General features: G+C 44.2%; 2 protein-coding genes across 4 annotated transcripts; one reads left to right on the forward strand and one right to left on the reverse strand.

The window, feature by feature from the left end:
• Positions 1 to 22,962: 22,962 nt before the first annotated feature.
• LOC147882435 (DHBP synthase RibB-like alpha/beta domain-containing protein) lies at positions 22,963 to 91,594 on the forward strand. Of its 3 annotated transcripts, none has more exons than XM_087400692.1 (9): positions 22,963 to 23,285; positions 53,920 to 54,035; positions 70,678 to 70,731; positions 70,885 to 70,909; positions 71,005 to 71,127; positions 71,240 to 71,406; positions 71,501 to 71,582; positions 72,290 to 72,388; positions 90,990 to 91,594. In XM_087400692.1, exons 1-9 carry the CDS (start codon positions 23,037 to 23,039, stop codon positions 91,074 to 91,076), a joined length of 1,002 nt encoding a protein of 333 aa, XP_087256818.1. In that variant the 5' UTR covers positions 22,963 to 23,036; the 3' UTR covers positions 91,077 to 91,594. The 3 variants fall into 3 exon arrangements, with proteins under 3 accessions (XP_087256818.1, XP_087256820.1, XP_087256819.1); XM_087400694.1 differs by having other exon boundaries at positions 90,919 to 91,038; XM_087400693.1 differs by having other exon boundaries at positions 90,914 to 91,034.
• Positions 91,595 to 119,440: 27,846 nt separating this feature from the next.
• Positions 119,441 to 124,774, reverse strand: LOC147882436 (ubiquitin-conjugating enzyme E2 variant 1D-like). The gene is made up of 4 exons (XM_087400349.1): positions 124,618 to 124,774; positions 123,689 to 123,831; positions 123,402 to 123,527; positions 119,441 to 119,817 (listed from the first exon to the last, which is right to left on the reverse strand). The coding sequence occupies exons 1-4, from the start codon at positions 124,640 to 124,642 to the stop codon at positions 119,677 to 119,679; spliced, it is 435 nt and encodes a 144-aa protein (XP_087256475.1). The 5' UTR covers positions 124,643 to 124,774; the 3' UTR covers positions 119,441 to 119,676.
• Between the last annotated feature and the right edge of the window lie 19,405 nt (positions 124,775 to 144,179).

The raw sequence follows: 144,179 nt of genomic DNA on the forward strand, positions 1-144,179 counted from the left end.
CAGAAGATTTGTCATAACGTCGCCCACCCATGGCTAGAAGGGATTAACAAATAGTCACGACATTGGGCGGAATTAGACTAACAATCGATGCACATAGTTCGGGTCGGCACAGGCGACAGGGATCAAAACTTGAAGAATGCTCTGAGCTAGAGATGCGCCCCAGGGTATAGAAGTTTCAGTTCAAAGGATTATGCAAATGGTGGATTGTACTCAGAGAACAAGCTCTCACAAATTTGGGGAAGAAGAGGGGAAGAAATGGAGATGATGAAGAAACTTGAAAAAGTTCTAAGAATTCATACTAGGGAGCATCTAATGCTAGGCTAAGCTAGATCTAGAACCTAAAGCTCTGATACCAAATGTAGAAGTTAGTGGGATAGAATAGATGCATCTTGGAAGAGGAGTGAGAACACAAGATGCAAACCAAAAGTGTTGTTCTCATTGATTGTGAGAGAGGTGACTCTCTCTTATAGAAATGGGGAGAGGGTGGCCTAGATCAAAGGCACCTTCCCTACATCAGTGGCAATCAACCCCTACATCAATGGGACTGGCCTAAATCAAAGGAACCTCCCATGTGGGGGCCTTTGTGCTTACATCATCACTTAGGTCACACACTAGACACCTCATAGCAATAGGTGTGCTTCTACAACACACACACATACACATGTGACTCCCTTAGATGCACACATGCACCTTAGAGCAAGCCCTTGACCATACTTATCCCAATAGAAAGAGCAGCTTGGATTGAACACAGAGGTGGGGAGGGGGACGTCTGGCTTAACTGAAGTATTTGGAAGAGGGAAAGGAAGCTGTTTAGGCTGCGGATGGTGGTGGTGCTACTGTTTAAGCTGTGAAGGCAGTAGAGGGGATGATGATGAGAGCACCAAGAGAGCCACTACTGAGGGAAGAGGGGTTGAGGAAAGGAAATCGAGCAACATTTGGAGGGGGAGCATCAGGAGTGGGCTTAGGGTAGAAGAGCGGGAGTAGCCTAGATTGAAACACAAAGGTCGGGAGATGGATGTCTGGCTTAATCGAAGTATTTGGAAGAGGGAAAGGAAGCAGTTGTTTAAGTTGTGAAGGCAGTGGAGGGGATGATGATGAGAGAATCAAGAGAGTCACTGCTGAGGGAAGAGGGGTTGAGCAAAGGAAATCGAGTAGCATTTTGGAGGGGGAGCACCAGGAGTGGGCTGAGGGTAGAAGAGGGTGTTGCTGCTTGCCTTCTCATCGTTGGATTCACCACCTCCCTCCAAGCTGTAGCTACGAGGAGTTGAGCATAAGCTAGGCAAGCCAAGGAGGCAACATGGTAGCTCCCAAGGCCTCTGTGGATGTGAGAATGGATGGATCTACTAACCTTCTTGGAACAAGATTGAATTGGCGTCCATCATCACAAAGTATTCGGCATTGGAGTTTAGTGACCATGGTCTAGTCCAAGGCGAATGGAACAAAGCATGGTAAAACCTACATGCTACCTGAGATGATGGCTAGATTTCAAATAGGAGAGAAAAAAGGATAGTTTCTTGGGGCACTTGAGTGGGCTGGTAGTCGAAGGGGGAGTTTTTTCTCATGAAAAATAAGATTGGGGCAATTATGAGGTGGCAAAAGATAATCCATGACAACTATTAATTTTTGTTGAGGTCAAGATGATGCGGGTAACAACAAACCACGAGAAGCTAGAGGAGGCAATTGATCCAAAGCTATTGTAGCTTGCATTGAAGGCCTTAGAGATCAGTGCTTTATTTGGCTTCAGATTGGTTGTATGAGAATAGGGTGAGTTGTTCGTCCATGAAGATGTTGTCGAGAAGCTAGAGCATTGGAAGCTAGAGGGGAGAACTCCAACGTCTCAAAGAATAGCCACATGCATCTGTTGGTAAGCCTCTGAAGCAGTGGTGGATGATGGGCATGGCGTGAGGTGAATCTTGCATGTTGCCTGATCAATTTCCCATTGAAGCTTGAGCTACACGAAGCTTTTGAGGTGCCTTGCATATATGATAGTGCCAGTGGCACTCAAGACATACACTAAGCACTCCTAAGTGGGACTATGTTTAAGCACTAACTGTTCCTCTTAGACAATGCTTTTGAACGATTCTATTGTGTAACAACCTAACTAGATTTGCACTTTGATTTTGGTTGTGCTGAAAGGACGCTACCCCTACTGTGTAAAAGGACTTGACCCTTGATTTGACTTGCATTACAATAGTTTCATGTAATTATTGTTCAAAATCATGCCCTTACTTTCTCCATGCATGAGCATATGCAATGTCCCAAAGATTTTACGTCACTAATGGACATCATAGGGAACACAATAACAAATTTGGGATGGGCAACAAGGGAGAGATTTGAAGTATGATAGAATTTGCCAAGTACAGGATGGAGATGGGTTGAGAATCTTTATAGGCCTCATCTATTTTTCATAGGTCTTACATGTGTCATAACTCCTATTAAAGAAACTAAAATCTTTCTCAGTTTTCCATAGACTCTTATGGCTTTGCCCTAGCTGAGTATACTAGACCCTACGACAGTGTCCTGCTGATCAACTCATGACGTTAGCAATGTCATTAAGTGGCCATTAATCTTATGTGTTGATGTCTCCAACACGAATGGATGGAAGAGACACTACCTAGATGAATGGCTTCTCCAAGAGTGTATCAGCAAGGTTCGACCCTCAACCTCGACCCCTTTGCTATTATCTTCTACTAGATCCTTGACTTCAATGATTGCAAGTCGAATCTTCACTGTGAATGGTCCCCTTAACCAAGTGGTTCTAGCCTTGAGAGGTCTTAAAGTAATGTTGAAAAGCACCTTGAATTGCCAAAGAAGTATCCATCAGAGAATTGCCAACCAGCAGGATTAGAGACAATAAGTTTGTACTAGATGAAAGAGCATATGAAGTAGGGAAATGAGGATCATGCCCTACTTCAAGGAAAAATATAACATGATTTGCAAACACAAATTACAAGTAAAGTTCATTGTGCCCCAGTTCCATGAAACCAAGAAGGGACAATGAACTTTTCCAAGTACATCATGAAGAGCCAATGGAGATGGGATTAACAATGTTTATAGACCTCCTCTATCTTTTAACAAATCTTACATGTGTCATGACTCCTATTGAAGAAGCTATAATCTTTATTTCTTTGTCTTGCAAGTTTTCCATAGACTCTAATGGCTTTGCCCTTATAGCAATGTCATGTTGATCAATAAGCTATGGGTCTATACCCACTGGACCTCTCCAATGACATTATTTAAGTGGCCGTTAGTCTTATGTGATGATGTCTTTGACACAAATGGATGAAAAAGACACTACCTACATGAATGGCTTCTCCACAAGTGTATCAACAAGGTTTGGCCTTCAACCTTGACCTCTTTGTTATTATCTTCTACAAGATCCGTGACTTCATTGATTGCAAGTCTTAGATTTGTGGCCTTAATCTTAGCCATGAATGGTCCCCTTAACCGGGTGGTGTTAGAATTGAGAGGTCTCAAGGTGATGTTAAGCACCATGAATTGCCAAAGAAGTACCCAATTAGAGACCTATCAACCAAAATGATGGGAGACAATAAGTTTTGTACTAGATGGAAGAGCATCTGCAAGTAGGTGTTAAAGATAGTAACCTGCTTTGCAAGACCATTGCTACCTTGCTGGAGAAGAATACCCGTCAGAGTGTGCTCACCAAACCCAAGATTGATATAGAAGGTCTTTGACCAATCAGGATTGCATAGAATGGGTTCTGAAGCCAGAACACTCTTGATTTGTACAAACTCGTGATCACAATCCTCATCCCAAGAGAAATCAACTCCATTTTTTAATAGCATATTGATCAATGAAGCGGCGATAGTATCCTGCTAGATTGACAAATGAGTGTACCTGACGTTTGGTTGTTGGCGAGGAGAGCTTGAGGACAGCTTCTACCTTCTCAGGATCAAAGGCTTGATGCCCTCAGATGAGACAATATGTCCCAGTAACCTCCCTTGAGTGGCTCCAATGGTGCATTTATCAGGGTTGAGGTCGCCATTCGCATCATTGACCTTTGGAAGGCCAGCCTGACCTTCATGACGTGCTCCTTACGTGCCGAGAATATACATAAATCATCTAAAAACACCTCCAAGAAAACCCCCAAATAAGGAGCAAACACCATCTGCTTAAATCTTTGAAAGGTAGCAGGAGCATTGGTGAGGCCAAATGGCATAACTTTCAATACAAATGTCCCCCAAGGTGTGGCAAATGTGGTTTTAAGAACATCCTCCTCAGCAATTATGATTTGATAAAACCCAGAGTAACCATCATCTGATCCTTCCATTGATTCAGACATCGAGGATGAGAGAGTATCACTGTCTTGCTCCTCTTCTTCTTCTGGTTCTGTGGCACTTGGTTGCACCACGATCTTCTCCTTAGAAGCACCAAAAGACGTGTGTCCTATCTTCCAATAGCTGACTGCATCACTCTTTCTCAACCATGGTCTCCCAAGTATGGCTGGGTAACTCATGCCTGTATCTTCGATGTCCACTACATAGAAATTGACGGTGGTGGTCAACCCATTGACAGTGATGGGCAAATCCTCAATGACTCCCAGGGTGGCGAGTCATCGACCATCTGCTACCTTGATTCGAGTGGAGGAACACCTTGTGCATTTCAAATTCAATTTCTTCATGATTCGGGGCACCATGATATTACATGCAGCTCCCCCATCAATACACACACTTTTGACACAGCAATTATCTATGATGACATCTACTGTATGTGGGTGCCGATCAATTTCTTTAGAGATAGAAGAGACCTCTCGTACCTTTTCCTTTTTCTTGCTCCTCCTTGTTGAGAGCCCTTGCTGCAGCTCACGTCTCACCTTAGGGTTTAATGCTATTAGTTGAGGGAGCGTGATGCTCAAACACAGATGAGCAAGGTCCTGAATGACCGAATAGTCCTGTTGCCCCAAGTCGATGGGAAAATCCGAGGCAACCACTTACTCCTGCGAGATCTTTTAGTCTTCTTTGTTGGTGGGTCTGCCATCTCAGCATCTGAGGGCTCTGAGAAGGACATCTTCTTCCTGGGGCAGCCCGGTCCACGGTTTAGAGAGGGGTCCGAGGTGGTATGACTTCTTTTCCCAAGGACAAGGATCTCTAAGCCAGAATCCTCAGTGCCTGATTCACTCAGAAGATTCACCCTTGGAATATTGGGACATTCTGTGCGATAATGACCCTTCTGGTGGCACTCGTAGCACACAACATTGGCACGTTCTCTTGGAGGGTGATTGGCTTGATTTCTGATGCCCACCATCTCAAGCCGAAGATCATTCACAGCCTTGGCCAGGTCATTGACTCCGGGTTCCTTAGCAAGAGGGGCCAGGGGAGTAGGAAGGAGGGGAGCTCATGGGCGAGGCGGGGAAAATCTTCCAGGCAGAGGTTGAGGATATACTCCTTGTTCAAGGTAAGCATTTAAGGGAGGACCATACATTTGAGGTGGAGGCGGTGGATACATCCCTAATGAGGGGTGGGGGTATGCCCCTGAGTTAGACCCCCCAGGTTGTTGTTGCAAGAATTGAGGGGGTTGCGGTAGGACAATCGTCTTCTTTGAAGTGGGGAAGCAGGATCAGACTGAACTTTATCAAACTTTTGAGCAATCTCACGTGCTAGCACCATAGTTTCTGGATTCTCCCATTTAAGCTTGATGCGGAATTCGTCACTTGCTCCTGCTACAAGGTAGCCCAACACATGCTGAGTCATTCCAGCTCAAAATCCAGCATTGTCCTCCTACGTGATAATTAAACGGTCGAGGAGCACGGCCGCTCAATCCACATATCGATGCACCATCTCACCTTTTGACTACTTCAAGTTTGCCACCTGCAAGTACACATTCTCTGGCTCCTCTTCTTTGCCAAAATACTCAATCATTGCTGCTATTAACCTTGGCCAGCTTTGGCGAATGTCGTCGGCGTGCTACTTCTCATACCATATTTGACACACTTGAGCCAAACCCTCTAGAAATGTGGGAAGAACCAACAGCCATCTATCTTCAGTAAGAAAGTTGAGAGAAACACAACGGCGCTTGAAGGCCACAAGATACTCATTTGGATTTTCTTCAACCCGACCAAGAACACAGGAATGTCAGCCATGCTTGAAAAATGGAAAAGAGAGAGTCGATCTATTGGAAAACAATGGAAAGAGGTAGCTTGAACTGAAAATTACATGAAGATACATCCACAAAGCACACATAGGCAGGGTAGGGTGTGACTGGTGTATTGTGAAATACTACACGAGAAGAATCTTCAGCATAGAATAGCTCATAGACAATCTTAAAAGGACCAACCCTCATGATATCGCATCCATCTTTACAAGCGAGGGTTAGAGACATGGCGCTGCATGAGGTTGTTCATCAAGGCAAACAAGAATGCCATGACAAATGTCAATAGTTGGAGAGCTTGCACATCACCTTCAGCTTCTTCCAGTTCTTGTAATTGCCATGCTATTTCTTCAAGGGGTGTGCGGTCTAGCATCCTTCTTTTGAGCAATGTCCTTGAGGACCTTTCTAATGATCTTTTGAAGTCGGTAAACTCGTATCAAATATGCCCAACACTTAGTTTCATGACGACCACAACCTTTGCATTCCTTACAAATGATCACCCTCCTTTGTGGCTTGTGGCTTTGTTGGGGCAGTGCTTCCACTCGCTTCATGCGTGTTTGAAGTACAAGCTTTGTGTGCCAAGAAATCAACAACTATATTTTGAGCTCAAGGGATATGCTGAATTTTTACCTCTTCAAATTGTTGGCAAAGTTCCAATGCTTGTTGATGTCGTGGAACCAAGCCTTCGCTCCGCACCTTCCACCTTCCACTAAGTTGTTCACACACGAGTTGAGAATGTCCTTGCACCTCAAGTTACTTGATGCGATGTTCTTGCACCTTTTGTAGCCCAAAAATGAGTGCCGAGTACTCAGCTTGGTTGCAAGTACTTGCTGGTGCAGACTTGCTATAACAATACACCTCACCCTCTGGTGAAGTGAGCTTCACACCCACACTAGTAGCCTTGGTCGAAGGTTTGTATGCACCATCAAATTGGAGGAGCCAAGATGTCATCACACCAAGACTAAAATTCGGACATCCCAAGTTTCTCGATAGTCCAAGATAGGTAGAAGGAGAGGGTCGGGAGAATTCAATACTTGAGCAAGACGTTCGGCACCAAATAAACTTGCAATCCTTTGTTAACAGTTTATCTTTAGACCAAAAAGAATTACAACTTGAAGCTCAAAATGAGGCACAAAAGGTTGATTAGGTACAAAGGGATTCCTTGGTCGAAACATTACTAACCATAGCCAAGCCCTAGAAACCTTTGTAATGAGATCGAGAAGAAATCATTCAAGACGAGCTTATCCACAGGAATTAATAAGCAGATGCGCCAAATCTCCCCCCAAGCTTGGGGAGCATCCCACCCTTCGAAGAATGTCACCCTTTTAATTACCTCTGATGCAGCAAGTAGCTCGATCACTGCACAATGAGTAGAATTGAAATCAAAGTCCTCCCAGTGTGTCACTAATTCTTCACCTTGAATCATCCACGATGTATAATCCCACCTGTCGTCTCCTTGACCAATGCATTGTACAATCAGTTGTTGAAGATCAACATGAAGATCAAGAAAGAGATCTCACCAATTGGTAGTTGTAATGAGTGGAGGACCAAGCACCAAATCCTTGAACTCGTTGAGAAGTGACATAAATATCCACCCTCCTCATGTGACATGTGTCCAAGGAGTGAACTTGAAAAAGTTTAGAATCTACGATCTAGTATCAGATCTGAATAGAGCACATGAAATGAAATACTTTTGCTTTTTACAACAAGAGGAAACTCCCTACGGTTAGAGAGTTATAGTTCATGAGATTTCACCATATAAGCAATATCTTTACACTTTCATCACTTCCTATTTGCTGGCCCATTGGTAAGTCTTCCTTTTGTGAATGGGGAGGTCTTGGTTCAATTCCCACTCCTTAATAAAAAGAGAGTAGAGGAGAGGAGAGGAGAAGAGAAGGAGAAGAGGAAGAGGATAGGGGCATGAGATCTTTTGTAGGAGCCCAAAAAGTCTGTCTGCGACGCGCAAGTGCGCCAGAAGACACAGGTATCCAAGAAAACAGTCGTGATCTGTCCGCGACATGCAGATGCACTAGAAGACGTAGGAACTCAGAAAACAGTTGCGATTCGTGATATGTCCACGACGTGCAGATGCGCTATCTGCAACCAGGGACGTGCAGGTGTTGCAGATGTGCATGAGCGGTTTTGCAGGTGCGGTTGACTAGAAGATGCATGGCGCTACGCAGGAATCCAAAAGATGCGCAGGAATCGCAAGCTAAAGGTGCAGAAACTGAGAAGTTTTGCAGCCGCAGAGACGGAGAACTATGAGCAGAAGATACGCAGATTGGAGGTGCAGAAGCAAAGAATCGCACACAGAAGGTGCTACAAAACTACATCCAGCTGTAGGAGTAACGAATTTTACACCACTAGCTGTGATGATTTCGATCCCAGCAACCACACCAATTCTATTAACTAGAAAATAATTCAATGCATGAGGCTAGACACTAGGCATGGTGACGCTCAAGGGCCATGGAGAAAAAGGGAACGTGAGGGAAGAAGCATTAACATAGGTGGGGAAAAAAAGATTAAGAGGGGTGGGAATGAAGAGGGGGACTGTGGGGGGACTATGGCACAAGGGGGAAGGAAGAGGGGGAAGAGGAGCATGTACGTGATAGAAGGTGGAATGTAGAGATGGAGACATCAAGGGAAGAGAGTCATGCTTTATTGGAAGGATGGGGGGGGAAATCAAAGTACTAGCTAGGTGGCTTTACAAGAATGAGCGTGTCCCATCAAGGAATAGCCCCCTCCTTTTATAGCCAAGAGAGGGGGTCTCTCCCAATAAATGCATCCTCCCACATGCATGGTGTGTGTGGAAGAGTGTCCCATGTGGGCTAGGCGGTTACACACTCTCAAATGTGTGCGACAACCCTTTGCCTCATTTTTCCACATACATCAATCCCCATATCCCAAGTCTAAGATACTCCCTTGGTCTCTTTCCAATTTTATAATACGTTAAAACATCTAGGAGGACAAGTGGAGGGTTGGCACAAGGAATCTTGCCACCTCATCCTACTTTCCCATTATTTAACTTGCATTCTTGGACTTTCTACACCCCCCCCCCCCACATGGGCCTATCCTACATGGAGGGAATAATCCAATATAATATCCATCTCCACCTATTTTATATTACTTCTCCCATGGTCCTTTGGCCATATCTCGCTAAATGCAGGCGTGGGACTGCCTAGGTGGAGGGGTGGTGCATGGACCCATGCCAACTTATTATTTAATATTATTACTACCATGGATTATGTACAACACACCTTATGGGTCCTCTTACATGGAAGGGTGGCACATGGTCATGCCCTACCACCTCAACCTTGGGCCTTATGCACAGATACAAGCATACACACATATTTATGCCTTTTACTTTGGTCAAATTTATCCATAACACTACCCAAGTCAAGATAGCACAAGCGCCATTTGTGGTACTTGCCCATGACCAATAGCTTGGGGGCTTGGTCCTAGTACCAAAAGGTATAAGATGGTATAATGCCATGATTACCTTGCTCAGTCATAAATAGTGCCATTTATAAAATGTGGGAAATCGACCATGAAAGTGGAACCACAAGAAACCGAGACAAAAGAAGGAGAGTAGCACCATGTCTTGGAGCCAAATAGGCCCAAGCAAGTTGTAAAGAGAGATAATAGAGGGAGTGTCAACAAGTCAAACTTTGGTCTTCAGTTATAAACTTGCAAGTTTGAGGAATACAAGCTCTCTCTTTTTCAAGAGTGTTGCTTATGTTCTTCTTGTTCTAGCCTTTATGAATTCCTCTCACCCCCCTTCCCCTCTCTTGCTTCATGCTTCCCTCTCCCCTTCCCTTTCCTTCTCCCTCTCCCTCTCCCCTTCTTCTCTCCCCTTCTTTTCTTGATGATTCACATTGCTACAACTCCAAAAGCCATTTTGCGTGACACTCTTAGACCGTATGTGCTTGCATTGCTGCCACAAGGAGTAGAATGGAGTAGGAGGCTCCATCAGCATTACTTCAAGATCCCCATGACACATGAGTCATCATCAGGCTACACATTTGCCCCATCAACCAAAGACCCATCCAACCGTATCTCGTGATGATTTGAAAACCCATTTACATGACACTCTTGGACCGTATGTGCTTGCATTGCTCCCACAAGGAGTAGCATGGAGTAGGAGGCTCCATCGGCATTCCTTCAAGAGCCCCATGACATGCGAGTCACTATCGGACTACACATTTGCCCCAGCAACCAAAGACCCATCCAACCATCTATCATGATGATTTGAAAACCCAATTTGGTCCCACAGTGCTATTGCATAGGGAAGAATGCCAAAGAGGACCCACTCTAAAATAATAGAGTAGTGGAAGAAGTTATATGATATGAGGGATGAGAGAGAGCAGACGAGGGGTTGGATGCTAATAGCATTGGAAGAAAACCTAAAAGAAATTCTCCACCGACAAATTTCCCTACCACCTTAATCTCCGCTCGGTAATGGAGTTCATTGATGACTACAATCAGGTGACGAGCACAACCAGCTGGCTCCATGCAGGCGGAGAGTACCATTACTATCATTTTATTGTAGAAACAATCAGGTGAGCATTTGATCTCCCCACAATCTCCCAACCTTATGCCAAGATGTGAGTGATGGAGAAGAGCCATAAGAGCCCAACCCCCCTCGACAACCAATAACTACCTTGGGCTAGTAGCCTCTCCAACCCCTGTTCCTCTCTAATATATATTAGCATGCCATGGATTTCTACACCTCTAATGCCTACGCTTCCAATGAGGGGTACCAAAAAACTCTTGATGGAGGACAACCAAGTTGGAAGAAAGGAAATGGCCTTCATGGAATCAAATATGGGGTTAACAGTGCGGCCAAGAACATTCATCAATGGCAGCAACAAATCTTCATGCGGCACAACCTCATGCTATTGCAGACCACCAATAGGATCCAAAAAATGGAAACATCCCTACAAAAAGAAAAGGCCAAGCGCCTAGTGGTTGAGGCCAGCAAGCTCTAGGCAGTTGAAATCGACAAGAGGGCAAGAGAAACAAGGGTGTAGACCTCTTGAACCCCCCTATCTCCTCCAAATTGCAAGCAAGGGGAAGGGCAAATCAACTAAAGATCAGCTCAAGGCTGCAACATCTTGCACAACCTATAGAGCACAGTCTAAATTGCAACATTATGCATAGCCCTTCAAAGGCTTGCACAATGCACTAAAACATTTGCAAGAAATCATCAACCTCTTGCATGTTTTAATGTTCCCCCCACTTCACATGTAGTCTACATAAAATAATGCACTCAAGATAAAACAATGAACTTATGCTTGCATGCAAGCTCCAAGCATAACAACGAAACCCTAACTAATCATCTGTTAAAACCTCATGAACATGCCCATTTGAGTACAAAAATGCAATCTAGAATTGAAACAATCTAGGGTAGGGGGGAAGGGAATAGTTGAGTCTAAAGCAAAGTGCTCGCCTCCTTCCCTTATATAGTGTACTAAAGAGAATATTGAGTGCCCAGATATATATTGGACTACCATTGTGCCTTATTTGCATCTCATGTGGTTTATCTCCACACCCAGATGTGGGTTAAAAAATTTGTGTTATAGTGTGTCCAACAACTTGCCAGGGTAAGAAAAGGACCTCCCACCATTAGCTTTTGGTGCAATGTTGGTTTCAGTACCACAAGTGCAATCTAGAAGCAAAAAAATCTAGAAAAAGACCTCCCACCATCAGCTTTTGGTGCAATGTCGCTTTCAATACACAAATGTAGTCTAGAAATGAAACAATCTAGGGTAGGGGATGGGGGATGAATAAATTGAGGGAGCTAGAAGCTCAGCTATCTCCCTCAAATAGTGCATAAAGTTGATCGTGAGTGCCCAAAATACTTGACTACTCTTGCATATTTGAGTCTCTAGTGGTTCAACTCCACGTGGTGAACACAATGTGGATTAAAATATTTGTGTAGTAGTGTTTTTAACAACTTGCAAGAGACTATGAGAAAGGGATCACCTCCCACTATCAACTTTTGGTACTTAAGAAATCGGTAGAGTGACATGAACTACACCAGTGTGAGGCCCTTGCTCAAGAAAATAGAGAAGGGGCGAATATTGCAAATGGAGTTCCTCCCTAGAAAATCAAAAGGGAGGAGCTTTTACTACATGTGGATGGCAGGAAGGGTATCCTCCACATACATTAACGTGTGGGAAATAGGCCACTATAGCATGTCTAATGGGGTTGGCAAGCTAGCAGCAAGAGAATGGCCCCTCTACTCAACCCAAGGTGGGGAAACTCCTGTTCAATAAACTGGGGCTATGTAAACACTAAGAGGGGGGAAGGGAAGTCCTCTATACTATATATTAAGGAGGGTGAACTTCACACGAGGCTGACATGTGGCAACCAAACCATCATGGCTGTCCAATGGAGGTTTGGAGGGAGGTTCGGAGTAATGTGGAGGCTCGAAGTAGCTTCCGAGGTGGCACGAGGCTGATGCACCATCAAGCCTGGAAGATGTGGCGACGCGCGATCAAGATGTGCCATAAAGAGTGCATGATGCAAGAGCACATCTGATGTTGGCACTATAGACGGAGCAGCCACATGGTGGCATAAATGACACAGATAGACACAACAGCCTAAACTGGTGACACACATGGAACATCCACATCGCACACGGGGAGCAGCCAGGGTGTAGGTATTCCACTATCCAGTGCAGTGATTCTAGTGGGGTAGACATGGACAGAATTCGCAATGAGTGTAGTGGGGCAGACACTACAATGCAGTAACTTCAGTGAGTGGCAAACCTAGGGCCGTGCAGTGAGTGGTAGACTTGCCGTAGGATGCCGGACACCTCAAAAAACAACACTACACATGGCAGCATGCTATACAACCACACGGGTGACAATGCGGAGCACAGAGCATTGGATTGGCATGTGGTGCCACAGCATTTGTCATCGGTCACAGGGGCTAGGGGCAAGGGGGGGAGAGAGAGAGAGAGAGAGAGAGAGAGAGAGAGAGAGAGAGAGAGAGAGAGAGAGAGAGAGAGAGAGAGAGAGAGGGAGAGAGGATAATAAAATTAATAATAATATAATATGTTATTATATTATATAATAATATAATATATTATTATATTATTTCAGGGGGGAAGACATGGACAGAATTCGCAATGAGTGCAGTGGGGCAGACACTACAATGCAGTAACTTCAGTGAGTGGCAGACCTAGGGCCGTGCAGTGAGTGGCAGACTTGCCGTAGGATGCCGGACACCTCAAAAAATAGCACTACACATGGCAGCATGCTATACGACCACACGGGTGACAATGCGGAGCACAGAGCATTGGATTGGCATGTGGTGCCATAGCATTTGTCATCGGTCATAGGAGCTAGGGGCAAGGGGGGGGAGTGAGAGAGAGAGAGAGAGAGAGAGAGAGAGAGAGAGAGAGAGAGAGGGAGAGAGGATAATAAAATTAATAATAATATAATATGTTATTATATTATATAATAATATAATATATTATTATATTATTTCAGGGGGGAAGGGATAGGATGGAGAGAGAGAGAGAGAGAGAGAGAGAGAGGGAGAGGGAGGGAGGGAGAGAGGGAGAAGAGAGGGAGAGAGAGAGAGAGAGAGAGAGGGAGGGAGGAGAGAGAGAGAGAGAGAGAGGGAGGAGAGATAGAGGAGAGAGGGAGGAGAGAGAGAGAGAGAGAGAGAGAGAGAGAGAGAGAGAGAGAGGAATATAAAATACTATATTTATTTTTATAAAAAAATACTAAGAGAGAGAGAATAAAATATTATATTATATTATATTATACATATTATTATATATAAAATAATATAGTATATATTATGATAAGATATTTTATATATTTATATTTATATTTAAAAAATAACTGGAGAGAGAGAGATTATAGTATAATATTATATTATTTCAGGGGGCAAGGGCAGAGAGAGAGAGAGAATAAAATATAATTTAATATTATATTATACATATTATTATATATAATATAATATAGTATATATTATGATAAGATATTATATATATTTATATTTATATTTAAAAAATACTAGAGAAAGAGGAGAGAGATTATAATATAATATTATATTATTTCAAGGGGCAAGGGCCAATAGAGAGAGAGAGAGAGAGAGAGAGAGAGAGAGAGAGGGACAAAAGAAAGGAGGAGGGAGGGAGGGGGGGAGAGACACAGAGAGAGAGAGAGAGAGAGAGAGAGAGAGAGAGAGAGAGAGCGAGAGAGAGAGAGAGGATAATAAATTAATAATTATATAATATATTATTATATTATTTCAGGGGGCAACGGCCAAGAGAGAGAGAGAGAGAGAGAGGATAATATAAAATACTATATTTATATTTATAAAAAAATACTAGAGAGAGAGAGGATAATATAAAATACTATATTTATATTTATAAAAAAAATAAGAGAGAGAGAACAAGAGAGAGAGAAAGAGAGATAAGACAAGAGAAAAGACAGAGAGAGAGTGAGAGAGAGAGAGAGAGAATAAAATATTATATTATATTATATTATACATATCATTATATATAATTTAATATAGTATATATTATGATAAGATATTATATATATTTAAATTTAAATTTAAAAAATAACTGGAGAGAGATTATAGTATAATATTATATTATTTCAAGGGGCAAGGGCCAGTAGAGAGAGAGATATATATATATATTATATTAGATAATATTATACTTATTATTATATATAAATTAATATAGTATATATTATGATAAGATATTATATATATTTATATTTATATTTAAAGAAAATACTAGAGAGAGAGATATAATATAATAGAATATTATTTCAAGTGGCAAGGGCAGAGAGAGAGAGAGAGAGAGAGAGAGAGAGAGAGAGAGAGAGATAATATAATATAATATTATTTCAGGTGGCAAGGGTAGAGAGAGAGAGAGAGAGCACACACACACACACACACACACACATGTTAGAGTTTGATCTTCATGGGAGGAGTCTTCAACATTAGTGATGACTTGGCTGCATTTAGTTGGACCTACAACATTGTGTTGAGGTGGTCATGATGTGGTGGCTATGCATTATCATCATGTGTGAACTACTCCCTTAGTGATTGGTCCATGCAAGAGGATCAACGTGGAGTGGCTGGCTATTACATGCAAGCGACGTGCCCATTCCGAAGACTTCTCAGAGGCGGTGCGGTTTCAAAGCTAGAGGATGGATCTATATATGCTATGACTATCCTTGAGCCTCTTCTCTTTATCGGAGTCCTCACGACTTATTCCCTGTATCACACAGTTGTGTTAGTATCATTACTCGAGTCAGTATTTGTTTGTAGAAGGCAACAAACCCCGTCGAGATGCACCTGTAGTGAACCATACTATTGAGAAATGTTCAACTATCTCTTCTACATATTGTTGTTCTCAATAATCCAAAATATCTATGGCATTCTGAGTTCTCGTTGTAACAAATTATTGCAATCCAATCACGTCCTTGTCATACAAACTCAAGAATCCATCACTAGTATCAAAGCAGGCTGATAGAGAAGGCCTATGAGCTCTAGTTGTACATGCATGCAAGCTTGTTTTGAATGTTGAGAAGGTATTCCTCTTCTAGAATCAAAAGTAGAGGTTGACATAGAAGGAGGAATTCTATTGATGTTCTACCTGAAGCCCACTTTAGAGAAATAATTGAGTATTGAGGTCTTTGCATGTCAAAGAAATGGATCCTGTCAAGAAAGAGAAGGTCAAAAATTCTCTCCTCAAGTTTACAGGTTGGAATTTTTCATCAAGGCAGCTAGCAACACGGCTTTATTTGATGCAGATAGGCTTATGGAGTCTGGTCAATGAATCTAAGAAAAAGCCAAAGGCAGAGTGAGAACTAATGGCTTGGAATCAAAAGAGCAACAAAGCCATCAGGCTCATTGGTAGAGCGCGTGGACCAAACTATTTCCATCATATAGATGTAAAGAAGACAGCAACCAAGTACTGGAGAATTTTGGAGACACTATTCGGCATGCACATGAAACATTCAAAGGCTATACTAAAATAAGAATTATTTGATTTGAAGATGAACTATACTGAGAATCTAGGGTCATTCTTGAATTGTATGCAATCTCTTCTCAGACAGTTACATGACCTGGGATCTAGTGTGGAAGCTGAGGATAACAAGGCTATTCTACTGAAATCTTTACCATTGAAGTTCAGTGAAATAGAAATAATTCTACGACTTGATGATAGTGCGAATTGCCTCGATTGTGTAGCTCTACTCCTAAGCAAAGAAAAGAGAGTTGATCTACTACAGCCTTTCAGTGACACGGCATATATAGTGACAAATAAAGGAAAACAAACCAAGAAGAATGCCTATGGACATTGTGGCAAGACAGGACATGATGAGGAACACTATTGGCAAAAGCAAAAGGAGCAAAAAGCTTGTGACTCTAAAACAAAGGTGCTTTTAACTTCACCGCTGAGAACCATGCAGATTTTGTGTCATTTTTTAATCAAGATTGGGCATTTTGATACGTATTCAGTTTCACTTGTTTTGCACTAGTTATTGAGTTCAACTCTCTGGTGTTTATGGTGTTCTCGTATCTGATTTTTTTTAAAAAGCTTGTAAGGTTCCAGTTCTGAGTATTTACTATCCAATTGATAGATGTTTGAAGATCTGTGTCAGTTCGCTTCCCATATCAGCTCATGGGGGGGGTGTTGAGGTGGTCATGATGTGGTGGCCATGTATTATCATCATGTGTGAACTACTCCCTTAGTGATTGGTCCATGCAAGGGGATCAACATGGAGTGGCTGGCTATTGCATGCAAGGGACATGCCCATTCCGGAGAGTTTTCAGAGGCAGTGCGGTTTCAAAGCTTGAGGATGGATCTATATATGCTATGACGATCCTTGAGCCTCTTCTCTTTGTCGGAGTCCTCATGACTCATTCCTTGTATCACACAGTTGTGTTAGGGTCATTAGTCGAGTCAGTATTTGTTTGTATATTTGTTTGTAGAAGGCAACAAGCCCCATCCACATGCGCCTATAGTCGTAGGTCTTTTGTGAACAATACTATTGAGAAATGTTCAACTATCTCTTCTACATTTTGTTGTTCTCAATAATCTGAAATATCTATTGCATCCCAAGTTCTCGTTGTAACAAATTATTGCAATCCAATCATGTCCTTGTTGTACAAACTCAAGAATCCATCAACACACACACACACACACACACACACACACAGTTAAGAGAGAGAGAGAGAGAGAGAGAGGGAGAGGGAGAGAGGGAGAAGAGAGAGAGGGAGAGGGAGAGGAGAGAGAGAGAGAGAGAGAGAGAGAGAGAGAGAGAGAGAGAGAGAGAGAGAGAGAGAGAGAGAGAGAGAGAGAGAGAGAGAGAGAGAGAGAGAGACACTTGAGAGATAGAGAGAGAGAGAGAGAAGTGAAATTCTTGAATATTTGTGTGTGTGTGGGTGTATGTATATGCTTTTTCCAAAGTTTATTAAAATTCCTCAAAGTTTGAGACTTATAAATGAGACCCTGAATTTCATTAATGGCAATCTATGATTGCATCTTTGAGACCCAATAGAGGGGTTCTCTAGCCCATTGTGGACAGGTCAGGTTACTCATATTAATTAAGGAGGCAAAGAGGGATGTGGAGTTTGTGAGGAAGAGGAAGAGGAGCGAGCGAATGACATTCTATATGTTGAGGAAGGGTTGGAAGGCTGAAGGTAAGATATATATAATAAGTAGGGGGAGGGGTTGTGATGAGATGGGGACTGAAAGGAAAAGTGAAGAGAAGGAGGAAGGGGAGGTTGCACGGAGCTGGTCAGCCCTTGCAAACGATATGCTCTCCATGATAGTGAATAAGGTGAAAGGAGCTATGTTGTGAGCTTGGCCAATTGCTCTCTTGTATGCCGCAAATTATGGAACCCTCCTCCCCCACACCATCAATTCTATCAACTCCCACCTCGTCTCCCTCCATCGCCTCTCCCCATCTTCCCCCGATCACCTCAACATCCTCTCCTCCACTCCACTTCTCCATCGCCTCCATCTTGCTCCCCCACTCCTCCTCCTCCTCCTCCTCTCCTTCCCTCCTCCACCTCTCCCTTCTCCACCATCAAGGTTGCCACTAGTGTACATCAATGACAGAAGCCCCAAAATTTGCAAAATCCCTAGAATTTGCTCTGATGATCGGTAGCCACCTTACGGCATCCCTTAATGGCCAAGAAGACCCATCAATTTGCAAGGCAATCGTGGCAACCGCCTCCTAATGCCCTTCCCTAGCCCATCAACGCCTGCGATCGGTGGAGGATAGATCCTTACCGTCCGATCCGCAGCCTTTCATAATGGTAAAAGGTGTGCACAAAATGACCGGTTAGATTCCCAACAAGCAGCCAAAACTGACTTGCAACCCAACAAAGCCTTCAATGCTTAGGCACCGCCAAAATGATCACCCACAATGTGAAAATCACTACTGTTAGATCAAAATCTGATCTAACGGACCAAAAATCACAATCATATCAAACCATTCGATTTAAAGCTCGATCCTATGGCCAAAGAAAGGCGATGCTCGTGTCCCCTTTGATTGGAGTCTCCATCCTACAGATGCATCATTTGATTTTTTCCATGTGTGCGACCCACCTCCCCTAGTCGTTGACGGTCGGGAATGCGGCTCTAGTCATTGCTTCCTGATCGAAAAGGCAGGTGACCAACTCCTGTACGACCGATCGTCGACGCCCACCTTCCCTCCTGGGAATTGGCTCCCGATGCCAATTCCCTACACCTTAATTCCCCTCCCTCCTCTTCCTCCCCTCCCCTTTACTTGCATACCTTCCTCCCTTCCTCGGTCCCCCCCTCCATTCCTTCTGTCTCGTTCGCCAACCCATGCTTCCCACACTTCTCGCTCTTCGCCTCTCTCATTACCTCACCTTCCTCAAGATCAGTCTTTCCATCAGGCTTTCTTCCCTCTATCCAGATCCTAGGTGTGCCTTGCTGTTCCCCTTCTTGCGCGTTTGTATTTTGTGGTTCCTGGATTTAAGAGGCCTTGAGTGGAATACTTTCTTCCACAACTGCCTATCAATGACCCCCCTCAGTCTCGTGAGCTGCCTGGGTTCCAACACGTCGCCATTCTTTAGCTCCACGAAGCTCCAAGTCCTCATCATATGTGCACTTTCGATGACAAGAAATCTACAAATAATACCTCCTACTCTAAGATATTTGCATATCGATCTATTCATGGGGCAGATGAAAATAGAAGCCCCTAGCCTCAAACGTATGTATCCTCTACTGGTCATTCCGGACTCTCAGTCACACCAAAAGGAATAGGGGAATCTTTAAAAAATGTCTTTTTGCTCCCCTAGGCACACACCTAGGCTCAACTAGAACACCCATGCTCTAATTGGTGCGTGCAGAACACCCTAATCTTCTTTGTCATTCATTTATATATGTGTTTGAGTATTGTACATAATCGGGGTTAAGGCACAGTGGCCTTTAACCCCCACAAGACTAAGCCGTACTGATTACACCAACCTTTTTTTGGGCTCTTTCAAACTATAAGTGAGGTAAGCCATCTTATGTACATCCTCCTCGATAGCCAAGCAAATGCAAAGACATTGAAACTTTGCTAGTTGGAAAATTGGATCTTCTCCTTGGGTCTAGGGAACTCTAGGAAAATACAATGAGGTCCCTAATAGTGGATGCATCCTTGCCCTAGAAACATGAGCAAAACCCTATAAATTTGTGCGATAAATGAATGGAGAGAGGACCTCAAAAGTATATGGCTAAATTGCCAATGGATTTGGGCTCTTGATAACACCTCCAAACAAGACTGCACATGATCACATGAGCATTGCCGCCTAGTATAGTGGTAAAGCAAGCGCTTTTGGATGCAAAAACGAAAGCAAAGCACTTTTGAGCTATTAATAGGAAAATTTTGTAGCATGATCTCCATTAACACAACTTCGTTAATTTTTTAAAAAATATATGTGAAAATTTACAAAAGAGTTTCAATCCTCCACTATTGCACTCCCTTGACAGAGGAGGCATTGCTAATAAATATTTTGGGTCTAAAATTTGAGTTTTGGCCTTTCCACAAGATGTAGGATTTCTCTCAATAGACGCACCTTGCCCCCCACATCAACTATCAATCTACTCAGAGATTCAAAGGAAAACTTGAAAGATGGTTTGGGAAGACTTTATCCTTAGCGAGCAAAATCATGATTGCCAAGCATATGCTTGAATCAATGATGGTGTATGTGTTATTTGTCCTACCATTTTCCAAGACAAGTTTGAGAAAGGTGGATAGGAACATCTCTAATTTTTTGTGGGAGGATACGTGGCATGCAATGAATGAGCTGGGAGGTAATGGAAATGCCCAAAGAGGCTAAGGGGATAGGGCTTGTACCCATGAAAGTGAAGAATGAGGATCTATGCACTAAATGGCTTCTTCTGCAGCCAGCCATGGGTTGTAATTACCGGGTACTTATTTGGTTGAATGCTCCAAATGGGATCAACTACCCTGCCAAGATATGATTCTCTCAAAGTTTCTAGTCAAAGTATCACAATTGAAGATATTTTCAAGGTTGATTCAAATATGGAAGACATGGGAAGGGCTGAGGTCACTTCATGGGGATGCATCCTTAGGTAGATCACTATGGCTCTTGGATTGGGCATTGATTAGGAGACTTAGAAGTCTTCAAGGTCACCCATTGGCTGGTTGAGATTCAGGCTCATTGCACGCAAGGGAGAGCTAGTTCACTAGCCAGCTTTTTCAAGAAGATTTGGGATTTAGGGGGTTTGTTTGGAGACCAGGCAAACCTTTCTCAAAAGTCAACTTAAAAGAGTTTAAAGAGGAAACTTCTGTTGTTGTGCCTATGATAGCAAGTAAGTAGTGGAAGTTTCATACTCCCTTAGACAGCTTGACAATGTGGAACTTTAGACTTAAAAGAGTTTGGAAGGCCACTATTTCCTTTAATATGAATTTATTGTTATGGAGAGTGATTGTTGGAAAACTTCCAATGAGAGCTAGGATTGCCAAAGGGAATCCTAATGTTGGTTCAATATGCCCATTATGCAATACTGGTAGGGAGACTCATATGCATCTATTTTGGGACAATTTCTTCACTAGGGAAGTGTGTAGGGAGATCATTAGAAGTTTGAGCAAAGGCATGGATTCATGTTGGAAAATGGCCCTCTTAGGTGACAAGGCAGCACTTGTATGCATTTTGGCAAGTTGTTAGGGGTTTTGTGCTTTTGCATGTGTGGAAACATAGTAATGACTTGGTTTTCCATAGACCTCATCATGAGAGGATGTTGGTTCCTATTATCATTGAAGTATCCCTTGCATAGCTCAACTTTAACAAGAACATAGCCAGATACTTGTCCACCTCCAATAATACTTTCTACATGAAAACACTCAGTGTCAAGCCTTCTCCCCATCCGCTTGTCAGCCATGGATTCTCGATTTTATCAATCGCATTACCAACCATAGAAACAATCAACGACGAAACAAAATTGAGTGGAAATCGATCGAAAGCAAGAAAATGGTAGATTGAATACCTCTATCCATCCATGGAAACACAATTTTCCAGCTTAAAATGATTTTCCAATGCAAGAATGGTCATGCACAAGACAAAAAATCATCACTTCTTCTGCCATCCCATACCAAGCTATAGACACCCACCAGCTCGCCGATGATAGCCCGATGCTTCACAGTTACCTTGCCTTTAGGCTGTGCAACCTACTCATGGAACCTCATCTATTGAGCTTTGATTCCTTACCTCTGCCAATTCCATTCTTTAGCTTCATTCAAGCAACAATGATATGTAAAACTTTGCCAAATTCACAGAAGTTCAAGTGCCCCATCATTATCCCCCACGCTAGTTTTTCCTACAAAAAACTTGATCGTATTCGATCCCTTGTGAAGGTGTTGTGGTTGGGGAAGTTAAGTCTCAGTATTCTGCTCCCAAATCTTGCAAGTTAAGACTAGGATGATAAGATAACTTTCTTCCAATATGGATTGAGAAATAGATGCAGAAATATATGGCCCAGTGAGCTTTTCCATTGCTGTGTTCTTGTCGTCTATAGAACTCATCCTTGATTCCCGATCATACATGACCTACCGCTGGTAGTAGAGGCGAGTGTTGCAATGGAAATACCGTAGATGAAAAAGGACAGGGGGAAGAGAATCTAGGTAGGGCAAGGAAGTGATAGAGGTGGAAAGGAAGTGGAAGGAGGAGGAGAAGAGGGCAATGGAGGAGGAGAGAGGGAAAGGATGAAAGGGGGGCGGGAAGGAAACAATAGAGAGGGTTCTTTCAAAAGGAAGCTTGAAGCGAGGGAGACATTGGGCAACTTGTTGCGCAAGGCATGGGAAGAGAGGGTACTAGGAAGGGACATGTTGCTATGCCATACGAGCGCTAAATGTAACCTTAGAAATAAAGTAATATAGAAGAAGATAGATAGATAGATGGGGACATACATTGTTACTGGCACTGCCCCATTAGGGGTAGAGCTCTAGCTACTAGAAACTTGCTATTTAAGATGCCTTTGAAAGCTAGGGGCAGAGCTCTAGCTACTAGAAACTTGCTATTTAAGATGCCCTTTGAAAACGGAGCAACAACAGTTTTACTCAACCACACGTGAGGCATGTGTCCCTCTTGTTGGCCTGCCCTCTAGGAAGGGCTATAGTAAAGGCACCTGTCAGTGCAAAGGGGAAAATTCGTTTTTCCCTAAATTTCATCACTTTTCTGTGATTGGTTGGGACGATGTGGTGTTTTTCTCTTCTGTCTATTTCGGGCACGTGAGGTGAATGCCTTGATTAATTAATATTTTTATTTTAGTACAATTTATAAGTAAGGATCAAAGGAGGTCCGAGGAATCCACTTTTGATTGATTCCTCTTCCGATGGTTCTCATCCATGCAGGAGCCACTTGAATTGAGCACCATGTGAAATTGAGGTTTGTAGCCCTCCTCCATGATTTCTCCATCGCACTGTCTTCCCTTGCATTCTTCACTCCATGGATCCTCCCCATCCTTCTGCTCCTCCTTGGCATCCTTCCAATTCCGTTGTTCCTCCCCATTCCATCTCCACCAATGCCTCGCCTCTCAATCCGCCTTCGTTTCTTCCACCCATCCCGCCCGCAGGAGCTCCCGACTAACGGTCCACAGTGTGGTCAAGCGCAGTCCTAAGCGGTTGAAGTACCAATTTGCTAGTACAAGAAAGGTGAGTGGGATCTTCTTATGCGAGAAATCAATCTCAAATGCTTCGCTTTATCATCCTCCCCACGCTGGCATTGTGTTCCTCACAAACGAATTTTGAAATGATGATGCAGTGCGAGTTTCGGTCTTTTTCGACTACTTTTTTGCAATTTTCGGATTGCGTTTGATTAGGCAAGGCCATATCTATATTGGCCCGTTAAGCACGGGTCCAGAAAAGTTGCTTCTTATCGATGGAGGATCGTTCTATCTCGTTAATTCTTATCAATGGAGAATTTAATTTAGGAAGAATTATGGATGACGCTCTTTTGGCATCATCTAGACTGCTTCCGCTCTTCGGATTCAAAGATTGTTTAAAGCCATCAAATTTGCGTTTACGTAGCTAATTTGAGCGGAGCTTTCATATGCACTCGTATTCTCTTCTTATTTCGTGTCCAGATCATGACTCCTGGTTATCCTATCCTTAGAGTTGAGATGTTGAGATCACTTTCGGCTCTCTCTCCGCCAATCTGAATTTTCTGTAGCACGATGTTAGATCCTCCGTATCGTCCCCCTGCCATTTCATTTCAGCTGCGATATTTTTCTTTAACACGATGTTGATCATTGGCGTGAACTGCAACAAAGTTCACTTTCGTTTCAGATTTAATCGACGGTTGCTCTGATCATTGCAATTGCAAAGTCTCCCCCTCAACCTCCTCCGCTCTTCAACGTATCTCAACAAAATTTGAGGTTGCAAACACAACCTAGAACATACTCTTTGAGCTTTCATAAAAGAGGAGAGTTGTGCATCATGCTGTATATTCGCTCGTATAATCTAGCTGTTGGGAGGGAACTTAACCTAAAGTACTTCTTATTAAAGATGCATACAAAAGTGTGATGAACAAAGGCAGCTTTTAATGCCAAGTTAGGCTTGTATGAGTTTAAATCAATTCCCTTTGCGGAACGAGCATCCTACTACGTTCTAGTCACTCATTAGTAAGACTTTATAGCTCATTGTTCAGTTTTTTGCCTTTTTTTTCTCCCATGGTAGTGACCCCACATTGATATTTTTAGGGGGAGGTGGACAAAGGATCCCTCAAAATTTTTGCACAATGGCTTTGCATATAGCTCAATAATGGTATCTTGAACAGGTGAGCATTGAATTGATGAATGTAGTGTTGTTCCTTAATGTTTTGAACCATTCAATTGAGCTGGTGGTGGCATATGTCGCTCACCTTAATTCTTTGAAATTGTGCACGTGCGACCATATTCATTGTGTTGAACCTTGCCTTTGCAAGGGGGAAAGGTGGACAACATACAATAGACAAAAGAGATGGTGAGATGTGCATGCAAGAGCATGTGTTCATATAATTGTTTGAGCGTTGTAGGGCACCAATCATGGCTTCTGAGCCTAGACACATTATCATACATGTTGGAAACATGATGTCTCTTTAGCATTATTTGGCAAATGTTATCATTGCACTGGGAGGTACCGTGAGATGGGGTGTAGAGATACTAAAAAATAGGTATGTGTGATCAGCCCCAGGAGGACAGGGTGCGACAGTAAAACCAATGATTCAAGATGTGAAGACAAGGGATCCCATGATGTAATCAACTACGCTAGAGCCCCTCCATGTGGGAAGTAGGTCAAACCACTTGAGGAGGACCATCTATTGAGACCATTATAAATGATAAGATCATGCATCCTGCCTAGATCCAATAGGGCCTGCCCGTAAGATGTGACCGGACCTCGTCTATCAGTTGAAACTCGCATCATACCTGCATCCTCAAGATCAATGTCTGGCAGTAAAATGGAATCGTCTCTGAAGTCAAGAAGTTGTACCTAACAAGCCCCTGTCCTCGCGTTGAAGTCCCCAACAAGGAGGACTTCCCCGTGGCTCGAGAAGTCAACAATGTCCTTGTATAGAGCTGCATACGGTGATGTCTTTGTTTCCTCTTGGACATCTTGAGCAAAGTGTGAGGTATCTCTCCGCTCTACTGAGATGGTCCTTAGAAGAGTGGACCTGTAAAGAACCGCTACTCCTCCCGATCCTCGTACTCCCCCTGTGTCCCTCGTCTCATCTCTGTAGGAAGACTCCCATGTATACCCGCTGACTACTGGTAGTGGGCGCTTTGGACTATGATGTGTCTCTATATAAAAGACTGTCACAACATGTATAGGATTCCGAGAAGTTCCCTGGTTCTGACCATAAGGTTCCATTACAGTTCCAAATGGTACATGAAAGGGTCTCGGTATGCTGAGTCTCATAGACCCCACCTCCCTATGTGGGAGGAGAGGTAGGTGCCCGACGGGGGTCTATAAGGAGTTGTCCATCTCGAAGTACTGCCCACTTCCCATCCTTGCGGGCCTAATACCAGGTGGGTGTGAGAGTGATGATTGGCTAAGAGGGAGAGGGGAAAGAAAGGTCGAGGAGTAGTGTGGGACAGTGAATGACACCTCCGATGTAGGTGACATAGGTAATAAAGCAGATGGGGAGACTGTAACTGTTTTTTAAAATCTTCGGAAGAGCGATGGGTCTATGAGAGTGTGAAAAACCTGATACAATGAGCTGTGGTAGTGGAGCTACTAAACGAGCATCCACACCAATGCAGAATGCAAAAAAATGCAAAATGGCAATACTAATTCCTAAGTACAACATAGTCATATCTCGACTATATATATCAATCTCAGCATCATCGTCGGCGTCATCATAACCATCATCATCATCATCATCATCATCAGCAGTAGGACATCACAATGGACGAGGCTGTGGAAGTGGAGGCATGAGGTCAACAATAGAGCGCTGTCGCCCCCCCAAGGGTCCTGGTACGTTTCCTGGTTGTAGCTTTGCGTCTAACCAGGGCCACTGTGACCCCCGTCGGTCAGGGCCCAACCCTAAACAAGGAGGGGATGTCCCCAAGTATGATCTGTGAGTCAACCCTCTGTCTGAGCTGTCGGGTCACAGGCTATGGGTCACTGTCATGTCGAGGTCTCGCCTCGTGGGGGTCTATGTGATCTGCAGTCGAGGAAGAAGTCAATCTGGTAGATTCGGGGCAGGTTGTGGGCTGTCCTCTTTGGCACTGCAGCCCACCAAAAATCTCGGACAAGTGTCCACCTTCCACTCTGGGCCTGGGGGGGGGTTGAGCCTATAAAAGAAGGCCTCTCCCCTTCATTCTCTACATGAAAAAATTTCGTCACTTTTCTTCTCCCTCCTTTTGGTTGATGGAGCAGAACCTCTCCAGCTCCTTGGGTGCAGCCAGCTTCTCCCCAGGTCATTCTCTCACCTTAGTAGCACTTTCTCTCTCTACAGCAGCACACTCTCTCTCTACAGTTCCAGCCCCTCCTCTCCAGAAATCTGCCCCCTCTCAGCTCTTCTGGAACAGCAGCAGCATCCTCTCTCCTTCTCCTAGCCTGGAGCAGCCACAGCGCCTTTCTCTCTCCTGCTGCAGTCTTTCTCTCTCTACTGCAGAATTTCTCTCTCTACTATTCCAGCCCCTTCCCCTTGCAGAAATCTGCCTTTCTCTGCACCTCTGGAACAGCAGCAGCTCCTCTCTTACATCCCCTCCCTTGGGGTCAGCATTGGAACTCTCTCTCTACAGCTATCACTCAATAAAGGCTTTCTCTCTCTAGCTTATAGGCTGTTTTTCTGAGCTGTTCTCATTCCAGCCCCATTTCCACACTCTCCTCACTCAAGGGAGCTTCAGAGGCATCAAGGACTTCATCTACAAAAGGGTCAAGTCACGAAGGGAGTCTGTATTGTCAAGTTTATCTCATTTATATCACTATTTCATGTTGTTTCTGCTATCTTTCTAGAAACTAGTGCTTGCCTCTAATGTTGGATGTAAGTGGTGATTGTTGCAGGCTTCTTCCTTGTGGATTGGGCAAGCCAAGAGTTGAAACCTGAGCTTGGAGTCCTCCTTTCTGTTGTCTACCTTGTACATATGCTCTTGAGTCTTGTATCTAGGTCCTAGGCTTTCACTGATGAGTTTATCAGTTTGGAAGGTGCATTGCACCTTGGTCTTGTAACTCCATTTTTAAGAATAAAGTGAGCCTGGATAAGGGGGGGGGGCCGTCTTGGCCCCTCAATCATATTGCAATTTCCAATGATGTCACTTTGTGTTTAAGCTGTATAAGTCTTAATTCCAACTTAATTGCAATCTCTTAAGTTTAAGTATATGTGATTGGTAACTTGCAATCATTTCATTCAAACGCCTCTGCAAAATCCGTTGTCTGAATTGATAGAAAGCACCGAGTAGTTTACAATCGCGCGTCGAAGTTGGCCACTAAACTCGATGTAGATTTGCCGTCTCCCACGAGCTCCTTAGTTGCCACCAGCCAATCCCATGCAGCCACTTGTTGATCCTCGTGCGCCATCGAGATCCGCGGTGGCTCTGCCCACTGTGGGGAGATTTCTAATCCTACCGGTCTCGCCATGTGGCTGTGTACGCGGTTTGCCTATTGCCACGTTGTGCCTGCCTGGCCCCCACTTCCAGTTGTTGTCTGCCTTGTCGACGAGAGCTGCCTAGTCAACAACCACGCCGCTCCCAGTTTGTCACTGTCGCCCGCCTGCCGCTCCCAGTTTGCCACTGTCGTTTTGCCACTGTCGCTCGCCTGCCGCTCGAGGCTGCCAAGTCGGCTGCCACACGTGATCTTAAACGGCTTGTTGTTGTTGAGATATCGAGCTCCACTCGTGATATGCCAGGGTGACCGTTGTGCATTTATGTCATCGACTTGTTAGCTGCAGATGCGGTTGGTACACTGCCCACGAATAATAGCTGGATGACAGCTATCCTTATTTACTCTAGTTCGTGGCTCAGTTAGTATGCCACCTTAGTTAGCTGAGTTTGGTTTGAGACCCACATATAGGGTTCTTCTATTTCTTTGTACTAGAGTTCTTTTGGCTTTCACAACTAAGAAGAGGAAAACTGTTTTTCAGCCTCCACCTTTGTGTGTATTCCCCCATTGTGTATGTGAGAAAGCCACAAGTGAGACTCCTTCCTTCTCTCCCACTATCTTCACATGGTATGAGAGCCTTGTTCGTGGTAAGGAGCTCAAGAAAGCAAACCAAGTTCGCAGTGTCCTGGTAAGAGGACCAGTGTTGCTTTCCTTTTTCGAGTTTGGGAGCAAATCTCTGCAGGTAGCACAGTCGGAAAGTGCAAGAGTGCATTGTCTCAGGTTGAGACGCCCTTCACGGTGTGGTGAGAGGGCAATATATGCTGCGGGCGAGGGCCAAGCCCGTGGTGGCTTTATTTTTCTGATTCGAGGCCATTTCAGGGCCCGTTTTGGAGGCGGAAGTTCTCTGAAGCACTGAGAAAAAGGCCCTGTTTTTGTTGTGCGACCACTGCTCTACAGGTCGGTGAAAAGTTGCCGCAAAAATTGCATCGTATGCCTGTGCGCAGAGATATTAGGAGTTATAGAATCATTCTTGTTGCCTGTTCATGCAAAATCGTCACTAAGAAGTGACTGTGTGGTCAAATACCACTTTCGTCAGTTTTGCAGATTTGCCTGTGTGAGGCAAAAGCTGTGTTTTTTGCAGTGACAGAATTTTTTGCAGTGTTCTGTAATGGCGTCTGATTCTTTTTCACAGATTGTCACTGAAAAGCTTGACAAGAACAACTTCCAAGCATGGAAGTTTAGAATGACGAATTTCCTTATGGGAAAAGGCTATTGGGAGTTCATTATAGGAAATGAAGAAGAACCAATTCTTTCTAATGTTCCCAATCAACAGGAAATGCATGCATTTAAAGGATGGCATGAGAGAGCCAGAAAAGTTATGTATTGGCTGTCTATCAGTATTTCGGATTCTATGATTGTGCATATTCAGGATGCAAGTACTCCAAAGGAGGCATGGGATACTTTGGCAAAAATGTACAGCACAAATACGCAAGCCAGGAAAATGCAGCTCAAGCAAGAGTTGCACAATGTGCAGAGAGAAAATATGAGCATCAATGACTACCACATGAAGGTGAAGAAAATTGCAGATGCACTTGCTTCCATTGGGTCGCCAGTGGAAGATGATGATCTAGTTTCTGTGACCTTGAATGGTCTAAGAAAGGATTATGCACAGTTCCGGACATCCATTGCCGTCCGTGAAAAATTTCAGCGACTTAAATAATGCAGGCCTAAAATATTGTTGCAGGATTGCCTAAATTCAAGGTTGCAGAAATGCATAAGGTATGTGAAGCCTGTCAATTTGGAAAACAGGCAAGGAAACTATTTCCTAGACATGTTCAAGAAAGTAAGAAGCCATTGGAATTAATATACTCTGATGTGTGGACTACTAAAGCTGCATCTATTGGAGGCTGTCATTACTTTGTCACTTTTATTGATGACTACAGCAGAAAAGTTTGGGTGCATTTTATGAAAAAGAAAATTGAAGTGTTAACATGACCAATGCGTTTATGCCAGATATCAATATCTGCAACTACACCGGTCCCATGTGCAAACATTGTTGCACTCAATTCAAGCATGTCCGCATCCAACGTAAACATCCTGCCCTTCTTCTTTCCTTTTGCTATCAAGCGACTATTATTTTTCATATCCTCAACAAAGCATCCATGAGGATTAAATCTGACCTGCAAGCCCTGCTTAACCATTTGACCAACAGAAACCAGGTTCTTGGTGATGTTCGGGACATGAAATACATCAGACAGGTATTTCTTTTTCCCATCCTGCATAGACAAAGGAATTTTACCAATCTGCACAATAGGATGTGCAATATCATCACCAGTCTCCACAAATCCTGATTTTTTCATTTTCCTTGCATCCTGCATCCATTTTGCATGACCTGTCATGTGGTTTGACGCACCTGAGTCAACATACCACACATCATTTCGTTCTTCTGCACTTGTCACAGAATTGGTCATGTGCTGCACCATAAATAGATGCTCATTTCTGTCATCACCCTGTCTACTAGAAGATGCATAATTGCCTTGTTGCAATTTTCCATTCATAATGTCATTCTGCTTTTTGTAGCAGTCTTCAGCCATATGACCCATTTTACCACAATAGTAGCATTCAACATTGCTGTTTGCATTTTGGCCTCTCTGCCATCCACCACGACCTCTTTGGCTCCCCCTGCCTCTAGAGCTACCACGTCCTCCTCCAAAGGACTAGTTTTCTTGAGTTTGCTGCATATTCTGATTTCTACCACGGCCTCCAGATCGGCCTCCTCTTCCTCTGCCTCTGCCTCTGCCTCTGCCTCTGCCTCTACCTCTACCTCTACCTCTTCCAGCATTTGAGTAGAAGACAGTTTCTTTTGAAGTTCCTCCTGAAGAAGATGCACCACCATTTCTCTGCTCTTCAGAAATTAGAAGAGCAAACAACTCCTCAAATCAGGCCTGTAAATAAAATGCCTAAGGTCAGATAGAGAGGGAGAGTACCTCTCAAATGAGTTTGCAAGGTTCTTGCAGGAGCATGGCATAAAGCAACAGTATATATGCAGTCATACCCCACAGCAAAATGGGCTTGCAGAAAGGAAAAATAGACATATTGGAGAGGTATCTCGGGCCATGCTAAATGAAAAAGACCTACCAGATTATTATTGGGCTGCAGCAGTTGTTACAATAGTTTACATAATGAAGAGGACTCCCACTGCAGCAATACATGGCATGACGCCAGAGGAGATGTATACTGGTAGGAAACCAGATATTTCTCATTTGAAAATTTTTTGTTGCATTGCCTATGTTCATGTGCCAGATGAGTTGAGGTCCAAGTTCGATCCAAAAGCTGAGAAGAACATCTTTATTGGTTATTCTCTGTAGAAAGGGTATAGATGCTATAACCCTTCTACTCGTAAGTTTACAGTGAGCAGAGATGTTGTTTTTTATGAGATGAGCAGCTGGTATAAACCAGTAAATGTGATGATTGATGTAGATGCATAAAATGGTAATGCTGCACAGAATTCACAGCAGCAATCACAAAATATTAGTGGACCTGTAGTGTCATCTAGCAGTGGTTCACATACTTCGCCATGGACAGGCAGATTGAGATCAGGAGAATCTCCTCAAAGCAATGCACATAGTGGTACGCAGGTATCACGAAAAGAAAAAGAGAAGGTAGATCAGCCCATGGTTGATGTGAATGCAGGTCACTCTTATGTGGATGGTGAATCCAGTGGCTCAGAACAAAGCATTGATGATGAGTTGGGTATTCCTTCTGTTGTTACACCTGGAGTAAGGAAGACCAGGGATGTTTCGAGAGCACCTGGTAGTGAGCCTATTTTGCGCAAGTCTAATAGAGTCAAGTATCCTGTGGATAGGTTGAAATATGATGGATTTACAGCCATTCACTATGCCTATATGGTCAAAGTGATACAGGAACTAGAACCCACTTCTTTTGAGCAAGCCATGGGAAAAGAAAAATGGGAGAAAGCCATGGATGAAGAAATGGATGCCTTGGAAGCAAATGCTACATGGGAATTGATGCCTTTGCCTAAAGACAAGAATGCAATTGGCTATAAGTGGGTTTATAAGGTCAAGCACAATGCAGATGGTTCTGTGAACAAATACAAGGCAAGATTAGTTGTCAAGGGGTATGCACAGACATATGGCATTGATTATGAAGAAACATTCAGTCCGGTTGCAAGGATGGCAACCGTAAGAGCAGTCATTGCTATGGCTGCATCAAGGGGATGGTCTTTACATCAGATGGATGTAAAGAATGCCTTCTTGCATGGTGATTTACAAGAAGAGGTCTTTATGGAGCAGCCGCCAGATTATGTTCATGCTGTTCATCCTGAGTTTGTTTGCAGAGGTTGAAGAAAGCCTTGTATGACTTGAAGCAAGCACCTAGATAACAGAGAAAGGTATTATGCTGCTTGTCATTTATGTTGATGATTTGATCATCACAGGTGATAGTGATGAAGATATCATTCATGTGAAAATGCTATTGAAGCAAAAGTTTGAGATGAAGGATTTGGGAGAGCTGCGTTATTTCTTGGGCATTGAGGTGATTAGATCACCAAGTGGGATACAACTCTTGCGAGGCTGTATGGATTGGACATGCTGTCCAAATATGGGATGACAGGCTGTAAGCCTGTTTCAGTTCCTTTGGAGTAGAATGTGAAGCTGAGCGCAGATGCAGGTGAGCTTCTGGAAGACCCTACTATGTACAGACGCATAGTAGGAAGTTTGATTTATATGACTATTACCAAGTCAGATTTGAGCTATGCTGTTGGATTGGTAAGTCAGTTTATGCAGGCTCCAAGGAAACCACATTTAGATGCGGCTAGACGCATACTCAGGTATGTGAAGTCCACATTGCAGTATGGACTATTTTATGAGGCTGGGGTTCAGATACAGTTGCATGGATACACTGATGCTGATTGGGCTGGTAGTATTTCTGATAGACGATCTACCAGTGGATATGTGTTCTCTTGTGGGAGTGCTGCAGTCACTTGGAGCAGCAAGAAACAGCCTACAGTTGTCTTGTCGAGCACAGAGGCTGAGTACAGGGGTGCAGCAATGGCTGCATGTGAGGTAGCTTGGTTGCATAAGATACTTTATGATATGCATCAGTCTACAGATGGGCCAGTTGTCATTTATTGTGACAACATGAGCAGTATACACTTGGCAAATAACCCAGTCTATCATGCTAAAACAAAGCACATTGAGGTGCATTATCACTATGTGCGGGAGAAGGTTTTACTAGGTCTTATTGATCTAGTTTATGTCAGCACAGAGGATCAGGTAGCTGACATATTCACGAAGACAGAAGCTGCGCAAGTTCAGAGACCTGCTTTGGTGTGCAGGAATTGGGATTGAGCTCGAGGGGGGAGTGTTGAGATATCGAGCTCCACTCGTGATATGCCAGGGTGACCGTTGTGCATTTATGTCACCGACTTGTTAGCTGCAGATGCAGTTGGCACACTGCCCACGAATAATAACTGGATGACAGCTATCCTTATCTACTCTAGCTCGTGGCTCAGTTAGTATGCCACCTTAGTTAGCTGAGTTTGGTTTGAGACCCACATATAGGGTTCTTCTATTTCTTTGTACTAGAGTTCTTTTGGCTTTCACAACTAAGAAGAGGAAAACTGTTTTTCAGCCTCCACCTTTATGTGTATTCTCCCATTGTGTATGTGAGAAAGCCACAAGTGAGACTTCTTCCTTCTCTCCCACTATCTTCACAGTTGTATCTCCTTGCCAGTCGGTGCGTAATCTTAGAGGGTTAGGTGAATTGCTCGAGCTCGGGCTTGAGGTAGACCAAGTCTCATTCGTTATACTCCTTGGAATGCCTTTTGGCGTCTTAATATTTCTTCATATGCTTTTCGGCTTTCTCTAAGTACTTGCTATAGCAAACCGCTTCACCCAGTCTTTATGGAAGGAACCTCTAACAGGGTCTACACCTTCGTGCGTTTCCAATTTGCTATTGCACCAGGAGCTATCCATAAGACAACTCGAAGGGAGGGAAACCTGATGAAGCATCCCGAGCTTGGGATCAGTATCGAAACCTTTGTCAGAGAAATTTATCAGTGGCGGAATACACTGATAAGTTCAGAGAAAGTGTGATGAAACTTTATGAACCTCTACCTCAATCAGTCTAAGTAAAAGATTTTATCTTTGGACTGAATGATCGGATCAAGATGAAAGTGCGGGCTAAGTATGCGAACACGCTAGATGAAGCAATTGCCATAGCCCTGAACTATGAGGATGCCAAAGGGAACAGACCAAGTGGGTTTGTGCAAGTTGGGACTCGGTATGAGTACCCGAAGAAAACTGGGTTTAAGAAGAAGTGGATTAGCAAAGGGAGTGCCTCATAGCCTAGTGGTCAAGCCAAGCAGGCGAAGCCAGTTGAGACTCCTAAACCAAGTACCACCATTGGAGTGAAAAGAAAAGTAACACCAATGGCAGCCCGGGCTTGGTCGAAGTCTTCTTTGAACCCAGAGCAAAGAGAAAAAGCGAGGAGAGAAGGCTTGTGTTTTGGATGCCTTCAGCCTCATCAGTGGAAAGATTGTCCACGAAACGAGGATCGTCGGATGGATGAGATAGTGATCTCAGAATACAACATGGAAATGGAGGAAAGTCCTAAAGCAAAACAGATGCAGATTCAGCTAGCGGGATCTGCTCAAAGGTCAGTACATGTTTTGTTATGTATGTCTGTTGCTAAGCTAGTAACCAGTGCACCTGATTATGTCCTATCAAAGCCCGCAGCAACGGGGTATACAGCCTTTAACAATATGGAGTTAATTAAGATGAAAGGGCAAGTAGCCAATCATGATGTCATTGTGTTGTTTGACTTAGCCTCAACGCACAAGCTTGTAAAGAGGCTGAAATTAAAGACTAGTCCATCTGACTATGCATATACAATCATAATGGCGGATGGAAGTTCAACTGAAGTATGGGACCAAAGGGTTACCCAGTTGGAACTTCGAATTCAGGACTATACAGAGAAGCTTGATTTTGAAATGACAAAGCTTGCTGACGCAGATATAAACCTAGGTAAGGCTTGGCACTTTAGGAAGAATCTAACCATAGATTGGAAAAAGCACATATATCAATTCAAGATGAATGATGTGCTGTATGTCTTATGAGGTGAAAAAGATATACCTCTAGGACCGTTGGTTTCCGTAATGGAAGTTTGAAAAGCTCAAGAAGAGTTTTTGTTTCTTTGTACAGCAACGGTAGAGCCGATTGATGGTTCTTCGTCTAGCACTGATGTTACCCAAAATGGACAGATGGCGAAGCTAGCTGATCAAATAGCAGAGGAGTTCTCTGATTGTTTTAGGGATGAGTTACCTTATGGATTACCTCCAAAGCGGAATGTTCAGCATAAGATTGAACTAATCCCGGGAGCAGAACCTGTAAATAGACCTCCCTATAGGTTAAGTTTTACCGAAGAAGCGGAGGTATGAAGAAAGCTGGAAGAATACCTCAAGCTGGGGCAGATTCAACCCAGTTTCTCACCTTTTGCTTCGCCAGTGATATTTAAAAAAAAAGAAAGATGATACTTTTCGCCTCTGTATAGATTACAAAGCATTGAATAATATCACTACTAAGCACAGGTATCCGATGGCTCGGATCGATGATTTGCTAGATGCGTTATATGGGGCCGTAATTTTCAGTAAGATAGATCTTAAATGTGGCTATCATCAGATCCGTATTAGAGTCGAGGATGTGCATAAAACCGCTTTTAGAAGCAAGTTTGGACATTATGAGTTTTTGGTAATGCCGTTTCGACTTACTAATGCTCCAGCTACATTCGTCATGCTTATGAACGATTTACTACGTCCGCATATCGGGAAGTTTGTAGTACATTTTATTGACGATATTCTTGTGTTCAGCAAAAGTATTGCTGAGCATCACGAACACTTAAGAATAGTGTTCAATACGCTGAGGAAAGCCAGTCTTTATGTAAATAAAAAGAAAACTGTACTGTGTATGGTAAGACTTGAATATTTAGGATTCATTATTACTCCCAAGGAGGTAGAAATGGATCCAAAGAAAGTGGCTGCGATACTGACTTGGCCTATCCCTTAGCACCGCTTTGCGATCATTCTTGGGATTTGTCCAATGTTATCGAAGGCATATCAAAGGATATTCCAAAATAGTATCGCCATTGACTGATCTGACCTCAGATAAAGTACCTTTTATAATCAACAGGAGAGTTTTAACACCATAAAACAAGCTGTGGTCTCAGGTACGGTGTTAAAAATAGTTGATCCCTAGAAACCGTTTTTACTTGAAACCGATGCAAGTGGCATTGCGGTAGGAGCAGTTCTCCTCCAAGAGGAAAGGCCAGTAGCCTTTGAAAGCAAGAAACTTTCTCCCTCTCAACGAAATTGGCCAACTCATGAATTAGAGTTGTATGCTGTTGTCCATGCTCTGAAAACATGGAGACATTATTTGTATGGATCAGAGTTTTATGTTGATGTTGATCATGATACTCTAAAACATTTTTGTTGACTTGAGAGGCCGCCAAGCTAGGTGGGCAGAACTCATGCAGGAGTTTAACTTTACGATTCGGTACCGAAGAGAGAAGGATAATAAAGTTGTTGATGTGTTGTCAGGCATTATGCATAATATGAGTTTCACGGTATTAGAGAGTGCTCTAATGACCGAGATTAGAGAAACTCAAAAGGTGGACGAGTTCGTCCAGAGCCTTTGGCCTAAGACTCATGTATTTAAACCCGGGGAAAAAGGGTAACCTGGCATCCAGAAAAGGCCAAATTTATGCAAGATATACCATAAGAGATGGTATGCTGAAAAGAAATGGCAAGGTAGTAGTACCTAATCAAAATGATCTCAGGCAGAGAGTCATTCAATAATGCCATGATAGCATAAGATTGAACTAATCTCGGGAGCAGAACCTGTAAATAGACCTCCCTATAGGTTAAGTTTTACCGAAGAAGCGGAGGTACGAAGAAAGCTGGAAGAATACCTCAAGCTGGGGCAGATTCAACCCAGCTTCTCACCTTTTGCTTCGCCAGTGATATTTAAAAAAAAAGAAAGATGATACTTTTCGCTTCTGTATAGATTACAAAGCATTGAATAATATCACTATTAAGCACAGGTATCCGATGGCTCGGATCGATGATTTGCTAGATGCGTTATATGGGGCCGTAATTTTCAGTAAGATAGATCTTAAATGTGGCTATCATCAGATCCGTATTAGAGTCGAGGATGTGCATAAAACCGCTTTTAGAAGCAAGTTTGGACATTATGAGTTTTTGGTAATGCCGTTTCGACTTACCAATGCTCCAGCTACATTCGTCATGCTTATGAACGATTTACTACATCCGTATATCGGGAAGTTTGTAGTACATTTTATTGACGATATTCTTGTGTTCAGCAAAAGTATTGCTGAGCATCACGAACACTTAAGAATAGTGTTCAATACGCTGAGGAAAGCCAGTCTTTATGTAAATAAAAAGAAAACTGTACTGTGTATGGTAAGACTTGAATATTTAGGATTCATTATTACTCCCAAGGAGGTAGAAATGGATCCAAAGAAAGTGGCTGCGATACTGACTTGGCCTATCCCTTAGCACCGCTTTGCGATCATTCTTGGGATTTGTCCAATGTTATCGAAGGCATATCAAAGGATATTCCAAAATAGTATCGCCATTGACTGATCTGACCTCAGATAAAGTACCTTTTATATGGGGATAGAATCAACAGGAGAGTTTTAACACCATAAAACAAGCTGTGGTCTCAGGTACGGTGTTAAAAATAGTTGATCCCTAGAAACCGTTTTTACTTGAAACTGATGCAAGTGGCATTGTGGTAGGAGCAGTTCTCCTCCAAGAGGGAAGGCCAGTAGCCTTTGAAAGCAAGAAGCTTTCTCCCTCTCAACGAAATTGGCCAACTCATGAATTAGAGTTATATGCTGTTGTCCATGCTCTGAAAACGTGGAGACATTATTTGTATGGATCAGAGTTTTATGTTGATGTTGATCATGATACTCTGAAACATTTTTGCTGACTTGAGAGGCCGCCAAGCTAGGTGGGCAGAACTCATGCAGGAGTTTAACTTTACGATTCAGTACCGAAGAGAGAAGGATAATAAAGTTGCTGATGTGTTGTCAGGCATTATGCATAATATGAGTTTCACGGTATTAGAGAGTGCTCTAATGACCGAGATTAGAGAAACTCAAAAGGTGGACGAGTTCGTCCAGAGCCTTTGGCCTAAGACTCATGTATTTAAACCCAGGGAAAAGGGTAACCTGGCATCCAGAAAAGGCCAAATTTATGCAAGATATACCATAAGAGATGGTATGCTGAAAAGAAATGGCAAGGTAGTAGTACCTAATCAAAATGATCTCAGGCAGAGAGTCATTCAATAATGCCATGATAGCCCATGTGCGAGACATCCTGGAGTCGAGAAAACATATGATCTCGTGAAGCGAGATTTCTTTTGGCCAAAAATGAAAAAACATATTCATGAATATGTGACACGTTTTTCGTGTCACGTAAGTAAGGTAGAGTAGGTGAAGCCACCCGAACTTTTACAACCTTTGGAAATACCACTAGGTAGGTGGGAGAGCATTTCCATGGACTTTATTGTAGGTCTGCCTACGACATAAGATGGATATGATTCTATCCTTGTGGTAGTTGATTGTCTTACTAAGATGCTCCCAAGATGGCTCACTTCATTCCAACTAGAGAGTCTGTTAGTGCCCTGCAAGTGGTGGATTTATTTATTAAACATATATTTCATTTTCATGGATTACCCAAATCCATAGTGTCAGACAGGGATGTCAAATTTACCAGTCATTTTTTTATTGTAGTGTTTGAGACACTACGGACTGAGTTAGGAATGAGTAGTGGGGATCATCCAGAAATGGATGGTCAGATGGAAAGTATCAACCAAATTTTAGAGGATATGCTTAGAGCATATGTGTCATTGAGGCAACATACATGGGACAAGTGGTTGCCACTGTTAGAATTTGCCTACAATGATAGAAAACATTCCTCTACAGGGTTCAGTCCGTTTGAGTTGAACTATGGTTATAGACGAGCAAATCCAACTACAATTGGAGTACCTCAGAAAGTGCCTAGTGCCGCGAACTTTGTGGTTCAGATGCGGGAGATGCTAGTACTTACGAGAGCTAACATCCGCCAAGCTATGGATAGAGCTAAGGCGTATGAGGATAAAAACAGATCCGTTAGAGAATTTAAGGAAGGAGAAAAAGTTTTTCTCAGAGTTCCTTCACACTCAAAGTCTTTGACTGCAGGAGAGTGTGCTAAGTTATTACCCTGATATTGTGGGCCGTGGTTAATTCTAAAAAGAATAGGCAAGGTGGCCTATAAATTAGAATTACCACAGGGTTGTAAGGTGCACCCAGTGTTTCATGTTTCTCGTTTAAAGAAATTTTTGCATACATGTGACTCACTAATCGAGGGTGTTGTTTTGTTTCAGGAGATAGAGGATAATGCAGGACGCAAACCAACAAGAATCCTGGACCGAGGAAAAATGCAAGTACGCAATCAGAAGATACCCACGGTGTTGGTTGCATGACATGGTTTACCTCTATCAGAAGCTACCTGGGAATCCGTATACCAGTTATGGAGAAAGAAAGAAAGAAAGAAAGAAAGAAAGAAAGAAATTTTATGAGAGTCTTCGGAAGACCGATGGGTCTATGAGATTGAAAGAAAACCTGATACAAATCACAGTAAGGGTGGAGCTACTGAAACGAGCATCATCACCCATGCTGAATCCTAAGTCTAATCATACATAATCAAATACATCTGGATGTAACGATGAAAAGAAAAGGACTGGAGTGAAGCAGAATCCTCCGTATGTCATGTCGCCCTGGCCAGTGCATAGCCGGTGATGGGACACTAGCGCCCGTCAAGGGGTGCTGTGCGTCTTGGTCTCCTGGACGAGGCTCGACGCAAGACCAGAGCCACCGTGACTCCTGTGGGACGTATCCCGGGTCTAAACAATGATGGGAGGTCCCCCAGAGTGATCTGTGTGTCCCCTCGATGTCTCGTGTATCGTGCTGTGGTCGTCGGGTCGGGGTCTCTGTCACGTCTGCGGCTAGAGACTGGATGATCAATGTCACTCGATGGGAAGAACTCTGTGATCCTACTGTGAGAGGTGTCTGATGATGTGGCCAAGCCCCGTCGCCTGAGTAAGTGCTCTCTGTGTCGGACCCCGTCATGAATGAAGGCCGCGAGGCATCTCTGATTTGGGTAGGCGAGGAATCTGGAAAGGAGCCCGGAGCTGTCTCTGAAGAGGTAGTGGTAGCGACCGTGGATCTCGTAGTACACTAGGCACCTGAAAATAAAATGCTCCTTCGACTCAACCTCCTGACAATCACACAATATGCATAAGCGATGCTCCCTAGGAATCCCCTCTGCTCTGTCGCTCTCTATGCGAAGGTGGTGTGATGATATCCGAAACTGTCCGATGGAGATCCGTAGTGAGTGAGGCATATGAAGCTCAATGTACCTCGGTGGTGTGATGAATCCCTCCTCCGAAATACGAAGACAGTAATCTCTGTAGAAACTCAGCTTCACTGGAAGCTCCCTCGGCTACAACCAGGTCCTAAAGGTGTGTAGCTGTAGGAGATCCTCTCGAATGACCTGGTTGGTGTGTGGCCCGATCGGGATGGTGGGTGGGAGTACCGGGGAGTGTTCCCAGACTTTATCATCAAGGACGCTGATGCCTGAAGAGGGAAGGAAAACATGACCTGGGAAGGGTCAGTGGACATTTCCTTTAAAGGATCAATGTTTGTATTATATTTGTTTGGGTTTCATGTAAATGATTAAAAGGAATCAAGGTCAAGGTCCTTGGTGAGGGTGACATGGCACAAGACTAGGCGGATCTAAGGCTAAGGGGTCTAAATGCATTAAAGGTGCCAAGGGGCAAATGATTTCAATGATATCCCAAGAGAGGGGTAAATGATGCATTTAGGAGATGCTTTCAAATGATGACATTTGGTAGACTAGATCCATCTAGGGATATGTGGGCTCTATGTGTAGCATGCAGGTTTTCCCTACTTACGTATCTTTTAGGAGCTTGCTACAGTAGGGGTTGGTTGGGTGGAACATAGTTGTGTCTACGCCTGTGATTTGCAGGAAAAGTTTGGCGTTAATGGTTTAGTCGTTTCAACAGGAACATACATAGGCCTTTGTTTGAAAAATATAACTCCTTCACGTACTTCAACAACTTGTTTCCTTCCTGTAGAATCTGTTTGGCCAAAGCATATCCCTTCTTGATCTCTTCCATGAGCGTTGCTCCTTGAAGCAATTGAGTGGCAGATAGGTAGAGGCACCGAGACAAAGCATCTGCTACTGCGTTCTCACGGCCAGGCTTATACTTGATCTCAAAGTTGAAGTTTGCGAGGCAATCTTGCCACCTTGCTTGCTTTGGTGATAGGTTGGGCTGTATGATAAAATACTAGGTGATCACATTGTCCGTGTACACTGTAAAGTGCCTCCCAAGCAGGTAATGCTTCCAAGTCCGTAAGCAGTGCACTATGGCAGTCATCTCTTTATCATGTCTCAATTATCGAGTCTCCCGATCGATGAGTTTACGACTTTCATAGGCCACAGGATGGCCTCCTTGCATTAAAACTCCTCCTATAGCTTGGTCAGATGCATCTGTTTGGACCTCAAATGGCTTGTCAAAGTTTGGCAAGACAAGCACAGGTTCGCTACTAACCACCTTCTTCAGAGCTGCAAGTGCTTCATTGTCCATCTCCGAGCCGCATCCTTCTGGGTGATGGGTGAGTGTGGTAGTGATGTCACTGTACATATCCACGAAGCATCGATAGAAGGATGCAAGCCCTTTGAAGGCACAGATGTCGTGGACAGTTTGTGGCATTGGCCACTCAGTTATGGCCTTTATTTTCTGCTCGTCCATCAATAGTCGGCCTTCTGTGACCTTTGAAACCCAAGAAATAGACGACTTTCTGAGCAAACTCACACTTACTAGTTTTTAGGTAGAGTTTGTTTACCTGAAGTCGCTCGAAGACAATTCTGAGATGCTCCACATGATCTTCCAATGTCTTCAATGAGAATGTCGTCCCAGTACAAGACAACATACTCATCCAAAACATCCTGAAAATTTTCAGTCATTAGCGTAGAGTAAGTCGCGAAGGTAAGGACTAGCCAGTCATAGGACCCATATTTCGTCCTCATAGTTGTTTTCTCAACATCCTCATCTGTTATACGTACTGATGATACCCTGAACGAAGATCAATCTTTGTGAAGTACCTTAGCTGCACCAAGGAATCAAAGAGCTCCCTCATATTTGGAAGAGGGTATACTGTAATTTTGTTAAGGGCTCGATAATCCATGATAGGTGAAGATCTCCCTGCTCCTTCTTCATGAATAAAACTCGAGCTCCATAGGGTGATTTGGATGGGCGAATAAACCCGCCTTCTAAAAGCTCTCGAAGCTGATGCTTCAACTGTATATTCTCAGCATGTGAGCTAGTAAGGGGCCTTAGCCGGAGGATCAGACCTGGGTAGACCTCAATCTTATGGTCAATGCTGCATTTGGGTGGCAGTTCCTTAGGCAACAATTGGGCATGATGTCTTGATACTCTTGAAGCAAGGCTTGAACTTCCCTTGGAACATGTTTCTGTGAGAAGTGCAGCGGAAATGAACGGAAGAGAGAGAGAGAGAGAGAGAGAGAGCACGCCTCACACACACACCAAACTGAGGAGGAAGAAAGGAACAAGAGAACTGCAAGTGATCTCTAGAGAAAACCCCGCTACGATTGGGGGAAAACCTCGGAAACAATGGGCTGCTCGAGAGCTGAGAACAAACAGCTCAACGACCAAGTGGAAGGGAGCACAAGGGAGTGGATGAACTGCTCCACTACCCTGCTCCTCAAGTGCACAACTGGGCTGGCTCGGCTCCTCTGCCAGGCCCTGCAAGAGATGTGATATGCTGCTTCATGGGATGAAAAATGAGGGGAGGGGGGAGGCACATATATAGCCGCTAGCCCCCCCCCAAGTCGGTCAGCGGGTACTTGGGCTGCTGCTCCTCCCCGCTCCCTTGCTGCCCCCTCTCCCTCAGCCCCTCCCTCCCTCTCTCCCTCGCCCTCAGCCCCTCCTCCCCCTCCCTCAGCCCCTCCCTCCCTCCTCCTCTCCCTCTCAGCCCGCCCCCTACCCTCTCACCCCGCCCCCTCCCTGCCTCTTAGCCCGCCCCCTCCCTGCCTCTCCTTCCACGCCCTCTCAATCCGCCCCCTCCCTGCCTCTTCTTCCACGCCCTCTCAGCCCGCCCCCTCCCTCTCCTCTCCCTCTCCTCTCCCTCTCAGCCCGCGCCCTCCTTCCCTCTCAGCCCGCCCCCTCCCCTTCAGCCGCTCCTCTCTACCCCCTCCCTACCTCGCCTTCTACTCCCCGCTCCCTTCCTCGCCGTCTACCCCCGCTCCCTCCTCTCCTTCTACCCCGCCCCCTCCCCGCTCCCTACCCCCGCCTTCTACCTTGCTCCCTTCCTCCCTCTTCCCCGCCCTCTACCTCACCCTTACCCTCCTCCCTTCCGTCCGCCTCTACCCCACCCCCTTCTCCTACGCCTCACCCCCCCCTCCGTCTTCCCCACTCCCTATCCCCCGTGCCTCTCCTTGCTCTCCTCTTCCCCCTTCGCTTCTACCCTGCTCCCTAACCCCCGACTCAGTCCTCTCCTCTCCTAAGCTCTCTCCTCTCCTCCCTTCCCCCTCTTCCTGTCTCCCCCTTATTTCCTTCTCCCGCAGTGATTTTTGGAGCGGACAGAGCTTCAAAGGTGTTTGAATTGGCCTCCTCACCTCGATTGGCGATGGATATTCCGTTAGCCAATCCTACTCCACCTCCACCGGCCGCGAAAACCATTACTTTTTCTGAAGACGAGTTGCAGCAGCTTAAGAAGGACGTAGAGATTGAATGCTCTACAACGTTACTCGCACGCATCTTCAGGTCTCACCCTTCCAGATCCCAAGCCAGAGACTGGATGCTTGCGGCTCTCCCCCCAGACCTCACTCCACGCCATTTAGATGTTCGTCTTTTGGGACGAGGTTTTTTCCAGGTTGTTTTTGACACTCCAGAGGTTGTGAGCACTGTGCTCAAAGCTGAATTTTTACAACTGGGACACATGAAGATCTTCTTTGATGCCTTCGATATTGGTTTCAACCCAGTGGAGGCAGATAAGGAAATATTTTCGCTCTTCATTAGATTTCCTGGGCTTCCCTAGGTTTACCATCGACTTCTTTCTGTTATTAGGGAGCATTTCGGCGCGGTTGCTGAGATCCCACCCCTCCCTGGGTTGCCATTGACTGCAGCAGAGGCAACCAAGGCTGATGGGCTACCTAGAGTTAGGGTCCTCCGTATGGATCCTAACCTCACGATGGAGCATGTTATGATCTAGCGCCCTGATGGTTCCTTTTTTCGCCAGAGAGTAGAGATTGCAGGCAGGCAGGACCAATGCAGGATTTGCAGGACCATTGGACACTTTGCCAGGGATTGCCCCAGGAAGAAGACCTCTGGTACAGCCACTACCCAACGGCCTCGACAGGGGGGTGGTACAGGTCCACCACCTGCTCCTCGGCCTCGGCAGGGGGGTGGTACGTCCAGCACCTGCTCCTCGACCTCGACAGGGCGATCCTCCTCAGAGTGGTGGTACAGCTCGCCAGAGTGCTCCTCATCGACTAAGCGCTCCTTTGGTACCGCCACCTTCTACCTCCAGTGCCTCCCGACGTGCAGGGGCACCTGTCGCATACCAGTATGTTCAGGTTTGTGTGCAGATTTCACCTTCAATTCACGAGGATACACTAGTGGACTCTGTTTCACCTCGTGCTATCCCTCCAGTCTCACCTCACACAATCCGAGACGCTTCAACTTCGACCTCCTCTCCGGTTGCAGCTTCTCCCCTGGAACCAAGCCTGCCAAACACTCTCCCCGAGGCAGTAGAGGTCTCCGCGGCCGTGCAGACACAGGATCGTTTAGAGCAGTCCTCACTTCCTCCCTTGGACAAGGGGAAGGGGATGGTTTACACTATTGATTCTCTTCCCTCAGAAGGGATTCTTCGCACTCCGGTGTCTGGCATGATTCACAGGAACTCATTTTCAGCTCTGGCAGATGCTTCAGGTTTCCTAGAGGAGGAGTTTGTGCCCTCTACTTTTGGTGAGCCAGTGATTGGGTTTTCTGTTGACAGGGCATCAGGTGGCAAGGTTCTTTCCCCTGTTGATTTTCCGCCACTTGGTTCCATTCCTCGCTCCTCGAGCAAGAGGTCTTCCCTTGTTGAGGGGTTTGTTTCCGCCACTAGGTCGGGTAAGATGTTCTACTCTACATCCTCCCGTCGATGAGGATTGTTAGCTGGAACATACAGGGCCTAGGTAGCGCCCACATCGCCGTCGCAGACAGCTGATCCGGAATCAGCTTCATTCAGGTGTTACTGGGGGTTCCATTGATATCTTATTTATTCAGGAGCACAAACTGGATTCTAGAGATTGTGCCAAGTCAAGCAAGTTGCTTTCTAGTCATACATTTTGGTCGCTTGCCTTGGGCACTAGGGGAGACACTTCTATTTCAGTTTCACAGTCGGTTCTCCCCTTAGTTGTTGGACACGGAGTCATCCCATCTAAGGTTCAATGGATTATTCTCCTCATTGGAGGGCGTAAGGTTGGTTTCCTTAACCTGTATGCCTCCAACATTAGAGGGGAATGTGTCATTATGTGGAAGGATTTGCTCTCCTGGGCCCCCATTGCGGATTCATGGGTGATTGGAGGTGACTTTAACATGTTTGAGTTACCGTCAGACAAAAAAGGGGATAGAGAAGGCAGAAAAGGGGATAGAGAAGGCAGACTTCACTCTTTGGAGAGAGCAGCTTGGGATGCCTTCCTTTTTCACTACTATGGTAGAGATACTTGGATGGACTATGCCTTTCTTATTCAGCCACGGTCTCTCCTGTTCTCTTGGTCGAATAGGAGGCATCAGATGCCTATTCATGCACGCATTGACAGATTCTATGTAGATGATTGGGCACTAGAAGGAGGTGGATCGGTATGCATTGCTGGTGGGGTTTACACTTCAGACCACTTTCCTGTTGTGCTGGCTATCTCAGAGCCTCACTTGAGAGGCCGGTCTGCCAGCATCATGATTCCAGATGCCTTATACACAGAGGAGGACCTTTACAGAGGCAGCCCTGCAGATATGGGTTTCTCATGTCCAGGGTGGGCAGCCATCTCCATCACATGTAGCTGCTGTCCTTTTTGGTATTAGCGACTTCTACCACTCAGCTGCTTGTACCAGCAGGCGAGATATTCTCAGACGTGAGATTGGTGTTCGCCAACAGTTGGCAGCTTTTTAGAGGAAAGAGCAGAAACGGCCTTCAGATGCTTGGATTCAGGAGCGCCTTGCTGCAGCAAGGTCTCATCAGTAGATATTGCTTGATCAGAGAGCAGAGTATGCCTTTCATGCACGGGAGTCCTTCTGGATTCAGATGGGTGGCAGAGTCAATAAACATTTTTTCTCTACTCTTGGCCCTAGACATAGTAGAGAGAGTGTATCCTAGCTTATTGACTCACATGGGGTTTTACAGACAGATCTAGATGACGTCATGCACATAGCTTCAGATTTTTATGCCACCCTTCTTACCGCAGATCCTGACACACAGGATAGAGAGGATGCTAGACAGGTTATTTGGCAGAGCATCCCTTTGTTGGTGAAATCGGATATGCATGTTTTGCTTGATGCACCTTTCACCAACACAGAGTTCAGGACTGTACTTTCAGCCCTTCACAAGGGCAAGTGCCTAGGTTCGGATGGCTTCACCCCTTCTTTTTTCATTGCATTTTGGGATATGATTGGAGACTACATTACATCAGCCCTGTAGGGCATTTGGGACTCTGGCGAGATGCTCGGGTCGCTCACAGAGGGTCTCATCCACCTTATCCCGAAAGGAGGTTGCAGAAATTTAGTGTCCCAGTGGAGGCCTATCACACTTTTGGGGACATGTTACAAGATTCTGGCCAAGGCAATCAGCCTCCGATTGCAGACCCTTCTCTTAGATCTTATTTGTGACACTTAGACGGGATTTGTGCATGGCAGAAGCATTTTTTATAACATTTTCTCTTTTTGGGAAGCTTCAAAGTGGGCCATGCAGAGCGGCCAGAATCTAGCCATTCTACTCTTGGATTTTGAGAAAGCTTATGACAGAGTAGATTGGGGTTTTTTGGAGGGCACCCTTCTACGTTTTGGCTTTACTGATGCTTGGATCATAGGTGTTTCCTCTTTGTACAGATCAGCCCACAGCTAGGTACTTATTGGTGGGGTAAGGTGTGAGAGATTTCAGATTTCCAAATCAGTCTGTCAGGGATGCCCCCTTGCTCCTTTTCTTTTTTTGTTCGTGGTTGAAGCTATGAGTATCTATGTTAGATCTCAAGCTGACATCTTTGGGCTGAGACTTGCCATTAGAAGGGAAGAGGAGCTACTTGACAGTGAGTTGGCAAATGACACAATAGTTTACTTGGAGGCCACACCACAGACGCTCACTTTTTTCAAGACAGCATTGAATTTATTTTACTTGGTGGCAGGGGCACAGATAAATTGGCATAAATCCAATGGCTTTTGGATCAGTGATGAGGACACTCTAGTTTGGGGGCTTGACATAGGATTCTCTTGGGTTCAGAGGGGTGTGCCAATCAGGTATTTGGGTTGCCAGGTCGGCTTGGATATTTCTTCCACGCAGCAGTTTGCTCCCGTGTTAGAGAGCATCAGGAGGAAGCTCCTTTTTTGGAGCTCATCCAAGCTGGATCTTGCCTCTAGAGTTGTGGTGGTCAACCAGCTCCTCTTGGCCACGGCCTGGTTTGTTTGTTCATGCTGGTGCCGTTCTAGGGACTGCATCACTCAGCTCAGGAGACCGATCATAAATTTTCTTTGGAGTGGGCTTGATGGCACAGCAGGTGCGGTAGCCAGGGTGGCTTGGGAGACCCTCATCCTACCTACACAAGAAGGGGGTCTCAATATTATTGATCCAGATTTATATTGCAAAGCTCTACTCTGCAAGATGGTGGTGCGGGGACTTATGTCAGGACAGGAGCTGTGGAAGGCTTTTTGTATCAGTAGCATACAGACGTGCACACCTTCTTCAGGAGGAGACTGGATGGGCAGTATTAGGTGGATTTTCACCGCAGCACACCTCAGATCATCTTTGTCCCCTCCCATGGTTGCCATACTGAAAGCATGGGCCAGTTTTAGGAACACTCTTTGGAGGATTCCCCCTTCCTCTCGTGAAGAGATTGATAGGCAACCGATCATGTGAAATGACAGTACATTGGATGATCATGGCAGACCACTTGGTGACTCAATCTACATGCAGTGGTCGAGGTGGGAGAGGAGACCCGCCTCATCATTGGAGTCATGGAAAGCTTTCCGTAGGCTTCCAGAGGAGACCAAATCTCAGTTGACAGGACATCTTAGAGGGAGTGCAGGGAGGGTCTTGCAGATTGAGGCAGCCCTTCCAGCGGATTGGGTAGACAGATGATATGCCACTCACTTGCTCCACTTGGGCAGGTACTTTTACGAGAGGCAGTGTTCCTCTTCCACTTGGGCAGGTACTTTTACGAGAGGCGGTGTTCCTCTTCAGGTTTTGGCCTTTCAAGATGCACATGAGGATGCTTTGGTTTTTAGTGTACATGATGGTGGCAGATTGCTCAAGTCCACAGAGGACATCTTGCTTGAGTTTGCTTTTCAGCCTATCAGGGTTGTAGGTCTTTTGGTGCAAGGATCAGATTCAGAGTGGTTTCTCGACCCAGACCCTCGGCTTCTCTCCACTGGATCTTGGAGGCTTTGGCTCTACGGGGGAGTTCCCATTAGGTATTTGCAGTGGGACCCTGGAGAGTGGGAGTGGATTGATGCAGGGCATTGAGAGAAGAGCATCCCCTTCTTTCGTTACACGGTCAGTAACGCCAGGAGATTCTAGCTCAGTAGTAGAGGTTGGAGACCTTTCAAAGTTCCTCATTGGGAGACATTTGATATCACTGCGGATTTGCAGAGGTGCTTCTGGAAGAGACTTTGGAAATCCCACAGGAATAGAAAGATCACTCTTTTCTTTTGGCTTTCTATCCATGGTGGGATTGCAGTGAACCTTTGGAGATCCAGGTTCAGAGCCGACCCTACTTTCTCTCGTTGCCTCTTTGCTTTGGAGACTATTCAGCATTGCTTATGAGATTGCAGACAGGCGAGGATGATTTGGATGGGGGTAGCCAGGATTTTCAGTCACTTTGCCTATTCCCCATTCTTTATGACATGGGGCTCAGTGGCATGGCTTTCTCTTACAGGGCCTTAGGTATTCTATGAGAGACTCTCGGGCCATTTTGATTCGACATCATCAGGTTGAGTCCTGTTCTTTGGATGTGTTACCACACCTTCCTTTTGCAGATGTACATGCCTCTGTGGATACCTCTTGGGAGATTCTAGCGAGCATAGCAGCCTGGCATATCTGGAGAGCCAAATGCAAAGAGGCATTGGAGGGAACTCAGACTCATCCCTGGACAAACACCATACATACCTTGATGGCCGTATGGACGAGTATGCAAGGAGACTCCCGTGCAACCTCAGCTAGGAGGGCTTCTTTCTTCAGGGAATGGAAGGATTCTCCTTTCTTCTCTGAGACTCCTACAGGGTTGAGGTGGCACTTTCAGCCTCAGCCTTGGTTGTTTTCCACCTCATTTTGAGGGGGTTTATTTATCCTCATGATTTCATGATGTATTCCGCTTTGAGCTTGCTCTCGTGGGTTTTTTCTCTTACTTAATAGAAGTCTCTTTCTTGGGGAAAAAAAAAAAGTCGGTCAGCCTGCTAGGGCATCGACCAGCTGCACATAAGGGGCCAACCCCACTGTTGTATGTGGGCCGACCCACCTCTAGGGCTGCCCTAAAACAGGGCCAACCAGGCTGCCTCTGCCCCCATACTTGATATGAAGGCTGGGCAACAGCCCTCTAGGCCTGACCTGCCCCTGCTCTACATAGAGGTTGCTATGCAGCTCTATAAGGGGACTGGCCCCCCCGCCTAATGGCTGACCAGGCCTGGTGATAGGGCCGGCCCAACACCCTATACGAGGGGCTGTTGGGGCCTAGTCTCCTGCCCCAAAGGCACCTGCCAGCACAAGTAGATCTACCCTCATGGGGGCGGGCACACGCACAACAAAAGCCCTCTCTCTACCTACGCTAGCCTCACTCACTGGGCAAGCACACCCACAAGCAAGGCCCTCTCTGTCTACGGTGACATCAGTAGATGTTGGCCTCTAACACAGTTTCTTGGGCTCGGCTTCCTTTGAAGTGGTATCTTCGTTTGTTTGCCGAATAAGCACAAGGAGGGTGGGTTGCTTCTTTTTCACGGCCTTTTTAAGCAGCATGGCGGATAATGTTTGTGGTAACTTGGGTCCTTTCTCTCGAAAGGCGTTAATGATCTCTCAACCTTCAGGCTTGCATAGTAGCACTTCCTGCTCGTCACAATTGTTAATCAAGGCATAGTTATCTCGTAGCCACATTTGTCCCAGCACAATCTCAAAATCATCCATTGTGACTACGGAAAATTCAGCTCGACTGGTGCTTCTACCAACCTTGACACTTACTCCTTTGGCCACACGAGCTATAGTTTGTCCAAGGGCATTCACCATCTCCACAACCTTACCTTTTCTTTCTTCAACCTTCAAGCCCAATTCCTTGGCTTTGACAGGCGTCATGAAATTGTGGCTTGCACCACTATCAATCATAGCCTTACGATCCGCCCATTAATATTAGCGGTGATGAACATCAACCAAATGGCCACCTTTGCTTCATGGGGGCACATCTGCTTCATGGCTCCTAGTAGCTACACTGTTGTGATGGTCTGTGAGGACCTTCTTTGGGCTGTTTTTGTATTTTCTGCAAACTCTGGTGCGTAGGGCAATTGCAGGCCATAGTGGGCACGTGTACATATTAGCACCCACTGCCCTTAGGTCCATAATTGCTGCTTGAGGCCTTTGAAGGAATGCTGCTGTTTGGTTGCGTAGTAGTGGCTTTGGCCTTCCCTTTCTAACTAGGGGCAGGCAATGCCTTAGGTTGAGCTTCAAAAGATCCTCCCATAGGTTGAAACTGCTTCCTATCCTTCCACAAGCGCTTGAGGTGCCTTTTGCCCTTCTGTTTTGGGACACACAGACCCGTAGAAAGTTTGGGATGTGAATTACCTCCTTTAGGTTGGTGCTGGCACTCCTGCCAACCCGGTCGGACGTCTCATAAGCTTTGCTACAGTCTTCATTTGCTGCCTCATCAACTCATCGTGTGCCTAGGGTTTGAGACGGGTGATAAAGTAGTAGAGGCAGTTGGTCTCCAACATCTCCTTGATTTGAAGCATCAATGACAAATGCTGCTTGATAAACTCCCAAAGGGTTCCAATGTGTCTGAGATTATTTAGAGCATCTCTTGCGTTCCATTCAACGTGGGCAGGCAAGAATTGAAGCCTGAGTCTTTTCTGCAAGTCCTCCCACAATTCGATGGTGAAGATGTTGCATAGGAGCCGCTCGTCCTCCTTGAAATTTCGCCACCATTGCTTGGCATCGTTGGCCAAATAGGTGGAAGCATGTAGAACTTGCTCTTTGGGCTCAGTAATCTTCCCCAAAGAGAGGTATTGTGTCATATTGTAGCAGAAGTTCTCCAGAACCTTCACATCCCGGGCACCTTCATATGGTTCGGATTTCTTAGGCTTAAAGAAGATCATTAGCATATTCGTGTTAGGGGAATCTTCTCTAGAATATTCCACGTGTGCACACAGGGTTGTCAACAAGAGTCGAACATGGCACCTTTTGTTCCAAACTGGATAGCTCTATCAATGGGCCAAGTCCTTGAGCTATTGATCTAGTTACCCGCCCTAGCTAGTTTTAATGTTAACCGGACGACCACAGATAGACGGGAGACTTTCTGTCGTCTTCTTCGTCGTCGACTACCGGACGGGTGGACAGACTTCAACCTCCAACGACGAAACACCGGAAACCACTACGCTCACATTTCCAACTTGACCAACCTATCTTCTTCGTTGTGAACAACTCTTCGCAGATCCCGTTACTCACTTTCTACGCCACAGAACGCTTATTTCGACCCACACTCATTATGAACGACATTTTCGAGCAAGTAGACACGAATATTAGGCTATACAAGGAGTTCATGTTCCTTGATATTTAGGTCAACAAGCCGTTGGCCCTGAGATTATAGAAGATATAACTGCCACACAACGCACACTAATTTCCTTCACTCGACTGGGAGCTTCCTGCCCGAAATCTCCTTGTGGTCTCGTCTCCCCCGCATATCCTTGCCTTGACTCCTTGGCTTACAAGGTTCGACCGAATGTTGGCTTCATGGTCGGCTACTTGAACTCTTTCAAACGACACACTCTTCAGCTCTGGGACTCTTTGGAGTTCTTTGTGTGTAACTCCCGAGTTGGCTCTTTGTTTTTTCGAAGGCTTATATCGTATGTGGTTCAAACGACCTCATGTGGCCATTGATGCGTGCCACCTCGGCCGTTAGATCCAGACATGTGTCTCCTTTTGATTCGCTGCCCCATTCAAACCTCACGTTTGACTGACCGTGGTCATTGGGTCTCCTGATATCGGCTTTTGCGATGTGGCTTTGTACGCGGTCTGCCTATTGTCACGTTGTCCCTCCTACACGTCCCTTTGCCAATTATCGTCTGCCTTGTTTGTCAGAGCTGCCTAGTCAGCAATGATGCTGCTACCAGCTTGCCACTATCACTCGCCGGCCACCCAAGGCTACCAAGTCAGCTACCACGTGGGCCTGCGTGCTCTACTGCTGGGTCCAGTGAATTTAGAGTCCACCTCCGATTGGTCCATGGTAGCCCTAGCCTTTATGGCTAGTCATGATATCCATCCTAGGAGGCACCCGCCGATGGTCATTCTCGTTGAGCCTGCCGATTGATCGACTGCCCGTTAGGGCCATTGCTTGCCTGGCCTTTTGGTGCCATCGAGCCTCCTCGCCATTGGAGCATGCATGCCACACGGCTACTTCAAATTTGGAGCATTGGATCAAGTGTAGATCCAAGGGCACACCCGAGCCCTAGGATCCCTTGTCAATAGGGTCGGGGGAACCCCGTTACAGGGGGGGCTGGCGTTGGGTCTAGCTACGAACCTTTTGAAGGGAGGTTGAAGAAATTCCCCATCTCCAAAGAGGAACGGCACTCACGACCAGCCTCACCATCTGCTCATCTTGTGGGGAAGGCATCACCTGATGTCTCATCCTTGCCTACTACCTGTACCGAGCTGGCTTTCCCTCTTTCCTCTTTTCTTGCTCTCCTCTCTTGTCCAAAACCCAAGGGGTTGAGACGAAGGGGGCTGCGGGGATCGCGACCTAGGGGTGACTCTCCTCCCCCCAACTTGTTGGAATTCAACTACCCTTAGGTTGAGAGGACTGGTGGCTCTCAAGCAAGCCCATGACTTGGCCAAGTAGCCCATTTGTCTATAATAAAGGCACGGCCCTGCCAAGCCTAAAGTCTCCACACGTTGCTTGAAAGCCCCTCTGTCCAGGGTCTCAAACACCAGGGTCTTCACAAATGGGTTCAAACTTGATCCTAGTCTTGGTACAGCAAAGCACATGAAGCAAGAGCTCCTTGAAGCAGAATGTAATACTTGGAAGAAATATTCATGGTTTAGTATTCTCAATGGGACAATTAAGAAGATATTGCTGATAATAATATGGAACAATTGCACAAGAATGTCCTCCTAGTTGTGGCTATTTTTTACAACTTTAAGCAACAGTTTTCATATTGTGATGAGCCATTTGATGACGTTTTCACTCTACAGTTTCTTTATCAATTGTGACTAGGGCCAAGAAGGGTTTTGTGGGTCATTAATGGTGGCAATTTCTTTTGGCATGCCTAACAAATCGGTGTTATGTCTTCAGCATTGTGTGTGGATGCATGGATATGTATTGGTGAGAACATGTTTGGGAGCTAATGATGTCAATGGGATATTATAGTACCTAGTCCCTGCTATAAGTGATTAGTTTCTGTTTCCCACATCACAGATGACCTGTCATGAGTCTGTTCTGTTGTTAGAAGATGACTTTGGCCATGTTCCTGGATACATCTAAAAATATATTGGTGGTTTTATTTTAGGTCTTGTTGTCTGAGATTTTTTTATTTAATGAATATGGCTGCAGATTGAGAATCATTCTTTCCTTGTTCCCCGTCTGTATATTTTGAGTATGTATCTAAAGGCTTATACAAGTTTCTCATTTTCTGTCTAGCAGGTGACAAACGTAGTATACGTACGATTCGATAACTTTGTCGCTGATGCTTGGAAACTGGAGCCAGTCATCAGATTGCTCAAGGATGGAGCCGTTGGGGTCATTCCAACTGATACTGTGTTCGTCTCCAACCTCTTAACAACAAGAAAAGAATTACGTCTATTGTGTGGTGGACGTGTGGGTGACGTATTAAAGTCTGCATCGCAATTTCATACTGCCTTGCCTTTTTGGAATCAGAGCCTTTGAGATGTAGCTTTTTTTTTTTTTTCGGGGGGTGTTTGAGGCTGCTCTCCCTGGCTTCTCTGTAGCCTCCCCCTTAACAGCTCCCATCCAGCCCACCTCTGCCCTCCTTCCACCTCCCCTCAGCCCCCTCGACTCCTCTCCACCTTCCCCCCCCCCTGCCCCTTTGAGGCCATTGCGTCGCCCCGCCTTGCCATCCCCTCTTCCTCCCCCGCTCTGCCTTTCGGTGCTGCCCCCCCTCATGGTTCCCGTTCTTCCCACCGACCCTTGTGCCTTCTCCCCCCGCTTCCCTTTTTCTGTGGCTGCGCCTTGCCCCCCACCTTCCTTGACGCCCCGCTGCCTCCTCTCACCCTTTTTGCCTTCCCCCCACAGTTTCCCCCCCTTTTTTCCCTCCCGAGCCTGGTCTGAACAGCTCGGGAGCTCCAGCCTCAATTTTTTGAGGCCCCAGCCCCCCCGGAGCTGAATCTGCAGCCCCCCCTTTTTCTTCCTCTTTCCAACTCCCTGCCTCTTCCTCCATCCTCCCTGCCCATCGCCTCTTCCTTTTGGCTAGCAAGAGCAGTTTTCTCATTTGTTTTCTGGGATTTAATCTGAGTGGTGACATTTTGTTTTGGCTAGAGGGACTCTCATGCCAGCTCCCTCAACTCCCCAAGCGATTTGGATTTCCCTTTTCCCTCTTCCCAGAGGACAAGCAACAAAGCAGATTGCAATTCAATCCTTGCAGAATCTATCATTGGTGGGCTGCATAGTAGGCCTCACACTTGTGAGGAGCCGGGTTCAATAGAGGGCGACCATATCTAGGAGGTCACCATCTATGGGAGAGGGCCTTTCTTCTCGAGCTAGGTTCAATAGAGGGCGACCATATCCAAGAGGTCACCATCTACAGGAGAGGGCCTTTCTTCTCCAACTAAGATCCCCCAATGTCACCAAGGCTGATCTTCCTTGGCCCTCATCTAATGTTCTTTATCCCTTGGTAACATGGCTTCAAGGGGATGTAAGCAGTAAATCAACCAGAAGGGGGACATTGCTTCGACACACTATACTCCATGCCTCCCAGCGACCCTCAAGTTCCCCAGCCTTCCTAAGGAGTATCGCTCCATTCTATCTTCTAATGGAGGAAAACCCCACAGTGCGCTACAGTTGCCGCCCACAACAGCCTCAGTCTGGCAGATGATGGTGTTCCTCGGCTTAGGGCGATAGCAGAGTGACTAGAGGTACTGCTTGAGGAGGTCTTCCTGAAGACTTAGGATGGGGCACTTTCCGTTAGAGGGTCGGGGTTTTTGGCCTCCCAAGGCAATGCCTGCACTACTGTAGACAGATGGGGCACCTTGCAAGAGCTTGCCAACGCAGTATATGTAGAGCCATCGCGCAACTGCCTCCGCGCAACTGCCTCATAGCAGTGGGAGGGCCGAGCTGTCAAACCTCTACCCCCAGATAAACAAAAACATACGACCTAGACTCCTTGGGCTGAGTCTTATGATGTGGCTTGGACTAAGATAGATTGAAGAAAGCTAGGCAAGCTCGTTTGCGAAGAACCGTAGATGCCGTGCATGCCACCGCCAGTAGGCAAGGGTGGGCCCCTCGTCCGCCTACGTGACACAGGAGAAGCAGGCTAAGGGAGACCTCTTAGGTCAGTCTTAGACACTTGAGGGGAAGGTTTTCTTTGATGTCCTAGTAGATCCAGTTTCTCGATTGTGCCATAGGGCTCCTGCCCTTCCCTTGACTCCACTCTGGGTCCAGGCTTAAGGGAGGTGCCCCTTCCTAGCCCCCTTATCCAAGCCACTTAGCCTGCCCATTGAGTTACTTAGCCCTCCACTCCCTAATCTTGTTCCTTGCCTCCTTGCTCTCCATCCTCCTCTTTCCCCCCCCGCCCCCTTTTTGTTGGCACCGGGGAGAAGCCCTATTTATAAGTGTGGTGGAGGGGGCCAGGCACACAACTAGGGGGGCTGGGCCCCCACTTATAGGAGGCAAAAATCGGCCTGTTCCAGTCGGCCAGGATTGGGCAGCCAGTCGGTTTTTGTGGAGTGCCTTGTGCCCTATATAAGAGGGTGTTTGCAGCAGTCCAGCAAGTTGGCGAGCAGCAGGAGCAGCTACTCACACACCCTCAGGCCTACTTCGTGGAGGCAGAGAAGTTCAGAGAGTGGCTGCAGAGTGAGCTTTACTAGGGCTGGTATCTTGGCTGTCTTCTAGGGCAGCAAGAAGCTGAGGTCAAAGGATGGAAAGTATACATACGCTCGAGGTGGAGCACGCAGGCTCAAGTTCTAGAGATATCCGACAGATAGTAGGAGTACGTGGTGGTAAGATCAAAGAACCGGCAGCCCAGTCGGTGGACAGTAGTAGGGTCGGCCATGCTGGTCGGTCAGTTTTGAGGCCCAAGGGAGCCTATAAAAGGCAGCCCCTTAGCCTTCATTTCTCATCCCACCTCAAGCCTTCCAACCTTCAGTGAAGCAGCACCTAGGCCTCCCCGCAGAAGACTAGCAGGGTAGCCTCATCCTCTTTAGGAATCTAGTAAGGATTCACCTCCTCTAGGTAGTCTAGTCTTCCAGTTTTGCAGTGAGGGTTTCAGACTCATACAGTTGTATTCAGCCCTTTGGGCATTCATTATTCAGTTGTATCTATTTCCTCTTCGGAGGTCCACTACATTCTCTCCCCTTGATTCTCTCACTCTCATCCACAGCATCACTTTGTGTATTGAGTGCATCATCGTGCAGATGCAGTTAGTATTGAGCAGGAGAGAAAGTGAGGATAGTCTATCTCCCGCTACATTGGTATCAGAGCTTCAGATTCTTTCCTGAGACAGAGGGTTATCCTACATTTTTTTGTTCTTTTTTGTATTTTGTGCCTACCCCGGACTATTGGTAGTACTAGTCGCTTCCTCCCTTACTTCATCGCGCATCGGGCCGGCTCCGGTCTTCACCCGTAGGTCTTTACACCTTGCGGCATGAGGGGAACGTTCGTTTCCAGAAGTCAGGAGGTTTAGGTCAGTCAGGGACAGCCCCATTGTTTATGGTCCACTGGTAAGGACTCCATGAGCACCAATGAGCAGCTATGATGCAGATGCAGCAACAACAGTCCGAGGCTCTCTTCACCTGTTGGAAAGGTCACCTCCCCATCTGTAAGCCCCCAAATGAGGAGAGCGTGGGGGAGGGAGACCTAGGGTAGAAGATGCCCAGAGAAGAGAGAGAGAGGGGGCTGCCACATGGGCAGCACCTCACAAGAGAAGGCTGCAAAGGACGGAACCTGTGGAAGGAGCAGAAGGCGGGGACAGCAAGCCCTAGATCTGACCTGGCAGGGCACGATGACATCAGCAGCAGTACGGTTCAGTACAGCGCTGTGCACGTGGCTGGAGAAGAGCCTGGCAGAGGGCAGAACCAGCAGCAGCAGGGTGAACAGGCGCTGACATGGCTGGGGCCTGGTGGAGCAGCAAATGGGGCTGCCAGTGGGCAGTGGCATGCCTTATATAGGGCTGGGCCCTTGCCTAGATTGGAGGGCCAAAAGCCCTAGAAGTGTGGGCCAAAAGGCCCCGGGTTGTGAGCCCTTAAAGGGCTGGACCAGCCACAGTCTGGTCGGCCAGATTAGGACAGGCTGGTCGGTTTTTTGACAGGCCCCCTAGGCCTATAAAAGGAGAGGCACTTGCCTCATTTCATCATCCAGCAGCCAGCAATCCAGGAGGCAGAAAGGAGCAGCAGGAAGCCACCCTCTGGGCCTATATCCAGGAGGTGAGAGGGTGCTTGAAGGGCTGCAGACTTAGCCAGGAAGGGCTGGACCTTGGCTGTCTTCTAGGGCAGAAGGTTGCTGAGATCATCATCTTCTGGAGCAGCCAGTCACAAGCAGGTTGGAGCAGTGGAACAGCTATCTTGGGGCCTACATTCAGGAGGACCAAGGGGACCTGTGTGCTGCAGACAAAGCTTGGCAGGGGCTGCCCACCTAGGCTGATTTACAGGCAGTAAGGTGGAGAAGAACACACTAGATAGAAAGTCTATAGACGCTCGAGGTGGAGCACGCGGGCTCAAGTCTAGAGATAACTGGCTGATAGGAGAAGGACCTTGTGGTAAGATCAGAGGACCACACCATTGGTGGGACTCTGGATCTATATCTTTTGTATTGTGTCCATAGTTTTGGACGGAAATATATTTTGGTGGTTTCTCTATCTAGCTGGTTCATTGTCTATTGATGAGTCTGCACATCTATTGTATGCACATTAAGTAAAGAAGTTTGTGATTCCACACCCACACCACACTATGTGAGCTCCTGGGCATTACTATCAGTCTTCCACTATGCGTGCCCTCTGTTGGGTAATTTCTAACATCACCCGCATGACCCAGCTTCAAGAGATGCGGGAAGATCGTGAGCAAGCCGCTAGAGAACATGAAAGGCTAGCTCGGGAGCAAAATAAGAACGCGATCGGGAAGCGTGGGAAGCAAAGGAAGAACACGATCGGGAAGCTCGGGAAGCAAAAGACGAACGTGATCGAGAGGCTTCTGATTCTCCTCTAGTTGCAACTGTATGAACACTTGCGTGAATTTATTGGCATAGTGATTCACCGACTCGGTGTCCCCCTGGCGTAGCTCGTAGAATTGACTCTGGAGCCTGTCTAGGTACTACGGTGGCAAGAACGTGATCGAAGATCTTTCACGAATTCCGTCTAGCTGTAGAAAGGTGTCTCCTCGTTTGCATCATAGTGGTCCTTCTGTCACTTGAGCCACCAGGTGACCGCCTCGCGTGTAAGGTGCATGGGTGCTTGCACCGCTCATCCTCCTTCGTAGGCATCATTGAACTTTCGAACTGATTGAGCCACAAAGTCAACACTAAGGGTTCCTGCTTACCATCGTACCATGTGAGCTTCCCTGGAAAGGAAGGCTTGGCTGGAGGTGGAAGTCTCTTCGTTTCTCCCCCCGCTAGTCGGAGTAGAGAAATGAGAAGCTGTTGGTCCCGTTCTTCCTTCTCTTCTCAAGCGACACGTTCTTGTAGCTCCTTGGCCTCTTGAGCCTCGCAGTCCCTTGGCACCTATCACCTTTACTCCAGCAGCTCTTTTAGACTTTGCCCAGTCGAAGGAGGCAGTTACTACAGCACCATGCCTAGCATTGGCACAATGGGATCAACCCTTCGATGTACCGACTGATGCCAGTGCCATTGGAGCGGGTTCGCAGTAGAAGAGTCACCCCCTCACATTCGAGGGACACAAATTGCTTCCAGCAAAGACTAGATACTCAGTCTATGACAAGGAGTTATGTGCAGTCATCCATGCCCTCAAAACATGGAAACTCTTTCTCTATGGTCAGGATTTCACTGCTCGCACAGATCATCAGGCCTTGCGGTGGCTTCAGACCATGCCCGCCGCCGCTCAGTGGTCCGATCGACAAGCCAGATGGAGTCAGACTTTTCAGCAGTTTGGTGGCATGATCGAGTATCAGCTCGGATCAGAGAATGTTGTGGCAGATGCTCTTAGCAGAAGAGGAGGAATGGTCACCTCTATTTCCATAGTCCAGGAGTCTTCTATCGAAGAGATGCGCAACCAGTAACATATAGATGCAGATTTCGAGACACCTTGGTACAAAGTCATGCTTGACGAACGCTCGGGTGACTATGCTATACATGATGGGTGGTTATTCTTCAATGGACGACTTGTGTATTGCTCTCATACCGTGCTACCATACTCCATGATATGCACGATTCTCCAGCAGGTGGACACTGAGGCGTCGCAAGCACTCTCGAGAAGATAGAGCGCAAGTTTTTTTGGCGTCACTTATGCAGTTATGTTCATCAATATGTGTCTCATTGCCACTGTCAAGTTCAAGCACAGGGGCTCCCACGAAGCACCATGGGTGGAGGAATATTTGTTCGCAGGCTATCTAGATGTCCTTGCAGACTACAAGGTGTCTTTGTCTCTACCCTAGTTCGAGGTTCAGCAGAAGGGGATGTCACGGGCATCCACAGCCCGTAGCCATACTGGAGTGCCACGCAGGCAGCCCGCGTTGCAACAGTCGCAGCAAAGGTGCCACGACAGCAGCGCCACGTCAGCATCCAGTCGACTGCCACGTGGACTGGTCGGTGTCATGTTAGCAGCTAGCATCCCAGTCGGTGGATAGTAGCGTCGGCCATGCTGGTCGGTCAGTTTTGAGGCCCAAGGGAGCCTATAAAAGGTAGCCCCTTGGCCTTCATTTCTCATCCCACCTCAAGCCTTCCAGCTTCAGTGAAGCAACACCTAGGCCTCCCCGTAGCAATAGACCAACAGGGTAGCCTCAACCTCTTCAGGGATCTAGTGAGGATTCACCTCCTCTAGGTAGTCTCGTCTTCCAGTTTTATAGTGAGGGTTTTTGGGTTTCAGCCTCTTCATACAATTCTATTCAGCCCTTTGGGCATTCATTATTCAGTTGCATCTATTTCCTCTTTGGAGGTCCACTACATTCTCTCCTCTGATTCTCTCACTCACATCCATAGCATCACTTTGTGTATTGAGTGCATCATCTTGCAGTTGCAGTTAGTATTCAGCAGGAGAGAGAAAGAGGATAGTCTATCTCCCGCTTACGAAACAACAAGACAAAAGGCAATCTGAATCCAACTGTGCTCCAAGGATAATTTCAAGGTGACTCCATGCCGCATGTGCAATGTCACAACCATCAATGTGATGAATATAGGAATCAATCAATCCAAGTGCAATTATAGCTAGTGCCTTTTCATTCCTAGGTTTCCATAAAGGCTCTCCTTACCTAGTAGTTGGTTTCTTGTCTTTCCCATTAGCAATATTCCAGATCCCCTTCTTCACGATGAGAATAAACTTGAGTTTGGTCTGCCACGTGTGAAATCCCTCTCCCTCAAACTTATCTATCTTTGCTTTGGAGACCAAAGGAAAGGCCTTACCAATACTGGTAGTATCTAACCCCTTTACAATTCTTCAAAATGAGCCGTCACCATATAGATGCATATTGCAAGCAATAAAATTTGAAAGCCAAGGTCCTTTGCATAATGATAATAGTGAGGGACTTGTTTTTTGTCTTGAAGCCTAGTTACTTTCCTATTGACATATTTTGGTGCTCTCTTCTTCTTGATTTTCGTAACACATGGAGTATTGCTAGAACCACAACAAGGCGGCATTTTTAACAACCACCTTCCATGAGTTCAAATGCCAACGCTCAAATCTCAGTCAAAATACGGAAAAATTTCCAGTCAAGTCAAAAGCCATATGCCTTTGTTGACTTAGTCAAACATGAAGACCAAGAAACTCTCAAAAACTGATTTCAGAAACAAGCAGAGAGTGGAGGGTAATATTCAAACTGATGAAAGCGGCTCCAAGAGGGCTTTCATAGTGAAATGAAAGGTCTTTTACAAGTGAAGATTCAATAGGATGCCTGGGCCAAATGTTGCGTCACACCACCCAGGGTAGCACTAGCAAGTTGCGCTATTTTCTCCTCAGGAAGACTGGTTTTTCACTTAGTTCTCCCTACCTAGTGAATCGATTCAAGCTTCAACGTCAGACTCGTCAAAGGGTCATCCAACTCCAGCTAAGAGCAATTAGAGAGATTTGAGGCGCTGAAGAAGAACTCATAGAAACTTTGTCAAGCGAACATCTAGTCGGCACGGGCTGAAGACACGACCATTTGACAATTCCTCCGAGCCAGAGGTTTGCCCTAGCATGGACATGATTGAGCTCAAAGGGCGTCGACAACGAATCAGAGAATGAGGAGAACATCACTAAGCAAATTCTATGGGAAGAGAGGGAAGAAAACCTTCATTTGGAAAGAAGATGATGACATGGCACTGAAAAGAGGGCTCAAGAAGGTTGAAGTGGCTATGATACCACATGATGAAACAGTAAGGAAATGAATCAGCAATGATGTGAAAAGGACGTTTATTCAAGAGTAGAGGAGCCCTTATAAGGGCAACTGATACAATGCATGTGCCCAAGGGAGAGCACCTCCAGATCCACAAATTACTCCACTGATCTCTCAATCAAGCCCATAATTCTCTCAATCACATTTGTTTTATTTCACTTTTCCCAGTGATAAAGATATATGTCACTCAGTTTGAAATCATTAGGAAGCGAAGAGATGCGTGAAGTTTATTACCCCCAACTAAGTTGTCCAATTCGGGCTACTACAAACCAAAACGAGATTGAGAAGCTCGAAGAAAAATGCAGCTCATTGCACAAGCAGGCAAATCAATGGAAGAAAAACTCCAAAGAGTAAGGGAGCAGAGACACAAGCACAATCCAATGTTGGAGAAGTGAATCAAGAAATCACTTCGCTCAAGGAAAGGCTGGCAAAGTCCAAATAGATTAGCTGAAGATGAAAGCATATAGCTGAAGAAACAACAAAGAAGCTTGATGAAGCAACAAAGGAAAACATAGAGCTGAAGGCAAAGTTTGAAGATTGGAGGCAAATGTCAAGCAAAATTAAGAGAGATACAAGCTAAATTTACCAACAAAGATTTGGAAATCTTTGAGCGAACTCTCAACAAAGAGAGGGATTGCATTCAAGTCATTGAAGATCTCCCAATACAACTCATGAAGCCATAGGAGGCAAATAGGATATCCCCCAATAGAAAAGATGAGGAAGGTCCGGATTCAGGAGGCGGGTAATGTGGGATAGTCCCATGTGGCAATCCTCAAAGAGTGAGGGAGGTGGATTAGTCAGTCCTAGCAGATCGATAAAGCCCTCCTCTGATATCTAGAGGCAACGATCTTTCTAGAAGCTGAGCTTCATAGAAAGCTCACTAGAGGCAAACCATGTTCTGAATGTGTGTAGCTATATGACATTCTCCTAGATATCTTGGTTAGCCCTGTGGTAAGTGAGCGAAACACATGAATCTATCTATATGGAGCCCTAGGCTCTCAAACCATCTGCATGTACGAGCACTCCAACACCTCTAGCTGCTAATATCATGAATGAGGATAAGGGCAACCATGGTAACTTATGTCGGCCTGAGTTCGAAGAACCATAATCCCAGACTTGTTAGAGGTATGTGACCACCTGGAATGCTGCATCAAGCTGTAGTGGGGGTGCCCCAAACTCAACCAAAATAAATTGTTGTGGGACTGACAACTTACTTGGGATCATTTGTGAAAATAAGAGACCTTGGAGCCTCTCCACTTGGGGCCGGTCTACCTTTGATAGATCAGGCCCCAGTATGGAGTGCCATACATGTCTTTGGGCAAATCAAGGAATCAAATAGAAGAGACTTAGTTTGAGGATTCTGAAATTGAGAGCAGAAGCACTACTGCTCATGTCTAGCAAGTGCAGTGTAATAGGTGCTCAGTCCGAGCCTGCATCGCTAGTTGCATCGTGAAAATTGGGCCAAAGGAAAGACCCCCCAAATATGTATGGGATGCAACAACCTCCACCGTTAGACGAGCTCTTGTAAGGGAGTGGGTGATCAGAGCGGCTCAATCTTCTAGAAGTGGGACGTCCTCAAGGTTTGTAAGGTGGATAGGCGTGCACACTACTCAGGGGAGAGAGGGAAGAAAGGAAAAGAGGAATGAAGCAAAGGACGAGAGAGAGAGAGAGAGAGAGAGAGAGAGAGAGAGAGAGACTAAATTAGAGTCCTCGAAAGACCGAAGGGTCTATATGAGTCTGGAAGAAACCTGATACAATGAGCTGATAGGGTGGAGTTTCTAATCAGGCATCACCCACAATGAATACAACATAATCAAATCATATCAAATCTAATACATGAGATACTCTGGACACATGGCCAAGGTGAAAGCTCTGGTGAATGAGGCTATGATGACCAGAAACACGTCATAGAGCGTTGTAGTGGTCTGTGCGCGTGGTCCGCTGTTACACACACGGACACACGCCCACCCGTCCCCAAAACGCGCACACACACATGCCCACACGGCCCCCCCCAACACACACACACACAGAGAGATGTTAGAATTATTGGTATTCTAGGCAGTGGCCAATGCAATGTAATAAGTAGGTTAGGGGCACTTTTCCCTCATTGAGGTTTTTCCCCCTAATCACAGTTAGATCCCTAACTACGGTTAGTGGATAGGATAAGGTTTTGTTACTTAAACAAAACCTCACACTCTCTTGTACTTTCACTACTCATTTGTTCAGATGTTTTGCACCTTCTTGCTCTCACTCTTGCATTCTGCTTCCTCTACTCTCACATTTGGTATCAGAGCAAGTTCTTCCTGCCCGTGCTTCAGCTACTTCCGCATTCTGCCCGTGCAGCTCTTGTTGGAGCTTAGCTTCCGTACTGCTGAATTAGCTCTGCCAGTTGTCTGTACCTTGTACGGATTCTGTACGCTGATTGTGTATCAGATCCGTACATCTGCGCCGTACTATTGTTGGTCGTCTGTACACCCGCACTGTACACCCGCAGCATTCCTTACAGCCCGCAGCATTCCAGCCTATAGCTGTCCGTACTGCTCCCGTCAGACATCATCTCGTACACTCCTTGCTCGAGCACCGTACAACAGTCCATCTGTACGAATTTCGTATGTACAATTGTTGACAGTCCGTACGCTGATTGTTCGTACAAGCTTGATGTCATTGTCCGTACTGCATCTACGTCAGCATCGTCTGTACAACGTACTTCACCATACATTCGCTGTACAATTGCAGGGTGCCGTTTCTACCATCGTACCTTTCTGTGCACATTGTACACAGTGTACTGTCAGTTCAGTACTCTTGCAGGTGTCCTTACATTTTGCAAGTTTTTCCTTGCAGGTGAATCTTGTAGGTGTTTTTTGGCAGGCACACTTTGCATATAGCCATTGTTTGGCTTGCATTCCGGGAGCACATTTGGGGCATCTTGTTTTGTTGCAGACATTGCAGTCCGGTTGCATAACTTGCTTCAGAAATTTGGGCCTTTTTGCTTCTGCTTGCAATCTTGCAGACAAAATTTGGGGCTTTTGCAGATAATTGCAAAATTTGGGGCTTTTGGTTGATTTGCCTCCTTTTAGGTGCAATTTCTTGCAAGAATTTGAGGCTTTTGCATTTTGGATGCAATTTGGCAGTTGAAAGATCATTTGGGAGCTTTGCAAGCAGTTTTGGACTCAGTTTGAGTCACATTGCAGACATTTGTCACTTTTTGGAGATATACTTTGCAAATTTTTGAGTATTTGCATTGCATTTTGGTGCATTTCAAGCCTTTGATAGGCTGTGACAGCAATTGTCATTGTGGGCAGAATTTTTGGCAAACTTTGGTTGTGCATTTTACATCCCATGAAGGGATTTTACTGGTCTAATTTGCTGCATTTTTGAGTTTGCAGAAATGGCTTAGAACAACCCCAATGAGGTCTTTGGAGTCCTCACACAGGAGCATAAGTTGGATGACACCAATTACTCCTTGTGGAGTTTTATGGTTGGCAACATCTTCATTGGAAGACATCTCTGGGATTATGTCAATAGAGATGAGACAAGGCCAAAAATTGTAGCTACACCTGTCACTCCTACAGCTGGAGGTAGGGGTAGAGGTCAAAATGCAGGACAAGTGATTGGAGCAGCAGCTGCTACTCTAGTGGCTCCCACAGCAGAACATAAAAGGTGGGATTCTAGGGATGCACAAGCTCTTTCAGTTATTTCTCTTTCTGTCAAGAGGTTTATTATTCCTCACATTTGGTCATGCAAGACCTCGAAGGCAGCTGAATTTTTCATTGAGGGGGGGGCAGCAATCCTCTCTCTTTTCATGAGCTAGTAGGACTCTTGTTGTAGGAAGAGTAGACAAGAAAGAACATGGCAACACGGGCTGGCGAGCAGGCCATGCTTTCTAAGTTCAAGCCCAAAGGGAAAGGGCAGCAAAAGCAACATGGAAATCAGCCCACACATCAACATAAAGCTGATTCTTATGAGGATGACCCGTATGCTTTCTTGACTTGCAATTATGCGGAGTTATGGCATGCCAGATATGGGCACATGAGCTATGGCGGCTTGATGACACTTCAAAAGTATGCTATGGTTGATGCATTGCCTCCTTTGGAGTCACCTCCTCCTCATGCATGTGAGGGATGCATCCTTGGTAAGATGCATAGATTTTCTTTTAAGAATGATGATGCAGTAAGAGCTACTTGTAAATTACAACTCATACACAGTGATGTCTTCGGTCCCATGAGAACACATGCTTTTGGTGGTTATCTCTATTATGTTACATTCACAGATGACTACACCAATTACACTTGGGTCTATGGTGTGAAGAAAAAATCAGATGTGTTTATGCATTTCAAACACTTTGTGGCCATGGTTGAAAATGAGACAGGATGCAGACACTCCGCACTGACAGAGAAGGAGGGGAGTATATGTCTCATGAATTTGAGGCATTTTTGAAGGAGAGAGGCATCACACATCAGCTTACAGTGAGGCTTACACCTCAGCAAAATGGCAAAACTGAGCGCAAAAATTGCACTCTCATGGAGATGGATAGATGCATGCTTACTAGTAAGAAGTTGCCTCACAGATTTTGGCTCAAAGGCCTCATGTGTGCCAATTATGTTTTGAATCGGGTTCCCACAAAGGCTTTGAAGACAATCACTCCCTATGAGGCTTGGCATGGGAGAAAGCTTTCAGTGGATCACTTTAGAGTTTTTGGTTGTGTTGCATATGCCCACATGCCTATGGAGTTTCGACATAAGTTGTCAGATAAGGCACTTGAGTGTATTTTTGTTGGGTATAGTGCACAAAGAAAAGGCTATCGTCTCTACAATCCTGCTTCTCGCAAGATTTTTGTGAGTAGAGATGATATTTTTTCAGAGAATTCAGCACATACACATGCTGAACTTACTATTCCAGCTTCTTCAGATGATGTTTTTGAGGGGATGCTTCCTATAGCTTTTGGTTCCCCCGCTAAAGCTCATGCTGAAAATAAGAATTTACAGCAACCCCCTCCTGATCCACATGCCCCGATTCAGCCACATGCTGATTTTGTTCCTCCACAGGGTGTGGATGAAGTTGTTAGGCAAGAGATTCAAGAGATACATGCAGCCAAAACAGTTCCGAATTGGTTGCTACAGACTCTGCGCCTTTGCCTGGCAGGACTCGTAGTGCAGCAAGGCACGCAGGGGGGGCTCTTTCCGTTGAGACAGCTTATGCAGGTACTCTTCTTGATGAAGAAGAACCTAACTCTTTTGAAGAAGCCAAGGATAATGTGCATTGGATGCATGCCATGCACAATGAATTGCAGTCCATTGAGAAAAATCAGACTTGGGATGTTGTGGATTTGCCACCAGGGAAACATGCCATTGGTATCAAATAGATGGGTCCATTGATAGGTACAAGGCAAGGCTGGTTGCCAAAGGCTATGCTCAGAAAAAGGGCATAGATTTTGAGGAGACTTTTGCTCCTACATCCTGGATGACCACCATAAGGTTAGTTATTGCCATGGCTGCAAATTTTGTTTGGAATGTCCATCAGTTTTGCAAATTTTGTTTGGAATGTCCATCAGTTGGACATAAAAACAGTTTTCCTTAATGGGGACTTGCAGGAAGAGGTTTATGTCAAACAACCTCCTGGATTTGAACTTTCTGGCAATGCACTTCAAGTTTGCAAGCTGAACAAAGCTTTATATGGGCTGAAACAAGCCCCACGTGCATGGTATGCCAAGATTGATGGCTTCCTGGCAGGTAAGGGGTACACAATAGTCCCACGGAAAGCACCCTTTACATCAAGAAGGATGGGGGGGATATTTTGGTCATCATTCTTTATGTAGATGACATGATGCTCACAGGGTTAAATGAGGAAATAATTGCAGATTTCAAAGCTGAGTTGAAAGCTGAATTTGACATGACAAATTTGGGTGCATGCTTACAATGATTCAGATTTGGCTGGAGACTATGATACCAGGCAGTCCACTAGTGGTAATTGTTTCTTGTTAGGCAAAGCTAGCATTTCTTGGCTAAGCAAGAAACAATCTATTGTGGCTACTTCCTCTTGTGAAGCTGAGTACAGGGCACCTTTCACAGTGACATTTGAATGTGTTTGGCTGCGTCGTTTGTTTGCTGATCTTCATCTCTTATTAGAGGGTCCTTCTCCAGTTCTCAGTGATAGTCAAAGTGCTATAGCAGTGGCAAAGAATCCTGTGTTTCATGCTTGCACGAAGTACATTGAGGTTCATTATCATTATGTCAGAGAGAAGTTGCATGCAGGGGAGATCGATATGATCTATGTGTCAACACATGACAATGTTGCAGACTTCTTCACCAAAGCACTTCTACGTGAGAAGTTTGAGGCATTTCGCAGTGCCCAGAACTTACCTCCTTTTGGTGATTGATCACTACCTTGTACACCACATTGGCACTACACACACACACACACACACACACACACACACAGATGTTAGAATTATTGGTATATTCTAGGCAGTTTCCAATGTAATGTAATAAGTAGGTTAGGGCACTTTTCCCTCGTTGAGGTTCTCCCCCCTAATCACAGTTAGATCCCTAACTACGGTTAGTGGATAGGATAAGTTTTTGTCACTTAGACAAAACCTCATACTCTCTTGTACTTTCACTACTCATCTATTCAGACGTTTTGCACCTTCTTGCTCTCACTCTTGCATTCTGCTTCCTCTACTCTCACAAGAGAGAGAGAGAGAGAGAGAGAGAGTGTGTGTTTATTAAAGTCTACTAAAGACCGATGGGTCTATGAGATTGAAGAAAACCCTAATACAATGAATAAAAGAGTGGAGCTACTAAGCGAGCATCCTAACCCAAGCTAGAAAATTGTGTAGACATAGTCAATGGTATCATCGTACATGTCCACCATAATCATACATATCCATCTTGGCGTCATCACCCGCATGTGGAGACGTAGCCTGATTCAATACAATACAATACAATAGGCATACAGAACGTCAAGATCCACACAATGACGGACTAGGCGGTGTAGGCAAGAAAGCCTGTGATGGATTGATGTCTGCTATCTGGATGAGTAACCCATCGTGCCCTCCTGCCGACGTCTGACGAGCGCCACTGTAACCCCGGTCGGCTGTACCCTAGGTCTGAAGATAGAGGAGTGTCACAGAGAGAGAGAGAGAGAGAGAGAGAGAGAGAGAGAGAGAGAGAGAGATTAAATTTCTAGAAGAGGCCAAATTGCCTTATGAGACCAAAGTGTCAAATGATATCCATGGTATCTCTCATTATGGAAAGAACAATATAAAGAAAAACTGAAAGTTGGCTGAGCTAATCCCAAACAAGCTCCATGTGAGTAGGGGCGGCTACGCGGAGTGTAATAGGGAAAGAGTCACAAGATGACACGTGAGGTAGGGGATGGGAAAAAGAAGAGGGAAGGGAATGGCCGTGGAATGAAAGGAGGGTTTGAAAACAACTAGGAGGAGTTTTACCTCCCTTTTGGCCAGCTACAGGCTGCCAAAAGGAAAATACCTACTAGATGGAAGATTTGGAAGCATTGAAGAGGTAAAGAGGTGTGAAGAGTGGAAGTACAAGGTGGAAAGGAGGCTGCGTGGAAACAAGCTAGCCAAGCAAGCTGAAAAGTCTTTGCGTGGATGGGAGCAAGCACCTAATACTTGGTACTCAAAGATGGATCAAAGAATCACTTTTATTTCACAATCTTTAATGAGCTAGAAGGTCATTTCACTTAAATGTCATGCTATTCATAAGCAGCAAGACAGATCACACATTTTCGAAGGCAGACTCAATCCATCTCTTTATGATGCACAAGGAGCTGGTCTAACATCCAAATGTCATCAGAAACTGATTTTCTCAATTGAAAAGTGGACAAATTCTTTGTGTGTGTATGTGTGTAAGACCATACATTCAGGGGAAGCTACTGTGTAATATAAAGCATTAAAATCTTCACCGGGAATTTTTTTTTGTGTAAGATCCTACATGGATCTCAAAAAAAAAAAAAGTGCCTAAGATAATATCCTTAACCATGATCTGCAGCCATAATTTAACTCAGTGCACCAATAATCTGTATCCTTATTGATCATATCCTTATACCATGATCTGCACCCATAATCTAACTTGGTGTATCCATAAGATCACATCCATATGTTCTGCACCCATAATCTAACTCGGTGCAGGGGTTTGGGATGTAGTAGTTGCTAGTCCCTCCTATGCATTGTAGAGCTGCTAGGTTGTCGCCTTGTGGCTTGCTGCCGTAAGGTTGAATTGTGCATTTTCTAGTTCTTGTGTGATGAGTTTAGGCATGCCTGCATATGTGTTATTGTTTCTTGACATACTATATTGTATATTTTGTCTGTCAAAGGTGAAACTTAGAATAATTGACTTTCCAGACAACTATGTCCATAAGTAAGCATTCCCATTAATGCTTCAAGAACTCTTGATAACTGTTGAGAGGATTCTTATGCTTCTATGGTCGGTGTTTTTTCAATCAATTAAGTCTGTCCAATCACAACTGGATTTCTCTTTGTTAAGCTTTGAAGTGGTAGTTGGTGGGTATTAGTTTGATGCTATGCTGTATTGAGTTTTCAATCAAACATTAATAGAAGGTTCCTTTCTTTGAAAAAGAAAAAAGAAAAAAAAAAGAGAGTTTTCAATCAATTAAGTCTGTCCAATCACAACTGGATTTCTCTTTGTTAAGCTTTGAAGTGGTGGTTGGACAGCTATGCAATTGTTTGTGATCTCAAGAACCGAACATCAATAGACCGGATTTACAGGTTTGAATACACACCATTTCATTTTAATTGAAGAGAGAGACATATAGAATACTGCACTTTTTAAGCAATATAATATAGTTAAGCTGATATCTTCTTTAACAAGTATCCAATTCAAAGTCCTGTGTCTAAACCAAATGGCTAATTGTTTTACAGAATTAAGAACATGGATCCTAAGAAGGTAATGTTTGTTTTCCATGCATTCGAGCTTTTTATATCAACTTGGCTAAGTAGTTTATTGACTGATATACAATTAATCTGCGTGTACTATCTCAGCCACTAAGCATTGTTTGTCGATCCTTCAAAGACATTGATACGTACACAACTGGCTTTCCACGTGGTGATGGTCATGGTCATACCAATATATTTCGTGCTGCTCGGCAGTGCCTACCTGGACCTGTATGGTTCCTATTATTCTGCTGTTTATTTTCTTGGACTATGAATACGTTCTCCGATTGTTGCGACAAGGATTAGCATTCACAAGGCTTTTTAAATGTTTTCTTGAGTACAGTATACTTTCATACTTCCTGCAAGCAAAGAAATGCCCAAGCACTGTATAAACTTTGGTGGAAATGCTGCCAGCTGTGCACCGAGAAAGAGTGTTGGTGTTCGCATGCCAAATGATGCCATTTGCCAAGCCATTCTCAAGGGACTGGATGGTCCACTGATTTGCACAAGGTTGTAGAGCTGTCAATATTTTGTTCTGTCTTGTTTGATAGATTTGTTTTTGGGTGAGGAGTATAGGCGTGATAGTTGTGAACCTTAAATGCAGTGTCCGGAGACCAGCAGATGATGAATGGATGCTAGATCCAGTCATCATATCAGATACCTATGGTGCTTCAGAAGGGAAAGAGGTGAGTTTGTTTTGTACATCACTGCTATTCCACCACAATTCTAACATATTGGCTATTTCAGTAAGAATGACATCATTTGACTTCCAGAAAGAGTTAATGAAAATAAGTTTGAAGCAGCAAGTTGGAACTCTAAAAGCTCCAGAATTGAACATTATGTTAATACAGTGGGTTCCGTTTGGAGGGGGAACTTTTGTAGTTTGTGAAAAACCTGCAGTTGCCTCTCTTTGCCTTCTATCTTATGCATTCTGTTGAAAAAATATGTTAAAGAGAGTTTGTACGTTCTAGTGTTGTGTCTCTTTATGGTCATCAGTTGAACATTATGTTTATACAGTGGGTACCGTTTGGAGGGGAAAATTTTGTAGTTTGTGAGCAACCTGTAGTTGCCTCTTCTTTGCCTTCTATCTTGTGCATTCTGTTGAAAAAATATGTTTTAAAGAGAGTTTGTACGTTCTAGTGTGCATGCTATTTCTTGTCAGCTCTTTCATTGGAAATAGAAATAGTTGTCAATCTGCACTTGCGTCTCTTTATGGTCATTAGTTGAGAAATTAGTATAACTACATACGACCATTCTCAATCATTTGGTTTGTTGCTTAACTAACTAGTATAACTACATCTGACCATTCTCAATCACATGGTTTGTTGCTTTTCTAATTGAAGCTTTTGTTTCCGTTGCACGAAACGTGGAATTTAAATTCCTTGGAGTGCAGGGCGTGGACTTTGTAGTAGATGGTGGTGTGCGGATTGCTGATCCATCTACCGTAGTTGACATGACAGGGACAAAGCCAACATTGTTGAGATGTGGAAAGGTATACTCTCGAAACTCGTATGGCTTGCTACATAAACGCCCTCACTCACATTTTGGTTAGTAGGACCCATTCTAGTGTAGTAACTGGGATAAGCTGGGGGTTTTTTGATAAGGATGCGAGCATGGTGATAGTAAAACAGAGGCTTCCTATTCTTTCATTGTGAATTCATGAGGAAGCAATGAGGCACACAATGTAAAGCTTTATTCCAAGAGTGGTTACATATATAGGCAACTGCCTCCATGTAGGTAGATCCCAGATCCACCATCATCTCCATGATTATCTCAATCAATCACCTCCTATGATCACTCACTCATCACACCAACCTGACACACCTAACTGATGAGTCACTAGAACCTTCTAGCAAACCTACACCCACACACTCCTTGCATAGGACTCCAAGCCCATAGGCATACACACACACACATCAATTTGCCCCTTCATTCCCACCCACAAATTGATGACCTCATCCCTCAGCAGTAGTACATGGGATGCTCCATGGCTTGCCCACCATCATGTGGCAACACACATGGCCCCAACCTGTGACTCACTCTTAGGATTCTTAGTTTACAACTAGGAGATAGACAATGACTATGTATGTAAAGCCCAATGAGTCCAACAAGGAAAAATCTCAAAAGACTAACAATCATTTTGTGGAAGGGAGAGAAGGGAGCACACCCACACACACAAGCAGGATAAGAAACAAGAAGTGTGGGGATAAAAGGTATGTGTGTACCTCCCCTAGCACACAGTGAAGCTTTATATGAAAAGGATAAGGTTACAACACTAAGTACGGTGTACTTAGTGTACTTAACAAATAAAGTACTAAGTGTACTTAACTGTACTTGGGTGGCCATAGAGCCTTTACCCCAACAACCTCCCACTTAAAGGCAATATGCCCTCAAGTAAAAATAAATGAGGCTCAACCTATACCCATCAACTGTCGGCAATGTGCAAACCGCTCTGCAGGCAAGCCTTTTGTCAACAGATCTGCTGGATTATCATCTGTGTGAATCTTGACAAGCTGAATCAGCTTATCATCTATCACCTCCCTGATGAAGTGATACTTCACATCAATGTGCTTTGTCTTTGCATGAAAGACAGGATTGTGTGCCAACTGAATAGCACTCTGACTGTCACAATGCAACAGTGGAATATCACCTGTAATGTCCAAATCTCCCACTAGCCGAGATAACCATAAGGCCTCCTTGCATGCCTCTGTGGCTGCAATATATTCAGCTTCCGTAGTAGACAAGGCTATGCACTGCTGCATCCTTGACATCCATGACACTGCACCTCCAGTGAATGTATAAACATAACCGGTAGTAGACTTCCGGTTATCGGGATCCACATAACCATGCACCTTTGCATCTCGCTTGCCAAAGCATATGCACAACTCCTGTGTGCCCTTCAGGTATCTCATGATACCTTTCACTGCATTCCAATGCTTCTTGCCTGGATTTGCCATATACCTGCTAACCACTCCCACTGCAAACGCAATATCAGGTCTAGTAGCAACCATGGCATACATGAGACTGCCACAAGCTGAAGCATACGGAATCTTGGCCATTTCAGCCCTATCAGCATCTGAGTGTATCTGAGTGTGGGCTGTCCATTGCACTGAGTTTCACATACGGAGGCAATGGAGAACTAAGGGTTTTCCCCCCCTCCATATGAAACCTGTGCAATACTTTGCCAATATATTCGGTCTGAGACAAATACAACAAACGCTGTCCCCTGTCTCTCCGTATCCGCATTCCCAGTATGTGATTTGCATCACCAAGGTCCTTCATATCAAAGGCCTCATGCAATCTTTTCTTAAGGTCATCAAGCTCCTTACGAGCTCTACCAGCAATAAGCATGTCATCCACATATAAAATGAGAATGATTAAGCTGCCATTGGCAGCCCTTTTGGTATATAAGCAGTGATCGTCATCACTTCTCCTGAAACCTTGGGACTTCATGAAGGTATCAAATTTCTTATACCATTCCCTTGGTGCCTGTTTCAGCCCGTAAAGGCTCTTTTTAAGCTTGCATACAAGTGACTCCTTGCCCTTGACTGCAAATCCTTCTGGCTGCTGCATGTAGATCTCCTCATGAAGATCACCGTGAAGAAAGGCTGTCTTCACATCCATTTGGCATAATTCCAAATTCTCACATGCAACCAAAGCAAGTACAATCCTGAGTGTGGTCATCTTAACCACTGGAGAAAAGATCTCATCAAAATCAACACCATACTCCTGCTTAAAGCCCTTGGCAACCAACCTGGCTTTATACCTTGGCTTAGCTCCAAGTGTGACTTTCAATCTATACACCCACTTGCATGGCAGTACTTTCATGCCCTTAGGCAACTGCACCAATTCCCAAGTACCATTTTTATGGAGACTGTCCATTTCAGACTTCATGGCTAGTTCCCATAGACTTTTATCATGCATTTGCACGGCTTCCTTGTAACAAGAAGGTTCTCCACAATCTGTAAGCATAATAAAATCTGCTCCTGGAACAAATCTGTCTGGCGGTTTCATTTGTCTAGTGGACCTTCGGACCCATTGGTCTTGCTGTCCAACTTGCTGCTCACCTAAAACAGGTTGCTGTTCTAGTAGATCAGGCTGCAGAATTATGCCTGGGAGGTCTTCCAAAGGTGGCATGTCCCGTAGTACATCTTCCGCCACTGCGGGCTGTCCATTTGGACCTGCTGCGGCATCATGCATTGGCTGATTACGCTGCGGTTGTGGCTGATTTGCAGCCTGCTTGAATTGTACAGGATGTCCCGAGTCATCAATGTCAACCTCTGAAGCATCAGAAGGCTTATCTGCTGCCTTAAACATACATGACTCATCAAATAAGACATCATTGCTGCGTATTAGCTTCTTATTCACAGGATCCCATAGGCGGTAACCCATCTCACCACTGTCACCATATCCAAGAAAAATGCATTTAAGAGACTTAGGATCAAGCTTGCTGCGATTTTCTCTGCGTATATGCACGTACGCAGTGCAGCCAAAGACCCTCAAGTGCTTATAGGAAGGAGGTTTTCCTGTCCAAAGCTCCTCTGGCACTCTGCCATCTAGTCTTTTATTTGGTGACCTATTGATGAGGTGTACTTCTGTTTTTACAGCTTCAGCCCAAAATCCATGAGGTAAAGCAGCATGTGACATCATAGAGCGAGACTTTTCCTGTATGGTTCTATTCATACGCTCTGCAGTGCCATTTTGCGCTGGACTGTAAGGAGCAGTGAGTTCTCTTTTAATACCTCTAGCATCACAAAATGCATTGAATGCATTAGACATATACTCCCCACCGTTATCTGACCGCAAAGCCTTCAGTGTTCTGCCTGTTTGGTTCTCAACCATAGCAAGCCATTTCTGGAACACTGGAAAGACATCACTCTTCAATCGAAGAGGATACAACCACACCTTTCTTGTGGAATCATCTATAAATGTGACAAAGTACCGTGCACCTCCAAGTGAAGGACTAGGCATCTCACACACATCTGTATGCACAAGCTCAAGTTGATCATCTTTATGTCCTAATCTCCTTTTATGAGGACACTGTAACTGTCTACCATATATGCAGTGCTCACAAAACTTTAAATCAGAAAATTTAAGAGACGGTAAGTAGCCAAGGCGAGCCAATTGCTCCATTTCACTTATGCTCATATGTCCCATCCGGCTATGCCACATAGAAATATTCGGCAGCTCGGTGGCATGAATATCAGCATGATTACATACTTTAGCATGAAGAGTATACATTGTGTCAACCTTAGAGCCTCTGGCAACAACCAGGGCACCTTTGGTGACCTTCCAGAAACCATGACCAAAGCTGGTCACAAAACCTTCGTCATCCAACATGCCAGTAGAAATCAGATTTTTCTTGACTTCGGGTACACACACCCCAGGCTGTTTTTTCACCATCCACATTCCAAACAACACTCTCATGGAGTGACAATTCAATTATGGACTTTGCTGACAGATCAGCTAGTGCCCAAGCATCATCAGATGTGCCAGTGGGCTTCACACCTTTGTGTATAATAGGAGCATGAAACTGCCTGAGAATTAGCACATTCAGGACCATCTTTTTCCACATTGGGTAGTTAGCAGCACCCTGCAATTTTTTAATATTGAGAAGAGAAGATTCCGAGGATGAAGCCATTACAATCAGCAAGAAATATAACCCACACTTGGTTGCCTGACTCCCTGCAAACTAAGTGCACAGATGCACTTGTAGTTGTGCTCAAAAGTTAATTCCTGCAATTTTCTCCCACTTAACAGTAAATACTGTCTGTTTCCTGCCGGCTGCAGATCCAGAAAAGCAATATTTAATGCATTAATTGATGCTCTGTAATACAGTACAGCAGTACCTTGATTTGACACAATGTATGTCCCTGCTGTAACAGTGAAAACAGCACTGTTTTATGCACTTTAAACTTCAGTAAAGTGACTGTTTACAGTCCAAAAATTGACTCCGGACAGTACCCGACTGTACTTTCTAGTACAGCAACAGAAATTGACTGTATAACTGTCCAAAACTGTCAGAATTAGACTTTGTCTTGCCTCTATAACTGTGTTACACAGTTTAGAACTTGAATGAGGCAAAAGCCCCTTGACTAGAAGCCAATTTTGAAGATTTTTAGTGCATACACAGCTTTCCCAAAGCTCCACTGATCACATAAAGCATCTAAGTGTTTCCCCCAACACTGATATGCATAACAATGTCAAAAGCCCCAATTCATATGCATCTGCCACTGTCCCGTAAGTCATAAAATGCATCAAATCCTTGCACAAATCAACTCCAATCAGGAGGATATACGCAAATAAGTGCGTGTAGAAGCCAATGCTTGGCTGTGGCTACAAAAGCCCCTTGATTCCACAATTCAGAAATGAGAATTTCTCTCACATTGGAGGCATAGATCTGCAGATCTATCTCACTGACAACAGATGGAACCCAAAAAAACGGGTGACGTGGGCTGCTATACGATCGTGCACATCTTCGAGCTCTCCGGCGATGTCGATGGCGAGGACCTGCACCTGTGGCGATGGCGAGGACCTACAATACTATGGCGCTGGTGGCGACGATGGCGTCGCTGGTGGCCGCTGGTCGCTGGCTGGCGCCGTTGGCTACTGGTGGCCGCTGGTCGTTGGCGTCGGTGGCCTTGGCGCTGGCGTGGTCGGTGGCCTTGGCCCTGGCGACGAATGGCCTCAAGGGCTGCTAGCGTAGCGCTAGCAGCTGAAGGTGCGCTGACGATGGCTGTGCCTAGCGATGGATCATCGACGAGGCTGGTAGGCGAGGAGAGCAGGAGCAGCTATCGACGAAGCTGGTAGGGGGCGCTTTCTTGCAGGCTGTCGCTGCTGCCTAGCGATGGCTGTTGGTGCTCCTTGGCTGCTGGTAAGACCCACGTTTTGGGCACACCCACGAATAGGCTCTGATACCAGCTGTGGAAGGGAGAGAAGGGAGCACACCCACACACACAAGCAGGATAAGAAACAAGAAGTGTGGGGATAAAAGGTATGTGTGTACCTCCCCTAGCACACAGTGAAGCTTTTATATGAAAAGGATAAGGTTACAACACTAAGTACGGTGTACTTAGTGTACTTAACAAATAAAGTACTAAGTGTACTTAACTGTACTTGGGTGGCCATAGAGCCTTTACCCCAACACATTTAAGGATGGACTATCCATGGCAGAGAACCATTATTGACCTCTCACACACATAACTTAGAAAACATATGAATCCTCACCCTTGTCAGAATTGACTTGGGTGTTGTAAGCAGTGAGAGCTTTGACATTCTCTGGTTTTTCTTCTTCTTCAGTTTTTGCTTCCTCAACAAGATTGGCTGAACATCTCTTCTTGGCATAACATTCTTTTTCAAAGTGTCCAGGTTTGCCACAAAAGTTACATTTCATTTTGCTCTTTCCCTTGAAGTTGCTTTTGGCCAAATATGCCCCTTCTTTGTAATCACTTCTTTGTTTGATCTTTCTCTCCTCTTCCAAGAGTGATGCGTCAATTTCTACCAGACTTATCTCTGGAATATTGGTGAGTGTAGTTACAATAGTGGAACGCCCTTGAGTAGATGGCTTCAGATCCATGAATATCTTCTTCCCTGCTTTGATTGCCTGCTTTGAGTCATATGTCCTATGGTGATACCCAAAGACACATATTCCAGGTGGACTCTCTTGTTGTAAACTGAGGAAACCGGATTTGGAGTGAGGCCATGGTGGAGCTAGGGCGTCCACATGTGCCTACTACCAATGCAGCTGGAGTGAGACAGGAAGGGCTACTGCCAGGGTAGAAGGTCATCAATTTAAGGGGGGGTGTTGGATAAATTTATGTTTAGGGGACACACTTATGGATATGGTCATGTGGTGTGTGTGGTTACAATAGTGCCATATTCTTCAGTGAGACTTCTAAGTAACATGGCAATTACAATATCTTCATCAAGATTAAACTTCATGCGAGATAAACGTGTCAAAATGCTCTTCATTGAATTTAGATGTGAAGAGATGGACTCCCCTTTATCAAATTTTAAGTCAAAGAACTTAATAAGCAAGCTAAACTTAGAGCATCTTCCCTGTGCTCCAAAAACATGCTCAGGATGAGTCCATGTAGCATGAGCAGTCTCACATCCATCAATGTGATGAATAAAGGAATCACTCAAACCAAGATAGCAAGTGCCTTTTCATCTTTTGGAAGCCATGAAGCTTCTTCTTCTCTAGTTTTAGGTTTAGATTCTTTTCCATTTGCTACTTTCCATATTCCCTTTTTCATGAGAATAAACTTCAGTTTTGTTTGCCAAGTGTGAAACCCCTCTCCTTCAAACTTACCTATTTTTCAGTTTGGAGGCCATTTTGGGAAGGTCTTACCAAATTAATGGCAGCGTCTAATCCCTTTACAAAAGATCAATCTTTCTGAACAAAAAAATCACCTTCACCATATAGATGCAAATCGCAAGATAAGAATTCTAAAAATCCTAATTCTTTAGCATATTCATAACCAGTTGGCTTCTCCCACAACCTCTTAACTGGAGTCTTCTTCACCTTGTACTTTGTCTTTGTAGTCTTCTTGACATTTGAAGAGCTTTGAGAACTTGAAGTTGGCATGTTGTCAAGAGATTAACACCAATTGAACTTGGAAGAACATTCTCTGAATTGAAAGAGCACACTTTGAACTGAAACTTGAAAGAACAATCTCTGAACTGAATGTTTACTCCTCAAGCATTTAGTGTAGCATAAAAAACTCCAAAAAATACACTAGAAATGCTTGCAGAGTACATGGAAACTTTGGAGGCTTGATACTCACTTCAAGCATCACCAAGCTAGGGGCTTTTGCTGCGCAATCATAGATCTATATGCGAGGAAGGCTCAAAACAAAAACCACAGCTGACATGGTGCATTATATCCCTTGGGGCAGCAGCATCTCCATCACTTGAGGAAACTCTGTCTTCTCAGAAGTCGACTGGTTTTTTGTTGAGTACTCCCTCATCTCTGGACCAAATCCTCCAAATTTCTACAGAGGGTAGCTCTAGTTGTAGAGAAAGCTTGGCTCAGATGAATTGCAAGGTAAGTCACTGAGGTGAGCAGCATTGCAAAAATGACACATAACAGATAGAGAGGCGGTGCATAGACATGGCGACGAATTTCTTCAATCCCACCGGTCAGATAGGTCACCCAGGAGTGAGGAAGGTCTGGCTGAAGGGGTTTCTCAAATCATTGCGTGGATGGAGAGAACTAAGCTTCCCAAGTTCAAGGTAGAAGAGGGAGAGAAAGGGAGCATTTGGGAAGAAGATGGAATCTAGTTGGAATCTCATTCTAGTTACTCAGATTCTAACCAAGCTTTGATACCATGTGTGAATTCATGAGGAAGCAATGAGGCACACAATGTAAAGCTTTATTCCAAGAGTGGTTACATATATAGGCAATTGTCTCCATGTAGGTAGATCCCAGATCCACAATCATCTCCATGATTATCTCAATCAGTCACCTCCTATGATCACTCACTCATCACACCAACCTGACACACCTAACTGATGAGTCACTAGAACCTTCTAGCACACCTACACTCACACACTCCTTGCATAGGACTCGAAGTTCATAGGCATACACACACACACATCATTTTGCCCCTTCATTCGTATCATGGGTATAATTAGCGCACTCATACTAGGATACATGTAATTTCTTCTTTATGTCTTTTTTAAAAGTTGTACTAGATTGAAATTTGATTCTATTGGCATGTTACAAAAAGGTCTTGTGGAAAGCGAAAGGCAACTCATGTATACACCTTAGATATGTTACAACTTGCATAGATTTGTATGCTTTTTTCGTAGAGACATGATGCATGGGTTATGCTATTATTATAGAGCACGTAAGGCTTGCAAAGACATGGCTAATTTGAAAATTGGTCCCTTTTTTTGGGACATGCCATATGATAATTATTCCACCCACAACAATGACATGGCACTTATTGACTTGAAAATGTGCTTCAAGTAGTGATCATGGAGAAATATAAAAAAAACCACTATAGACAACTTAATGCCCGTCAACTTTCTACAATACTACTTATCAGGTTCTCATGACCGATGAGTTAATCACATCAGGTTGGTGGAGAGAGAGGAGCATGCCCTTGATAGTATGAGATCCATGGGAGATACCACTGCCTCTTTGCACATGGGCTCCAGGATATGCGCAAGGTTATTGACTACCCAAACTTCTCTCTTTGTGCTAGAGGTTACAAAATGCAGACACGCGCTTATGCGATTGACACACAGTCAGGATTATAGGCAGTAGCCGATCACTGACGAATTCTTCACAGGAGATGATACCACACTCAATGGCCACCATTGAGCACGGGATCCCGAGGTGGCTCCTAGCCCACACCTGACCTACATGAGATATCCAATGGGGGCACAGCTGCTACACTGTTCAAGGCTCCCTAGCGGCAACATCATAGAGACCGTGTGCGAGGCCCACAAAGCAGACAAGAGGATGGCAAATATAGATCCAAGACATGCTTCAAAGGCATCAGGACTCCAGTTGGGTACCCGCCAGGCTCACTTACAGCTTAAGTCCCTCATGGCGGGTCAGTATGGTGTATTCTACACCCCATCACCAGACCACTTCTTGAGAGATTTCAGCGCACGGCTCCCACACGGGAAGCACAGAACAGATTAGGGGTGATATCTGCAGGACATCTTTGAGGGACACCAGGATCCAATAGATCTTGACACTGATCATGAGTAGAGCCCTAGTGTTGTTCCAACTCCTACCTATGTCCTATCATTTTCTGTCACTTATGGCATTTATTGACTTATTGTTACTTGCACGATAGTGGGGGTGTAGACACCACCAGTTCCCCATCATGGGGATGTATTCAGGTATCATAGGTAATTTTGGCCTTCCACTGACGTCAATAGAGCCATCGCTAGGAGGCCACTTCGGACTGCATCCACAGATAGCCGCCAGCATTCTATCTCTGACCTCATACCCAGCAGTAATGATATCATGACTATGTAGCACTTAGCATTTAGCATGGGTGATGATGCCCGTTTTTAGTACCTCCACGCTCTCAGCTTGTTATATCAGGTTTCTCAGTCTCATAGACCCATCGGTCTGCCAAAGACACTAATACTCTCTCTCTCTCTCTCTCTCTCTCTCTCTCTCTTTGTGCATGGTGTGAATGAGGCTTGAGTTTAAGATTGATTCTACTGCTGTGCAAAGTGTGGGGTGATTCCTTTCACCTGGTATCTGTTCACTTATGAAGAGGTTCGAGGAAGATATTTTGGACACTCCATCTAAGGTCGTTTATGGCTTCTGGATTATCTGCCAATGCCATGGCTCATAGTTCTTAAAGGGCTGATCCATATTACCCAAGTGTTGAAGACTACTTGGGGCAAGCATTGCTTGCTGCCTGAAGGAGAGATCTACAATGGGGGAAGCAAACCCTCAAAAGCCACCTGGCCACTTGGACAAGAAAGTTCATTTTCAGTTGCTGTCTTTTGGGCAGAAAGGTTTTAGCTCTAAGGTCCCTTAGAAAGAAATCTAAGATGCAGCAACAGGCATCTTCTGTTCCCTAAATTTGGGGAGGGAAAGATTGACGGACTTAACTACCCATTGTAGGAGATCAAAGTCAAGAGGCTGTTGACATCACGGAGACTATGGAAGGGGACAGATGGTACCTTTGCAAATCCCCATCCAATTGGGACAGGTGCCACAAGAGTGCTCCCAAATTGAACTATCCTGTAATCATGGGAGGAGTAAAATGTACACGCATTTGCAATGCTGATCCAAACGACGAAGATATTGTGATCCCATTGATTCAAATGGTTCCCATCACCCATGATGCATGGGTCATTCTCAAGCATCAATACGAGGCTGATAACTTGACGAGGACACTGAATCCTTGTGTGATTCCCTTGATTCAAATGGCTCCCATTGCTCATGATGCATGGGTCATTCTCAAGCATCAACATGAGGTAGATAACGTGACGAGGATATTGAGGAGGAAGAATAAGGTGGAGTGCTTCTATTGCAACAAAACGGGCATTATGCCAAAGAGTGTAGGAAGAAGGAAGATGTTAAGGTGGAGGCGAGGGCAAGTCACAGGAGGAAATAAAGAGTAGTAACATTGACGAAGTATTCTTATCATTGAGGAGATTCTAGTTATTGTTAAGGTGGTGACAAGACTAGAGGACGGCAAGTATGAGGACGATGGTGCCATCAGCAGGTGTATAACCAAAAAAATGAGGTGGTACAATTCTCTTAGCTTGGTGGATCCGAGATCATTTGTCATTGGGTGACAACTCCAAGTGTCTTGTGCAGACAATTGACAGTGTACCATTCATCACAAGCACAAGGGAGACCGATGTATAATTAGATCCTCTTTTATTCACAAACTCATAAGAATCTCAAGGTAGAGTTTGATCATGAGGGTGTACAATGTACACATCTTAGACAAGTAAAGAAAAGTGGTTGCATGTTCTATTTCAGAGAAGGGTCTCTACAGACTGAGGTAGTGTAGGCCAACAAAATTCCAACTAGTTGTAGCATGAGCGTTTGAGCATCTGCAAAGGATGTGTTGTTTGAGATGCAAAAGAGTGTAATGGTAGAAGGCCAGTTGTCGTTGTTGTCACCTCCCAATCTGTGAACCCCCAAATGAGGAGAGCATGGGGGAAGGGCAACATGAAGATCTCAGTAAGGTCATGTGGATCTCCATGAGGGCAGAGACGAGAAGGAATGCAAGGCTGCGAATGTGGGCAGAAAGTACATGTACAGCAGCGAAATCAGGGCTGCCACATGGGCAGCAATCAGGCTGCCGTGTGGACAACATCTGGAGAAGCACCTGGCTATTTTTGGGACCTACAGACATGGTAGAAGCTGCAGCCTGTTTCAGGGAGCAAACCAAAGCAATCTGATACAGCAAGGGAAGAACCTGTTGGCAGCAAAGATACTGCTCAAGAGTCTTCATCAAGGGCTGCCTTCACAGAAGAAAAGGAAGTCGGAATCAGGGGGAGACTTGTGCCTTACCATTGGCTGCCCTCATAGCATTAAGAAGGTCCAGGATCCACAAGCAAGCACTGCCTTATTATAGGCTGTCCAGCAGGAGCAGCAAGTGTTAGAAACATGGTGTAGTGAGAGGGAGAGAGAGGTTAGGAGTGAAGAAATGGTAGATAAATGTAGAATCCATGAAGGCTTTCATTAATTCATCATCACTAAATGAGACAAGTGAAGTACAAGCCTTATAGGCTACACACTCACACATCACATTAACACTCTTTGGATATGATATCTCCAACACCCCCCTTAGAGCAAAGTGTGTGAGACCCAACACGCAAAGAGTAGACCGATCCCCCCTCCGCCGCAATATTGAAAAGAGCAAGTCCAACTATCCAACGCCTCCCATGTGGTAGTGACTTCTCAGTCAGCTTGCGACCGACAAGGGCAAACCATCACTCGTCACCCCCCCCTTACTCTGAACTGTGTGGTCAATACCATCAAACCAAGTAAAAGACAATACATTCATTTTTGGGGGGACAACCCAGGGCAAAGTACCTCTTATTGACTAGAGGGACAACTCAAGGCTGAGAACCTTTATTGACTCAACACAAAATCATATAGCACATAGGGCCTAGAAAGCCCAAGAATCCCAGTCATAATGCTCCTCAATGAGAGGCCGTGAACCTCTGCTATAGCTGCTTGTATCTCCTCAGAGGGCTCTTCAGGTTCAGCTTGTTCTTCAGCAAGGAGATTGGCATGGTGCTTCTCTTGTTCCTATTCATTCTTCTTGAAGCAATGAGCTTCAATGTGTCCTTTCCTCTTGCAAAAAGTGCAAATAATGTTCTTGTTGGTCTTCCATTTGCTTGTGGAAGCAAATGCTCGATCACCAGGAGAGGTAAGAGGGGCTTCCTTATTGCAACGATCCTTCTCAATGAGTAGTGCCACCTCCTCATCAAACATGGTAGTGGCAAGGCGAATGACTTCTAGAGTTTTCTCAAAGTGGGATATTCCATGCATCCTCTCTTAGGACAACCATCTTATCTTGATCATCAGGTGGGCTTTTCAAACCTGAAGTTGTTGAACAAGAGATTTAAACCTTGCTAGATGATCACTCAACTCATCACTCTCTTCCATTTTCAAATCATAAAACTTGAGCTTCAAAAAGACTTTAGAGTTGGTGATTTCATTACCAAACAATGCCTCAAGGCGATCCCAAATCTCCTTAGCTATTGACTTGAAGTCCATGTGATGGATGAGGGAGCCGGCCAAGCAAAGACCAATGAGGGAAATGGCCTTGGCATTCCGCTGCTTCCAAATCCTTTGGTATTGCTGATTAAGTTGGATGACAATGAAGTCATGATGGCAAAGACCTTGATGAAGGCAAACAACAAGCTGAAATGAAGAACCAACCAAGGAATGGGCTGGTCTCGGGCAGATATAAGTGTCTTGTGGTGCTTTAAATGCCCTAAAATGCAGAACTGAGTGAACCCAAGTTAAATAACAGCAAGTATATACCCTGCAAGGATGAGCCAATAGAAGTGAACTTGTGGGCAAGATGAGTGCTCAAGGTGCTGGAGCAGGTCCAAAATCCTCAAGAAGGTAGCTGGAGGGGCGCCAAATGCAATAATATATCTCAAAATGTGTGAAGCGCTTCAGTAGACCAGCTCCAAGCTATATCGAGATGCTGTAGTAGAGGTTTAGGTGTACCAAAATGTACCAGCAGGTTACCAATCCAAGAATCGGCTATTGTAGATGAGTTAGAGGCTAGGAGCAGCCCCGAAAACGGCTCTATTGAAGGCGGTTCTGCAGCGGCAACCCTAGAATAACTCGAAAATGCAATAGTAGCTCCAAAACAGGTCGAAAACATCCAAAAGACCACAAAAATCTACAACCAATGCCTCACGGGTGGTCATCTCTGCTGCAGCGGCCTGGAAACCCTAAAAAAGACAATGGAAATGCTCTGAATCAGCTCGTGTGCATGTGCCACTTGAAGAAGATGCCGACCAGCAACACGTGTGCAACGCCTCTTCAAAACAGGCCGACCAGCAGGCAAGGATGCCGACTAGAACTTCCTAGAGCTCCAAAGGGCCCCGAATGATTGCGGCTACGAAGGCAGGCTACGGAGAGGTTATATGGGCAGAAATGGACGTGAAAGAGTTGCAAGGAGAGGCGGCTGCAAGAGGGAAGAGGCTGATCAAAATTAGGGTTAGGGCAGAGATGACGTGGCAGGTCGCTATGGCAGGGTTGACCTGCTCTGATACCATGTTAGAAACATGGTGTGAGTGAGAGAGAGAGATAGTCTAGGGAGTGAAGAAATGATACACAAATGTAAAATCTATGAAGGCTTTCATTCATTCATCATCACTAAATGAGGCAAGTGAAGTACAAGCCTTAAAGGCTACCCACTCACACACTTGCATGAAGTGCATATGGGATAGGTCCCATAGTGACACGTGGCACTCACATGACACACAATCACTAGTACTAGATCTCCTAGTACTACACACCATCACATCACATTTACACACTCTTTGGCTATGATATCTCCAACAGCAAGGAGGTGTGATTGCGAGGCTCGCGTCAAGCCCCACATAAGCTTTAAGAGAGCAACGCAGGCCAAGTGTTTTGGAGTGCCACGAGGAGGTAGGGGAACAAGTTCTGAGTGTGCAAAGGTCCACGTCTAGTTAGCACTTTGCTGATAGACGGTGGCACACTGATCACATCTTTTGTATATGATTTGGTCCACATTGGACAAATATATATTGCTTTTTCTAAGTCCCTCTTCTGCATTGTCCATTTACCAGTCTACACATCTACATAGTACACATTACGAAAGTGAAGTTGGATTTAAATTACCATTGTGTGATTCCTGAGGGCATACGAATCTTTGGTTAGCTTCTGTTGCGGGGATGGTTGACCTTAGTGGCAAGTGACCTATCCCACTCTATCTTTTCTAACAGCCTCTATGCTATCCACATTGTGCTTCTTGCATGATGGGCATTGCATGATGGGCAAGCAAGCAAGGCAATTTTTTCCAAGGAAGAGAACTTAAGGGTAGATGCTGACATCCAATTGATGCACTCATCTAATAAGATGAATGATAGGCTTGCTCAATGGTACATGTTGACTCTAGAAGAGGCTAGTATATTGGAAGGTAAGCATTCATTGCAAGATGAGAAGACCAAACCAACTTGATAGACTTTACCATGATAGATAATGAGCAGCCAAAGTTGTTAGTTGAAGGAAGGGGCCCGAAAGGGGGAAATTATGATAGACTTGCAAGGAGGGTCATAGGTTCCAAATGGGTCTTCAAAGTGAAGTATAATTGCAGTGGTTCAATAATGCTTGACTTGTAGCTAAAGGTTTTACTGGAGTATGAGATGATTGACCTTCATTTGTTGCAGACCAATTGTAACCCCCATGGTCGTGAACCAAAGCTTTTCAGCACATCAGAGATAGAAACTCTCACCTCTGTGAGCCTACACGCCCTCTTTGAACAGCCAGCAAAAATGGTAAGATCGTACATATGACAAATCTAAAAAGATCGGACACACTACTAAGATCGGTCAAGGACACAAACCGTGAAAAAATGTCATTGACAGCTATCTGTGGAACTGCAACATGTATTTGAAAAAAAAATATCCTTTGTCCTACAGATCCTGTTGGGTCTCCAACGGACAGTAATAATATCATATCATATCATCTCTCTTGCTTCTTACCCATGCTCTCCTTTTGTCCCATTCCGTCTACAACATAGATAGCCCCCTATAATAGCTATGTACAATGCCTGACTGCTAGGTTGGCGTTGTTGCTGCTCCAGCTGGCTCAGCTGGTTTCTGAGCTGTGGGGTGGAGGCATCTCGTTGCTAAGTGAAAGCTGCCTTCTTTTCTGCCCCTAAACCTACCACATGGCCAACCCCCAAGTTGGTTGATGGTTGGTAGACTGGTCAGTTGACCAGTGCAGTTACTGGCTGCCTGACCAGTCAGTTGACTGGCCAACTGAGCCCTCCCTTAATTTTTTTAAATATGTTCCAGCTCCTCTTAACGGGGGCACTACCTCTTCTTCCCTGATGTCCCATTACTATTGGCTCACGTGTGGGCATCTCCTAGATCCATGAACTAGGGGCACGAGAGAGAAAATGTCCACTGTGTTCTGGAGGGATGCATGTGACATGTACAAATTGCACGTTTGCATTTGGAATCATGATGTAGTTATAATAATGCATATTTGTAAAGCTTGTGAGACACTCCCATAGTTACGTTCCTCATCAAAACACGTCCTGCAGGTCTTCAAAAACATCTACTCATGCATATTTGATGACCAACACCCTGGATCCCTCTGCTTCACTATGATTGTAATTCAAAATGGTTATCAAAATCGTCCTTGCAATGCACTCTGGATTGTTTCCAGTCCTCTGCCTTGCACTTCTGAAATAATTGGGAAAAAAGGACTCAAGCTTGCGGAGGTCTTGGGTTATAACTCGTGGTTGCAGGACTTAGCTATCTATCAAGGGCATGAGCCCTTAGGTTTTGAGCTACAGATGGTGTTGCTATTGTATGTGAAGGGCATGGTTTAACGTTGCAAGCACATTCATTATCGTCTTCATGGGTATTACGTTGCATTGGAAATCATATCAACTAGCACAAATAATTTGGCTTTCTTTTTAACATGCTAGTTCATTGACGTGGGTGGCCAAAGTTGTCACATATATCCCTAGAGGTCAGATGGTGCAATACCTTGGCTGCCGGTTGGCCGCCCTGGTTTTTTATAGTGTTCATCAGGAGCTCTTATATTGAAACATTGCCAAGCTGCCCCTTATAGAAAAAGATTTAGTAGAGAACTGAGTGTTACTTTCCATGGCTTGGTATGTTGAATCGTGTTAATGCTTCCATAGGGGATGTATCATGTATTGGTCAATGGAGGAGAATAGTCTGGAACTCTATATGGGCATGACTAGATAGGACCCACCTGAGCCAAGGTGGCACCATGATCCAAGTAGAGAAAACCCTAGAGATTGTAAGTACACCAGTTGATCGAATTGGGATGAGGCCAGCATGCTTGAGGCCAGCATGCTTGTTCAGCATATGGAGTAGAAACTCTACTCAAGACCCTAGACTAGAGAGACCAATGTCTTTCTCACATGTGAGGAGCTAGCAAATAGATTCTTGAGATTGTTGCTGTCATCTTAATCACTTCTGCAAGATTGAAGCTGTAGTCTTCCCAACTGGCCTTCCCTTGATGTTTAGGAGAGCTAAATGCAGCTGACACTTGCTCTTCTGCATTTCCTCTTAATGGAGGTTAAAGCTGGAGCTCCCGCTCTGAGCATCTATAAGGCATCAAAAGCCTCTGGACGAGCTTCCATGACAGTGTGTTCAATGATTCTGGACCCTAGCCGTATTCGACACTTAAAGTGTTCTCTGGCTTTGGGAGGACATACATCATGGGGAGGCGCAGTTGCATCGTGGGGAATGGCAGTGGCCTGTCCAGCCAGTCACCATGGCCTTGTTTGTTTCTTTGAGTACACTACTTACACTGGCATATGCTTGCAGCTTGCCTCGTCAGATAGACACCCTCCCAAGAGACACAAGCTGCAAGAGTTGGTCTCTCATCAGTTCCTTTCCACCTTCTATACCAGCTAGCTATCTACCCTAGTGTATCTCATACGAAGAGAAGGCATTTTTCACTGTTTCTGCACTAATGGCTTTCAGGGGACCATCCAGAATTGCCTCTGGAGCTGCCATGCACTCAAGGGTCGACTCAAAGGATCCAGTCTGAAATCATTAAATTAATTGTGACACCCCATCAGAGCCCGTTGTCTCCCTCTCCCTGAGGCTGACATTTGGGGGACCATTGCCAGTGATCCTCCTAGTATATTTGGGTTGCTTGCTATAGTCTTGTGATAGTGGCCAGCAGGCAGGGAGTAGCGACCTGCGGCCAGGGTCTGGCGATCTTGCGCTCTATTTGGGAGTAATCTCAGGAGGGACATCCAAATAGTATGGTGGATATAGGTATGAGTTGCTTGTATGGTTCACCTTTTTTGGTGGATATAGGAGTAATCTCATTTGCTATTGTATGGTGGATATAGGTATGAGTTGCTTGTATGGTTCACCTTTTTTGGTTCCTTGCAGCTGCTTACAGTTTCTTATAGGGTGTGAGTTAAGAACCATGTGAAGAGGCCCATGAAGGGATAATTAAAAGTTGCTATTTTTGCACCCAATAAAAGAAGAAAAGAAGGGTTTTGAGAGGGTGCGGATCAGATTCATCCAGTACAATATCTGCCTACCACTCCAAGTGTGCATAGTCTAGGGCTGAGGGATGGGGGATACATGTATTAGACCCTTAGTCTGGGGAGCCAGTAGTGTTTGCAAGCAGCACTCTCAACCACAGATGTACATTGATACTATTTCTCTTTGCCATAGGTTATTGCCTTTGTAAGCTTGGGCATCTCTCTCTCTCTCTCTTCTTATGAGATGGTACTTGGGATTGCAGAAGTTGCAGGGATGAGCAGGCTAGTCTTGGTGAACTTCCCTTTATGTACATTTGGTGTTCCAAGTTAATAGGCTAACAATACTGTTGGCCTTCTGCCCTTCAGGTCCTGAGTGCCGAGAGAAACTCCGTACGAAGACCTTTGTATAAATGGATGCTCAAGTATGTGTGGGTGTGGATTTGTATGTGTGAGAGCATATGTTTATACAATCATCTACACCCACTGTTGGGCTCTGATGACGTCAGTGGGGGTGTCATAGTAGCTAGTCCCTGCTATGCATGATGAGTTTATGGTTTTCAACCTTATGAGTGAATATCATGAGATCAAAACTGCCCTATGTGTTGTGCTTTTAAAGGATGAGTTTGGGCATGTTCCTGGATTCATCTAGAGATATATAACAATACATCTGGATCAAGTTGCCTAAAAAAACTGTTCATAGATAAATAATACCAGTTCAAGTTGTGTATCCCCTGCCCACCCCCAAAAATAACAAATGAACAAATCATTTTCCATTGTCGGAAATTGGGAACATAATTTTTTTTTTGGGGCAGTGCAGACTGAGGGATCATAAAGAAGGCATATAACTAGTTCAAGATTTTGCCACACTTATGTGGATAAGTTTTGCAGGGGATTGTTGAGGATTGGATGGTCACAGAGTCCCATAGTTCAGAGGAAGTGGCTGCAGATTTCTCCATGGAAAATCCCTATGCATAAACCTAGTCATGATTAAACTGTCACGAAGTGTAAATGCACTATACAAGAAATTCTAAATTGATAACCTGTATAAAACAACAGTCGTTTTGTCCCCATTCTGAGCAATACCCCGTCTCTCAGGTTAACTTGGGCCATCACCCACCCCTTCAAAGCCTCACCCTCAGGCTCCCCAACCTGCGGATGGTGTATAGGCCTTTCAGGCCATCATCAACCCCCTTCAAGCCCCCACCTTCATGCTCCCCAACCTCCAGACGGTGTATAGGCCATTCAAAATATATAATATCAATTTCATTCTTTTTTGGGTGTTTAATCAGCTTGGTCATTTGATTGATGCGATACCAACAAGAAGAGTGCAACTATTTCAAAATTGGCTTCCCCATATTGTTATTGAGGGAAGGTGTTGAAGAATGGGAAATTACTAAATAGCTAGAAAGCCAGACCCTTGAAAGGACAATTAATTACTGAGGTAATGTGTCTAGGATGTCAATATCTGTTTAATATCTGTAAGCAATGGTAGTGGGAGCTGAATGAAAGTGATTTGGGAAGCTATCTAGAACCAGCCTTCATAGATGTAAAGCATTGTGTGCTATTTGGATGATGCAATAAAGTCGTGGGTGTAGTGCTCATCATCTTTTCTGTATCGCTCAATTCTTTTTATCTTTCCAATACTAGAATGTTTTTTCTTTTTATCTCTATCAAAATGTTGTCTTCGACATTATTTAAATCTTTTTGGTCATTCTTTTTTTTCAATCTCCTAATTGTAATCAATATAACATTTTTGCAATTGTAGTTTTTGTCGTAGAGTAGTTTTGTTCTCATTCTTTGCTGCTTATTCTAGTTAATGTTGCCTTCTATTGGCATTTAAATTTGTACTCAAGAAGTATTATTACGACCCGAAGAACACCCCCAGTACATGATCTCATTTTCTCTCCAGACATCCTTTTAAGATGAACATCTCAATAAGGAATAGAAACTAAAGGAATAAAGAGGACAAACTGAAGGAAGAACCATTGGCAGCCAAGGCCTAAAATCCAATGGTTTTCTTCACTCATTAGAGCCACCATGCATGTGGATGCAAAAGAAAATAAGAAAGGATGTTTTATCCATTGGTATTCTAATTTTGACATAAGCAAGGGTGTTTATCAATTGGTATTCTAGATTTTGACATAAAGAAATTTTGTATCCATGTGGATACAAAACATAATAAGCACGGATGCTTTATCGATTGGTATTCTAAATTTTGACATAAGGAAGGAACAAAATGAATGTAAGATGGAAGAGCGACTAGGAAAAAAGGACTAATGAACACAATGGGTGATTTGCATTGGTCTTCTGTAAATTGCCATCTTCACATTTTGAGTCCAATGTGTATGTATGTGTGTGTTGCAATCCTTTGATTTTTAACTAAGCGTTCATTTTGTATCTTGTTCTTATTGACTTAACAATTTATTTCCTCTCCCTCTTCCACTATGCATGCACCCTCAATAGCATACGAGTACCATCGTGTCTATAGTGCTTACCTTTCCCAAGCCATAGTGCTTTAGCCTTTATCTTCAATCTAACCATAAACTTGCTTGTTTGGTTCCCAACCTTATTTTTTGTGTCATTAGTCCTTACACGAAATTTCGGTTTGTGTACATTAAGTTTAAAATTGTAGAAGAGTCAAAAGTTGTAGTTTATAAAGCTCTTAAATTGACTTTGTATAGGAAGTTTAGTTTGAGGGGAAGTAGGTGAAGATCCCATTTCACTATAGGCTACAACGGTCTTATTTTCATGAAAAGCCAAAACAAGAAAGTCCAAGGACTATTGTGTGAACCTTGTTGCATGACCAAACAATGCAACAATCATTTTCCATAATCGAAATCATGGACCATTGATGTCTAGTTTCTATTGGAACTCCTCTTTTGCATACTTCTAATCTACACTATGCACTTGTTGTGGCACCCCCTCGTCTCTCCAAGTTTCTTTCTTTAAAGGTCACCAATCTTGTTAGACTTCTTAAACAAATTGCATTTTCTTCCAATATAGGTGATATAAAGTCACGACCTTGTCCTTTTCTTCCAATCTTGGCGTTATGTTTTTGTATTTCAGTGTTTTTTTGGGAGAATTTTGCTCAGGGCTATCATTTTTCTTTCTCCGGTTGCCATTTACTAGCCTTACTCAAATGTCTTATTTGGTCTCCTTTCTTCATAGCAATAGGTCACCATTTTCTTCCAATGTAGGTGATATATTACTCTGGAAGTTGTTTTTGTCACGACCTTGTCCTTTTCTTCCAATCTTGGCGCTATGTTTTTGTATTTCAATGTTCTTTTGGGAGAATTTTGCTCAGGGCCATCATTTTTCATTCTCCGGCTGCCATTTACTAGCCTTACTCAAATGTCTTATTTGGTCTCCTTTCTTCATAGCAATAGGTCACCATGATGAGCACTCCCTTGCCATTTTTTGGCCTTTGTGTTGCTCAAATTTAACCCTGTTTTTGCTGCTTGTCGTTCTGGAGCAGATTTTTGCTACTTGTTTTGGAGCACATTTTCAAGAATAGGCTGTTGCCTTGTTATTTCTCGCCATTTAGCTAAATATTGATTGGCTAGGCCATTTTTCTTACTTCCGGCCTTTACCAAGCAGACAGGCCTCATCTTCTAGCCACTCGACATTGCCACTAGCTTCACATTGCACTTTTTGTGCAATACACTTGTTTGCAATCAGGTGTTTACGATCAAATGCATTAAGAATGGTAGGTAATGATGCTTTTCGGGTGCGTAAAAGGACATGCTTGAAGATGCTTACTTCACATTGCAAATGTGAGCAAGGACGCAACCATGCAAACAGAGTGATGTGTCATTCCAACATATATCTCGCAGATTATTTGATGGCGTCATAAACTTGTGACGTTGACACTTAACAATAGAACTTCATGACTTCTAGTCATTTAAGACTTCATAATTTTTTGTTTTGAGAATTTTTTGTTTAAGGTCAAATGACCTAGGAATAAATTTGCACAAATTTATAATGAGTCTATGGTAAAGCTTCTTTAGAAATTCTATTTGCTAGAAAGCTCAATCTAGAAAGGTAATAAGGGCCTTAAAAAGAAAAAGGGATAATTTGAACCTACTTAGACTTGGATAAAAGGTTTTGTTACAAGCTGACACAGATGTCACCATAGGGTGGCACATGTCCATGGATTGCCATATGTCTTTTATAGCAGGACTTCTCCTGAGAGGATCTTGTATCTTAAAGCTCTAGTATCCCTGATTTTTGCATTGCAATTGTGAGGGTGGAAGCTAAGCTTTGATGCAAATTGAATATGTGCTCGTGTTAAAAAATACTTGGTTATGCATAGTATGCATTGCATGCTGTAGGCTTAGGCGCCTCTTTCATCTCCAATTGACATCGAGCTTAAAACATGGGCCATAATGCTTTCCTAGACTTTTCACACTGTGCCCAGCAATTTCACGTGACACCAATCAATTCTAGACCTTCCAACACATTGAGAGGCGCTATTGTCCAAGCACTTAAGTTTTGTGCTCTTATGTTGACACCAAAAGGAGCATGATTACCTTAAGTCTTCACTCTATGAAAATGTACCATAAAAGGAGGAAATTGAAGTAGTTGAACTTCTTGTTGTACTTGCTAAAATTGTGCAAATAAAATCTATACAACTATCATGTGCTATTCATATACAACGAGACGTGGAGGGCATGTTCTCAAAGACAACAAATGCATAGTCCCTTTTATCCTGCACAAGGTTTGCATGCTACTCTTTAGGCTAGTCTAAAGGTTTAGGAACTTTATTACAAGCTACAAAAGTATGTTAAAGGGGTAGACAAATTTCAAATGGAGCTTCCAACCTACATGGTATATTTCTATGTAATTTGTTTCTAGCTAGAATAGGCCACACTGGCGTGACGTGTTCTAGCTAGAAATGTCTTGCATAGAAATATATCTCCTAGATTGCTAGCTCCATCAAAATTTGTCTACCCCTTTAACATACTTTTGTAGTATACTTAAATCTTGTTCTAGCTAGAAACAAAATTGCATACCTTGCTGCTAATTTTCTGCTGAAGTTCTCAAACAATGAATTAGCAAGATGCCTCCCTGATTAAGGATTCCTAGGCATTGGCATTTGACAAACAAGGGATACTCATATGTTCGTTGAAAGACAAGTAGCTCAAACATGGGAGGCCTATGACGTTGAGCATGCAAAATCTCAAACCCAACATGATGGCATCACACATTTAACTTCAAAAGCCTACAAGTACAAGGAGCGGTCTAGAGAAGCGTCTAAGAGAGCCGATGCCATGAAAGAAGACTTGTTTTATTTCAATCAATGGATTTCAATGGTTGAGGATCAATTGTGTGACCTCTGGAAAGAGTATGACAACAACCTTGAGAGATCTAGAAATGCAATTTGTTTCTAGCTAGAACAAGCCATATCTGCTACTTGCCTTTGTTGTTATTTTGAGGGCGGTTCACTTCATTCTTGTATGCACGAAAGACTTGTGCCACTAGTCATTGAATGGGTTAGAGTAATAGCAGGGGCCTAGAGCATGGTGGTGCACACACATTAATGTGTACAATTATGGGCTGCCGTTTAAATGAATAATTGTTGTGATAATAAAGCATGGAATATTCGTAAACTAGCGCCGGTCCCCATGCGCTAGAAATGTTGTGCTCACAGGCTCCAAGTCACTCATAGCCAATGCTACCTCCCATCGGGCCAAAACTTGTAATGCAGGCCCCATGGATGGCTGGAATTTTCTCACTAGATTAGCCATAGGGGATTGCCACAACACACGCACTTGCTTCACTGGCTGCTCACCGGTTGGACTCATTGTTGAGCGGCCAATTTTGGCATGAAACTCTCAGAGTAAGAATTTCTAGATGCCAACAGGTGCCCCTAGCCACACTTCAACTCAACGGCATTCTTCGACTTGTTGTTCCCAAAATTTGTGCAACAGGTTGGACGTTTTAAGCTCACTTTGTGATAAAGATCGTGGAACAAGTGTTGAAGACCGTTGCATGGGACCTAGCTCTTACATGCTACTTACTTTGTGTTCTCTTCTTCTTTTCTTTCTTTTTGACTTCACATGCGATTGCTCTTTTGTTTGCCTTGTATTTGCATGATAAGCAAGCAAATTACTATTTTTTCGAACCATGATATTGGTTTTCAAAAGGACGTTATGGAGCTCAGTCTCACCACTTTGAAAGAAAAATATACAACTTTCACGGTGTTTCTATGATGTAGAAGCCAACCTTAGTCAAATAAAAATTGAGCCAATGAGGCTATACAACAATGGTGAGTATGGATTTTTCCTTGATCCATAGGTGAACAAATACTACAAAGTTTATAAGAGAGATACAACTAGCCATTGGAAATAAATTTAGAGGATGAAAATGATGACAACAAGATCCTTTCACTAGCATCTTCGAGTTCATTTGCACCTTGCCATTGAACACTAGCTTGATGCAACATTGCATAGTTTTAAGAGTGTATTTCACATCGAATAGCTTCCACAGAGCTATGATGGGTATGTAGCTTTTGAGCTCTCTCCTTTGTTGCAAAGTCTAGTATGTTTTGGAATAGAGCAGAAGAATCATTGTCATCCATGGAAAGATGTCACATTTATCAGTGATTGTTTTGCAGCAGGAGTTCGTTTTACCAGATGTGCTAGGCATTTGAGATGCATCAACTTGGAATGCTCTTATTATTCTAGAATGCATTATCAAAATGGGCAAAAGTGGAGAGAAAGACTGAATGCATGCTAGATTGCTCTTATTGTTCTAGAATGCAGTATCAAAATGAAACAAACTGCAGAGAAAGACTGAAGCATTGTTGCCCTATTGGGTTAGTTGGTCTAGAGTTTAGTAATATTGCTTTGCTATCATTGTGGACAAGCCATTGAATGCATGTCCACGTGCTTAGTTGTTGTGATGTATTACTTCTTTCCAAAGGAACACAATGGAATCACTTGATGTGCTATACATCTCAACAACAATCATCGCCATCCATATGAGGAGGGTACTAGTAGGAAAAATGTAGAAACAATGGAGGAAATGGTGGTTTCACGTGCAAATTTAAACCCGTTTACGACTGCAAAGCAGTTTGGGACAATAGTTTCTAGAGATGTGATTTCGGATATGCTTATCGGTGATAAGCAAGGGGAAGTCCAAGACATTGGAGATGAAGAGTTCACCAAGTTCCTTCAGTATGCAACTCCTTTATCAAATAGCAAAGTGAATTGAAAAATGTTTGAAGCATGCAAAGAGAGCCTAGGGCATGGCATCTAAGGGGCTTGAGGCCATTCTTGATCTCAAGAACAAGTGTTATAGGTATCCTTTCATTCATACTGTGTTGTTTCCAAGGTAATTGGGACGACTCGTGATTTCAAAATGTCTATCAAGGGTCCTAGTAGTGGTTTAGACTTGGATAATAGAATGAGACGAGGGGGAAACTTGTACGACATATGGGTTCACTTTAATCATGTTCATAGAGCCCTTAGTTTGCCTACAATGTTAGCACATAGCTATGAGTCTTATGTACGAGAAATTTTGACTATTGCTACTTGTAAATTCAAGGTTGAAGATAGGTTTGCATAGATTGGATTTTGGAAAATTCTTAATGATATGGTTTAGAAAAATGGGTTTACAAAATTTGAGTTTAGGGGTTTTATGGGGGCGATAAGACCAGTGCTAATTGGCTTACAATATGTGTGTATTTTAGAGGTGCAAAGAAAGAGGTGCCTGGTGAAGAAAGGAGTTGTGTTTTTCATTGGGAACAAAGCATGGTTCGTCATACGCACAAATGTTTTCCATCTTCTTAGGAAGAACACAAGTCATTGTGTAAAAAATGGAGAAATGCTCCATTTGGAAATGTTGCAGAGGTTTGCAAAAATGAGCGCATGATTTTTTGGCATGCAACTATGCATAACAAGGCAAGATTCTGACGTTATAAACATTGTTGGCTTGGTGGGATATATGAGCTTTCATTAGGGTTCTTGGTTTGTTTTGCAAGATGAATATAGTATGTTCTTCCCTAGCACAAATATTTCTTAGGCCAAGCATGCAAGCATGAGAGGAAGTGTGGGATATAAGGGCCAAATGCTTTATTTGATGCTACAAGAGCATATATGTCCTTGGCAATCCTATAAAGTGTGAAATATAATGCATATCTGAAAGGAATTGGATCGAGAGACTTACAATGTCAAACATGGCAAAACAAGTATCTAACCAAGGTACTGGATCATCTTTGGGCAAGTGATTGGTTGATTTGATAAATGCATCAATGTAAGAGATGGGTGTAAAATAATAAAAAATGAAACATTCAAGTATGAATCTATGGGGTGTTTGTAGATCCACATTTGATTGTAGACGAGGACTGCCATAGACCTAATAGTCACTATGAGCAAGCAACAAACCTTGCATTCTCATGTAGAAGGAGGCAACTAGGCTACAATGTTAGAGACAAAGGTGCCAAAAACAATGTGGGCAATTCTTAGAACTGAGCCAAAGAGAAAAATGACTGGCTTTGGATGCTTTCTTGGCCAAAGTGGAAGGTGCAGATGGTACATCTGGAGGGATATGAAAACATTATTTTTTGAGTGCCCACCCCATTCTTTTGGGGGGAATGTATATATCCTGGTGGAGTTATAGAGGGGTATATTTGGTTTTGATGTAGGAGAAGCAGACAAAGGCTGTGAGATGGGAAAGCTAAAAAGCCAGGTCAAGGCATAAGGAACAGATTGCAGGTCAAGGAAAGCGTTGGCATGGTATGGAAACGGCAACCAAAGACACTTTTGTAACATCTATGAAGGGAGAAACAAGGAGAAGAAAGAAGACTCCATGCAAAGTAGCAATAGGAAGCGGTTGCAGATGCACACATTCGATCATTGCCATCGGAGCAAAGAACACGAGCTGTGGTGTCACGATTGGTGGGAGCATTTGAGGCATCAACATCGGGCCATTCATGAGATTACTAGTCTTGAGTCTTCACAAGCTTTAGCCTGCACCCTAAAGCTCATAGAGTAACAACCCTACCAACACCTCGAGAGATGCACGCCCAAGAGGCGATGCTCTCTAACCTGAGAAATGGACTATAGAAAGTGAAAGGGGTGCATAGCTTAGATCAACTAGCTGCAAAGAGGAAAACATTAGCTAGGTTGGTGTCCCCTGAAACAAAGGAGAAATGTCTTGGGTGCACAATATCAAAGATGTTGTCAATCAAAAGGACCAACATGGCTCCAATGCTTGAACATAGAGCAAAAGCAATGCACGATCATCCCAATCCGAGAAGTCTGTGGGCTTTAACAAAACGCAAGAAAAGGAGAGACAGCCTAAGTGCAGAAGTCATTGCAATAGTGACGACGTTTTGGAACAAAAATACGAGAGTTTCTCCAAATGGAAAGGACATCTGTAAAAAACGGACAGGATGCAAGGTGTTTACACATGCTAAATACAACACAGGTCAGTGGTGCCTAAACGAGCCCAGTAAATGTGATTGACCTAAACCAGCCCGGTGGTTGGAACATCATGTAACCGTAGTCTAGTTTAGCTCAATCTCCAGTTATGTGATTGTCTTGAACCAGCGTGGTTGAACAGACAACATTAGTTGTTATCCAGCCCGGTGGCGTGGTTGAGCCAAAATTAATAGCAATATATTTCGCAATAGAATAGCAATATATTATTATTTTACTAAACCAACCCCGTGGTTGAAACATCATGCAACCGTGGCTGCTTCAGCTCAATCACTAGTTATGTGATTGTCTTGAACCAACGTGGTTGAACAGACATTAGTTATTGACCAGCCCGGTGGTTGAAATTATTGTGTTTCTTAGTTAAATTTAATTTGCTGTTATTTGGGTCATATACCACTATTTCTAGACTGGGATGGCTTGGAATTAATGTGATTGTCCTAAACCAACCCTCAAGACAAACGGTTCAAGACAAACAGCAAGCAATTATTGACATAACTTGTGATTGAAATTGTGAAATTCAAAAATGAAAAGAAATATATTGTTATTTTCTAATTATAAAATTCAAAAATGAAAAGCATTATACTTGTTATTGTCTAATATGTGAAGTTGAGACCGTTAGGCTAAACCAACCCGGTGGTTGAAATTGTCACAGTGTCCTAAACCATCTTGGTGGTTGAAATTGTGACTGTCCTAAATGTGTCCTAAATCTTTAATTAGGCAGAGGAGCTTTGAGCATTGTAAGCCCTGGTACGTCAGGAAACTCAAAGACAGGAATGTTTGTTATTGCAAAACACACATAGACTTTGACCTGGCCCGGCAAGCTATGAATGACTTGAGATTTGGTTGTGTTGCAGCATTGCTCCATGAGGAGCCCATGCCTCCCCGATGAATGTGTAGTCTCTATAGGCCACCTAGATCCTATCATGTGTTGCAAGGGAGAGCAGGTTTTGTAGCCTAAATTCTCTGTGGGAGCCAGTGGTTTGTCCAAAGGGAGACCATGAGTGGCACCGCATTGAATGCATTCGTGGCAAATGCAAGCATTGTAGTCTGAAGCTGAAGAAGAAGACATTTCATGTCTATCTAAATGAAACGAGGGAATACAATTATGTTGCTCTAAAATGGAGGAGATTTGAAAATGTCAATGTTGAAGGATCCGATAAAAAGAGATGGCTACTATTATATCAGAGCACTCAACCAAGGGAGCTTATGGGTAAAGTGGTTCAATCCATCCCAAAATATGTGCTTCACGATTTCACGGCCAATTGGAAAATTTAGCACTTCAGGATGTGCCTTGCCAATTTTCCCCATGACACTATTGTCTCTGTCATAGATTTTTCTGAAAATTATTCATTTCAAGAACAAGATGAGATTCAAAGTGCTCATTGGTACAACAAGTAGATAACAATTCCTGTGCATATAATGTATAGTCATTTGCTTGATTCTTCTATGCCCCATGCCAATCTGCTTGCTGGCTCATACGAGTCCAGGTCAATGCAACACACATACCATTTCTACATTTTAGATGATAGGGAATGTGACACCTTATTTGTGCAGCATGCTTTTATACTACTGCATTGGGAATGGCTGAAAAAAGAAAATCCCCATGCAGAAAATATAAAACAACATTGGGTGTGGTCAGATGGTGCTGCCTCTCAATTTAAAGCAGCCAGTGGATTCTACTTTGTCTCAAGGTTCAAATCCCCGACTGGGGTCTAGACATGATGTAAAATTTCTTTGGTTCTAGCCATGGCAAGGGTGGACATGATGGATGTGGTGTTGTTATTAAGCAAGTTTTGGTTAAACACCAATTAACATGCCCTCAAGAAAGTCTCAATGATGCTCATGATGCTGTAACACGGCTTACAACTAACCTCTCCACAGGCGTGCATTCAACATACAGTAAACAAAGCCTTAAGAACAATGTAGTATGCAGAGTTTTCCATGAAGTGAAAGTGGATGAAGTGCAAAGGAGAATCCGGCACGATTGGGAGAAAATGAAAGGAGTTCATGGTCTACATAGCATATGCGTCTTTTCAAACAACCAACTGATTCAAATAAGAAAAATTTCTTGTTTTTGCAATGCGTGCATCATAGGGGATCATCACGATTGTGAGAACATTGCAACTGTAAAGAATGGGAGCGAGTTCAAGTCTTCCCTCTACGTTTAGGTCGAGTGACAAACAATGGAGAGACAAACAACTCGCCACAGTTTGTGGAGAGTTTCGATGACCTCACTGACTGTCTGGAAGAGGGGGATAACTTTGTAGTTGTCGCTGTCTCTGGGGAGAATGAGGAAGATGACCCATACTTTCTGTTGCAGTGCACAAAACCTAAGCACAAGGTTGAGGAAGCATCTAAGGATAATTGGGGAACAACTTATGAGAAGTGGGATGTAGTAGTCAGAGCTTCTTGGTACAAAAAAACATCCAAGAGAGGCCGCAATTATGAACTACTACATAAGAGTCCACAAACATTTGTGTACTCTCATCTAGTAAGAGCTATTAAGTTCTAGATGTAACTTGTGGGCCACAATGAAAGAAGGGCAAGAGTGTGTTCAAATTGGATTTACACACACATGAGCACATCTTGGGGTGTCTTGGAGTGGTGGACGAGGATGACTAAGATAGTACTAAGAAAATGTAGTCTCATTGCAAGGAAACAATATTCCACTTATCCTAGAAAATGGAAAATATATTTGAGACTATGCTTCTTTTAGTAAATCCCAATCTAACCACCGCACTTGTTTTTGTAAATCCCATGCTTTTTAGTAATCCCAAACAACCACCATGCTGGTTTTATTAGATTTTTTTTGTAAATCCCAAACGATAAATTCCATGCTTGTTTTAAGTATATCCCAACAACCACTACGCTGGTTTTATTAAATCCCATAACGAATCCACACATCCACAAATCCATTCATCTTGTAATAATAGAAGCAAACCACTGCGCTGGTGGTTGTTAATATCCTAGTGCAACCAACCATTGTGCTGGCAATCACTTATCCTGCACTATTGCCATGCTATCCCTGCACTACTACCGTGCTACCCTAAAATTTGTTGCGCAGTGCTATACTAAAACAGTCCCCTTTAGACTGGTTATCTTTAACTATTAGATTTCAACCATCGGGCTACTTAAAACATTTAAGTACTAACATGAAAGTAGGTCGACACAAAATCAGGTATTACGAGCACCATCGATTATGGATGATGGCAGGCTGAGAAAGTCCACAAGTCCAAGAAATGCATGCAAAATTTTTACCTTTTCAAAAATACGACAACATTTTGCGGCTCAAGGAAATTCCAAACTCTGAACACTGCTTGTGTCTCTCTACCAACTTGTACGCCCATAATAACTCCTTTTTCTTGGGTCCTCTTTATCCGAGTATTTGCGCTCTATACAACTTCAGGCCTCCATCATCTCTTACCAAAAGAAACCTACATCATGTGCTCGACAAGTACCTTAAAGGAGTAGGAAAAACATTTGCCAAGGAAATTAATATTCACCGTCTTTGTCGACTCCAAGTAATACACCCACCACTGAAGCATGTCCTCCTTGTAGCTATTTTCCTCCTTCTCCAGGTCTGTTTCTACGAGGAGGTCACCCAACATCATTTTCAGATAGAACAAAAGCATTCCAAAGTTTTTTAGGTATGCCATAGATTCACAGTAGGTGGATCAGTGTACAGAGTTTTGGGGCTAGATTTCATAATGGGCGCTTAGTTGTGTCTGCACTTCACTTGAATAGGGATAGAGTTCATTGAGACCGACCTTCTCATTCTTCAGTCTCACATTAGTTGTCTAATCAAAATCTTTTGTCTCACATTAGTTGTCTAATTGAAATCTTTCAATCTCACATTAGTTGTCTAATTGAAATCTTTTGTCTCACATTAGTTGTCTAATTGAAATCTTTTGTCTCACATTATGGTCCTTGGCGTGTCAAAGGACACTATCTAGTCACATAGCTGAGAAAACATTGCCCAAGTAAACTCTTGAGAAGATTAATAATTCAATAGATTACACACGAATTACATAGATTACATCTCAAAGACTCCTCAGATTACAGCTCAAGGACTCCTTTCCTTAAGGGGGTAGGTTCCACATTGCCTTGAATAGGTTGCCATTTTGAGCTCCCTGATTGCAGGCTCAGCCCTCCTTTCTCCTTTCTTGCTCCTTTCTAAAAGGGAGCTGGTTCCTCCCTTCAGGGACCTGGCCCCTCCCTTCATGTCGCTTCCTCTTTCCTTGATTTGAGCTTTCTAGTTTGACCCTTCTTGCTCCTTTCTTGAAGGGGGCTGGTTCCTCCCTTCAGGCTCCTTTTCCTCGTAGTTAGGCTTGATCTTGGCCGCCTTCAATTTGAGCTCCTTGTCTTTTGCAATTTTTGCCCAAATGGCAAATTGAGCTGCATCATCTACTTTCTGGTCGTAGATAGCTAGCAGGTAGGCACATTTGATCTGTCCATGATCTAGGCAATGGCAAATGGCATTCTTTACATAGCGATCTTGCATGCACAAACACCCCAAAGCAAAAAACATGCACAAGGTTATCACGCACACCATCAGATCATGCAGTCATCTATGATGGGGGTCTAGTAGACCATGCATTTCAGACCCTGCTGCATAGTAGGATAGGCATCCAATTTAACTATTACGGCCGTCAATACCACATTCTTGATCTATACATTATGAAGTTTCTTCTTGATTCCTTCCTCCCTCATCCTAAGGTTGCGGATGTTCTCCTTCATCTCCTCCACTGTTTGCTCAGTCAGTGCAACAACTTCATATGAATCCCCTAGCATGTGTTGAAGCTGCTTAAATTGCTTAAAAACATCAACATGAGCCGTTTTCAAGACTTTCACACTAGTTTGAAAATCTCTTAGGACGACGAACTGCTTTTCAAAACTGTCGAAAGCCATGGCAAGCTCGTGCACAACCTATCATAATCTTGTTTCAGGGGCTTGTAGCTTACTCTTTGAACTTCCAACAGTGTTTCAAAAAATAGGGCATCACCATGGTTGCTCTCGACATCCTTCCTGGCTTGGAGAGCTGCCTCATTGTCTTCTCCACCCTGACTACTCTCTGCCCCATCTTTCCTGGCCTTGAAGCTCTCTCATAGTTCTTGCATCACCTTTCTGGTTTCTGCATTTTCCCTTTTTAGCTCCTACATCATCTGGTCTTTTTCAATGTTTAATGCGTTTTGCATGTTGCACAACCATTTGTAAAAACCTTCCTTTTCGGCTCTCTAATCTTCAAGCTCCTTTTGCATCATTGCTAGCTCCTTTCCAATGATGTCCCCATCACTTCTCACTTCTTTAAGCCTATCTCAGAGCTCCTTGATGTGCTTCTCAGTTTCTTCTCTTCTATACCTTTCCATGCTGATCATTTTTGTAGTGGCCTCACCTTGCTCTTGTGCCTGCAAGGCCCTTGCTTGTGTCTCCTCTATCTTGGCTTCTGCACCCTCCCTGAGAATTTTCTTAAGCTACATTGCCTTTTTTGCATCGATGGCTTTCTCTTGTAGAAAAGTCACATTTTGAGACATCTTCTTATTGTATTGCTCAAAAAACCACTTGAGGGTAGATGCCATTAGGTGCATTGCAACTCTAGCAGACTAAGATGACAATTGGGATTTGCCATCCACACAATTCTTCAGGTTGGTTATCATGCTCTTGGAGATTGGCCTTGAGAAAGATACATCATGTCCTTTCAGTTGCTCTACTACCACTTAAACCTGCTAGAACTTCATGGTTCCTCTCGTATCAGGAATGAAGTGAATGTTCTTCTTCAAAAGAACCCCCCCCCTTGGCCTCACATATTATGAAAAATATGTATAAATCTTAAAATCTTGCATGTTTTTCAAGGTATATACCTTATATTTTGCGGGAGGGGGGACATGAAATTTTCATATTTTTCCCTTGCATATTTGAAAAATTTTAAGGAAAGCCATGCATATTATATATGGACCTTGTCCCCCCATACCCTAAATTTTGGACGATGGTAGTAACATATTACATATTGAGTTGGCGCCCCAAGGTTTGGGTATACATCTAGAGTATCCAGTCTCTTCCACTGCTTCTCGAAGAAGTGTGCTTGCAAATTACCTCCAGGAATGGCTAGCATATTTTCAATCATGCTTTCAGTGATAGTAATCTTCTAATCTTGAGAGACTAGTTGCCCCTCCTTCACGTTCACCTTTTGTACCAACCTAGTGAAGTTTTGAGAGCATCCAAATTTGGCTTTTGAAGAGCGAGAGAGGAGCTCCCATATGTCACATTTTCAAGATCAGGGGAGGAGAGACTCTCACACTGTGCTGTAGAGGGGGAGGAAAGATTGTGTGAGGAGCTCCTAGACTGCTGTGCAGGGTCCATTATGAGAGGGCATAGAAATTACAGGAAGAGTGCTAGGGAGATAGAAATGGTCAAAAGGGATAAAAGATGAAACAATGAAGGAAATGGAATAGTGGAGGCTTGAATTTGTAGTCCTAGTGCAAGGGAGAAAGAAACCTTCGATAGGGATAGAAGATGAAACAGTTAAGGGAATGGAATAGTGGAGGCTTAAATTTATAGCCTAACTACACTGTCAAGGTGAGAGCCACCGTGATGGTCAGCCTGAATTTTGATTAATTTAAGAAGGCAGTACTACCTTGCATGGTAATGAGTGATTAGAGGTGGTGGCATCTAAGACTCCTAGCCACGTCTGTGGTGGCAGCTAAGATCCATCGGGCTGGCAGTTAATTACTAGCCACCGTAGTGGCCCGCAATTACTCACCTTCCAGTTACCACCACTGCGCTGGCATGCATGATTACTACGAGTGCAGTAAATTACCAGTAACCAGACTTGCATGCTCACAAGAGTACTAGAGTGCATGGTAATGAGTGATTAGAGGTGATTAGGCTTCATAATTTACTATTGTAGTAATTATTGCCCGGTGGTGGTGGCTCTCATCAGCCACGTCTGTGGCCACCAAGGTGGCAATTAATTAGTAGCAGCCACTGCTATACTGTGGCCCACAGTTACTCACCTGCTAGTTACCACCATTGGGCTTGCATGCATGATCACTACGAGTGTAGTAAATTACCAGTCATCGAGCATGCATGTTCAATAGAGTACTAGAGTGCATGGTAATGAGTGATTAGAGGTGATTAGAATTCATGATTTACTTTTGTGGTAATTACTATCTGGTGGTGGTGGCTCTCATCAGCCACATCTATCGTCGCTAAGATTCCACCAGGCTGGCAATAAATAACCAGAGCCACCACCGCACCACCGGGCTTAAGCATGCATGATCACTATGAGTGCAATAAAAATGACTTGTCACTGGGCTTTCATGCTCAATATAGTACTAGAGTGCCTGGTAATGAGTGATTAGAGGTGATTAGAATTCATGATTTACTTTTGTGAGAATTACTGCCTGGTGGTCGTGGCTCTCATCAGCCACGTTTGTGGCTACGATTCCACTGGGCTGGTAGTTAATTACCAGCCACCGTAGTGGCTTGCTCACCCACCACTGGGCTTAAACATGCATGATCACTACAAGTGCATAGTAAAAATTACTAGTCGCCGAGCTTTCATGCTAAGTAGAGTGCAATAAATTACTAGTCACCGGGCTTGCATGCTCAGGAGAGTACTAGAGTGCATGGTAATGAGTGATTACAAGTTATTAGGCTTCATGATTTACTTTTGTGGGAATTATTGCCCGGTGGTGGTGGCTCTCATCAGCCACATCTGTCGTGGCTATGATTCCACTGGGCTGGCAGCAGTTAATTACTAGCCACCGCAGTGGCCTGGTCACCCACCAACCGAGCTTAAGCATGCATGATCACTATGAGTGCAATAAAAGTTACCAACCACCAGGCTCGCATGCTCAATAGAGTACTAGAGTGTCTAGTGATGAGTGATTAAAGGTTAGGCTTCATGATTTACTTTTGTGGGAATTATTTCTCGGTGGTGGTGGCTCTCATCAGCCATGTCTATCGTCATGGCTATGATTCCACCGGGCTGGCAGTTAATTACAAGCCAACTGCACTGGCCTGATGGAACAACAGCAAGGAGACAATGGAATGAAGCAAAGAGAGAGTTTATTCAAGAGAGGAGAGGCCCTTATAAGGGCAACTGATACAATGCATGTGCCCCAAAGGAGAGCATCTCCAGATCCACAAATCACTCCACTGATTTCTCAATCAACCCCATGAATCTCTCAATCACATGTAATAAAACCTTCTACAACCAAATCTGGTCACACTAACCAACACACAACACTTGTACTCCTAGGTACACCCCATTACATCAATTTGTCCTTCATTCCCCCCCACAAATTGATGACCTCATCCCTCAGCAGTAGTACATGGGATGCTCTATGGCTTGCCTACCATCATGTGGCAACACACATGGCCCCAACCTATGACTCACTCCAAGGACTCTTGGTTTTCAAGTGGAGGATTAGACAATGACTATGTATGGAAATCCCCATGGGTCCAACAAGGTAAAACCTTAAACATAAGACTAACAATCATTTAAGGGGGACATCCCAGGGCAGAGAACCTTATTGACCAAATCACATAAACAACTTAGAAAACATATAGGTCATCACCCTTGTTAAGATTGACTTGGGTGGTGAAAGCAGTGAGAGCTTTAACATCATCTGGTTCTTCTTCTTCTTTTGTCTCTACTTCTTCCACAAGGTTTTCTGAACATTTCTTCTTTGCATAGCACTCTTTCTCAAAATGTCCAGGATTTCCACAAAAGTTACACTTCACCTTGCTCTTGCCCTTGAAGTTGCTTTTGGCCAAATATGCCCCATATTCTTTGTAGCCATTCCTTTGTTTGATTTTCCTTTCCTCTTCCGAGAGGGATGACTCAATTTCCACTAAACTAATCTCTGGTATATTGGTGAGAGTAGTGATAATAGTGCCATATTCCTCAGTTAGGCTTTTGAGTAAGATAGCAATTACAATGTCATCATCAAGATTAAACTTGATGCTAGCTAACTGAGTCAGTATGCTCGTCATGGAGTTTAAATGTGAAGAGATGGATTCTCCTCTATCCAATTTCAGATCAAAAAATTTGATGAGCAAGCTAAACTTGGAACACTTCCCCTGTGATCCAAAAAACAAGCTCAAGATGACTCCATGCAGCATGAGCAGTCTCACAACCATCAATGTGGTGGATAAAATAATCAGTCAATCCAAGAGAAATTATGGCTAGTGCCTTTTCATCCTTAGGGAGCCATAAAACTTCTTCTTCCCTAGTGGTTGGTTTCTTCTCTTTTCCATTAGCCATAGTCCAGATGCCTTTTTTCATGAGAATAAATTTCAGTTTGGTCTACCAAGTATGAAAACCCTCTCCCTCAAACTTATCTATCTTGGTTTTGGAGGCCATAGGGAAGATCTTACCAAGACTAGCAATGTTTAATCCCCTTACAATTCAAAAAGAACCATCACCACATACAGATGCATGTTACAAGCAATGAAATCTGAAAAGCCAAGGTCCTTTGCATATTGATAATAGTGAGGGACTTGGGATTTGCCTTGGAGTTTAGTGACCTTCCTATTGTTATATTTTGGATTTTTCTTCTTCTTTATCTTCCTAACACATGGAGTGTTGCTAGAACCACAAGAAGAAGGCATGTTCAAAAACTATCTTTCCATGAATACAAAGCTATGAAGGAACGATTGTCAAGATACCAAGTAGAATGTTTGCAGGTGAATGAGACTCCCACAAGTCCAATGGCTCAACTCTAGCACTCCAGCATAGTCTTGCAAGCAAACTAAGAAGCCCCAAAACTTAGTTGAGTTGGTCAACCTTTTCAAAGCTAAAACTGTCCAAAATAGCAACCAGAGATAGTAGCAACTTGGAGGATGAAATTCGACCATGAGAGAAGCTCTTTGAGGGCTTTTCATGTGCAATAAAAGATATACTGATAGAGAAGACCTAGTACTAAGCTTGGGCAAAAAGTCGCATCAGGTCGCCATAGCCAGAAGCTCAAATATCGACTAGTTTTTTCATCAATACGCCTCAATTACTAGAGCATTTGCCTTAAGATTTGAGATATGGATAGCTATTAGTGTTGCCTAGTCTCCTCTAAGAGGAATTAGAGAATCTTGACTCCACCAAGTCGCATTGCTTAAAATGGCGAGGACTATAGATAGTGTTGGCACGAGTTGTAGAAGCTACTATTTTCTAATTCCTCCTAGATAGGGATTTGCCCTAACATGAGGATGCTTCAGCTCAAAGGACATGGGAAATGGCTTAGAGAATGGAGAGAACAAGCCTAAGCGAATTTCATGGGAAGAGAATGAAGAAAAGCTTCATTTGGGGAAGATGATGACATGGCACTCAAGGAGGGTAAACCAAGCTCTAATACCACATGATGAAGCAACAGCAAGGAGACTATGGAATGAAGCAAAGAGAGAGTTTATTCAAGAGAGGAGAGGCCCTTATAAGGGCAACTGATACAATGCATGTGCCCCAAAGTAGAGCATCTCCAGATCCACAAATCACCCCACTGATTTCTCAATCAACCCCATGAATCTCTCAATCACACATAATAGAACCTTCTACAACCAAACCTAGTCACAATAACCAACACACAACCCTTGTACCCCTAGGTACACCCCATTACATCAATTTTTCCTTCATGGCCACCATCACCACCATTGGGCTTAAGCATGCATGATCACTCTATGAGTGCAGTTATGAGTGCAGTAAAAATTACCAACCACTGGGCTTGCATGCTTAGTAGAGTACTAATGAGTGATTAGAGGTGATTAGGCCTCTTCAGTTTACAGACTTTACCTTCTGAACCGGGGATCACAAAACCTGGTGGTTGTTCCACGTATACCTCCTCCTTGAGATCTCCATTCAGAAAGGTGGATTTTACATCCATCTTAAACACGGGCCAACTTCCCTAGGCTGCTAAAGCCAAAACACTGTGAATTGTGGTTAGTCGAGCTGTGGGTGCAAAAGTATCCTGATAATCAAAACCATGTACTTGTGCGAATCCTTTTGCCATGAGCCGAGTCTTGTACTTATCCAACGTGCCGTCGGACTTGTACTTGGTCTTGTACACCCATTTGATGCCGATTACCTTGCGTTTTGGTGGTCGATCCACAAGGTCCCAAGTGTTGTTCTTCATTATGGAGCCATACTCTGATTGCATAGCCTCCATCCACCTATCATCACCCTGTGCCTCTTTAAGACACTTGGGTTCATCAACACGGATCACCTCTGTCATCAAAGCGTAGTTGACCAAGTATTTGTTGAGAGTTCACGCTCAACATCATGTGATCATGTGTGCATAGCACCATCACGTGATCATATGTGCATAGCACTAACCTTATAGAGTGCTATAAAGGAAAGGGTTAGCTCCCCTAACCCTAACCCTAAAAGGGTTTGTATATATTCTATTTTTTCAACTAATTCTAGTGTACAGTTAGTCATTTGTGGTGTGCTCTCTAGCTGTGCCCTCTCTCCTCATCTCCACTCTTCTCCTCTCCCCTCTTCATATTTTGTCATGGTATCAGAGCTCCCTTGTCTTCCGTTGAGACATTGAGATTCTTGAGAGTGAGAGAGATTGTGAGATTGAGAGTTCTCTTGAGTGATTGTGAGATCCTTCCCTTCACTTCCGTTGAGAGAAATTTCCGTCCATTTGAGAGAAACTTCCGTTGAGTGAGCATTCTTTCATTCCGTTGATGATAGAAATTTCTGTTCATTGAGATTCTTCTTTGTTTTGCAATAGATTTGTTGAGAGACTTAGTGAGTTCTTTGAGAGCTTCTTGCGAGAGAGGGAGAGCTCCTGAGATGATGCTGCATGTCTAGGCATAACCCCATACATCTATATGAATTAAATCAAGAATACCTCGTGCACAAGAGGTACTTCTACCAAAGTTGGTTCGCTTTTGTTTGCCGAAGCAGCATGCTTTGCAAACTTTTCCAAGAAACTGTAGCTTCGGAATCCCAATTGCCATATTCTCATTCCTAAGATCTAACAAGCACTTGAAATTAACATGACCATATCTCTTGTGCCATTTTGCAGATAGTGGCATCTGTTGCAGTTGAGCTGACATGGCATGCTTATCTAATACTATAGCTAGCATTCTGTATAAGCATCCTTCCTTGACACCTTTTGCTACTAGCTGACATCTTTTGGATTTATCTCTGATAGTGCATTCATCACCGTCGAAGATGACTCTGTAATTATGTTCCGTCATTTGACCTACTGACAAAAGGTTCTTGCTGAGCTTCGGAACATAGAGCACATCTTTCACCAATCCTTTCATACCAGTGAAATTGTTCATAGGGATAACACCTGTCCCTTGAACTGGATTTGGTGTATTGTCTGCTATGTAGATGAAATTTTTTTGACCTTCTAATGGCTTCATTTCTGTGAACCATTCCCAATGATTTGTCATGTGAGATGATGCACCGCTATCGATGTACCAAGGATCCTATTCCACTTGGTCGACTTGATAGCTGAAATCCTCTTTGGGATTGTAATCAATGTCTGGGTACATTGTATCAGTCTGATGCATTTCCTCGCTTGCAAGCAACATATTCCCATGTTCATTTGCAAAATTACTGTGACTAGAATGTCCACCATGATGATTTCCTCTCCCTCGAAAATTCCCTTGATTACTACTGGATTAACCGCCTTGGTTGTACTACTTCTTGTGGCAATCTCTTTCATAGTGCCCAAACTTGTGATAGTAGTTGCACAGGATGTTTGACACATTGGTGGATGCATTCCCTCGTCCTTGAAATCTTCCTCGGTTGGAATGATTTCCTCTTTACTGATTCTGATGCTGGTAAGGATGATGCTGATGCTGATGTTGATGTTGATTTTGATTTTGTTGCTAATGATGACCACATTTCTAATATGATCTACCTCTCCCTCTGCCTCTGCCTCTACTTTTGTCTGAAGTTGTGAATGCCTGATTATTAGAATGACCTTTTTGTGCTTGAATAGCTTGAGTCCTAAGTTCTTCGCCAAGTAGGACTAACTAAAGTTCTTCCAATGTCGAAATTTGCCATTGGATGGCAATACTCTAGACTAGATTCTCATATCTCCATTCAGGATGACTTGAACCATTTCTACGGGGTTCATAGTCTCTCTTGCTGCTGCGAGTTGATCATTGTAGTCTTTTATCCAGAGTACATAAGCATGACTGGTTTCACTGCTGTTGCGGAAACTCTAGTTGATTTAGTTTCTCAGGGTGAGAATCCTGGATGTGTTCTTGGACTCATAGAGAGCTGCGAACATATCCCATGCTTCTTTCGATGTCTTGACTATGTTGAGCTGTCCTAGCATGACATCTTGCACATTCTGCTTGATTAGATGATTAGCATACTTGTCTTTCTTATCCCATTTTTCCTAAGCTCAGGCAATGGCAGGATCTACTATGCTCAGACAATGGCAAGATCTGCTACTTGTGCGGAAACTATTTGTGTAGCTGTAGATGCCGTTGTAGATCCCATTGCTGGTGCTATGACGACAGGTGGAGTAGAGCTACCTGTGGCTAGATCGTCCAATGGTCTAAGTGTAGACCCATCGACATACTCCCATTTATCCTGAAGTATAAGAATGGTCTCCATTCGGTATTTCCATGTATCGTAATTGGAGTTGTCTAACTTAGCAGATGCCTCTAGATTGAGGTTGCTAGTCATAGACATGGTGCAAGAAATGTACTCAAAAGTGTCGTGAAAATCTCTGTATGAATCAACTATAGATACACTGACTATGCTAAGTGAAATCTAAACTATCGGTGAAGAACTGCAATATATAAAATCCGATCTGTGTTACAAGGCTTGTGGCAATGATGCTAGGAATAGCCAAGAGGCTTTAAAGGCTGAAATGATGTGCACAATGCCGTGAGATAGCTGAATAAGCTTTACAATGGTGGCATGTGTGTGTGAAATCAAGTGCTATCTGCCTATTGAACAATCTGCAATCCCTCTGAACTTTGAAGTCTGCTCACTAAACTGATGAACATAAGGTTTCAGGTAATGTATTGATGCGAAACTGTATGTGAGCGTATGGACTAGGTACTAGTTGGGAATTTGGGCATGGCTTAGATTGGCAACTTGGGGAAATTCAAAGCGTCCCCTCTATGGCAATCTAGTGTACTCTGATCTAGATCCATACCAACCATCGAGCGATGAAAGAATAGTAAGTAATTCCTTTTCTTTTGTTCTTTTTAGGTGTTGGGTCAGATGCATCGATGTAGAGGCAAATGTGCATGAAGGAAGTGGTTTTGTCGACAAGACTCAAATGTGAGTGTAACTTGTGCCCAAATGCGCATGTGATGTGATGAGCATGTAGAGCACAAAAAAACAAGCGACTTTCCTTTTTAGAGCACCCTCAAATTCTTCCTGGATCAAGAGATATGACTTGATCTATAAGGAGGGGCAAAAGGAGTGCAAATGGTGCTCAATGATGATGTGTCACTATGGGTCACATACAGTGATGATGTGGCATTGTGCCTAGCAAGAGGTGTGCCAGTGGAGCCCTATGCTAAGGTGGTAGGAGTGGTCACATGCAGTGACTGTGAAGAGGTAACTGTGCCTGCCGGGGTCAGTGTTGACTGGATAACTGAGGTGGAACTACTGAGGTGGCATAGATGATGATGTCAATAGATGATGTGGCAATGCTGATGTGGCAGATGACATGGCACAACTGATGTGGCACTAGTGATGTGGCACTGATGATGTGGTAGTGGTGATGTGTTACTGATGATGTGGTAAATGACATGGCAATTGACATGGTAGATGATGTGGTAGTGATGAGTTGGCAGGGTGATGTGTCCTGCTGATGTGGTAGTGATGATGTGGCTAGCACCATGGCATTGGCATGGCACTTGGAGATAAGGGTGCCATGTGGTTGGTCCTTGACCAACAAGCCCTATGGTGTGGTTGGGTGAACGCCTTGAAGATAAGGAGAAAGCCACGTGTCCCTTGGAGATGTGGGTAGCCGGAATCTTGAGGATTCTGATAGAATCGTAGAGATTCTGTCTCCTTCTTTAGTATTCCATTTGCACAGAGCTTTTCGTGATGCGCAGGTCTATGCGATGTATAGGCTTGTAGATGGAGGCTAGACTCTGCTGCTGGTCGTAGGTCGCGGTGACTGTTGTGAAGCTTGAGTCATGTGTGTCAGTAGAAGGCTGGTCCGTCATGAGGCACGTCAAAGATGGAGGAGCCTTTGAGGTGGAGGCTGTAGTCATTGTGAATGGAAGGAGCCTCCTGGTGAAGAAGAGTGTTGCTGGCTGAGCACTGGCTACTTGTCCATGGTACCATCGAAGAGCTTCAACCGGAAGTAGATATCGTATAAAGCCTCATTGAGGCTTTGCTGTAGCAGTTGGACTGCAAATTGATGGCCCATTGAAGGCAATGTGGTCGCCCAGAGCCGTGGGTGAGCCGCTTGGAGGATGTTAGTTGAACCAGACGTGCAAATCCCTTGAGAGTCGTGGCTATCTCGTGGAGTTGCCTGTTGTAAGGTCGAATTTTTCTTTTCTGGAGCTCAAGAAGAGCTTGCTAGTGAGTTGATTGCCTTAGATGAATGGCAGCTTTGCTATGTTGAAGATGGACATGGAGGGATCAAATGGAGCTCTCAGAAATATCTCAAAACTCTCCCTATCTTTCTCTCAAAGCTCTCACAAATCTCTCTATTTCTCTCAATAGGAGACCTCCAAAGGAATCTATCTCACACAATGGAAGTCCTCACAAAGAACTCAAGCGATGAATGTAAAACTCTCTCTTGTACAATAGATCTCTCACAAACTCTCGAAAGAGATGAACGGAAATCCTATGAACGAAAATTTTTCCAATGAACAGAAATTCTCTACAGAAGTGAACTCTCACAAGAACACTCAAGAACTCTCAATCTCACAATCTCTCTCACACTCTCAAGAATCACAATGCCTCAGTGGAAGGCAAGGGAGCTCTGATACCATGACAAAATATGAAGAGGGGAGAAGAGAAGAGTGGAGATGAGGAGAGAGGGCACAGCTAGAGAGCACACCACAAATGACTAACAGTACACTAGATTTAGTTGAAAAAATAGAATATATATAAACCCATTTAGGGTTAGGGGATCTAACCTTTTCCTTTATAGCACTCTATAAGGTTAGTGCTATGCACATATGATCACGTGATGGTGCTATGCACACATGATCACATGATGTTGAGCGTCAACTCTCAACAAGATATGCACTAAGGGGAGGTGATGGAATGTAAACTCACATCTGACCACCTTGCGGTAGCTAATGGATCATGGCACCAAGGGGAGGTGTTGAGATATGGTGCCATGAGCACATAGATTAAAGGCTAAGGTATGGTATAGAAAAGAATTAAAGTAGCCACCCTAAGATGTGGACTACATGATGTGGAGATGTGGATCAAGGATATCCACAAGGAGAGATGTGGATTAGAGGATCCCACAAGTGTTGACTTTTCTAAGGGCACTCTCTATATAAGAGGCCTATCATGTATTGTTGAGTAGAAGAGAGAAATGCACACTCACTCAAGATTATGTTTATGAGTCAAAGATAATCTATCTTGGAACCTAATTGACTTGAGGTACATTTCATGAGCACTCTCTTCATCATGTTTCCACACAGGTTCCATCCACCTTAGAGTGCTCCAAAGATCCTGAGACACACATGTTTTCTCATCTTGAACCATGTCCAGCTCTACCTCTGTACTACGCTTGCCTTATTCTAGAGCTTTTGTGGGCTGCTCTAAGGTGAGGCTGGCTTTGGCAATCAAATTTAGATTTTCTTCAACATCCTCTTCTTGCTCTACTGCTACAAGAAGAGTAGGTACTTCTTGTATGAATGGAGGTGTAGGCCTATCCTCCATTTCTAGGATTTTCTTTTAAAAATTTGGACTTAAGTTTTTACAATTTCTATACAGCATGTCTAAAACCAAGATCAGCTTTGCGACGCTCTAAAAGAAGATTGACTAAAACCCATTCTACTCTATCTATTTCTAACTAGATTACAAAATTCCTAACTTTCTCAATGATGTAATCAACGATATCTATGGACTGGAACCCATTCTACTCTAACTAGATCGTGAAATGCCTAACTTTCTCAATGATGTAATCAACGACATCTCTGAAAATGTCCATGTGCTTATGGACTATTGCTACTACATCAATATTGCAATCAAACATCTCATACAAGTCCACTTCTCTACTCAAATAACAAGTAGAAGCCATGAACTGGTGGTATGCATCATGAGGTGTGGCCATTGGAGGTCTATAGAAGCTGGTGTGAGTTCAGGGTTGAAGAGGTTGAGTGTAGGAAATGAGTACAATAAAGGCTATTTTTAGCCCTAGGGACATAATATAGCACTATGGACTCTCTCTTTTTTTGGAAAAATGTAAATTCTATTAATGCTTGAAAAACCATACAACCAGCTTGCAAAAGAAGCTATCACTGAAAAGAAATTAGGTTGCCAGCTACAAGAAAAGCCATCTGTTTTTAGATCTCATGGCTCATTGCCTATAGAGATTCCAAAACAGGAGCTAGCAACCACAATGGTGGTCTATATACCCAACAAATACCCCTTGCAAAAAGGGTGTCGAATACTCCTACCAACTATATCTAGCAAATGGCTACTAGGCTAGCTGCCATAGAAATCGTATGGCCTCCCATCACCCGGTGTGTGAGATCATATTTTTATACTATGGTCTACACCCACTGTTGGGTGCTAATGCCATCAGTGGGGATGTCATAGTAGCTAGTCCCTGCTATGCATGATGGAGTTTATGGCTTTCAATCTTATGAGTGACTATCATGAGATTGAAACTGCACTATGTTGTGTTTTTGGAGGATGAGTTTGGGAATGTTTCTAGATCCATCTAGGTATATGACATGCTCGATCATAATGGTCCTGTTGTTTTCTGGACTCATGGGATCCCCTGCCTTATGATAGGTGTGATGGTGTCACCTTGATGTTCCAAGGGTTGAGCTACATTATGGATCTCAATCCGAGAGACATGATGTCCATGTATCCCGTAAGTTGACATGAGAGGGTCGATTGCAAAGGCATGGCCTCCCTCCATGATCCAGGCCACCATCCCCCACATGAAATCCCTACTCATCTCTATGTACTAGCCAACAATCTTGAAGGATGCCCCATAGTCAGTGTGGAATCGTCCCCAAAACTCCATCAACACAACCATTGCATCTACCATCTATCTGCTTCTCCTCTAGCCAGGGGCCAATGGGTAGGCCCCCATGTGCCAACAGCCAAAAGAAGTAAGAAATATTCTATGGGCGCAAGCTCATCCAAAGGTGAGGCCAAAAGTAACCTATGACCTCTCTTGGTACATCCTGCTCTAGCCAATGGCACTCCCTCATGGGGGACCATTTTGCTGCATCAATCCTATGACCTCTATTAGTACATTTTGCTCTAGCCAATGGTGCTTCCTCATGGGGGACCATGCTACTGTATCAAGTTATAAGTGGTGCCCCCGATGCAAGTAGTGTACGAAAAGAAGGAGACCTCCTCCGCCCGGTCCGAATGCTCTATGCTAGTGGGCCAAAACCACTCCCCTAGATCCCATTTAATGTTACACAAGGGTATTCCATCCCAAATCAATAGGTGCCACACTGCTCCCTCTGAGGTCGATAAGACTACGGAGGGATAGGAGAGGGATCGATGTACCAAGTCCTACCCAAGCGAACCACAATCTTGACCCTCTACCACTCCAGGTCCTTTAGGTCACCTCTATCTCCTCCTCCATCTCTGACTTAGCCTCCTGTAGTGAGCCTTCTGATACCGCCCTATAGAATCAGAACTGGGGGAGGCCGAGAGACTCTCGAAAGAAGAATATTTGGAGCGGTACCCCTGTCCACAAGAATTGTCCTGACCAGCAATGGGGGTCTAGGGGCTCCATAATCCCTCCCAAAAAGAATCCACCTTGCCTCCTCAATCTCCTGTATCCCAGTGCCTACTCCACAGAGGTAAGATAGAGCCTTTTTGCAAGCCTTTGTCTCTGTAGGAAGTTGTCTCCATGTCCCAAATGATCTGGCTAGTCCCCTATCCCATGCCATCCGATCCCAACTAGAGAAATTTTTGAACCAAGCACTGTAGCTGCCCCATGCAGCCTCATTGAAAGCAGCAACAAGAAGCAATGTAACAAGATGTGGCAAGGAGTACCTGGTTCACCACTAATGCTCGACCTACGAGCAAGAGCTTGGCAGAGCTCCATATAAGAGCTTCTATCAAACACTCTCCAGAATCGGGCTAAACTGCTACTCTACTGGCCTACTGGGTGGATGTGGGATCCCATCATGCTAATGCCCCCCTTTTGGGGCTGGAGGATCCGAATGGTCAGCCCTAGGGGCATCAAGTACAAGTTTGGGACCTCCAAATAGTTCCATGGTCCATTGATGTTGATTATTTTTGGCCCATTTTCTTTGTTTCTTTTTCTGTACCTTGGTCCACCTTCCCTCTAAAGGCTCAACCCAAGGGGTCTAAGACTCTACTTGTCGTCGTTGAAACTACTGCTATTCTACACTAGAGAGATCACAGAGACCCACAAGTGCAATATAAGCTTGCAATAGTATCATGATACGGCCAATTCAAAAGCCAATCCAAGTACTGTAAAGACATTGTACTCACAATCGTTTACTTTCCAATGTGGAAACGATTGTTGGAAGGAGAATCACTAGTTTACATCGGAGAACATGCCACAAGCTGGTAGCTATTGAGAGCTTTAGTGCTCTCTATCTGACTGCACGTTGTCCCACGAAATCTCAAAGAAGAGTCTTCTGCAAAGCTGTCAAAAATATTAGATGTGATGTTTTTTAAAGTTGAAATCCCAGCCATAGGACATTGTACATAATTTATTGGTTTCATAATTAAAGTATAAGTTGCATTAAATAGATGCAAGGTAACATTGCTTGGGAAAGAAAACATTGAGCTCACATTTCGGCATGGTAAGATCCTCTTGCTAGTCTAGCATAGAGTTAAGTATTATGCACCATAAAATAACTAAAAAATAAGCAAAGAAAGCAGCCACCATTATAGATTCAAAGCATTCCCATGACAACTTTGAACATCTGACATGAAGTTTCCAAGGAGGATGCACTCTTGAAATATGTGATCAATCAGCCCGTGTACCCATATATAAGTTGTATCAAAAGGTACTATTCTCAGGAAGTTGAAGCAACTTCTTATTTTGAGGGAGTGTCATCTCTCTCTTTAATTCTACCAAAATATCCTCCATTGTATATTCTCTCCTCCATTTACCAAGTAGCGAGAACAGCTTTGGCTCAACCTGTACTCAATCAAACAGAATCATCAGAAACCAGACCACTAGAACAATCCATTCTAAATGATAGAGAAATGAAGGAAGCAGTCAGGTATGAATTTACAAACAATGTTATGTTAGGATTATGAAAATTTCTTAAGTGTGTTACAACTAAAGGAGTAGCATACAAGCCAAGCTATACTCTTCATTCATCGATACACAGAATCTCATTAGATCAAACTTAAGGTATTATAGTAATACAAGGCTATTGTCCACAAATTGACCTCCTAATAATACCTTCGTTTCTTGAAGAGAAAAAACTAAGACCCTGATAAGATCTGAAGATACCAATTCCGCACACAGATTTTCTATGATACACACTTAGCAACAAGAAAAATAAAAGGATCGTCCAATGTTTCATCGCGACCTAGGCAAAGCTTAAAAAATCTCAAATGTTTTGGCATGCTTGGTTTTCCCATCCCTACTGGTTGCTTGTTGCACGATATCCATATCACTACTTATAGATGATACCCGACAATGAACCGATCAAAAGGAGATCAATGTTCATAAACTTGCACAGTTTACAAAGGCACTCGTACTTAGAGATAATACCTGTCAAGCAAGGGACTAGCACCCAACAATGAGATGCTAGTTTGGGCCTAGATCTAGGTTTTCTTTTTCTATTTTTGAAATAGATTTCTGTTCAGTATGAAAGAAACTACCAAGAGTATGAACCCAATGTTGAAATACATCATGCAAGCATGAAAAAGTCATAGCATCAAGGGACCATGTAAAACCGGAAAAGGCCAGGATTGTGGCTGGAAACACTACACCATAGGTTCAAAAGGAAGGGGCTGTTTCTCCATTCCCTGAGAAAAAACATCCTCCTAGTCAGAACCACCCTGAATATCCCCTTCAACCTAGACCACATGGCCATCAAAGTGTGCACAATGCCGGCCAGGTCTAAGCTGGGTGTCAATTGCCTTTGTACATTTGGCTCTCCAAATGTGCCAGGCAGTGTACACCGTTGCATGAGTCAAAGGGACAATCACATACCTGGAATAACAGAGACTGCACCCTGAAAGCTCATGAAGAAGCCTGACTTTCATTGAAAACCTGAGGTCCAGTCTAAGAGAGCCAAGCTACAAACCCCAAAAAATAAACAAAGTGAAGGGATGAACATTCCCATAAGCCCAGCTATGATCCTATATACCTAGATGAATCCAGGAACATTCCCAAACTCATCCTCTAAAAACACAACATAGTGCAGTTTCAATCTCACAATAGTCACTCATAAGATTGAAAACCATAAACTCCATCATGAATAGCAGGGACTAGCTACTATGACATCCCCACTGACGTCATCAGTGCCCAACAGTGGGTGTAGACCATAGTATAAAAATATGCTCTCACACATACAAATCCACACACCCACACACACTTGAGCATCCATTTATACAAAGTCTTCGTACTGAGTTTCTGTCGGCACTATGGAGGTGAAGGGCAAACTCAGCCATGATGAAGGCTAGCACTAAAGGAGAAGGCTAATAAAAAAGTAGTCCAAATCTCTTCATTCAAGCTACAACTAGCCAGCAACGATAGTAATGAAGAAAAAAATGGGAGAGCTAATCTGTTTCCCCTTTTGCTGGCTGACCAGGCCCTTGTAGATGGCCCACCTGATCCAAAGATGGTCGACCAGGGGACCCGGCTGACCTGAGGCTGTGACCTCCTCATTGTATGTGCCAGCTTCAAGCTAAGGTTGGACCTTATCCCCAACAACAGTGGACCAGAGCTTCCTCTCCTCAAGAATGAGGTGCAGTCTCCACTTCCAGCTCGGATGGTTCCGCCCCTCGATCTTCTTGTGATTTGAGACAATAGGGTCAAATTTTATTGTCTCAGCTTTAGGGAGAGTGAACTAGGAAGATCTATAATCGGTGGCTGCATCTTGAACTAACAGTATTTAACTCTTTGGATTGATTCGTAACAGAAATATCTCATTCAGACTACCTTTCTATTGCAGTCACTGCTCAAGTTCCATGACCTATAGCATTAAAATTTATTCTGGACTGAAAGCAGATTTTCAGTGCGAGAATTTGTAATTGGCAACCTAAGTGTCACTTGATCAGTGAGGATTGCAGAAATTGGCCAAACCTGGACATTTCTGCTAGATAAGTTTGCACTCTGGACAACAGCATCCGGTGCCTTGTCACATCGTCAAGGTGAACAGCCTTATCAAATCTGAGAATTCAGGATGTTAAATTCGATCCTTCTTGCTCATGGTGTTGCATGTCACGGAGTCTTTCCAACATTAACGTCTGGAAATGCAGATATGCTAGGATCATAGCTGGTATTGCGATAATTCTTTCGATCTTAAATGGTGCGTTGCCCTATCAGCTAGATTTAGATGCTCGTTTGGGAGAGACTAAAATGAAATTGTTTAGACTTCACAAGCAGCAATAGGCTATAAATAGTACGAGCATAAGCATGATGAACACATTTTATGGGCTGCACACTCTCTGTTATCATTTCAATGAATGAATTTGTGTATTAATGTGAGAGGCGGATGCTCCTTTGCCTTTCAAGACTTCAAATTTTGTTGCCATGACATTGTGAGTGAAACCTATAGAGATACCACAGCTCCACTATTCCATTCTTGATGCAGGGGTTCACCTAATCAGATAATCTATTAGTGGAGATAGCTCCCACAAAAAAAGGAGGTTTCATCGTCTGACCTCTCCATTGAGTACTAATATTCTCACTTCCTCTAAGGCAACTATTGTCCTTCTTGGGGAGTAGCAACTTTTGCAGTTTGCATCTGATCTCTTGCTATTGGAAAATTTGATACATGTAAGCTTCTACATAATGCCAAACCAGGACATGGGGGTACACTCAAGGTCTAGGGTGTGGCTGAGAACGTGGAAGAAGCTCTCAGACGTTGCCATTATTGGCTATAGGGTTACAACAATTCCACCGAGGCAAATTCAAAATGGAAATGCAATACCATTGACTTTAGATCCCTAATCTTTTGTTCTTTTGGCACAACAGTTGATAGCTAAGTTTGAAGCGCCACCCCTAAAATCACATAGGATGTAGAAGGTAACAAGTGAGGAAAGGTTGGGGGATGGAAAACCCAAGCATACATCAATCTAAAACCAGGAACGACATCGATACCAAGCAGCTCAAAGACACAAAGCCATGGACAGCCCTTATGCAGTTGAAACAAAACCAATCGGAATTGGAAAAAGTAAAGGAAGGCAAGAAAGCTGATAAATGGCCGGTCTAGAGAAACGACAAACTGTGATAATAGAGGAAAATAAATCAATCAGACACTAGGATTTCTGTGTTTTTTTGTTGTAAGCTTCGTTTTCTCCCATAGATAGTATGCGCTCTCTATTGGCATATCTCATCGTCCTCTCATTTTTTGTTTTTGTTTTGAGAGCCAGATTTTCTGTGTGGCACTTAATACCCCCCCCCCCCCTCTCTCTCTCTCTCTCTCTCTCTCTCTCTCTGCAGGAGACTCACACAAAGCCCTACACTGCTTGTTCGATAAGCTTTGGGTCCTTTGACATCTCAGTGGACAAAAAAATGGAACAAATCATAAAGGTATGTACCACGCCCGTCTCTTGATTCACACAAGCCATGTTGATCCTCGAGTGAAATCGGACACTGGGGGGTTTGTCCGGATAGTCTTTGTCACAGAATAGCTTGAGCTGATAAATCCTTCCCTCATGCACAGTCTGCCATTCCCACCGGAAATCCAAGAACTCTTGTCAAATACAGAGTTGTAAGAATTCAATTCCAAGGAATTGTCAGCAATCAAAGCTCCTGAGAAAAAACGAGAATGAAATCTTTATTGAAAGGACGAACCTTGGAAACCCAATTCATAATATCGGCTTACATGGCTAGGGCCGATGATGGTTCCTGTCCATGAGCGCAGGAAGATGTCGTCTCCATCATCGTCCATTCCATAGCTCACAGTCCCATCGCCAATGCCCTTCTCCCCCCTCTCGAGCTCTTCCAAGAGCCGGAAATTTCTGGGAACTGCAGAGAAGCAAACAGATTTTCAGCAGTCGAAAAAGACTGATCGCTGCCAGCCATCATACGAACACAAGTAACGAGGGCAACGGCTTTGAGTCCAAATTCAGCCACCCAACTTGGGGCCGCGTTTCGAGATGTTTTCCTTCATCGAGATTAGAAGTTGGGGGAGCTCGCTCAAATCTTCCCGAAACAACTGCGCCCATGTATGTGCGTTTCAGGCGGATGGTGAATCTGCTCGGATTGGAGATGGGAGGAAGCGTTTTCTGGTGAAATTTTCAGGCCGATTCCTTGTGATGTTGCGTCCGCTGATCGAGAACCCCCCGGTGCTTAATCAGCACTGTGCATCTACGCAAAAGATCTGAAATTCATCCTCTCGAGCATACGCAAATTGGGGTGCTCCCAAGCTTGCAATCTTCCATGGGGATGGAGCATCAGCATCTGGGAAGCGTGCCAGAGGCCGCAGTGATGGTCTCCGATGCACTACCTACCCACCAAGTCCGGTAGACTAGTGTTGGTTCTAAGCAAAGAAGCACCAGCAATCGCGAAGCTGTGCGATTCATCTACTCTCGCGGCAAATCAAGCATCGGCAGATGGGAAGCATGAAGGTCTTCTCCTCTCTTCCTCGTTCGCAAAAACAACAGATGAAATGGTTGCTAAACGATGAGCTACACGCCATAGGAATCGTTCTCTCTCGCTCGCTTTCTTTCTTGTTCACACACAAGGCACGCAAATTAAGCTTCACGCAGGCCGCAATCTCTACATCATCCGTGTCGCTCCGCGAAGACTCACCCGTCACGGAAGGCTTAAATCCCATGCTGCGTTCCAGGCCACCGCGTCGCGATGCAGCGCTAAGCCAGCTGGGGGACTGCGCCCTGCATTTTGTTGAGCCTGAAGAAGCAATAATTCAGACGGAAAGGCTGATGATGGACGACAGTGGATCATGCTTTCTGTAAAGGAAAATTCCCCGCGAATCTGTACAGTGCGAAAGGCACTCACCGGGGATCCGCTCAAAGCATCTCTTTGCCTTTCTTCTCTTCCACCGTCGCCATCTCCGACATGTGTTGCTTCACCTCCACGCCTTCCATACTCATCCTCCTATCAATTCTTCGTACACTATCCCAATCCCGCCATATCCCGCCTTCGATCTGCTCCACCTCCACATCCACAACAGAATTGCTCTACTTCCACCTGTCGTTTACTACTGTTACTCTTCATCATTTAGTGCTGTTTCTCTTCACCATGATTCCGGAAATTTTCCCGTTCCACCATCTCCATCCGCCGTCAACAGCTCTAATGCTTTCAAAGTCCCCAATCTGCTTCCCTGTTTCCACCTGTTGTTTACTGCCGTTTCTCTTCATCATTTAATGCAGTTTCTCTTGATGCTTTCAACGTCCCCAATCTTCTCGGTAGACCTTCCCTGTTTCCACCTATCTATTACTGCTGTTTCTCTGCATCATTTAGTGCTATTTCAATTGAATGTTCCTTCATGATTCCGGAATTTTTCACGTTCTAATCGTCGCGGTAGACCTTCTCCGTTTCCACATATCGTTTGATTCTGTTTCTCTTCATCATTTCGGAATTTTTCGGATTCAACCATATCCCTCCGACATCGAATGCCTTCACCGATAAAAGGGTCGGAAGGTCACGTGGCAAACCACCGAAGTATTGCCTGGGTTTGTGTGGATTACTGTGGTCAAGTTTGAATCCGCACAGCACATGCTCGTGGATCGCAATTGGATGCTACTAGGCGTCATGAACCTGCCGCCCAAGTTTTTCATTCCGCCCAAGTCTGAGTCACAGGCGCTCCTCTTCCTCGTGTGGATCGTCACTGACTTCATCAATGTCTTCTTCCTCGTATGCACCCTCGCCATCCGAGAAGGACTCAGGGATGGCTAGGTCAATCTCTTTCATCCGTTGTCCTGCCCCTCACAAATGCACTAAGGCGCCAAGCCTCGCCTCTGCCTCCATGGGTAATTCTGCTCCATCTGCCAAAGGATCCGTCCGGTCCACTTTCCCACTGTGCCCACCCAATGTGAGTATGCTACCCAAGCATACGCCCATGATCCCCGGGTGCCAAACTGACGCTCGAACTCCTCTCTGCATCGGGGCTGAGCACAAATGAGGCCCCCTACTAATCTTTGTCAGACCCTATGGAGACTCCTCATCAAAGGAGAACCCTTCCCCGTAAGGGGGGGGCCTCTAAGAAGATCCATCTTTGTGGATTTTTTGACTGCCCCCCCATGCGTGGGGTGTTCCTGAGAAGCCCTCGCTGTAATAGGAGCTTCCAAGGCTTTGCACCTAGGGTGAGGCCGTGCACAACCAACGTGCCCAAGAGGGCTCTATTGTGCATCTCCGGATCAATGATACCCAAGCCTCCCAATGCCTGCAGCATGATCATTGTTTGCCAAGCGACCCTGGCTCTAGTATTCCTCGTGCAGTTTGATCCTGCCCAAAGGAAGTTCCGAACCAACCGTCGGAGCTACCCAATGCACCCTCTGTGAAAACACCAGCAGGAGGCGATATACTAGGCCATGGCAAGAAGGACCTAGTTTGCCACTAAGGCACGGCCCGCTAGGGAGAGTTTGGCCGAGCTCCACTAGAGAAGCTTGCACCGAACTCTCTCGAGGACCGGGGCAATCTACTGCTCTGTTATAATATCAATACCCACCTAGCATCTAAGATATCTCACTGCCTGGCCCCACGGTATCCAACGGAAGCCAAAGTCGCTCACTTACTACATAACAAATATATGGCCGTGTGATAGTCAAATATATAAGAGATCCAATGAGCTGCCGATGGTACCTGTAAGTTTCAAAAAATTTTCAAACTCTATTCCATGGGAGAATGGCTGCAATCTTGCAATCTACCATATGAATTTTCTTCAGGAGACTGTCAACATATTTCAGCTGACTCATAAAGGTGTTGTCTAAATCTCTTTAGAACTCAATACCAAGACGATAGTGCATAAGTCCAAGACCTTTCATGCAAAACTCTGCAGTTTCAACTTTGTAATGAAGCTATCCTTGCTTCCAGTCACAATCAGATCATCTACATATAAAAGTGCAATACTAATGTCTTCCCCTTGAGCTTTGTAGTAGAGAGTATGATCTGCATTGGATTTCATGTATCCCAGATTAGCAAAATGCTTGACGATTCTGTTGTACCAACTTCTAGGTGCTTGCTTTAAGCCATATAGACTTTTCTTGAGATGGAAAACCTGATTCTCTTTTCTTGGTTCAACATAACCTGTTGGTTGTTGCATGTAGATTTCCTCAGCTAGGTAACCATTGAGAAAAGCATTCTTGACATCTAGCTAGTACACATTCCATCTACTGAGTGTCACTAGTGATATCAAGAACCATATGGAATTCGTCTTTGCTACTAGAGCATAAGTCTCATCATAGTCTTGACTATATTGCTATGCAAATCCTTTTGCAAATAGTCTGGCTTTGTATCTTTCAATACTTCCATCGGGATTGTACTTCACTTTGTATACCCATTTGTTTGCTATGTCCTTCTTTCCTAGTGGAAGGCCACATAATTCCCAAGTATTATTCTTGTAGAAATCTTCCATTTCTTCATTCATAGCAGTTTGCCATTTTGGCTTGTCAACTGTGTCTTCGAAGTACACTAGCTCTTCTGCAGCCATGATGGTAGTCATAAGAGCATAGTTGGTCGTTTCAATCTGAATTACTTTTCCTTTCTCAGCATATGGCAATTTGGCTGGCGGTCTGCTTTCCCTAGTAAACCTCTGAGTTGCTATCGCTCTTCTTGGGGTGCTTCTACCAATTCTTGCTCTTCTTCATCAACCTTTTCTATAGATGACTGTGTAATCAGTGTGTCTATCTCTTGTGTATTTGATGTTTTCCATTATGATTCCTCATCAAAGATTACATCTCTGGAGATAATGACCTTTCCGTTGATGGGATCATACAACTTGTATGCTTTGATGTCTTCACTGTAGCCAACCATGATGCATTTACATGACTTTGCATCCAATTTTCTATGATGATCATCATGTATGTGGGCATATGCTATGCAACCAAATATGTGAAGATGCCCAATGCGTGGCTTGTGTCCAGTGAATGCTTCATAAGGTATCATACACTAAATCGGCTCGGTCGGAACGCCGATTAAGCAAGTAGTTTGTAGTAGCTATTGCTTCTGCCCAATACTGATTTGAAAGATGCTTCTCACTGAGGATTGCTCTAGCATTGTTTGCTAAAGTACCATTCTTCCTTTCAGCTCTTGCATTTTACTAAGGGGTATCTGCACATGTGAATTGTCTTCGAATGCCGTGGCTTTTGCAAAAGTGCATGAATCTTTGAATTCTTGAAATCTGGAAAAGACTTCAAATTTCTATTTCAGAAAGTAGACCCAACAATATTTGTTGTTGTCATCGATGAAAGTCAAGTAGTGAAGTGAACCATTGATGCTATGGGTCTATACATCTGTATGTATCAAATCAAGAATACCTCTTGCTCGAGAGGTGCTTCTGCTAAACTTGGCTCGCTTTTGTTAACCGAAGCAGCATGCTTTTCAAACTTTTCCAAGAAACTGAAGCTTAGGAATTCCAATTGCCATATTCTGATTTTTGAGCTCTATCAAGCTTTTGAAATTGACATGTCCATATCTTGTGTACCATTTTGCAGAAAGTGGCATCTGTTGCGGTTCGGCTCCTGACATGGCATGCAAATCTGGTACTGAAGCTAGCATTCTGAATAAGCTCCCTTCCTTGACTGCTTTTCTTATACTAACTGATATCCTCTGGATTTGTCTCTGATAGTGCAGTCATCTCCATCTAAGATGACTCAACAATTGTGTTCCATCATTTGACCAACTGATTAGAGGTTCTTGCTGAATTTCGGAACATAGTGTACATATTTCACCAATTCTTTCATACCATAGTGAAATTGTTCATAGGGGCAATGCCTTTCCCTTGAACTATATTCAATGTGTTATCTATCATGTAGATAACATTCTTATGTCCTAATGGTTTCATCTCTGCTGTGAACCATTCCTGATGCTTTGTCATATGAGATGATGTACCGCTGTCAATGTACCAAGGATCTTGATCTGCTTGGTCGACTTGATAACTACATTCCCCTTTTGAAATCAATGTCAAGATACAATGTTTCAGTCTTCTGCATATCCTCGCTTGCAAGGAACATATGCTCAGTTCATTTGCATAATGATTGTGACTAGAATGTCCACCACGATGATTTCCTCTTCCTCGAAAATTCCATTGATTGCTGCTTGACCACCTTGGTCGTACTGATTCTTGTGGCAATCTCTTTCATAGTGTCCAAAATTCTGACAGTAGTTACATTGAATGTGAGAGTGCTCTCAACGGAAGCAAGAACGGAAGAGGGAGAGAGAGAGAAACAGAGAGCCACACAAGTTTTGGTGGGTGCAAAACCATACTAATCTTCTTTTCATTCATTTATATATGTGTTTGAGTATTGTACATAACCGGGGTAAAGGCACAGTGACCTTTAACTCCCACAACCTCTCACTTAAAGGACAATGTGCCTTTAAGGGAGAACAACCAGTGAGCATACTAACCAATGCCCAGCAATACACGACAATACTCAAACCGCAGACTAGGTAGACTCTTCGTCAGCATATCTGCAGGGTTATCATCTGTATGAACCTTGACAAGCTCTATGCACTTGTCCTCAAGTACCTCCCTAATGAAATGATACCTGACCTCAATGTGTTTGGTCTTTGCATGAAAGACTGGATTCTGTGCTAGCTGAATAGCACTCATGGAATCACTATGCAATGTCGGTACACCTGTATGAATCTCCAAATCTCCCACTAGCCGATCAAGCCATATAGCCTCCTTACAACCCTCTGTGGCTGCAACATACTCAGCCTCTGTGGTAGACAAAGCAACACACTTCTATGCACGAGACATCCACAACACTGCACCACCTGCAAAGGTGAACACATAACCAGAAGTGGATCTCCTACTATCCACATGCCCTTGCATAGTCTGAATCTGTGTACCCAAGTACACGCATGTCTCCTTTACCAAAGTAGATGCACATCTCCTTGGTACCCTTCATGTACCTCATGATGCACTTAACTGCCTCCCAATGCCTCTTTCCTGGATTAGCCATATATCGGCTAACAACTCCCACTACAAATGCAATGTCTGGTCTAGTAGCTATCATAGCATACATAAGACTCCCAACTGCTGATGCATAAGGAACCTTGGCCATCACGGCCTTTTCCTCATCTGATTTAGGACTATCTGTATGACTCAGTTTCACATATGGAGGCAATGGAGTACTCATTGCTTTCCCCCCCTCCATATTGAAACGCTGCAATACTTTTGTAACATACTCTTTTTGTGACAGCCAAAGGAGTTTTCTACTCCGATCACGCGTGATGCGCATACCAAGAATATGACCTGCAAATCCCAAATCCTTCATATCAAAGGCCTCATGCAACTTGGTCTTTAATGCATCTAGCTCATAAGTATTCTTGCTAGCCAATAGCATATCATCCACATATAGTGCCAAGATTATCAAGCTATTATCCTTAGCCCTTTTAGTATAGAGGCAGTGATCAATTTCACTCCTCCTAAAACCCTGGGACCGAATGAAAGCATCAAACTTCTGATACCATTCTCTAGGCGCTTGCTTAAGACCATAGAGACTCTTCTTCAGCTTGCAAACTAAATGCTCTTTGCCCTTTTCTTCAAAGCCTTCCGGCTGCACCATGTAAATTTCCTCATGTAAATCCCCATGCAAGAAAGCTGTCTTGACATCCATCTGCATAAGCTCCATATCCTCTGATGCCACTAGTCCAAGCATGCAACTAAGTGTGGTCATCTTCACAACCGGAGAGAATATCTCATCAAAGTCCACACCCTTCTCTTGCTTGAACCCTTTAGCAACCAAACGGGCTTTGTACCTAGGCACATCATCACCTGTGACCTTCATTTTGTAGACCCATTTACATGGCAATGCTTTCTTTCCATGTGGCAAAGAAACCAAGTCCCAAGTCTTATTCTTTATAAGTGAACTCATCTCTGATTGCATAGCATACTCCCACTTGCGTTGATCCTCGCGCATCATAGCCTCTTTGTAGCAAGAAGGCTCCCCGCAATCAGTAAGCATCACATAGTCTACCCCTGGAATAAACTTATCAGGTGGTCTAGACACTCTAGAAGATCTTCTCAAGGGCATTTCAGCTTGCTGTCCCACCTGTATATCAGCCACATTTGGCTCATCATTTCCACCAATAGATGATCCATCATCTACCCTTGATTGTATACCTGTGGGAGTACTTGGTGGTACCATTTCTTGCACATTTGGTGCATGGACAGCTTGTTGTCTATCAACATATGCAGGTGGATTCACATCCTGGAAAGTGATTCTCCTCATTTCCACATCCCTCATGGGTGCCTTATGCATCTTCTTCTCATTGAAGACCACATCATGGCTGCGTATGATCTTCTTTGCTTTTGGATCCCAAAGACGATAGCCCATCTCTCCACTTTCACCATAACCCAGAAAGATGCATTTCCTAGACTTAGGATCTAGCTTCTTTCGAAACTCTTTTAGCACATGCGCATATGCCTCACACCCAAATATACGCAAATGAGAGTAAGAGGGCTTCTTGCCACTCCATGCCTCTTCAGGAATACCACCATCCAAACTCTTACTAGGTGATCTATTGATCACATGCACTACTGCAGTCTTCATTACCTCAGCCCAAAAACCACTAGAAAGACTTGCATTGGAAAGCATGCATTGCAACCTTTCTTGAATGGTACGGTTCATCTTTTTTGCAACTGGATTTTGCTCTAGAGTACGAGGGGATGTGAGCTCCCTCTTAATCCCACGTGTATCACAAAAATGTTGAAAGTCATGAGAGAGATACTCTCCACCATTGTCAGTCTGTAGGCATTTAAGCGTTCTACCTGACTGATTCTCAACCAAGGCCAGCCATTTTTGAAATACCTGGAACACATCACTCTTCCGAGCTATAGCATAAGCCCACACTTTCTAGTTGCATCATCAATGAACGTCACATAGTATTCAGCCCCGCCTAATGACCGTGTAGGCATGGGACCACATACGTCTGAATGCACCAAATCAAGCATTTCAAACTCTTTCTTTCCCCTTCTTTTATGGGCTGATTTAGTCTACTTCCCATAGAGACAATGCTCACAAAATTCAAAATCAGAGAAACTCAAATGCAGTACATAACCCAAATGGCATAAGAGTTTCATTCCATTCTAGCTCATGTGCCCCAACCTGCAATGCCACAAAGAAGTGCTTGGCTGCTCGGTTATTGCAACAACATGATCAAATACCCTTGATACATGTAAGGGATACAAAGTCCCACACTTGGCACCCCTGGCCAAAAGCATAGAGCCCTTCTGAATTTTCCAACTCTGAAAGCCAAAAGTGGTGTGAAAACCAGCATCATCTAGCTGACCCACTGAAAAAAGACTCTTGGTCAGCTTAGGCACATGTCTCACATGTTTCAAAACAAATGCAGACCCATTTGCAAAAGAAAACTTTATGTCACCTGCTCCCACTATGTCACATGCATAGTCATTTCCAAGATGCACACAACCTGTCTTTCCACTGTCATAAGTGAAGAACCATTCCCTATGGGGAGTAACATGGAATGAAGCACCAGAATCCAAAATCCAATCCTGGGAATATGCATCATCTGAAGTGGTAAGCAACTCTGCAGATAAACTAGACATGAAGAGAATGTCATTGTCATTATCATGTGTGACTGCATTGATGTCCTCGATCTTCACTTTTCCTTTGTCCTCCCTTGGACTCTCTTCCTTTTGATTTGCACCCCAATTTGCATTCTTTTTCTCATCCTTTTGCTCTCTTTTCAGCTTGTAGCAATCCTTTTTCATATGGCCCTTCTTGCCACAATGGTAACACTCAATGTTCCGTGCCCTGGATTTGCTACGAGACTTCCCTCTTTCTTGGGACTTCCCCCTGAACTGTGATCTGCCCCTTTGCACATTTAAGGCTGCATCCTGCTTGTTGCCATCCATAGACTTCCGTCTAATCTCCTCGGCCAACAAGCTACCCACAACATCATCAAATTTCAGTACTCCACCAGGTGCAGAGTTACTGACAGCTGTACGGAGGGTATCCCATGAGGATGGCAATGAACATAAGAGAAATATTGCCTTAGTCTCCACATCAAAATTCATCTTCTGAGCCTGAAGCCGGCTGAAAATAATATTGAATTCATTCAAGTGAGAAGCAATGGAGACCCTTTCCTTCATCTGCAGCTCAAACAACCTCTTCATGAGGTAAACTTTATTAGAGGCAGTTTCCTTCTCATAAGTGGCACACAGTTTCTTCCACAAATCTTCCGTAGTCTGCTCATTCACTACTGTGAAATAAACTGACTCTGCAAGATGAAGTCTAATAGTAGACTTTGCTAATGCATCCAACTCATTCCAATCATCCTCAGACATATTTGCAGGCTTAGCTTCAATCCCTGCCAAGGGTTTAATCTGCTTCTTTTGAATAAGCACATCCCTTATTTGTTCTTTCCACAAAGAAAAGTTCGTCCCATCAAACTTTTTAATGTTGAAAAACTCCTTTTCAGACATGGAAGAGGATGCCATAATGCAAATAAAACAAAATCCCAAATGCTAGTGCATACAAGAGAGAATCACACCAAATACCAGGTGCACCCAAATGTGTATGCCACAATAGAGTGAAGTATCACAAAACTCAAAGCTCAAAGCATCTGACTCATGTGCATATACTATGCATCCATATGAGCAAATCTGGCCCAAAAGAAAATGCCAATAAGTGCCAATTGACTCAAGCATAAACACCATCCACTGGCATATGCATCAATAATATCTCATCCAAGAGAGCATAGCACTATCAGTGCATCACCTGCAATGTGTCAAAGCTATCCCTCAGCTTAAAATAGCATCCACGTGCAAAGCGTCCATAAAAAATAGCATCCCACAAGGCAATTTGGGTCTATCAACGCATCCAATAAGGACCGCAATGCATCCAAATGGCCTATAAATCATCCATTGCAACCCAATGCATACCACGAATGAGCGCACACTGCTCAAACTACAACCAGAGTGATCTGCATAAGGTATACTCAAGAAATCATGGTCCCACGGTAATGAGCACTACTGAAAATAGAACCTGAGATGCCTCAAAACATGGGCGCCATTGCATAATCGGACTCAGCAAGAAAATCTGCAAATATCTCTCTTCTTCCGGAACTCCAAAATCCCAACTGATGAGTGAGAAATGGGAGTCAACACTTATCCACTGCCATGTGGCATAAATCTAAGGTTTCAAAACCTTAGAATGAAAAAATGCATAGCAGAGAGACAAAATCGAATACACAGAGATCTATAACTCTGAAAATCCTCCACCAAATCGCGCAAGAACTGATAGGTAGGGGTTTTTGGGCGTCCGGAACGCAATGGGACAGACGTTTTGGAAACCGTGGTCTCAATCACTGGATCCAACACACGGACTGAAAAATGTTTTTGGAAACAAAGCTGTTTGTAAACTCCACTGGAGTGCAAATGATGAGCAACATAGAAGTTTTAGGACCTTCTGAGTCCACCGGAACTGACAGATCTGCAAATGGTTGCTCCAAACTTGAGTTCCAACACCCGGGCAAAAAACGCAAAAACTGACACAGAGAGCCAGAAATCCAATGAAATGATCCCGGATTCAAGAATGAAGGTGTTTCCAAGCTCCTGAAGTGAAGTGGACACCAAAAGCAAGCAATAATTGCCTCTACAAGTCAATACGGAGTCTTTGTCATCGAACAGAATAGGGAAAAGCTCAAAAAACGACTTTTTCTTTGAAAGCTCTTAACAGGCTCTTAAAACCACTTCGCAAAACCAAAGTAACTTTTCCAAAGGTTCCTCCAAGGTCTTTGCACACTCGGATGCAAGTAAAGTTGCCCACAAAGCTTCCCACAGAGCTTCTCCTTCCTCCCACAGAGCTGCTGAGCTTCAAGCATTCACACATGCTCAGCTAGATCACTCGGGCTCTGATACCAGTTGAGAGTGCTCTCAACGGAAGCAAGAATGGAAGAGGGAGAGAGAGAGAAACAGAGAGCCACACAAGTTTTGGTGGGTGCAGAACCACCCTAATCTTCTTTTCATTCATATTTATATGTGTTTGAGTATTGTACATAACCGGGGTAAAGGCACAGTGACCTTTAACCCCCACAGAATGTTTGACACGTTGGTGGATGCATTGCCTCATCCTTGGAATCTTCCTCGATTAGAATGATTGCCTCTTTGTTGATGCTGATGTCAATGAGGATGATGTTGATGTTGATTCTAACTTTGATGCTAACTTTGTTGCTGATGATGACCACTTCGCTGGAATGATCTACCTCTATCTCTGCCTCTGCCTTTGCTTCTATCTGAAGCACTGATGCTTGATCATTGGAATGACCTTTGTGTGTGTGAATGGCTTGCGTCTTGAGTTCTTCACCAAGTAAAATTGACTGGAGTTCTTCTAATGTCAGAATTTGCCATTAGATGTTTGAACTATGGAATGTCAGGTTTTAGGTAATGTGATGATGTGAAACTGCATGTGAGAAAAGGGATTGACTCCGAGTAGGAACTATTTAGGAATTTTTTGACATGGCTTCGATTGGCTGCTTTGGAGTTCTCTTCACTATGGATGATCTAATCTACTCTAAACTAGATCTAGGCCAGTGTTGAGTGATGAAAAAGCTGCAAATAATTCCTTTTCTTTGTTTTTTTTTGGTGTTGGGTCAGATGCGTCGATGTAGAGGCTGATGTGCATGTAGGAAGTGGATTTGTCGCTGCGGCTCAAAAGTATGATACTTGCATCAAAATGCGTGCATGATGTGTCAACCTTGTAGTGCATGAAAAATCGAGCATTTTTTCTTTTTAGAGCACCCTCAAATTCTTCCTGGATCAAGAGATATGGCTTGATCTAAGTGGAGGGGCCAAAAGGGTGAAAGTGCCCAGTGAGATGTGGCAATTAGAGTCACATGCAGAGATTGTGCCTAGCAAGGGGTGTGCCTGTGAAACAATGTGCTGATGTGGTAGGTGTGGTCACATGCAAGATGGAAAAGTATGCATGTGTAGAGACTGTGCCTATGGAGCACTGATATGTGATGAGGTGGCAACTGTGTGTTCACATGAAAGGGTTCTAGTGAAGGGACAACTGTGCCTAAGTGCCATGTGGTAGATGATGTGGCACTTTGACTTTGACCTGATGATGTGTCAGATTTGACGATGTGATAGGCAACTACCACGTGGCAGGCGACAACTACCACATGGTAGCAGATAAGACTTTTTGATGTGGACTTGCCTACATGGCCGAGATGATGTGGCATGCGAGTCAATCCTAATGACATGTCAATAAGGATAGGATGTTGACATGGCACGATGCCACATGGCCACTTCTAGACCAACCCCCTTGGGTAACCTTGGTGATAAGGTTCAATGGAATCCGGAATATGCCAACAAAATCTTTTGAAGATTCTGTTAGTGGGAAGAAATCTGTCACCTATGTAGTTATGCGCCTGTTGAGATAGGGAGCCGGAGGCGGTTGTTTGAAGCTTCAAGGCTACCGTTGGTGATGTGAAGGCAACTATGTTTAGTTGGGAGGCGCTCCTCCCATTGCATCACCTGTGTGCATGAGGCTAGCTAGTCCGTGGGCTGTTGTTGTGCTATAGGGTTGGAGTCGTCCGTGCACCGGGCTATGCTATGGCGGTTGGCTGTGGGAAGCTGTCCGGTGATGGAGGCATAATGCAGAAGCAGAGTTGATGGCACATCGTTGTGTGGTTGTGCAGGATCCTTAAACATGCATTGAGTTGGAGTCTATGACGAAGCTTTGGCACTGTAGGACTGAGGTTTTGGTTTGTGTGAGTAGTCATTGGCATGTCATCTCTGTGCAGCTAAGTCAAAAGGCTAGAGGCACTGGCGCCGTAGTGGAGGAGGCCTTTGCACTACTTGTTTGGAGGTCATCGGCTGGAGACTGCAAGTGTTGTCAAAGCCACCATAGGTAGAGGTAACTTGTGGAGGTATGTTGTTGAGGTAGGACTGTGAGTGAAAGCTCGTTAAGGTCTTTGTCACCTCGCTGCTAGTTGTTGTAGAAGCTGCTATAGGTAGAGCACTTTGCTCTATTTCGTGGAAGCTCTTTCCTTTCAGACAACTGAGAGATCTTATCAGACTCTTAGTCTCTCTCTCTTTTTCTCACAAGGTGAAGAAAAATAAAATCTTTGGAATGCTCACAAAACTCAATGTTCACTAAACTCTCACTTTCATTCTCAATGGAAGTCTCTCAAGCAATTCAAGAATCTCTCTCAAGAATCACGATGCCTCAGCGAAAGGCAAGGAAGCTCTGATACCATAACAAAATATGAAGAGGGGAGAGGAGAAGAGTGGAGATGAGGAGAGAGGGCACATCTAGAGAGCACACCACAAATGACTAACTGTACACTGGATTTAGTTGAAATTGTAGAATATATACAAACCCTTTTAGGGTTAGGGTTAGGGCTATGGTTAGGGCATCTAACACTTTCCTTTATAGCACTCTATTGGGTTAGTGCTATGCACATATGATCACATAATGTTGAGCATGGTTTCTCAACACGCTACTGATACAAGGGTGAATGCGAACATTGGACCTCCATCTTGGGAGCCTGGGGCGCCAACTCAATATGTATTATGTTACTACCCTCGTCCAAAATCCAGGGTATGGGGGAACAAGGTCCATATACAATATGCATGGATTTCCTTTAAAATTATCAAATATGCAAGGGAAAAATATGAAAATCTCATGTCCCCCCTCCCACAAAATATAAGTTATATACCTTGAAATATATGCAATATTTTAATATTTATACATTTTTCATAATATGTCAGGCCAAAGGGGGGGGTCTTTTGGATGAGGGGAGGTAAAACAAAAAATACATTAAAATATGAAAACCCGTCTCCTTTCAAATTAATGTAACTTTTACATGTGTTACATAAATTTCAAGATGTAAAGACATATTTGAAGCTCTTTTGGTGTAGAACACAACCATGCTGATTTGACTAATTTCTACTCATGGAATATTGTTAGATTCATCTCATACTCAATATTTTGATAGGCATTCTTACTAAAGGGAGTTGGCACCCCAGGCCCAGGAGGATCACCTGGCTGAGCAGTGGCCCCTACCGCTGTTGGGGGGTGGGTCTCCACATGTGACCTCCTGCTACTGCTCCTCCTCAGGTGCCTCTCAAAATACTCTCTCTCTCTCTCTCTCTCTCTCTCTCTCTCTTTCTCTCTCTCTCTCTTTGTGAGTCTAGCCCTTTGCCTGTGGTGCTTTCGAGCTTGTTTGCTTGGTTTCGTTTTTTTAAAACCTGGGTCCAGTCCCCTTCTAAAGGGGTCACCCAGGGGGTTTGAGACTCCTGTAACTCCTGTCTGGGGGGTGTTGGGCTCTGACCTACTGACTCTACCTGATCTTTGGGGGTGCGGGGGGGGGGGGGAGCTCGGCTTTGCCCACGAGGGAAATATCTTCCTCGGTGACCCATATGTGTGCAACAGAGACATTGGACTGGTAACCGAAAAATCTCCACTCGCTCCAAAAGTGTACCCCCTTCAAGGGTCTCTAGGAGGATCAACTCTGGGAGGGACTCTCAACCACCATTCTAATCCTGGGAACCCCATCATCTGCTACCACTAATGCGGTCGAATCTGGTAGGGACTCCATCATAGTGCCAAATGCTTGACCAATGGAGGGGAGTACGGCTCTATATTCCTTTGGGAGCCCTGGGAAGCAGAGCATAATCGTAAAACGGGGAACATGGTGTGTTGTGTCCATATCCTCCTACTGTAAAGCCATGGTACCAAGGGAAGAAGAGGACACCAGATGCAGCCCAAGGAGGATGGGGCTCTGCTCCACATGTGTCGATCATGGGAGCTCAGTTGGATGAATAAGACACCTCTTCCATAGATGGTGACCTAAATGTGGTCACAATCTAGTGCCAAGCTTGCCTTGATCCACTCTCATATTTGTCTCCTTGTGGGTGTGCGGCCCATAATTCTGCCCACAATCACCTTGTCTTGGAGGGACTAAACTACTTTGCTATACCTATTGCTTGTCGACTTGGGAAAGAGGACCTTAACGGCAGCTGTGGGATTTGAGGGTGCTGCCATAGAGCCCCTTTGGCTAGACCATGGGTCACCACCAAGGTTTTCTTTCTCCGAACAAACACAAAGGCTCCTACTAGTGCAGGGAGGGAAAAGATAAAAGGTGGGGTGAGGGGAGAGATGTCAGAAGAGGAGGCAAAGAAGAGGCAAGGAGGGGAGCAAAAGAGGGCAGGCTGAGGGAAGGGGGAAGAAGGCGGGGAAGAAGGTAGGAAAGGGGCGAAGGGGCGGCGGGGTATGGCAGGGAAGACAAGGTGAAGAGGCAGGGGGGAAAGAGGTGGAGAAAGCAGGGAGGAGGTAGGGAAGGTGAAGAGGAGTTGGGGGGTAGCGGAAGAAGTAGCAGGGGGGCGACGAGAGGCAGAGGAGAAGATGGAGGGGGGAGGTCGAAGAGAGGGCGGGGGGGTGGAAGAAATGGCAGGGAATAGAAGAGCAAGCAGAGGGGAGGAGGCGGAGGACAGGGCGGGAGAGCAGGAGGAGGGGAGGAGGCGAGAGGCAGAGGAGATGGTGGGAGGGAGGCCGAGTGAAGGAGGAGGGCAAAAGAGATGGCATGGGGTGTAAGAGATGGCAGGGAGGAGGTCGAGGAGAGGAGCTGACAGGACAGAGGCAGAGGAGGGCAGGAGGAAGATTGTGGGAGGGAAGAAATGGCGGGGTAGCGGGATCAACCAGGGGTAGCAGGGGCAACAGCTCGTCTCTAAAGTGGTGAACACTTTGTACCTTTAGATACTACTTAACCGAGTTTATTGCCATTTATTTGGACGTTTTTTGTGTTTACTAAGCTATTTCTGATCATGTAAAATATTTGAGTAAGGCTTTTGATAGCTGCAGACAAGTTGGTATTTCTATGAATCCAACAAAGAGTGTTTTTTGTGTCCAAGTTCGTGCCCTTCTTGGCCATGTCATCTCCGAGGATGGAATCAAAACAAAACCTAAAAAGATCAAAGCTATTGAATCCATGCTTGAGCCAGCTAGTTTGACTTATTTAACATCTTTTATTGAGTTAATCAACTTCTACAAGTGTTTTATTCAGGATTTTGCTAAAACTCCATTGTATAAAGTCACTAAGAAGATGTAAAATTACAATGGATGCCCAAGTTATATAAGGCATTTCATACACTTAAGGAGCATACTATTAAGACACCCATTCTTGGACAACCAAGATGGGATGTCATCTCTTATGTGCATGTGGATGCTTTTGGACATGCCATTGGGACTATTCTAGCTCAACCAGAGGATAAGTTGGATTATCATATTTACTATGCTAGTAGACCAATGACCGAGCCTGAGTGCAACTATCGTACAACTAAAAGAGAAGCCCTAGGTATGGTCTAAAATGTTCAAGAATTTCAACATTTTTTATCAACAAAACTATCATTCGAGGTAGGTTGGTGTGGTGGATGCTTTTATTGTAGGAATTTAATTTTAGGATTATTCATAAACCTAGTAAATCCCATGCAAGTGCAGACTATTTATCTCAACTTCCACATCAGACATCAGAGTCCGAGGTTACTATCAAGCTTCCTAATGCTAATCTCTTTGCTTTTGATTTCAGTGAAACAGAGTATGAACACTTGTTGAAATATCTTTCTCAAGGTGCATGCTCAAGATAATGTTAGTGAACCTATGGTAGTACATAAAAGACTAGAACAACTTAGCAAATTGGATGAACTAAGATTACGAGCTACATGAACACAGCAAGTAGTTACAGGAAATGTTAGTGAAGCTATGGTAGTACATAAAAGACTAGAACAACTTAGCAAATTGGATGAACTAAGATTACGAGCTACATGAACACAACAAGTAGTTACAGGAAAAGTACCTTGAGAAAGATATTTCAACAAGTGTTCATACTCTATTTCACTAAAATTGACAGCAAAGAGATTAGCATTAGGAAGCGACAAGTCAAAATAAGTATATTGTTGTTGCTACAGATTATGTCACCAAGTGGGCTGAAGCAAAAGCTACCAGGGATAACTCAGTTTGCACCATAGCTATCAGGGATAACTTAAAGATAATGTTAGTGAACCTATGGTAGTACATAAAAGACTAGAACAACTTAGCAAATTGGATGAACTAAGATTACGAGCTACATGAACACAGCAAGTAGTTCAAAAGAGGACAAAGGTTTGGCATGACAAGTATATTGTGCCCAAGAATCTCAAGAAGGGCATCCACAAGTACAACCACCAAATGCAGGGTAATCAATGAGTAAAGGTGACCAAGCAGAATGATTGACTTCAATAGGACAAGCTCAAGGGAGTTTGATACCCAAATACACCAAGGCCAATGATTACAAGCAATGTGCACACGGAAGGAGTATATCTCAAACTCAGGGAGTTTGATCCCCAGATACCCCAAGCCCACCCAAAAGTCCAAAGATTCCAGGCAACGTGCATAGGTTGTATGTTCCAACTGCCCCAGCCTAGAACATGGAGGTGTTGGAACAAGGAGATGCACACTTCAGAGTGCATACGCCTTGCACTATTCTCCACATCCACAAGAAATAGCGACACCAATGAAAATAGCCATGAAAGGAGTACAGCTCAAACTCAGGGAGTTTGATCCCCAAATATTTTGAAGAAAAGGCTTCCTAGCAACATTCAACTCAGGGAGTCTGTTCCCCAAATATCCAGGGTTACCGTTGAGTGTCCCAACGAAGCTGAGTCTCACCACTCTAGGTTTGAGTCTCATGCACCATGCATGGTACCAAACAGGTGAAGGTGTGAGGGCACTCAGGGAGTTTGAGCCCCAAATCACCCGAGCCTAGGAGTGGCAAGGCTAACACAAACGCTATTTGGAAACCTATTAGGATCACCTCCTAATACTAGGTTTGTCCCAAGCGCTTTAGTATGGTTAACACAAGCACTATTTCTACTAGTAATAGAGGCATGTACAACATCGGATTATCGATAACGTCCCCGTGGGTGCCAAGATCGTCTCGCATCTGGCTACAGAAGTAGTCAGCCCAATTTGTCTCTTGGAAGTCCGCCATTTGTAGCAAGATATTGGGCATAATGGACTGATGATGGTCTGTGTGCTTAACTTGAGTGAGCCATTGCAATGTTAGAATCCAAGAGCATGTGCCTAGCGTGCCCCCCGCCAAGACCGCTAGCACCTCACAGAAGTGCACAACCTTCATGGCCACTACGGAGGCTCTGGCATGTGTGTATGGCAGGTCCCCACCCCTGCCATAAGGCACCCTTGCCTAGCTAGCCCTCCAACCTCCACAAAAGGCAAGCTTGGGGGAATTGAAGATAGGAGGGGCAACTTGGACTATTTATGTCCCTTCATCTTCCACACACCTTTGTATGTGGGATAATTCAACCCTTTCTCCTTCTTCTTATCCCCTTTGTCCATGAGAGATTTGCACCTCCAACACTAACCAGATTCCACATCAACCGATGCATTAACTAAATCCTATCGGTCAACCATAGTTGATCTAGTGCCGTAGTGCTTCCTCGTTGACCTAACCCTTGACCACGGTCTATCCCACCCCCCAGAGTTAATGCTTGTCAGAGTTACTTTCGCACCGATCTGTCCAGTCTTTGATCGGTGCTATAGTGGCTCCCCACCGAGCATTGCTATTTTACTATCTCACCGTCGGTGCAATGAACCTACCCCTCCATTCGTAGCCATAATCATTCCCCTCCACCATCGCATTACTACATCGCACCACCCATCGCTGTAAAATCTCGCCTTCCGGTGTGGTCCACGTATTACGCCATCGTCGCTATAGTATCCCATCGAGTTAATTTCCCATCGATCGGTGTTATAACGTATCCCTACGCCTGTGGGGATAGTTCATCCTACGGATCGCACCGACCATGTGGCACCTATTTCTCCACCGATCATTGCCATACATCCATCACCTTGCCCGATTTTATTTCCTTATTCCATCGATCGTCGCGGAAAGGTTACGCCACCGCCCGTCGCCAAAACCATATAACACCATCGTTGCTAACCGTTCGGTTCTATAGTGCTAGCCCACCGAGCAGTGTTGTAGTACTACCCCACCGACTGGTGCTGTACCTCTGGGGTAGCTAAGGAATTAACAAAAAATTCTAGAACCTCAGTTCAGCTTAGGTGTCCCTAGCCAGAGGCACCCCACATGCACTTGAGGTCCATATCAATATTGCCAAAGGGTCCAGTGCTAGAGGAAAGTGCCTCGAGCTACACTCATCCCACCCTCCGTCCTAGTCGGGGATTCGGCAACTCGATCCCAAGCCTCCACTCATTCGTAGGACCCCATCCAGAAACTCAACCTAGTTCAAACGACACAAAAAGTCTGGAAGGAGTAATGCAAGACCCCACGAGTCCAAGGGCACCGAAAGCCCCCTTCATGAGTGTAGCTTCTCCCAACTCTCCTGCTCCTGCGGTTGCATCCAGGCTTAGAGGTATGTTCTCTAATATGTTCGGCCACTTGGGAAAAACAGAGTCGGCAGACATGGAGAACCCCTTTGCTAGTATGTATGCAGGAAGGGAAGGCTAGCAACATACATTTCCCAAGCCACAAACTAGGCCAGACACTACTTTTGCCAATCCAGGTTCCTCCTCTTACACCAGACCCCCTTAGTGGGAGAACATGGATGATGAGGATCCATGGATGAGAGAACTCCGTAGACAAGACCCAAGTTGAGGGCATGCTAGGAACTTCCAAGGTGGAATGCCTTACGACCCTCTAGCTACCCCAGCCCCCCAACCTTCATCAATTTAGGAGCACAGCAGTTTCCACCCTACTGCCCGCAGCATGGGACTAATGCTACCATGCCCTGGGCCCCCCCACCACTAGGAGTCCGTTCCTACCCGTTTCTACCGGTTGCGCCAAACGAACACAGGCATGGGTATTTCCGTCCCAATGCCAACACCAGCAACTACATGGACCCCACCACCTGGGCAAGGCCTAAGGCCAACCTTGTGACCTGTCAGGCCCACAGCCACACTACCCCCGCTAGCTGCTCAAACGGTGTTGATTGATGAGGCTATGTGCATTTTGGTGAATGCCCTACGAAGGGGGACAACACCACCTCCACCTGCACTAGTGTTCCCTGCAGGGATGGCAAATTCCTTGAGGAGATGTCCCATAGCCAGTTGATGACCAAGTTCCTTAGGGAAGGAGACCTAGTCTCTCACGTGGAAAGGTTCAAGCATATTTGTGAAGCCTTTGGTGCACCAGGTGACCTT

The sequence above is a fragment of the Dipteris shenzhenensis genome, chromosome 29 (genome assembly GCF_047967505.1).
Source record: "Dipteris shenzhenensis isolate YYH24624 ecotype China chromosome 29, Dip_SZ_1.0, whole genome shotgun sequence".
Taxonomy (NCBI): Eukaryota; Viridiplantae; Streptophyta; class Polypodiopsida; order Gleicheniales; family Dipteridaceae; genus Dipteris; species Dipteris shenzhenensis.

Excerpts from the sequence above, each read along its gene's own strand:
- LOC147882436 (XM_087400349.1), bottom strand. The coding sequence starts at position 124,642 with ATGGGATTTAAGCCTTCCGTGACGG. Across the intron at positions 123,832-124,617 it reads ATTTAAGCCTTCCGTGACGG|TTCCCAGAAATTTCCGGCTC; the intron begins GTGAGTCTTCGC and ends GCTTCTCTGCAG. Across the intron at positions 119,818-123,401 it reads TGAATCAAGAGACGGGCGTG|GTTGAGCCAAAGCTGTTCTC; the intron begins GTACATACCTTT and ends GATTGAGTACAG.
- LOC147882435 (XM_087400692.1), top strand. The coding sequence starts at position 23,037 with ATGATTTCTCCATCGCACTGTCTTCCCTTGCATTCTTCACTCCATGGA. Across the intron at positions 54,036-70,677 it reads GTCATTCCAACTGATACTGT|CTATGCAATTGTTTGTGATC; the intron begins GTTCGTCTCCAA and ends GTGGTTGGACAG. Across the intron at positions 70,732-70,884 it reads TCAATAGACCGGATTTACAG|AATTAAGAACATGGATCCTA; the intron begins GTTTGAATACAC and ends ATTGTTTTACAG.